At 35.0% G+C, this 144,179-nt stretch overlaps 1 long non-coding RNA gene across 1 annotated transcript; it reads left to right on the forward strand.

Annotated features, from left to right (window-relative positions):
* The first annotated feature begins 9,945 nt into the window (after window positions 1-9,945).
* On the forward strand, window positions 9,946-102,638 carry LOC125164648 (uncharacterized). Its single transcript, XR_007151845.1, has 3 exons — window positions 9,946-10,381; window positions 13,642-13,729; window positions 101,829-102,638. It is a non-coding gene; the product is annotated as an uncharacterized LOC125164648 (long non-coding RNA).
* Window positions 102,639-144,179: the final 41,541 nt, after the last annotated feature.

Consider the following 144,179-nt stretch of genomic DNA (forward strand, 5'->3'; position numbering starts at 1 on the left):
TGCAATGTCCCATGGATGGTAATAACTATGAGGACGCTAAACTTTATTTTTCAAGTAAAAACACTATTATGTAACTTCCAGCTCCTATATGTAACTGGTTAGTCAACATTTACATTTCATTGTCTCAAGTTACCTTGAATTCATTAAATATAGTGCTGGTTTCATGGTCTTTAACCCATTATTGAATATTTTCAATATTTTCTTTTGGTGTTTCCTATTTTAGTGAAATATTCCCTTTCCAAACTCCACCCCTGTTGGCTGCCTTCACTTCTTGTTTTAATGTATGGGAGTAGGGGAAAGAGAAAATTCTTCTTTTGCTCCTAAAGTCCTCAAGGAGACTTAGCATCAGGTACATCTCTTGGATGGGGCAAAAAAGAAATGGAAGACCGTCTGAGTCATGATGGGTATGATACACAGGATGAACACTAAGATGTGGAAACTTAATCTCCATTCATAAACACTATCACATTTCAATTTTCAATTTTTTTCAGTGAAATTATCAAGGAATTATTGAAAGATGTTCCTGGTTTGATATCATTTGATGTGTGACAATGTTGAGACTTTTCAGGTAGTTAATGGTTTTGGTCTTTTCCATAGTTAATAACTTTACCAAAAAATAATTTCTTTTTTTTCCAACGTTTATTTATTTTTGGGACAGAGAGAGACAAAGCATGAACGGGGGAGGGGCAGAGAGAGAGGGAGACACAGAATAGGAAACAAGCTCCAGGCTCTGAGCCATCAGCCCAGAGCCCGACGCGGGGCTCGAACTCACGGACCGCGAGATCGTGACCTGGCTGAAGTCGGATGCTTAACCGACTGTGCCACCCAGGCGCCCCACCAAAAAATAATTTCAAGTAGATCCTATTTGCCCTATAATGATACCCCTAAAAAACAACATGTTACTCAGAGTCTGGATCTAGACTTGATTTACCCTATCATCTTAATACAAAGATTGATTTCAATATGTAAACAGTGGGAAGCCTAAATGAGATATCACTGGCTCAAGTTGATAAATCTTTAACCTACTTTCCACCAGATCTGCACTAGTAATAACTGTGCTGCATATTGTATGGTATATATAGAATTAATACCCAGCGAGTTTAATATATAACCGTAATTTATATACTGTGTAAGTTAACAAGAATTCAATGTGGGAAAATGGGGAGATTTTTATTATTAATAGATGTTTACTAGTACATGATGGGCATGTAGAAATAATGGAACAGAATGAAGTTTCAAGGCCACTGCTGAACTGACAATTTCCTGGAAAATGGGTATTGGCTCATCATGATAAAGAAGAGGTATCTTTATTTTGAAAACCAAGTGAAAGACTCTTTCTTTTGGCATTTAAAAAATTATTTTGAATTTGAAAAACTTTAGGAGAAGGCATAAATTTTACTATGCTTTTAATAGGAAGTGTGACCTCTAAAATGTTGAGAAACATTAATGTAAACAGAAAGACTCTACAGAAACAACCTAGTATCAGAAACAGGACAGCTATTTAGAAGACAAGGTTTGGGATGAATGTGAGTTCAGGGCTGTTTCCACTAATCACTTCCGTCATACAATCATTGAATTCAGACAACCAGTTTGACTGGCTTTTTGACCTTATTAACATGATGTTTGACCAAATTGATTCAACAATTCCGTTGAAGTGGCAGGATTACAAACAGTGTTAAGGCTCTGCAAATGCTATCTACAATTTCAAGTCAAAAGACAGCATTCACTGTGTGCAAAGGGTGTGTATAATGCAATAATTATTTTGAACCTTTTCTCCTCTCCTAAACCTGCTAGTCCTGCTTTCCCCTTTTATTCTCAAGAGATCACCTTGCTTCCGACTTCAGAGAGAAAATACACCAAAAAGTTTTTAATAATACATGCCACTTGCAGACATCTTAACTGCCTGCTGTGATTTCTTTTGACAAATACCCATGACTTTCAGACAACTCAGTATGCTTATACCCTGATAACTCTCTTTATTATTATTGTTGTTGTTATTGTTTTCATTTAAAACATGAAATGTGAGCATTCTTTTCATGAAGACTATTCCATGATTTCCACAATCACTTCACTGGAATATATTTGTATTCTGTGAATGCAGTTCTATTCTGGACTATATTTCTTTTCACTAATTAAACCTTTCTCCAGTATTGTAAAAAATCTCTGACATAGTGATTCTATAACTGGTATTACTAATTCCATTTATTTTATTTTTTAAACCAAAAGCAGAAAAGACAAAATGTTAAAACAGAAAAATAATTTGTAATTTCTTTATTGTAGATTTTGTAGCATATACTTTCACACAAATGTGAGGCATATAAGGTTAAAAATGTAACAGGGACTCTTATGGATAAAACTAAAATTTTATGGATAAAACGCATAACCCTAAGATTGTTTCAGTACAGAGTTAAAAGCTACAATTCCCAAATTGGTATCTAATTCCACATTTGTGTGACTTCAGCATAATTTTGGATTCATTCTGGGAAATACTTTTTCTTTATTCTTGGTAGAGAGTAATATGCAAGGTAGTCTATTGAATATAACATATCAGATACTGTAATAGGATGATTACAATCTGTAATCTTAAAACTAAAATTGTAGCTGTAGTCACAGCATCTTTGTTCTGGGAAAAGCCAAACAATTCTTGAATAAAGGGAACAATGGTGTTCATCAGATCATATTAAAACACAAAATGACATGGCCTGTTCTATAGAAGTCTCTCTACAGAATTCACTCAGCCAATCAAAGATATATTTGTTGTGCATTTGAAAATGTTCATACTTTAATAGGACCGTCGCATGAATGGCATCAAAGATAACTACTCATAAAAATGTTCACTGCCTGCATATTTGAATAAACCATGCTTTTCAATTAATGGAGGAAAAATGGGTCTGTCAACTTTGATTTAAACTTTTCCTTGTGTTTTTCAGAAGAATAAAATAAACAGTAGAGTTATCCACTAAATGCAAAAAAAAAAAATCTCCCAATTATAAACCTCAGCAAAACAAACAGAAAAATAGTAAATTTGCTCTAAATAATAGCCAACAATAGCCCATGCTTCACGTATTAAAAGAAGTTAGTGAGGTTCATTTATTATTATGGGAAAGGAGAAAAACAATTCCCTTTGCCTCTCTTTCCCTCAGACACAGGCAGTTCTCTTTATCCCTGGCCACTAACAAAAGAATGTTACTAGTAGCCGTCTCCCAGGAACAACCGAATAAGCCCCAAACTAGTACTTGGGATCATGATATTTGGCCCTACCTCTTGTCTATTACTCTCTAGGACTTAGTTTACTTTTCTTTCCCACGTTCTTATTTCTGAATGATGAATACAATTGTTCAACTGATTCAAAGAATAAAATATGTATGAAAATATTTTTTATAAAATGAAGAAAGAGTCAAATCAGGTAATCATAACAATTTGCTTTTTAAACTCAGACACAGAAAAGATGGTCCTGAGAACCACCTTGAAGTTGGGTTGGTAAAAATATATGCCTATTTTTAGATGCTTGATCTGTTACTGTTCAGTATTGTTTCAAGACCATTCACCCAACAAATGCAGGAGCAAGACTACACATGTAGAAATGGAACATTGTTTTCCTTGTACTTCAATAAGTGTTATTTTCTTCCATACAAAAGGAATTACATGTTATTGTTTCCTAATATTTATCATCTATGAACCATACTCATTTCTTTCACAAAATATGCATTTTCTTATAACTTTAGTAAAAGGGAATGAACATTTCTAAGGAAGGAATACATTAGTTTGTAATTAAATAAAATCCTATGAGTAGGAGGCACTGGAATCAGAATAATGTCTCTGTTTCTTACAAGCTTTAAGCAATGAGGCAGTTACTTAAGTCCTATCAGGTCCAATTAAGTTATAAAAAATGTTAATGACAATACCTAATGTGCAAGGTTGTGAGGATTAAATACAAAAATGTATACAAACATTTGGCACAACAGCCAAAAGATATTGAGCACATAAAACTGGCAGCTATAAGTATTTTAATCTGGTTTCTAATATTTCGCAACCAGTATCAAGTTTAGTAAACTTAGGTAAGTTATCTAATCATTCGTATATCAAATGAAATATTGATGGGGTAAACGCATTGATGGTCACTTCTAGCTTCCTGAATCCAAGAACCTCCACCTAAGCCAAGATGTCGTTTTATAGTGACTACCTACTTCAGTTGGAGAAAGGGTTTTGCCTCCATTTAACACAGGAAGCAGACACCTGGAGGGATTAATCACTTACTTGGGTACATCTAGAGAAGGGTTCTGGAACTTTTTTCTGTAAAGGGCCAGAAATTTACTATTTTTGGCTTTGCAAGTCCATAAGGTGTCCGTTTCAATCACTCAACTGTATTATAGTGCAGAAATAGCAATAGACATTAGTAAACCAGTGTTTAATAGAATTTTATTTATGGACATTAATTTGAATTTTGTATAATTTAACATGACACTAGATACTATTATTTTGATTGTTTTCTTGAATCACTTTTAAAAATATAAAAAAAACATTCTTGGGTTACTGGCCACACAAAACAGGCAGCAGACTAGATTTTTCTTGTTCCATAGAGCATTAAATGGTTAGTTGGGACTAAACTGTAGGTTTAAGTAGGCAAAATTCTTCGCCTATTGTGAAAATTTCAAATTCATTGACTTTATTTTTAAAATGTCTTTATCACAGAATATATATGATAGATATGGGTATCTATTTCTTGAATCATATTATCACTGTCAGTTCAAAGGCTAAAAAGTAGTTGCAAAATCAGTGTAAAATTACAAAAAAAAATCAATAATTGTTTTCTCGTAAAGAATAGTGCTGTTTTCAGAATGGGAAAGAAAAAAAGTGAAAAAATTGTATAGCCTCTTCATGTACATGTACTTGGCTTAGTCTGATGGTAACTGTGGGGTCTATGTCAGTATGTAGCCACACCTCATTACACACTGAGACACTGTTGATCATATCTCCAAACTGCGACAGGACCAAAATGCTTGTAGATCTTGGGAAACCAGCACAAACCACTGTTTGCGTAAGACTCACGAAAAGAAAAACAAACTTACTGATGACATTAGTTAGCAAATTGTTTTCAGAAATGAATAAAAAAAGGAGTACTGTGATTTTTCAAATCAAAAGGCAAAATTCAGTGCCAGTTAGTGACTGGGATATGAGACGCATGGTCATATGTTGTGCCAGTGGGTTACTTACCTTGACATGTTTATTAAGAAAGGAAAAGATTTAGAAGGTACTTATAAATTAATGTATCACTTTAGTCACTTTGTTGAGGCGGTTTCATGGCTGTTGCCTTTTTATCTTTTCTTCTTCTATTTTTTGTAGGAAACTTACTTTTGTAGGGAACTTTTCTTTCTAAAAAGAAAAACCCACACTAGGAGAAATTTTCTTTATTCCACGTTGAAACAGTATTGATACAATCCACAAAGCAGGCCAGTGACCAGAGAGAGTCCCAATCTAATTCTTTCCTTTGCCTTCTGTTTTTCATTTAGAACAACTATATGTTTTCAAATCTCTGCTGGAAAGGCCAGTCATATTCGTGATACTGTGTAGAAATGTTAGAATTATTTTCACTCAGGTGTTTGCCACACTGAAACCTATAGTTTGATGTAAGTACTGGATAAACTTTGCCTCAATTCTGCTAGATAATGTGTCATTTAAAATTATTCCACGGGGAAAGAGTCTGAGTTTGACAGCTGTTGTAAGGGAGCACTGGCATAGCTTTCCGACATGTGAGTATTGCTGGCATGGAAATTTGGCATCCAAAATTCTTAAATAAAGTTTAGGCAAAATTATTGCTTCAGGGACTTCTTTATTCTAGCGGGGATTCACTATTCCCTGATTCTTTTTGTGTATCCCACGTTTCTGATTTGGTCCTTAGTATCAATTGTATATTTTTACGCCATTCATAAATGAGCCACTTTAGAAAATTGACCACTTCCTTACTGCATTTGGAGGGCATTACTGCCAATAGAAGAAAGGTGTAAGTGTGCACTATGAGTCTTATAAAACCGACCTGATTTTGATCTGTTTCTGGCTCTTGAGAGGACAATAAAACAGGAAAAGTCCTCAATCCAAAAATCCTCACCCACATCTTATTTGACCAAACTCAGAACCAGCTTTGGGAGTGAATTGCTATATGGAGTAATGAAAGGGTGGAGTGACGCTGAAGTGTAAGAGAAGCATTCAGAGACTTCTGAGAGGCTAGTGTGTGCTGGTCCTGCATAGCGATTAAGAGGCCAACGCCTGTAACCAAGAAGCCTGGATCCAAATCCTAGCTCTCCCGATCCATGTAATTATGCAAATATATTTAAGAATTCCAAGTTTCCATTTTTTTTAAATGTTTATTTATTTTTGAGAGATAAAGGGAGATAGAGCAAGAAAGAGACAGAGCATAAGTGGGGAGGGGCAGAGACAGAGGGAGACACAGAATCCGAAGCAGGCTCCAGGCTCTGAGCTGTCAGCACAGAGCCGGATGCGGGGCTCGAGCTCACAAGTAGTGAGATCATGACCTGAGCTGATGTCAGACACATAACCAACTGAGACACCAATGTACCCCTTCTTTTTTCTTTAATATTTGTTTATGAGAAGATCTCCAAATTTCTAATATCTCACTTAAGAACAACTGATTACCTAATCCATAGAATTAAAAGGATTATAAATGTGATCATATGTAACAGCATTTTGAAAGCTGTGGGGAAAAAAAAAAAAAACCCTCTCCACTTACTCCTGGGATTTAACCCAAAAGAGAATTTAAAACTAGAATGTTAAATAAATAGCAATCAAAATATTGGCTGTATTATGGTCAAGTGTGTATCTTATAAAATCATAAGTGCAACTATGCTTTAGAAATGAAACCTACAGGAATCTCTGATTCTCTCCCCAGATTGGCTTTGATGCCTGCCATTGGTCTACAAATATAACTTTGTAGATTCAGGACTGAAGGTCTTCTACAATCTGGGCAGAGAATGGAGATTGGCAGGGGTTGGAAAGGTGGAGGCAGGTAGGAGATGCCAAATACCAGAAGATGGAAAGGAAAGAGCCCATAATGGGAACCAACTGTGTCTGTGTGGAGGGAAAGGCAAAACAGCAGGAGAGCAAAGCAAGCGAAAGTAAAGACTTACTTTGTGACTGACATCCTCCAGAAAATATAGCTCAGTATCGGGCCCTGTGTTAGAAGAAATGTTCTTTCTATGTCAGGAAATAAAGTGTCCTCTAGAGGAAAGAATATAGTGACTTCCTTTCTCTGTGGATTGAGGTCGATGAACAGCGGAAGAAAAAAAAATCCTCAACTACACAGAATATGTTTTATTAATTAATTTCTTTTGAAAAAGTTCATCTCCTTACTTCTATAAATTGTCACTGAAAACTATCCTAAAATTTCTATTTCTTTTTTTTTTAATGTTTTATTTATTTTTGAGGGAGAGAGAGCACAAGCAGGGAGAGAGGGAGACACAGAATCCAAAGCAGGGTCCAGGCTCTAAGCTGTCAGCACAGAGCCCGAATGTGGGGCACAGGGCATGGGGCACAGGGCTCAAACCCATGAACTGTGAGATCATGACCTGAACCAACGTCAGATGCTTAACTGACAGTGCCACCCAGGAGGCCCTGGAATTTCTATTTCTTTTTGACTTTATAAAATACCTACTACTTGACATTGCTAGAATTGAAACTACATTATAAGAGAGGAAGAGGATCCAATATACATAAAAATCTTGGTACTTTTCCAAGGGAAAACAAATAGTATTCCATACCTGATCATTGGGCATCAGTCAAAGTTAGGAGACATGTATTGGTGGGCAGGTTGCCTCAGTGCATAAAAGTGCAAAACTCCTGATGTTAAATTACCCAAAGGCAATGGGAATTTAAGCTATTGAAGTAATCTCAAGATAAGGACTTTGGTTCTTTGGAAATAACTCCCATCTACTTTGCATGAGATTGATGCCAGAAGCTTTTCCAGAAGACCAAGTATATAGCTTGAGTTCTAAGAATAAAGGCTGAGAATAAGTAAATAAACAGAGAATGGAGGTCAGCAAAAATAAATTTAATTACACTTGATGTAGAGAGAGTTAAAATCTCTTTGAATATAGGATTATGACAGTTGATGCTGGATCTTAGACCAAGAAGGCCTTATTACAAAATGGACTGGTAATGGCTATTCTGTGGAGGACTAGAGTTAGGAACATCATGTGACACCAAGGGAAAAAAAAAGCAGGGAAGACAAATTTCAGTGATGTTTATTCTTTAGATGTATTATTTCAGTTAAAGTGTGGAAGTCATTCAAGTCACCATTAGGAATTCCATAACCTTGCATAGTTTGGGAAAATCTGAACAGCATACCAAGAGTTATGGGATTCATCCCAGTTTGATACGTGGAAGATTCATTATATTTTGTATTGAAAATAAAAGAGGTGTGTGGAACTTGTGCTCTGAATTTGTAGAGGAGGCCATACTTTGCGTAGCCTGATATATGTCGAGTACTTAAGAAAAGTCTACTAATCCACATGCTATATCTAGAAGAACAGAATCATTACATTTTGGGAAAGATTTTGGCTGTAGACCTCACGGAGAAAATAATAATCAGAGCACAAAAGCAGACTTCAGTATTAGTTAAAACAAAAACAAATCTCTATATTTCCAGGTTGGAACTAGGGTGATGTGAGAATAGCCCATTGTCTGAAAGGGATACAAAATAAGTACATAATGTAAGTAATATTTTAATGCAATATTGTCAAAAATAAAAAATAATGTAAAAAAACACATTTACAAAGCAAAACTGTAAAGGCAATTTGACCCTGCACTTGGATGGCTATGCCTCATTTACATCACCCAATCCCAGTGCTTATTTCAGTAGAACTTTATATACCAAAAAGAGAGGACCAGCCCAAATTTCAGTGATTTTTTTTTTTGATACTGCATGAATATTATATATCTTGATTACTGACTTCTGTTGCTGTCTTAAATACTGTGTCCCAAGGCAAGTTCCTCATTGGCCTCAACCTCATCCCTGACTGGAAAACATCATATTTTAAAAATAAATACCATTGATTAAAGCAACAAAACAGAAAGAAAGCCAAAGGAGCCAAAGATGTAAAAGCATAAAGTAGAAGAATAAAAAAAGAGAAGATAAAATGTGATAAGAATTTAAAGGCAAACTAATGGGGGGAAGATAACTATGAAAATCATGCAAAATAAAATTTCCCAAGACTATGAATATTTTATTTATTATTTATTTATCTTATTGATTTGTTTTTGATAGAGAGAGAGAGAGAGAGAGAGTGGAGCAGTGGAAGGGCACAGAAGGAAGAGAGAGAGAATCCCAAGCAGGCTTCACACCTGAACCAAAGTCAAGAGTCAGATGCTTAACTGACTGAGCCATCCAAGTCAGGAGACTTGGAATATTTAAGACTAGGAATATTTTAAAGGGAAAGAGTAATCAAAGTGCCTGAGTTAGGCACTTTTTCAGAGTGGACTGGAACACCAAGAGTGCTTGGAGATGGGGGAGGAGGGTAAGAGAGAAGTAAGCCAGCCAGATCCTTCTTTATGTTTTCCTGAGTCTCTTTATCCAAAGTGGACATTTTTTCTTCAGAGATAGTAATTTAACAGTTAAGAGATGAGCCTTCCATTCCCACATCCCTCAAGTGTTCAAACATTAAAAATCAAAATTATGTAAAACCCTAGAGGGGTTTTAATGCTGACTCTTTCTCTTAGTCCTACTAAAAAGAAAATAAAAATTGAGATGATTGAAGTGAAATTTCTGAAAACTGCTACTCTTAAGCCTTGTTTTGGTTTTATCTTGAAACAGCTAAGAACAAGGGCTCTGTAACAAGACCACCATCATTTAAATACCTCACACTTATATAATGTGACCTTGAACATGTGATCTTGAACAGTCTTTTCTTTAGTTTACTATCCGTAAAACGGGGATAATAATACTTATATAGTTATAGTTAATATTAAATGAGTCAAAGCAGGTAGAACTTTCTCCTGGAACATAAGTAAGTAATTTTATAAATTGCATTATACTTGGGATAATTCATTATATTGTTATGAATAAAACATAAGTTGGAGATAAAGTAATCAAAATTGCAAGAAAATGCATAGTGTTTTATGGTGTAAGAATTCTGTAACAAGTCAGCAAACAGTGGGATAGAAATGGTTAAATATTAAAACCTTAAACAGCTATAGACAGAGATGCTTAATAAAGATATATTTCTTTATAATAGGGAGTATGTTTTTTAGCTTGTAAATATTTGGATTTACTCTTTTTTGCCCAAAGGAATGAAGCATAAAAAAACCCAAAACCATTAAAGCAGTGTTGGCAGAAGACAAAGAGAAAAAAAAAGGAAAAAAAATATTGAAGGTAGGCATTATACAAGCCATTTTTTTGACTCAACCCAGAGTAAGAAAATATTTTACACTGCAACTAAACATATGCACATACAAAAATCAGTAAGTTTCATTAAATAACACCTCTATTATTTGTTTTTGCTGTTCTTTTCAATTTTTTTCATCTATGATATTCTAGCAGCAATTGTTTATCTAAAGCTAATTAAAAACAAATGCATGAAGACATTCTTATGTGATTGCAGTAGTAGTAACAACACTATTTAAAGAAAGCAAACATGGTAAAGGATGATATATGATGAGAAAGAAAGAAAGAAGAAAGAAAGAAAGAAAGAAAGAAAGAAAGAAAGAAAGAAAGAAAAAGAAAGAGAAAGAAGAAAGAAAAAGAAAGAAAGAAAAGAAAGAAAGGAAAGTAACAAGAAAGAAAGAAAGAAAGAAAGAAAGAAAACAAGAGAAAGAAAGAAAGAAAGAAAGAAAGAAAGAAAGAAAAGAAACAAGAGAAGAAAGAAAGAAAGAAAGAAAGAAAGAAAGAAAGAAAAAGAAAGAAAGGAAAGTAACAAGAAAGAAAGAAAGAAAAAGAAAGAAAGAAAAAGAAAGAAAGAAAGGAAAGTAACAAGAAAGAAAGAAAGAAAGATAGAAAAAAGAAAGAAAGAAAGGAAACAAGAGAAAGAAAGAAAGAAAGAAAGAGAAAGAAAGAAAGAAAGAAAGAAAGAAAGAAAGAAAGAAAGAGAAAGAAAAGAAACAGAGAGCAAGAGAAAGAAAGAGGGAAAGGAAAGGAAAGGAGAGGAAAGCAAGGAAGGAAGGAAAAGATAGAAGAGAGGGAGGGAGAGAAGGAGGGGGGAGAGAAGAAGTAAGTTACTAGAATTTGAGCAATGATAATAAATCTAAATTGGAGCAAAACAGTGATATTTCCTAGACCCTGACAAAACATGATGTATGATGTCTTTACCAATTCCATTGGTAGGTGAAATTTCAAACTAATATTAAAATAGATATTGACATGGTTTATATTGTGTTTTATGTAATTATGTTTAAGTCCATATCTAGAGATGATTTTCATTACATATTTAATAATTTAAGTCATAAGGCCATATATGAAAGATCAATGTCATTGTCAATGACCCCTTGAAAAATCATTAAATATAAATTACAGGGTGTTATGAAACAACTGTAGCAGGCAAGACTCTGATACCAAGTTGAAAGACAAGTAAGATTACTTAAACTAATGATTCGTAGACTTCACTGAGCATCAAAATTACCCGCATGGCTTATGAAAACACAGATTACTAGGCTCTATCTCTAGAATTTCTGGTTCATTAGGTCTGGGATGGGACTTAATTGCTTTGCATTCCTAACAAACTCCTCATATTCTGATGCTGTTCTTCCCAGGACCATACATTGAAAACCACTGTCACATAATGATTTATTCACAATGGGCTACACATAACACTTCAACGTATGTGCTCAATTTTTTTTACACATTATTCCTAGGAGTTAGGCACTATTATTATCTATCATTGAGAACAGATAGACACAGCTAATAAATGAAAAATCTTAAAACCCTGATTTTCTGCAACCAAATTGTATAGTCTCTACTATTTTAAAATGCAGAGAAGGAGGGAGTGATTATCAGCTTAGGGTATTGAAAAGGGAAGAAAGAAAATCTCCTGTGGCGAATTAGCTAGAGAATCAAAAACAAATTAATTATAGGCTTGATAAACAGCATCACGAACACAATTAAAATGGAATGGGATTGAATTTGTAATGATCAGTTGTATACTGTTTTTCAACTTCAAACAATAAATGAAATATCCCGATGGGCTACTGTTACTTCCAACAGATATATACCCATCTTTTAGATTATAATAAAAGTCTGAAGTTACTAGCAGAACCTTTGTATCTATTCTATTCTATCTGGGTATGCATTTATGTGTCTATGTATCACTGATGGGTAAGTTAAAATTAACTTTGGTATCTAACACAGAAAATATTACTATTATGGTTGCCTAAAAACATCATTTTGAATGTTGACATATTTGAAACAATCATGACATAGATTTAAAAAGAAATGTGGCACTGTACATGTCTTAAGCTTTAATACCTGTTTCTCAATATGTATTGAAATTAATGAAAATTAAATTACAATGGCGTGCACAGTTGCATAAGATACTATAAAAATAAATTCTGGTTTGGCTTTTAGTCAAATTAATTCATCAATCTGTCAACACAATTTGGAAATATTGGAGATATATAGATAGATATAGATATAGATATAGATATAGATATAGATATAGATATAGATATAGATATAGATATATACACACATACATATGTGTGTATATATATATATATATATATAGTTATGATAACGTTACTATATAGGTTGCACTCTTAATCAATTTAAATGAAGAAGCTATGGTCAGAGATATTTTCTAAATTGTTCTTCCATTTAGTGAGCAGACATAGCCAATCTCCTGTGAAAATCTGCAAAACCCAAACAGTGGGCATCTGTTCTTCCAGAATAGACTGAAATGCCACTATCACAGCAATAGGAACACACAATTCAGTATTAAGCAAATGGATTTTGGACACTCTCCAAGGGATTTTATTACTATAAATACCAGCAGTTCCATTCATTGCACTCTTTAACCCTCAGGACTCTGAGAACAGCATTATATTCAAACTTTCTTATTCCTATAAGTAAATACTTTTATAATAGCTAGAGAAATGTTTTTCAGTTCCTTTCTGGGGGTGGGGGGTAGAAGGGGAAAATAGGTGAATCTGCTGGTTACAACTCTGAACATCTATTAGTAGGTACAAATTATCTCAGCCTATGGGACACTCTGACCAACATGTTTGACTACATCTCAAAAGACAATATGGAACATAGGTTTTCAAAGTTAATAACCATCTGCCTTCATATTTCTTTTTTGATGGCTTGAAGTTGGTAGTCAAATATTTTTAAAAAGATAAAGTCAGGCTTTTACAATGCCCTTTAATCAGCCTAAAGTGATTAATTTATAAAATCTTGCTATTGCTTTTGTGATGTACTGAATAGAAACAGATCTCTTTGTTTATGTATACAACTATACTTGTTAAATATTTTAGAAGAGATACTAATTCTGTCCGGTATTACATGATATATTTTATAATACTCATATTTTGAATTACTAACAAAAGAAAACATATATTTTATGCTTTTAGTTATATTGCTACACTTATGAGCAAACCACAATATTAATGTTTCACTATATTCAATTGCTTCTTCTGTTCCAGGTTTGCAATGTTATCCAGTTCTATGTCATTCATTAGATGTTTAGTCAAAGAAATCTTATACCCAGAAGTAACCAGACTGTCTATTAAGGTGAGTCTAAAACAGTACAATTATATTCATATTTGTAGTTGATTGTAGAGATAATTATATTATTCACATATTACAGTATCTGCTGTCTTCCTTTAAGAAATGAAATTGTACATTGCATAAAAAGAAAACAAGTAAATATTAATTTGACAATATTAAAAAGTAACCATAAGACATTTTAGTTCTTGCCCACACATTTTTTTTTCAAAATAGCAATAATTGCATGAATTATCTCTTAGTTTGTACACCTGTGCTCAGTTTGGAGAAAAAGTGAAAATATACTGAAGCTGATAGAATTTGTAGGATAGACTATCAGAAAGAATAGGGCTTGCAGAAAAAAATACATAGTGGTGCTCTTGGCTGAATATTTATGTGCATATGCACAGGGTGAAACTTCACAAAGCCAAGTAAAGCCAACTGGAAGCAATTTATAAAAACACTAATTCCCAGGATGTACATAGGGTTGAAATTCAAAGTTTGTGCGGAGAGTAAAGAATCCTTATTGAATGCCTAGACAATGAGTAGAAACCTTTGATGGATCACAACTGGGTAGTAAGGCTATATTAACTTTTGAGTAAAGACTACTCTGGACCGGTACTAACAACAACAACAACAACAACAAAATAATAATAAAATAAATAAAGTTTTTCCATATAATTGATATACCTCCCGAAACAAACTTCAATACTCTTTAAGGATGGTAACAAAATTTACATATTCAACAGCCTGGCATATGCAATGTTGGGATCTAATGAAACAATCACTAGCTGTGCAATGAAGAATTGTGAACCACATAAGTAAAACCTTAAATAGTCAAGATTTTAAAGAAAAAGAAAAATATAATGTAAAAGAGAAATGGAAGATACATAAATAAGAACCAGATGGAACTTCTAGAGATAAAATTATAATATCTAAGTTAAAATATTTACTGAGTGAGGTTAGTGGCTGATTACACATTTAACCTTAATTAACTCCTTATAGGCCCTATCTCAAAATATAGTCATGATAAAGATTAGACATTCACCAGATGAGTTGGAGGTTGGGGGGCAGAATTCAGTTCATAGCAATACATAAATTAAAGCACACACACACAAAACAAACAGAAAGAAAGAAAAGAAAGAAAGAAAGAAAGAAAGAAAGAAAAAGATAGATAGAAAGAAAGGAAAGCAAAAAAAAAAAAAAAGAAACAAAGGTTCAGTGGCCTCTAGGACAATAGCAAAGTTCTAAAACAACTCAATATTCACATGGGAAACAACAACAACAAAACTACTACTACTACATATTTAATATTTAATATTTAATAATTTTAATAAAATTTTATTTATTTAATAATATTCAATAAATAATATTTATTAAAATGTATTAAAAAGAAGAAAACACAGAAGAAAATGTTTTACACTTTAGAATGAGCAAAATTTCATAGGGCACAAAAAGCACATAACAGGAAAAAAATAATAAATTGACCTCCATCAAATATAAAATCATCTGGTCTCTGAAAGACAGCATTCACCATTTAGTACATAGAAAGACAAACCACAAATTAGAAGAGAACGTTAGCAATATGTATATCTGATAAGGGACTCATATCCAGAATTTATAAATAAAAACAACCAATTAAGAAAATGGGCAAATTACTTGAACAGACACATCACAAACAAGATATTAGATGATCAATAAACATATGAAAAGATGAATAACATCCTTAGTCACTACAGATTACTACTATGAATCATAGAATGACTAAAATTATAAAGGCTGAACGTATCAAAAGATGCCAAGATGTAGAACAACTAGAGTAATATACTACTCTTGATTTTGTAAAATGGTACAACCACTTTAGAAAACAAATTCCATTTTGGACTGCACAACATGTCCCAGAAATCACATGTATGGGTATTTGTCCAAAAGAAATGACAATGTTTGTCCACAAAAAGACTTGTAAAAGAATGTTCATACCAGATTTATTCATAATAGCCTAAAACTGGATATAAGTCAAGTGTTCAAATGCAGGTAAATAGGTAAACAAATTGTGATATATTCGTATAATGGAATATTATTCAACATTGCAAAGGAACAAAATATTGTTAAACAGAGCTTGGAGGAATTTCAAAAAACATTAGGTTAAACAAAACAAGCTGGAAAGAAATAACACATAATGTATGATCCCATTTATATACAATTCTGCATCAGGCAATATTAACTAACCTTTAGTGACAAAATGTATCAGTGGTTGTTTGGGACTTGAAAAAGGTAGTAACTGCAAGAATACACAAAAGAACTTTTGGGGGTGATGGAAATTTCTTATATTGCATGGTAGCAGTGAAGACATCAGCTTTCAACTTATTTCAACTCATTTGTTTTGACAAATGAATGTGATTGTAGCAGAAATTGTTGAATTAAATTTTGAAAGTGTGTAAGTAAAATAGATAATTGTGTGAAGTAGTTCTAGGGTGCCAAATTTGGTAGCCAGTAGCCACAGGTTGCCGGAAAACTTTGAAATGTGGCTATCCCAAATTGACATGTGCTGTACATGTAAATATATACACTGTATTTCTAAGACCTAGTGTGAAAAACAATTGTAAATAGTTCAAAATAACACTTTATATTAATTGCACATTGGATTGATAATTTTGGATTTATTAGGTAAATTAACACATATATTTCATCATTATTCGATATATTATATATTCACTCTATCATGTTCAGTATGTCGTATATATTAAATATATCATTTCACCTATTTCCTACGGATTGTACTTTATATTGTATTTGGATTACCATTTGGATTATATATTTTTTCTCACTATAATTCTTTATTTTAATTTTTTAAATTTACATCCAAATTAGCTAGTATATAGTGCAGCAATGATTTCAGGAGTAGATTCCTTAGTGCCCCTTACCCATTTAGCCCATCCCCCCTCCCACAACCCCTCCAGTAACCCTCAGTTTGTTCTCCATATTTATGAGTCCCTTTTGTTTTGTCCCCCTCCCTGTTTTTATATTATTTTTGTTTCCCATTTGGATTATATTTTTAACCAAGCAGTTAACTATACACTTAGATAAAGGTAAATACCCCACTTTCTCTGAGAACATCATGAAATATTTAGAGAATTTGTACTTAGAAATATTTTAAGGTAGCATTTTCTAAAGTGTTTGGTAATGATCAAAGCATCAAGAGACTTTGCTTAAAATGTAGCTTTTTTTTTTTCAACGTTTATTTATTTTTGGGACAGAGAGAGACAGAGCATGAACGGGGGAGGGGCAGAGAGAGAGGGAGACACAGAATCGGAAACAGGCTCCAGGCTCTGAGCCATCAGCCCAGAGCCTGACGCGGGGCTCGAACTCACGGACCGCGAGATCGTGACCTGGCTGAAGTCGGACGCTTAACCGACTGCGCCACCCAGGCGCCCCTTAAAATGTAGCTTTTAGAAAATGTGTTTAGGAAATGCTGGATTAAACAACACTGAAAAGGTTTGTAAACAACATGCCTTTTAAAAATTTTATCAGGCTCATGTGTGCTATGAGTCTTCAGAAAAGAGTCTGTACTATATTCATTTTTTTCCTTGACACAGTCAATAGATCCTATTCAAAATTTTCTACAATGAACTATGATTCCTCTATAACAAAATAAGTATCTAAGTTATTTTAGAATAGATATACATATATGCTGGAATTCAAATTCAGAAGGTCTAGAATTACTTCCATGGTGACTTGGATGAAAATTCACCATTGACTTGATGATTTCTTATTCTTTGCTTTTCTACATAGACAATTCTCCAAATTTCAAAACAGCTTTGTAAGAAATAAGAATGGAGAATAAATTCAAGCTTATTATGTGTCTTCTGATCCCAGTTTGCTTCTAACCAAAAACACTTTTAATTTCCAAAAGGGATTAAATATCATCTCTGAGTGATAATTTTGAAGATCACTTTTACATTTACTCAAATTATAAAACACATAAGGAAATTAGCTTTCTCTAAATAATATTTTTGTTTATATCATATATTTCTACACACTGCCAATGAGAAATTAATTTCTATAGGACTTTTCAATTCAAGTACACCCTTAGAAGACAGTTTAAAAATGTTTTTGTTGTATTAATATAGTGCTAGTAAAATTTCACTTACTGAGCAACGTAAGTAGAATCATAATAAGATATAAGTAACAAATATTTTATAACTGAAAATAATCACCATGTTTCACATACATGCAATGAGAATTGCTTACATATGACAATTCAAACAGAAGTGTCAGAGATTTCAATTTATAGAACATACAATGTATAGAACTCAAAATAATAATTAACAATGGCCCACTTTACTACGAATTATTTTAATTGTAAACAGCCATACAACTGATTAATTTCTAAAATCTCATAAGCCTTCTGCTATCTGGATGTTTGTAAAAATACAGCAACCCAAAAATATAATGGGAATGATACAGCCAATAAATTGCTGATATTTTTGCTATAACACTATTCTGGAGATATTCAAATCTTTGCAGTTTCTTTATATTTGCCAGATTTTCTAAATCTTTTGATTGAAATACTTCGGAATGATTATGTCCAGAAAGAATAAGTAGAAAGGCACAGCAGTAAAGAGTCCAAGACCATACTGACTAGATTTGAATCTCAGGTATAAAACTTACCAGCTCTATAAGTTTAAGGAATTATCTCAATCTTTCTATGCCTCAATTTCTTCATCTGAGGATGATAATAGTACCATTTGTGAGGAATTGTTGAAAAATTAAATATGTTTAAAAATTAGACAACACTTAAAACATTGACTTTTTATTATCCTAAAATATTAATATCATTTTACAATTAAAGGCAATCTAATGAAATTATCAATATAATCATGAAATTGTCTCATATACTTTCTAGTATGTAGTCACACTTTGAGATCTTTATAGTTCTATCATTAAATGACCTATAACAGAATCTATGATAAATATTATTCACTTTCCTTTTTTTGTATAAATCAAAAGTTGCTAAAACATAGCAGTAAGACTTTAGAATTGAAAAATGTAAGACATTACTTTCCTTGGCAATGGTGGGTGCTGTGGAGGAATAATGATGCCAAAGGATTTTTCTACTTCCCATGGAGGGGTTGGTCTAGTTCCCCTCCTCGATATGGACTGGTTTGTAATTGCTTTGACTAAGATGACAGAAGTAACATTATGCCAGTTCCAGACTTGGTCTTTAAGAGCCACCATATATCAATAGTCCCCTGTTCTGTAAGAGAGACCACATGTAGAGGCCCTACGACTACATGGAGAAGGGAACATGCCTAGTTAAGCACAGCCTGCTAGCCTTCTCACCAAGGCACCAGGCATGTGAGCGAAGGTCACTTAGACCTTCCAGACCAGTCCAGATGCCAGCTGTGAACCACTAAGAGACTCTAGACAGTGCAACATTGAACAGAAGAACCACCTGACTGAAATCTGCTCTAATTACTGACCTTTCAAATGTGAAATAAAATATAATGGTAGTTGTTTTATTTGGTGCTGTTTGTTGCACAACAGATACTCAAAACCAAGTTTTGTTTTATTTCCGTAGCCTAAGTGATCCAGGTAGAAGGATCCAAAATGTATTAGATGAACCAAAGAATAAAGGCAAGAATCAATAAGAGAAGATTATAGCAATAGTACCACATGCTGTGAAAGGTAGTAAGAGTCAATATAGTAATAAAAATTATCTGCAGACACCTTAAAATTCTAGCCTTAAAAATATCACAGAATGTATATCTATCTATCTATATCTATATCTATATCTATATCTATATCTATATCTAATCTATATCTATATCTATATCATCTATATCTAATCTATATCTATATCTAATCTATATCTATATATCTATCTATATCTATATCTATATCTATCTATGTCTATATATATAAATATATAAATATATATTCATTGAGAAAAAAAATTTTAATGTTTATTTTTGAGACAGAGAGAGACAGAGCATGAAGGGGGAGGGTCAGAGAGAGAGGGAGACACAGAATCTGAAGCAGGCTCCAGGCTCTGAGCACAGGCTCTGAGCCTCAGCACAGAGCCTGACGCGGGGCTCGAACCCACGGACCATGAGATCATGACCTGAGCTGAAGTCAGACGCTTAACCGACTGAGCCACCCAGGTACCCCTCATTGAGGAAATTTTTGAGAGAGTTTGAGAAAATACCCCATGTATTTTGGGGTAATACTTGAGGGCAAGCAACTAAGCTTCACACTGTTCCTAACTCTTACTATTCAAATATGATTACTATAGATCAGAGTCTGGTTATTAAATGAGACTTGGAAAAGCTTGCCATTTAAATATCTTGGTTCTAGTTTACAATAAGATGTACAGACCAAGACAGAGCCAGGAAAAGATATTATCCACATCTATGCGTACAAACACATACATGCTTATATGTATAGTAGATACACAGGTGTGCCCACAAACAAAACAAACAAATCCATGTTTATATGTGAGTTTGGGGTGTGTGTGTGTGTGTGTGTGTGTGTGTGTGTGTGTGAGTCTGTGTGTATTTAATAGCAGCCATTTCTCATTATACCACAAAAAAAATCACTAAATTTCAAACTGTAGAACATTCCACATTATTGTTTAAAAAAAGTAAAACACTGCTTGTAAACCAAGTTAGTACTTACTTATATTCAGAATAGCATAGATGTTGTTGGCTAAAAGCAAAATCAACATTTAGTAAAAATAATAGTTTGAGAGATGATTTTGAAGAACTCTAAGAGGAATTCCTTGCACTGTACTACGAACGTAGGACTGACTACTTGGAAATCTTAGAAAACACTGTAGAACAGCTGAAAGTTCAGCAACACCTCAAATTAATTATAAACACCAGGTAAAATTTCATTACTATCCCCTTAAGAAGTGGCAGGTCATTCTGGTTGAGGTTTTCTCAGGCAAAGGTTATTGCTTATCTCGTTGCTGTGTATAACTTTGCAGAAGCTATCAAACTTTCTTGTAGTTTTTATAATTGCCAGCAATAATGTTCATATGTCATATATATTTCTAAAAGATATATAAATGCCCGTATATTAAATATGGTTTATTTTCAGACCATTAAGTTAGGTGTTAGAACCACACGTTCTCAATTGTGTCTTTTCGATAACACAGAGGACTCAGTGTTCTATGACACAAAACCCTCAGTTATGGCTGTAAGTGGTTGGAAGACTGATCAACTTAGAAGTCAGATGTAACCTCATCCATGTCTCTTCAACTTCAGATTTCATATAGAAATGAAAACGTATGAATTGCATTGAAGGGGAAATCTAAAATCTACTTTATTCATTGATATTTTAATATCCACTTATTTTTGTTTAACACCTACAAGGCAGACACTCGACAGCTTCTAATTGTCCTGACTGAAGTTGGGACCCATTGGGTAGGATATTAACCAAAGCTGTTTAAAGAAATACACTTGGGGTCGATAAGCATGATAGCAGATTGTTTGTGGGCAGATACATTTGAAAAATATTTTGTTAAATACTTTAAGTGTTTAGGACTCTCTGGCACAAATGTTTGGTTTTAATCTACTAATATGCCTTATAAATTGTCAAGAGATAGATATAATTTGCAGTTTCCTAAACCTATTTGACCATATAACTCCTCTACCGCCACCATTATTATTTTTCCTTATTTTGTAGAACAAACACTCTGGAATGTATTTTGGGAAATGGTGCAAGAATTCACGAATTCTTTTGTGATTTTAAAATATTCAGCATTAAAATAAATAAATAAATAAATAAATAAATAAATAAACAAACTATTCAGCATTGCTAATGGCTTCTATAAGAACATGATGGAGGTTTAAAAAATAAAAAAGAACACGATGGAGGTTTTATAATAATTTATTGATCAGAAAAGAAAACCTGCCATAAGACAAAATGCATTTATTCCATTATTTGTCCTTAAAATGGCTCTCTGTGATAAGCTACTTTCATCATATAAAGAGAATGAAAGTAATTTAGAATTCTGAAAAATATACTCGGTAAACCCCGAGAGGAAGTATTTAACTCAACAATTCTAGGTTTATAATCAAGCGAATCTTTCTGAAGTAATGCTTTATTCTTTTGTTTCTTATTGGCTCTACATTTTTCCCAAAACATGCCTCATAACTTGAAAACTTTATGTGCATTTGATGTAAGAGGTTGCATATATTCTTTTTTTTCATGTTTAATTATTTATCTGGAGAGAGAGAATGCTGACAGGGGAGGACAGAGAGAACGAAAGAGAGAGAAAATCCCGAGTAGGCTCTGCACCGTTAGTGTGAAGCCCAACTCAGGACTTGAACTCACAAACTGTGAGAAAATGACCTGAGCTGAGATCAAGAGTCGGATGCTTAACCCAACTGAGGCACCCAGGCACCCCAGGGTTGTATACCATCTCTAACAGAATTTTCCTTATCTAATTATTAAGAAGTGATGTGTTAATCTGTTTTTCAAAGTACACTTATTGGGGTACGTGCATGGCTTAGTCAGTTGAGCTTCTGACTCTTGATTTCCACTCAGGTAAAAATCCCAGGGTCCGCGGGGTGGACCCCTTCATTGGGCTGTACTCTGAGCATGGAGCCTGCTTAAGATTCTCTCTCTGTCTCCCTCTGCACCTCTCTCCCACTTCTCTCTCTCTCTCTCTCTCTCTCTCTCTCTTTCTAAAACAAACAAATGAAACAAAAATCAAAGTGTACTTTATCTTGTTAAAGTAGGAAAACCCTTCCAATTCCGTTTCTGATATCTCACCTTAGCTCAAGTGAGGAAAAGAATGCCAGTGTCAAGGTACAGATTTTTTTTTTTTTTCAAAGTTGAGAGAGAACAGGGGAAGGACAGAAGGTGAGGGAGAATGAGAATCCCAGGTTGACTCCGTGCTGTTAGTGTGGAGTGCTACCACATGGGGCTCGAACTCATGATTCATGAGATCATGACCTGAGCTGAAGTCAAGTCAGTTGGTTGAACCACTGAGCCACCCAGGCGCCCCACGGATGAATTCTACTAGAACAATGTTTACTATTATTTCAGTATGGGAATGAAAAACATGCAAAATACAGGTTTTCAGCCATCCTGTGAAACCTTCTGTAAGGTGAAGTGTGTAAAGTGAAGAAACAGGTACCATTAATTTGTGTGGAAAGCTTTTTTTTGAGTGTTCCCAGACTCAAAAAACAACCCCTCTTAGGCTTTTTTCTTTTTTTTTTTAATGTTTATTTATTTTTGAGAGACAGAGAGAGACAGAGAGCAAGCAGAGAGAGAAGGAGACACAGAATTGGAAGCAGGCTCCTGGCTCTTAGCTGTCAGCACAGAGCCTGACACAGCGCTCATAGCCACGAACCGTGAAATCATGACCTGAGCCAAAGTCAGATGCTTACCTGAATGATCCACCCAGGTGCCTCTCTCTTAGGCTTTCCTCTTGCCACCAGATGCACAAATTAGATGAAGTGCAGATGTTTACAGGCACAGTTCAAAGCGACGGGCACTTGATGTGATTTGCCTAGCAGAGCTCCCCAGGAAAAAACCTGGCAGTTTCAGTCTGCTGCTTGAGGCACACCCTGCCTCTGTAATGGCTCACTGCACAGCAGACACTGAACTCTCTTTTTTACTTTTACTTTTCTCTTTAAAGTGAAAATTCTCTTTGGATTCCTTTCAGTCGGTGAAAACGGGTACTAATGTAGATCTTTCACAAAAGCAAAGCGGTGTAACAGGAACTTTCAAAAAGTGGGGGATACCCATATGTTAATATTGGGATGCCCCGTGCTTTGGCAATGGGTCTGGACAGTTAAAGTTAATTTAACTGTACAATTTCCTAGGTAGGATTGCCTAGTTATAAAAAAAAATATTTTGACATTTAAGAATCGCCTATTTATCTTTAAGGATTATAAACAATTTTGAATAAAAAGTTAGTTCACATAGACATACAGGTACAAACAAACCCCCATGCAGTCCGCTCCTCCGAATGTGCTTTCAGAGTAAATAAGCCAAAGGGAAGTGTGTCTGCATTTCTGCTGGGGTAATAACATCACGGGATATGAACCGATTCAGGCACCGCCTTACTCTGACAGGAGGACGATGACACTGTAAGAGGGCTGAGGTCTGGTCAAGAACTGGAGCAGCTATGGGGTCAACATGTAAATTTTGAAGGCAAAAATCAATATAACTCAAACATCACAGAGCAAGCTAGTGAAAAGTGAGTTCCAGAAGCAGACAAGTTATTCCCCAAGGCATGCCATTAACCTAGCATTGTTAACCTATCATTGTTTTCCACAGATTTCAGATTTAAGGAACTTTATAATTCTAGGGAATCTACTTGCCTTTGGATCAAGAGATCAAGAATAAAAGAGGCAGACATGTGTTTACACTTTTACCTTTTCCTCTTGCACCCAAGTGTAGGCCAGAGTTTATTTGTTAAGGGTCTAGTACTCAATCTTTCTGGCCTATATAGATGGGTTAAAGAACGGGATAAACTCTTCACCTCTTCCAAATCCCTTTAGCCAGTGAGTGAACCTTCGAGAATAATTTATTTATTCAGTTAAAGAAGCTGTCATTTCTTGCCAAATAAGTTCATGCATTTTGTTTACTATCAGTATTTCATGAGTGTTTGATAGTTTGCTTGATATTTATGTTGGTATGTGCCTTTGTTTGAGCAACAAATTCCATAAAACTTTTCTAGTTAGTGCCCTGGGTCTGATATTTCAATAGGCTATATTTTATTCTATGCTCCTGGGAGATGATATTTACAAAATCTAAGGCCTAGATAGAAATGATTTTTGTGGAAGAACCCTGAAATCTGGGTCCCCTTTTAACACCCATGGAAGGACTTACATTTATAAAGATTCATTTGTTTCTTTTTAGGGAGACAGTAGCATCAAATGTTTTTCAAAGTAGTGAACATATAAAGTATACTTGTTGAATGTTTATGTTTGAAACTTAAATATGCAGAAAAAAGTTGTATGAAAAACATATATAAGCATATTTAATCTGTGTATTTACATTCATGTTGCAAAATTATTCGTACTTTCAAATTACTAACTTTATTTCAATTTTACATGATCTATCTATGTCTGTGTGTGTGTGTGTGTGTGTGTGTGTGTGTGCGTGCGTGTGTATAATTCAAAGTTAACTACATTTTCCTTTTTTGTCCCCGTTCATGCTCCCTGTCCCTTCTCACAGACTTCTGTACTTTAAACAGAGTTGTAACACTTTTTCAAATATAAATTATTTGTTGTCACTCTTTTTGTTAAAAGTAGGAAATTAATTTTAGGCATGACTATTTCAAATTTCCTTTTGCCAGCTATATTGCTAAATGTAAATCATTACACCTTAAGGATTCTGAGAAGTTACCCAAAATGAGAATTGAATTAGTCAGAATTATACATACAGAGAAAATTCTATGGAAAATTAATTGTATAATGATGGCCTGAGACTAATGGGTAACAGTTAATGACATTTACCCCAGGGTTTTTAATGTAACATAAAAGCGCAATCTTGGGAAACTTGTTGCTGTTCTAAATAAGAACCAACATATGGAGGGATTTGATCTGGGTTAAAAGGAAAAAAGTAATTTAAAGGGAAAAACTGAGGTAGAGGACAGTTAGTGCATTCAGTATTTGATTTAATCCCATATTCAGTTCCATATGTTCACTTGAGAGGATCACAGAGAGCCAAGAATACAAATTACCATTTTTCCCCTAATCACTTAAGCATGGTTTTCAAAGCAGAAGCTCTTTACCCACCAATTTGAATCAGAATGTTGGCATCTATTTCATTGGAAATCTCCATCGTCCTTTAATAGCTGAATATTTAGAAAATAACTATTCCAACCAATGGAGGCATTAGAAGAATTTTGTAAAAGTCTTCAACTTCAAAGAACTTGCAGGCTCACTAAGTAATTTGAATTTCTTTTAAATATTTAAAGCAAGATGAGTATTAGTGTTTACCAGAAAAAAATGTGATGTGATTTAAGTCAACATTTTTAATGTTCAGTGGATATAAAATAATGGTTATACAGATGCTAATATAAGTGCGTAGGCATAAATTCCATTTTTCTTGATCATGACTTTAATTAAATATTTCCTATTGTAAGAAAATCATTAAAGCAGGTCACATGTTGAGGGCTTAAAAACAAGAGAAGATTATAAATGAGGATCAAGCAGGGGTTCTAATAAAAACCTTATTATATATTATAGTTTATTTATTATTTTAAAAAGAGTATTAAATGAATAGTTCTGGGTTTTCTCTAATTACCAGAAAACCCAGAACCACTAGAATGGTTCTAGAACCACTAGAATGGTTCTTTCTATTAACTAAAGAACCATAAGGTAAACGTCCATATTTTTCAGTAATACATATAACATCACAATGTCACGATAGAAATATTATTTTCTTTTCAAATTAGCACGATGCCCTAATCTCCACCCCACTTGTCCCATTACTGAGGATTGTTCCTTTCTTCCATTCTCTCAGTATTCCAACATCACAATATTAGTACTATAATACACTTCATTAGTTTAAATCTTACTAGAAAATGTAAAATGGACATGTGTTGCAGCTGTAATGGACACAATGAGAGGTCCAGACAGACAGCAGAATTCCTGCTATCATGGAGTTGATAAATCAAGGGAAGAACCAAGGCTAGAAACTGATTGAAAGAACACAGATTGAAAATAAGGGGAGAAAACTGGATTGTTCTCATTCAGAGTTCTCCCAATTATTTACTTGAATTTCATGACTTTATTTTTTATTATTTATAAAATGTTTGGCTCAAACTATTCAGTCAAGTATTTTTTGACTTCAGAAGCAAATACTGACATATTTTTAAATAAATAAACCATTAGATAATAATACTGCCTGAATGTGTACAACAAAATATACATAGTACAGACAAAAACTAATGATTGACTATCTTCTGTGTGTTAAAGATAAGTTATATGTTTTCACTTATATTATCTCATGAGGTATTCAAAAGAATCATCGGAGATGGTACTTAAAACCTTGTGAAATATGACAATGCCTTTCTATGAGTTAAATCTAAAAGTTTCTTGTCATGAAGGTACTTTAAAGAGGCTATTTTGCTATCCCTTTTCTTTTCTACCTGAGACAATTTTTTAAAAATCTTCAAGTATTACCTGCAGCCTTCTGCTTAAGATGTTTCTCTTTTTTGTTCCAAATGTTCCCAAATGTGTAATGATTCAAGACCCATGAATGTTTTTTAAGAGCCAGATTCTATGATGGCTATTTGAGATCCTTAACACCAGAAAGGTAACCTGACTTCCTTTATTGCTTCCACAGAGGGGGAAAAGATGGGCCATAGTAATAAATATCCAGCGCATTACTTTATTCAAGACACTAAGATCCCTATTTCCTTGTCTTTTCTATTACTTAATAGAAATAAAAAAAAATGCAAACAAACATAATTATTGCACAAAGTTCTCAAAGATATTTCAGTAATGGTGGCATGTTGGGAAAGAAGGTAGAGTCTTGTATGTGGCTTTGGAAACAATAGTTGAAATTTGCTGGTTCACTGTTTTTCAACAAACACAATTGACCACAGCTTGGAATTAAAAAAAAATCCCAATATTTTATGGGATATTTCATTTTTTGTAATTTTTAGTTTTTGATTTGAGTATAGTTGACACACAGTGTTAACATTAGTTTCAGATGTCCAACTTCATGATTTGACAAGTTTATACATTATGTTGTGTTCACCACAAGTGTGGCTACCATCTGTTCTGTTACACTGCTGTTACACTATCACTGATTGTATTCCTCATACTGTGCCTTTTATTCCCATGACTTATTCATTCCATCACTGGCACCTTTATTTCTCCCCCCTTCACCCATTTTGCCCATCCCTTTCACCCCCTTCCCTCTGGCAACCATCAGTTTGTTAAGTCGGATTCAGCTTTTTGTTTGATATTTCATTTTATACGCATAGGTATTAATATTCCTACACACCAGCTGAGGTATTTAAGGTTTAGCCATATCACGTGATATGTCTGAGGTGACAAGTTGGAATCAAATGGAGACATAGAGGGGCGCCTGGGTGGCGCAGTCGGTTAAGCGTCCGACTTCAGCCAGGTCACGATCTCGCGGTCCGTGAGTTCGAGCCCTGCATCGGGCTCTGGGCTAATGGCTCAGAGCCTGGAGCCTGTTTCCGATTCTGTGTCTCCCTCTCTCTCTGCCCCTCCCCCGTTCATGCTCTGTCTCTCTCTGTCGCAAAAATAAATAAACGTTGAAAAAAAAATTTTTTTTTAAATAAAAAAAAAAATGGAGACATAGAATAATCTCACTTTTTTACTATATGACTGATACCAAAGAGTAAGACTTTTGTAAATGAAGCAGGAGATGAAATGAGAAAGACAAGAGACATGTATATTCTTCTATAAAGTTTTTAGACAGTATAAAATATTTATATTAGAAATCTGGCATAACCAGGATGTGTGTGGGTGGATCAGTCAGTTAAGCGTCCAACTTCAGCTCAGGTTATGATGGCTAGCTAGTGAGTTTTAGCCCTGCTTCAGGCTCTGTGCTGACAGCTTGGACCCTGGATTCTGTTTCTCTGCCCCTCACTCTCTCTCTCTCTCTCTCTCACTCTCTCTCTCTCTCAAAAATAAATAAGCACTAAAAAATTTAAAAAAAGAAATCTGGATTAACCTACTTAAAAATTCTTTGGTTGTACATAAAGAAACTGAAAGCAAATTTAGCATAATTTTAAAAGTTAATTTTTTTATTTCATAGATTGAAAAAGGATTTAATAAATGTCCAAAGTCTTAGTTGCATATATAATGGCCGTTTCCATTGATTTAATTCCAGTGTTCTTCTTGCCCGATTCCACAAACCACAGAGATGTTAGGAAACAGAGTAACTGCCCTCTCACATGGTGGTTCCCTGGTTTTCACATTTCCTCTTTAGATTATTAGCATTATTCAAATGAGAGGACTTTGCCAATATTTGATAAACACTGGAATGAATATTTTATACACTTATAATTGAACATTCAAAGTCTAAATGGTAGAAAATTCATCGACTTAAGTCAGATAGTATAATTAGATTACTTTAGTTCCAGTTATAGGATAAAGAAGTGTGTGTGTGTGTGTGTGTGTGTGTGTGTGTCTACACATATGACTTCAAGCATCGAAATGCAAGATATACAATAGAGGCAATATCAGACAACAATAAAGGAAAGAGTAAGCACTACGGGTCTATCACTGGGTTTACTTGTTGTGTTTGTCATAAATTCATAGCAAAGTTTAAGCATATAATGTATTAAAAAATTAGTATCAGCTAAAAAAGTTTTGTAGAATTATTTTATCAATAAATTAAATTTATGAAGGCAGAGCAATTTTTCAAACATCATCTTTTAAGAAATAATAAAAGTTACTTCACTGTAAATTGGGAAACAAGATTGTCAAATTTGAATGCTTTATCTGAATCAGTAATCTATACATATGAAATAACAGATAACATCTTGACATTAGGCATTGGATTAACACTTTGTATATGAAGACCAGTATTTTACTTAAATATATATATTTCAGCTAGGAAATTGCTTTAGATAAAGATAAAATATATTTGGTTATAGAGGTACCAGAGTCATTTGTAGAAATTGTTTTTAATAATCAAAAAAATGCTTTAATAAAGATGTCAACTTTTTCACTTCAGCCTAACAACTTCAAGAGCATATCAGTTTCAAAGCCTAGTTGGAAGCCTTTAAGTTCTAGTACCAATAAGAATGGATAATTTAAGTAACAAATATTGCAAAGAAGATGAGAGGCTTTTAAAATGCTCCCTTTATGTTCATTCTTTTCTCCCCAAAGACAAGCTCTTTGCTTACATCAAAGTAAGACTTGGTGGTTGGTTACACTAACTCAGCTGGAAACTGATTAATATTTTGTTCTGCTCCTTCATCCTTGAAATTTTATTTTTAATTTTCTAGTCTCCTTCCATTTATAACAATTGGAAAGGAGAAGGTGCACATGGCTCTTTTGCAGGCAAGCCCTTTGATAAATGCTATTATAATTATTACCTGTGGCACAGGAATATGGCCTGGACATTTCACAAACATGTGGTCTCTATTTGGAGGGAGTCCTGCACTTCATCTGTGGAACTACCATGTCATATTAAGGAATTAATGCATGTTGAATAAAGACCACAATTCACCCGGGTTCAATTCAAAGTTGTTTTTTCTGTACAGAGTTACTATTTTGACTTAGTATGGACTTAAATGAAGACTAGAATGATTGTATTAATAAAACATATTGTTGGAACACATTGTAAAATATAATGAAGAAATTTAATATTTCATACATTTCTATTTTCATACTTTTATAGCCATGAAAGCTAATCAGATTTTTCCCTTTAGAGATCATTATGTCAGTGGCTAACATTATATGACTAGCTATTCTCTAAATTGTTGACTGCATGTAACAAATTATTATATCCATTTTTTAACCACGTTTGGTTATATTAATTTTACATATTTTTAAAAATTTTATTTAAATCCAAGTTAGTTAACATATAGTGTAATAATGGTTTCATGAGTAGAATTTAGTGATTTATCACTTATCTATAACACCCAGTGGTCATCCCAACAAGTGCCCTCCTTAATGCCTGTCACCCATTTAGTGCATCCTGCCACCCAACAACCCTCCAGCAATGCTCAGTTTGTTCTCTGTATTTAAGAGACTTCTATGGTTTGTCTTCCTCTCTGTTTTTATTTTATTTTTTCTCCTCTTTCCCTATGTTCTTCTGTTTTGTTTCTTAAATTCCACATGAGTGAAATCATACAATATTAATCTTTCTCTGACTGACTTCATTTAGCATACTACATTGTAGTTCCATCCATGTTGTTGCAAATGGCAAGATTTAATTCTTTTCGATCACTGAGTAATATCCCATTGTGTGTGTGTGTGTGTGTGTGTGTGTGTGTGTGTGTGTGTGTATCTTCTTTATCCATTAGTCAATTGATGGACATTTTGGCTCTTTCCATAATTTGGAAAAAAAAAAGTTTTGCATTTTGTTGAAACTCCTGTTATAATCATTGGGGTACATGTGGCCCTTCAAATCAACATTTTTATATCCTTTGGATAAACGTCTAGTAGTGCAATTGCCAGGTCACAGGGTAGCTCTATTTTTAATTTTTTTGAAGAACCTCTCTCTATATACTGTTTTCCAGGGTGGCCGCACCAGTTTACATTCTCCCCAGCAGTGCAAAAGTGTTCTCCTTTCTCCACATATTCACCAACATCTGTTGTTTCCTGAGTTGTTAATTTTAGCCATTCTGACAGGTGTGAGGTGTGTCTCATTTTGGTTTTGATTTGAATTTCCCTGATGATGAGTCATGTTGAGCATCTTTTCATGTGTCTGTTAGCCATCTGGATGTCTTCTTTGGGAAAGTGTCAATATATGTTTTCTGCCCATTTCTTCTCCGGGTTATTTGTTTTTTCAAGTGTTGAGTTTGCTAAGTTCTTTATAGATTTTGGGTACTAACCCTGTATCTAATATGTCATTTGAAAATATCATTTCCTGTTCCATCGATTGCCTTTTAGTTTTGTTGATTGTTTCCTTTGCTTTGCAGAAGTTTTTTTTTTATCCTGATGAGGTCCCAGTAGTTCATTTTTGCTTTTGTTTCCCTTGCCTCCGGAGACGTGTCTAATAAGAAGTCGCTGTGGCTGAGGTCAAAGAGGTTGCTGTCTGTTTTCTTCTTTAAGATTTTGATGGTTTCCTGCCTCATATTTAGGTCTTTCATCCATTTTGAGTTTATTTTAGTGTGTAGTGTAAGAAAGTGGTCCAGGTTCATTCTTCAACGTGTCTCTGTCCAGTTTTCCCAACACCATTTGCTGAAGATACTGTCTTATTTCCACTGGATATTCTTTCCTGCTTTGTTGAAGATTAGTTGGCCATAAGTTTGTGGGTCCATTTCTGGGTTCTTTATTCTGTTCCATTGATTTGAGTGTCGTAATATTTTATTAGACTTTTAAATGTATTTGTTCCATTGCACCAATTATTGTGTAGTCAAGTAATTGCATGTGGAAATACATTTCTTAAAAAAGAAATCGGCAAATAATGGTGGGTGGCTTTGGTAGAAATTAATTAAATATAATCATCAGGAACATTTTTATTAAGTTGTTATGTTATATGGAAATTGTCAAGCCCCTTGGTAGAAAATAATTTAAGAAACATTGCATGGTAAGTCAGAAGGTACTTACATAAAAACTAACTTATGTGTGGTTTGTATGTTTGTGCATATAGGGGGTATATATTTATTTTCAATGTATATACTGAAAAGCCTTTAAAATAAGCTATAATGGTTGGAGGCTACTTAAATATAATAGTGTTTTCAAACATGGTATCCTTTTTACATTACAAATAAAAAACAAAATAGTAGCAGAAGTAATTAAATAAAGCATTGTAAACTGTAGTTTTCCAAATTTGAGAAAGCCTAAGAAAATTAATTAACTGAATACTATAAGAGAAGCAATAAATTGTCTATATTCTCAAAAGAAAACATAATGATAGTGGAAAAATTAGTAAAGTTTATTTTCAATATCTGGAAATGCAGAAAGTAAAGAAATGTTTTAAAGGCAAGGAATTACAGCTACAAATGAATATCAGGAAAAATTTCATAAAATATAATAATAAACAGATTCAGATAGAATCAGATCTTGTCCAAGGAATAATTTGGGAAAACTTCTTTGAATCTGTTTGACTAATCTAATCCAAGGTACAATAATAATGAAGTAAATATTTGGTATGAAATATTATGATATGCACTTTGAAGTAGATCTATAGGAAGGAGATGGGATAGGAAAATTAATGAAGGAGAAGGTGAGCGTTACATAGTATGTTCAAGAATCATCTCATTTATGGGATAATACTTGATCAGGGAGCTGAAGAAACTATTCTCTGCCCCCTATTTGGGGAAAAGTTTTATTCAAAGGAAACTACAAGTAGTATAAAGGTCCATGGTTTAAGCACATGCTTGTTATGATTGAGAATTGGCAAGCCAATTCCATTGGTTTGAATGGAATTACAGGAGGGAAATAATAAGTTGTAATGTCAGAAGATGAACAGATATAGTGCATTTTGAGAAACAGAAAAAATCTAGGGACAGAAAGGCCGAACTCGGAGAAAAAGGAAGGGAAGCCATGGGACAGTTTCAGGCAGATTCATCTGATTGACTGAATTTTCAAAGGTCATCTTGGTACTGAATTGAGGGAGTGTACACTTTATTTTTTTTTTATTTTTTTAATATATGAAATTTATTGTCAAATTGGTTTCCATACAACACCCAGTGCTCATCCCAACAGGTGCCCTCCTCAATACCCATCACCCACCCTCCCCTCCCTCCCACCCCCCATCAACCCTCAGTTTGCTCTCAGTTTTTAACAGTCTCTTATGCTTTGGCTCTCTCCCACTCTAACCTCTTTTTTTTTTGGGGGGGGGAGTGTACACTTTAGATGAATAACAGCAAAATCAAGGAGAACACTTTGGGGCATGTAGAATAATCCAGGTAAGATACAGTGGTGACTTGGATTCAGGCTAGTAGTGTAGGTAGCAAAAAGTAATTGGACACAGGATATGTTTTGAAAATAGAGTCAACAGGAGTCACTGATAATTTGGGAGAAAGAGCAGAAAAGAAGAGAAGAGCATAGGATAACTCCAAGTATTGGGTCCTCAGAAATTTAAAGAATAACATTATCCTTTACCAATGGAACAGCTGAACGGAGAAATTATTTCAGAGTTTTTTAACGTGTTAAGTGTGAGATACTTAATTAGATCGATGGGGGAACATGCCAGAGAAGCTTCTGGATACATGTCTGGAGTTCAAAGGTGAAGTCTGACTTAGAATTTCAAATTTTTGAAATGTTGCTATATGAGTGGCATATTTAAAAGCATTACGCTGCTTGAGATAACACGCATATATACACACAGGCAAAATACTAAAAGCTTTCCAAAAAGAAGCTCTGGATTTGTCTAAAAGGACAGAAGAGATTAGAAAGGAGCAACTAATGAGGTAGGAAGAGGAACTAAGTGAAGAACGTGTTGTAAGGAGGAGAATCTTATCAACTGTGTCATATGCATCTAATAAGTCCAGGAAGATAAGGACAAAAAGGAACATTTAACAAAATGGATATCCCTAGTACATGCACAAAAGTATTGGAGTAGAAGACAAGAACAAAACCTGCATATACAGGGTTCAAACCACAATAACAAAAAAAAATAATTTGAGACAAATTTAGGCTATTTTTTAAAGAGATTTGTTGTAGAAAGGAGCAAATATATATAGAGTGATAGCTGGAGAACAAGTATGGTAAGGGGTGGACTTTCTATTTTTTATTTTTTTTAATGTTTATTTTTGAGACAGAGAGAGGGAGAGAGCATGAGCAGGGGAGGGGCAGAGAGAGAGAGAGAGATAGAATCAGAAGCAGTCTCCAGGCTCTGAACTATCAGCACAGAGTCTGACCTAGGGCTTGAACTCAGGAACTGCAAGATCATGACCTGAGCTGAAGTTGAACGCTTAACCAAGTGAGCTACCCCGGCATCCAGGGATGGACTTTTTAAAGATGGGAAATATGGTAGCAAGTTTGATGCAAATGGAAAGAATCTAGTAGAGAGGAGTAAATGATAAAAGAGGTATAAGAGATATTTGAATCAATTATTCAAGTGATATCCTGAATAAGTAAAAAAGAATAGATGGGGTCATATCATAAGTGGAGAGTTTGGTGCTAGACTGGAACCTAAATGGTTTATCTAAAATAAATCAGTAAATACATTCATTCGTGCCACACACTTCAGACTATCATTTGTGCCATTATTATGTTAGATAATAAAACTATAAAAATGAGTGAAATAGGGTCTTCATCATGGGGATTAAAGTCCTCTGGTAGAGTTAAGAATGAGCATAATTCATTTTAATAAGTTACGATTTAAAAAGAACTCTACTGGAGATTAAAAATACAATGGTATCATGAAAGAGAAAATGTGTACATTTCAAGAAAACAAGTGAATAGTGATGAAGGAAGTTTTCAAAAATACTTCATACAATGTGACAATAAGTTTCAATGATGACTAAATTAGAATGAAAGATGGAGAAAGACTAAGCAAAACATATAGTAATTTCAAAGTCGGAGAGGTGTTACAGGTTTAATGGATCTATAAATAATGTGGAGTTCTTATGGTACATTTATGGAAGTTTAGCAGGAGAGGCCAGTGGTGGTCACATTCAAGATTTTGTGTACCATGCTTAAAATAAATTTTATCCTGTGCTTGTTGGGCTGAAGAATACAAGTGATTAAGGATGTCTGTTACATTTCTTAGGTGAAAATTACAATACTAATACAGGGATTACTAGAAGAGAAAGTAAGAGTGTAGATATAAATTCAGATTGTATATACTGAGTTTGGGATGCCTGAGTGAATTCCTCCCTGTTGAAGGCACAGATAGCTAGGTGGAAATTTCTAAAGGATATCACAGATAGGCATTAGGACACAGATCCAGTGTATACAATCAAGAGAAGGAACTGATGCAAGTTTTGCAGTGCCAGAACCTTCTATAATTTTGGAGACCTTTTTAGAAATATAAATTTGAGGGGCACCTGAGTAGTTCAGTCGGTTAAGTGTCTGACTGTTGATTTCTGCTCAGGTCGTGATCTCATGATTGTGAGATGCATCCCCGTGTCAGGATCTTTGCTGAGCGTGAAAGATTCTGCTTAAGATTCTGTCTCTCTCTCCCTCTGCCCCTTCCTCATGTGCACTCTCAAAAAATACACACACACACACACACACGCACACACACACACACACACACACACACATATATGTGTGTGTGTGTGTGTATATATATATAGTGGTACAGCGTCTGTCAATGGGACCTATGTAAATGATGTTTTCTGGAATGTAAACTTTATTAAAACCCTAGTAAGTCATTTATAGCAGAAGTTGTTGGGGCAGGGAATAAAAAGCTATGGACTTAGATAAAGAGATTTAGGTTCGAGAGAAGAGGGAGAAAGAAAGAACACAAACATCTCAAGAGTAACCAGAGTGAAAGGAGCTGAAGGAAAACACTGAGAAAAGCAAGTTAAAGAGGAGTCAAATAATTTAAGTAAAGAAAAGATTTCCATAGAATTAAAACTATGCATGTTCATAATGTATTAAATATTATAGAGCCTTAAAGCTACTAAGCAATTTTTTTAGTTAAAAGTAATTTGTTAGATATGTTTGCTTGTGTAGAAGTAAATTGTTGCAAAAAGATGAGATGAAAAATAATTATTTTTTAAAAATTTTTGTTAATGTGTATTTATTTTTGAGAGAGACAGAGCAGGAGCAGGAGCAGGAGCAGGAGAGGGCAAAGAGAAAGAGGGACACGGAATGCGAAGTAGGCTCCAGGCTGCTGTCAGCACAGAGCCCAATGTGAGGCTTGAACCCACGGACCATGAGATCATGACCTGAGCTGAAGTCGGACACTTAACCGACTGAGCCACACAGGTGCCCCGAAAAATAATTATTTTTAAATAAAACTAAAAGGTCATCTGACAGATGAATTTTATTCTGAGGCAAGACGTTGATAAATTTCCTGAATAAAGAAAAATAAAGAATCACAAAAAGTACCATACTTAAAATGTATTGTTACTTCACCATCAATTCTTATCTAAAACTGGCGGTATTTCCATAGACTTAGGAATAATATCGACAATATCAGCCATGTTTCTGTATTGCTTTAAACCTTGGCACATGATTGATTGTTTGCAGTTGAGTGCCGTGAAAACACTAGTGCAACTTTGGTGAGGCTTTTAAAATACTACACTTGTAGCACCTCGTTATACTGAGAATAAAAATACCTACTGTCTTTTGAATACCTCAAATATGACAAGTAATAAAATTATAATATCATTATAGAATAGTTTTTTTTTATTCAAAAGTTTATTTCCATTCCATCTGCCAATTTATCTATTATCAACTGATACACCCAGAGTGTGTTTTAGTGGGAATGTAGAACAGGATGAAAATTGTTCTTACCTCTTCGAATGTGTGTGCGTGTGATTCTGCAAAAGATAAAAGGTTTTCTTGAAAAGGATTGAGGCAGCTGCACTCTTTTCAGACTGCTTCCTTTTTCATGAATACAAAAGTAGCATTTAACTTATCATGGTACTCAAGGGCTTATTTTAAAAGCAATAGAAAAGCAGCTGGGAAAATGATTTTGTTACTTTTATCATGGCTAGGTAATTAAAATTTTCTGGATTAGAGATATTTGAGTGTTTTCCATGTTGCTGATGATAGTTCTTACTAATGATATTAGTGAAGTAGTTTTCTAATTTCAAATGTTAAGTATTTTTGTGTGGTTAAGTGATTCTGTTGAGTCATATAGATAAATTAAGTATGAAATGGAAGCCATGAACATTTGCAGGAAATTTTGCTATTGTATTTCCACCTGCTCAAAACTTTGACAATATTTCCCACCTTCCCTGCCCCCCTCCACCTTTTTCAAACAAAAGTAGTGTATGGGAATGTCCAAGAGGCACCAACTACTACCTTTCTCCTGTCACCATAGAAACAGGAAAGAGAAATTATACCAAAAAGATAAAAGTAGCAAAGTAATGGGTGAGACACACAGCTGGACCATAGAAACTGATGTTATGGTGGAAAGAAACATTGAGAGGTCAAATATCTCATTTCCTCTTCATCAGGAAATACCTCACTCATGTCTTCCATAAAAACAAACAAACAAAACAAACAAACAAACAAAAACACTACTTTATCTTCTGATGATTTACAGAAATGAAAATTTTACATCACCCCCACTTATTGATTCAAATATATAATTACTGTATTTGTGCAGATTACATAAATTTATTAATAATGAAAGTTAACTTGAATTCTTTGTAATAGTCTTTAATATAAACTAGAGATTTTGGTTGTCCTGATAATCCCCCTTTTTCTAAACAAAATAACAGCTGTTTCTTTGCATTTATACACAGAAATAAAATTTATCTTTTAGTATGTTACCTTAGATTTGAATCCTTTAGAGTCAGAGACTCTAATTGGAATAGTGATCCCAAGTTTTGTTTATTTCAAATTGGATTTAATCATTAATAAGTCACAACCATTCCAGTGAGGCTTTATTCAATGAAGTTATTGTTTGTATTACCATATATCAATAAGAAGAAAGAATAATAGGACTATATTAAGAGAGTTTTAACTTCTCTTGGGATTATGGAAGTTGACACTTTTCTCTACATATTCTCAAAAAACAAACAAACAAACAAACAAACAAAACACATACAAATCAAAACAAAACAAGTAAAATCAAGCCACCCACAGCCTATACTCTATCAACAGGGCAGAAAACACCATAAAATTTAATTTCTATGTATGTGGGGAATGGTGAATCTCTGTCCAGCGGGTTGAATTTAAACCAGAATGGAGTTAGGCAGGGACTGAGCCGACAAGAGAGCAGCAGAATCCTGATGATGCAGGAAAACAAAACATTAACCAGGGTTATCCCAAGAGAAAGAAGCCCTCTCGTTGACTGTAAAAATATCACAATTAGCTCTGTGATCTGACAGGTCAAAGAGTGGACTACTTGCATTTTTGGACAGGCACCCAGTCAGGGAACGGAGGAAGAACCTTAGAAGGAAAAGTGTTTCCCATCCATAATATGGTAGTAAAATATGAGTGATACCAAAATGTGGTAATATCAAAGGTTCAGAAGAAAACTATCAAAATGAGACTCTATTTTAATGAAATGTACATAGAGGTGGAACTATGACACACACAAACTAAGAACCATATTAACTACCCAAAATTTCCCACTTTGAATTGCCTATTGTTTTAGAACAATCCAATGTGAATAAACACCAATGGAAGAAAAGAAAACAGCTCTTAATTAAAAACAGTGCAAAAAGATGGGGTTCCTGGGTGGCTCAGTTGGTTAAGCATCTGACTTCATGATCTCACAGTTTGTGGGTTTGAGCCCCCCATGGGGCTCACTGCTGTCAGCACAGAACCCACTTCGGATTCTGTGTCTCCCTCTTTCTCTGCCCCTTCCCCCTTCTCAAAAATAAATAAACGTTAAAAATAATAGTGCAAAAAGAAAAATAAAATACAGTACTTTCAGTAGATTGAATATACTTCAGCAGCACACCCGCATATACTGAGACATGAAACAAAGGGAAACTGGGACTTCATACCTGCTTGAATCAAAAGTAATTTAACACACACCAAGTATAAGAAAGAGCACTGAAATCAGAAATTCGTAATTTCAAATGGGTAGGATAAATCAGAAAGATACAAAATGATAACTCATTCCTCAGAAAGGAGACAGTTAATAAAGGTAAAAGAGACAGTTTAAAAAGATACATTGTCTCTAAAATGAGGCCTGAATTACATGGTGGGTGTCCAGTGCAGAGGAAAATTTTGCATGAAAGTACAGTGATGAATATGTAAAATAGAACCCAAGTACAGCTTCCTTCCTTGCACTCTAATGAATTCACTCCAAACGGTATCCCCCTACTCTGTCTCACGAAACATCTGATGTGAAGAGGATCCATAAACTTTACATTGGCAAATCCATTGGATAGTCTTTTTTATTCTTTTTAAGAAATGAGCAGCATTTCACCACACAAGTGGCCTTTTAGTTCTCCTGGAGACTCTACATTTTCTTTCTTTCTTTTTTTTCTTTTCTTTTCTTTCTTTCTTTCTTTCTTTCTTTCTTTCTTTCTTTCTTTCTTTCTTTTCTTCCTTCCTTCCTTCCTTCCTTCCTTCCTTCCTTCCTTCCTTCCCTCCCTCCCTCCTTCCTTCTTTCTCTTTCTTTCTTTCTTTCTTTCTTTTTATGTTTATTTATTTTTGAGAGGGAGAGAAACAGATTGTGAGTGAGGGAGGAGCAGAGAGGGAGACACAGACTCTGAAGCAGGCTCCAGGCTCTGAGCTGTCAACACAGAGACCGACACGGGGCTCGAACTCACAGACCGCTAGATCATGACCTGAGACGAAGTCGGACCCTCAACCAACTGAACCACCCAGGTGCTCCAAAAGACTCTACATTTTTAATTTGGCTTTACAAACACAACACTTTGTTGGTTTCCCTCCATCCTCTGTGACCACAGCTGCTCCCATCTCACTGATGATTCCTTCACTTCCCCTTGACGTGGAAACCAAGCATGGTTGCAAAGCTCAGTCCTCCAGTGTCATGTTCTATTTGCACTCAATTCATTCATTGATTTCTTACAGTCTGTGGCTTTCACTAACAAGTATCAAATGCACAAATCCAATCTCAATATTTCCACTGAACTGTGCTCACTTCCAAGCTTCTCCAAACAACATTTAAAGATTTTATATCTCAGGGGTCCCTGGGTGGCTCAGTCGGTTAAGTGTCCGACTCTTGATCATGATCCAAGGGTCCTGAGATCAATCCCTGCATCTGGTTCTGCACTGTGTGTGGAGCCTGCTTTGGATTCTCTCTCTGCCTCTCATTCTGCCCCTTCCTAGCTTGCACACATGTGCTCTCTCTCCCAACCCTAGAACTTGATATCCACTGTCATTTTATCTTTCTCTATTAAGTTAATCACTCTTTTGCATTTTATATGTTTAATTATTTATTTCTTTATTGTCTGTCTTCTCTATAACGTAAGCTCTAGATCTCCAGTGCCTAGTGTTGTGTCTGGTATATAATATATTCTCAAAACTAGTTTTTGACTATCAATAGTGATTGATAAACTGTTCAACCTGGGGCTAAAAACTCATATTTATTCAATAGGTATATTATTAATGTACATAATTTACCACCACATAAGGTTAATTTAACATTTAAAATAAGTTTCATTTAAAATAAGTTAATTTAACATTTAAAGTAAGTTTCATCTGACTTACTCCACTGGTAATTAAATTTTTTCTGTGAGTTACTTTCAAAAAAAGGTTTATATTAAAATACTATGAGATTAGATACATGTTTTTGGTAAAGTGTATATGATTATGTTTGGCTAATCTTCTTTGAATGTTTTAATTGTAGATTGATTAGATTGTGCTTCATTTTGTTAAGGATGAGTATTTCACTTTTCCCTTTAGGTTATTAATTTTGAAAAGAACCATGTGGCTTTTAGTTTATCATGTTGCCTTCATATACTACCTGCATGATTCACTGATTTTTCACAAATCATGTTTCACATCCCACTAATCGTATATTTAGAATGCCAGATGTGTTTTAAAAAAGATGATGTTACCTTCTATGTGAAGCTTATTGTTTTTGCAGTAAACAAAGGATAGACATACCGTGTTACTTTTTAAAATAATCTTATCATATTTTGTAAGTCCTGAAAGGCATTAGTTAGCTTTTACAATTATTTTTGTGCACTTTGTTTCGCCAGTCATGAGAACTTTTATTGTCTTTGTTAAATTTATAAAGAGTTCCCTCCATACATTTTTATATTTCAGACATAAGTAAGTATATGTATATATGTCTATATATCTGTGTGTGTGTGTGTGTGTGTGTGTGTGTGTGTTAAGTAACACTAGAAGTTCCTAAATTCATCCAGTCCATCGGCTCCGTAGAAGTAAACACAAATTAGAATGCTTCATAGATGCTATCAATGTCCTGCTTACATCCTCTTAATTATGCTTCGGTGTACAACAGGTAGACTCCCAGAACTTCCAGCTGAAGTTATTTGCCCATGGGCTCTCTCTTGCTTACCCATGTGGCAGTCCAAAAGTACCAGGAAATTACTATTTTCAGAATCAGCCATCAATAGATGATTTATTGGAATTCATGTATAAAACTCACATATTTTTCATATCTTGGTAGGGAATAGAAAAATTCATAGGCATATATTCCAAATGCTCTCAGATTTATCCAAAAGCATCAAGCACTAGATATATATAGTGGTAATTTAATTGATAATGATATTGATTTTTTTTCCCTATCTGACTTCCCCACTCACTGTGCTGTCTTGGATCACTTCCTATTTTTTATTGCGGCTGTAACAAATTATCACAAATTTAGTGGCTTAAGACAACACAGATTTATTATCTTATAGTTCAGGAGGTCAGAACTGTTAAATCTGTTTCACCCGACTTAATACAAGGTGTTGGCAGGACTGTTCCTTCTAAAGGCTCTATGAGAGAATCTGTGGCTTTTGCTTTTTCAGTGTCTATAGGTCACCTTCATTCCTTGACTCGTGACACCCTTTCTTGCATCACTCCTTTTTACTTTGTTGTCACATCTCCTTCTACGGACTCTGATCTTCCTTCCTCCCACTTAAAAGGACCCTTGTGATTTCCTCTGGCCCACCCGGATAATCAGGATAATCTCCAATCCCATGATCCTTAAATTACTTAAACCTGCAAGTCTCTTTTACCATGTAAGGTAACATAGTCACAAGTTCCAGGGATTAAGTCCTGGATATTTGGAGTCGTTATTCAGCCTACCATACACTGCATATAAATTACATGCAACTCATACCTACCCTTTGTCTAGAATGGTCTGTGACATAGTGCTTGGACATTTATCTAAATTTGGAAATTTATGAACAGCAAGGACCTTCATGTTTCACTACAGTTCATGCTAAAAATCTTTTGTAGACAGTTCAATAATTTTTAAATTACTTTTAATATAATTTAAATTAGTTTAAGTTTAGTTCAATTTTAATTTAATATTTTAATTAAATCAGAGTATAATTCTCTTTGAGTACAGAATGGGCATGCAGAAACAAAGTTTTTCTTGTACAATTCTAGTATCTGGAGAATGGTGTTAGAGAGGGATTTTTGTCTTTACATTTGTTCTATCAAAACCTTAGAGGTGCTTTTATCCCATAAAGCTTCACTAGTTTTCAGAATCCAAAGTGAACATGCAATCGCTATAAGAAAAATTTTTAAATAAAACAATGAAAATAATATTAATAGGAATAAAAATATTAATGATAAGAACCAACATTTACAGAGTAGTTACTATATGCACCACAAAGTGTTGGTGCCTTCTGTGCATTGTACCATTCAATATTCTTAACAATACTTTGAAATATTACCTCCATTCCTCACATGAGATCGTTGATGTTAAGGAACTCTCCAAGGTCATATGGATTGGAAAAGAATACACAACTAAGTATCCAGGCCTTTCTGAGAAGGCTCTCTGCTGCTCTACATGGCGCCTTTGTAAAACAAAACAAAACAAAACAAAACAAAACAAAACAAAACAAAACAAAACATGAAAAAACAAAAAACAAAACAAAACAGCCAATCTGGCGGATGAATTGGAAAATATTCCCTGCTTGCTGGGAAAATTAATTAGTTAAAATGTCATTTCTTCCTCCAAAATGACAGTAGATTCCAAGCTGGATTTTAGCCTCCTTGGCCAGAGGCTCTTGTTCTGGACATAAGATCCACAATTATTCACAAAAAAAAAGTCTCTTACAGTAATTAAGGGGCCTTTTCAACTTAATGTAACCAGTGTCCCAGTTTTGCTTATTTCGTCTACTGCTCAGATTAAAACACATGCTGGCAGGTGATTGACAGAAATATATTGCTTGAGAAAATAAGCAATTTCATGAATGTAAGAAAAAGAATCCGAAAAGAAGAGACACTGAATCATGAAAGTGTACTCCAGTCACTAGTAATAAACATTTAGTGATCTGAGAAAATAGAACATTTTATGCACTCATCCTGTAAGTTATCCATCTTTTCATTTATTGAGTAAATAGTAATCATGAGCCAACAATAATTATTCTTAGCTCTACCGCTTACTAATTGTTTGACTTTTTGTATATTTCCTTAGCCTTTCTCAGCCTCAGTTTGCTCATCTGTGAAATTGGAATACTAGTGCTACATAACTCATAGAATTTTTATGAAGGTTAATTAATTTATTATACCTGAAGTGCAGTAATCACTATATTTAAAATTAATGATAAATAGGAAATACGCCAGGTAACATATTAGGCACATAAGTGCTCTTTCCACTTTCTCTCAGGTAGAGAAAGAACACAACTCACAAAATGATTATATTTCATGCGCCAAGTGATGAGAAATGAGTAAGTAAAGATTGTTAAGATAGCATAAAGAGGAAAAACTTACCTAGTGTTTACAAATAAAATGTTGCCTTAGCTAAGATACGAAGGAAGATGTATCATATCAATAAAAATGTAGATGGAGGGTGCTAGTGGAATTTCTATGCTGAGGAAAATGTATTCCATAAGAGGCAAGACTGTGTGCTAAGGACTAGAGTTGAGAGTGAGAAAATCTTCAACATCCAGGGAACTGCAAGTAGTTCAGTGTGAGAGGAACACTGTGGGAGACATACAGGTAATTAAGAAAGATGTGGCTTGAAACTGAAGCACGGAACAGATTCTAATCTAAATGGTCCTTTACATTATGCCGAAAGGAGAATATGGAGTCATTAAAAGAATTAATTAGAGAATGTAATGATAAGATTTGGATGTTTAAGATAACTCTTTGTAGAATTGGAAAATGACTTCTAGTGAGAAAAGCCTGAAAATTATTCGGTCAAGATTTGGTAGTCACAGAGAAGGAGAGTGGTAGTAATGATTGGGGAATAAAGGAAGAAAAATGTCACAAGATAATTAACGATGTAGAACTGAGTTCTCACTGACTGAATGTTAGAGTAAATGATTCACAATATGGTTTGCTATGATAAAACACATGGAAAAAAAAGCAGAAGTTTGTGAGAGAAGATGAAAAATTAGTGTAACATGTTTTTAGATGCCCTTGGTACACTTATGTGGAAACTGCGGTCCCAGACTTCAGAAGAGAAACCAGGCTGGAGATGTAAATCCAGAAGATGTCAGTGTCTGGTAACATTTAAGTTATAGGAATGGACAAGGTGTACAGGGAGAAAGTGAGGACTGACAGTGTAAGAGCATCAAGGGGAGATATTGGAAGGGCTCAAATACTAACAGTCTAGTACAGGAAGCTTCCCCTGAACAGGGTGGGAATGATGTAGAAGAAAACCAAAGAGAATTTGTGGTGTCGACGTCATGGGAAAGAATATTCCCAGGAAACATGATGAAGCTCAGTGTAAGTAACGGGAATAGGGGTTTAAGCGGGATAAGGGAGTAAAGTCAACAATTATTAAACTTTCTCTAAAGAATTTTGACATCAAAGTATAGGAGAGCGCTAATACTGAAGATAAAGTTGGGTTAGAGTTGTGGGAGAGTTTTTTAAGACCACTGGTACTTGAGCTGTTTGTCAGTGGCATTGGGTATGAACACAGTGCGTGAGAAGTAGAAGATACAGGATGAAACAGGTATAAGATTTAGTACAAGGTTTAATACAGTCTCAACAGGAGATAAGATAAATGGAATTGTGAATGAAGATGAAAGATTGAATGTTATTTATTTTTTACTTCATCAAATACTTGAGTGTCACTGTATCAAGGTCTGTTCTTGGCATTTCGGATTAAAAAAAAAAAAGTAAAAAAAACAGGGACGCATGAGTGGCTCAGTCGGTTAAATGTCTGACTCTTGGTTTCAGTTCAGGTCATGATCTCACGGTTCCATGAGTTCAAGCCCTGCATCTGCCTCTGTGCTGGCAGCGGGAGCTTGCTTGGCATTCTCTCTCTCCCTCTCTCTCTGCCCCTCCCCCACTTGCACTGTCTCTGTCTCTGTCAAATAAATAAACTTGAAAAAAAATACAGACAGGGCTTCATTCTTTGATGAAAGTGGTAAAGAAACAAGTGAAATCAGTAATAGCATAATAAATAAGTAAAATAACAGTACATTATAAGAGGGAAAATGCTATGAGAGGAAAAAGCATGTAAGAGGGATCAGGAAAGCTGCGACTGGTTTTGCAGTTTAAAATTAGGTCATTGTGGGGGCGCCTGGGTGGCTCAGTCGGTTGAGCGTCCAACTTCAGCTCGGGTCATGATCTCACAGTCTGTGAGTTCCAGCCCCGCGTCGGGCTCTGTGCTGACAGTTCAGAGCCCCGGGGCCTGTTTCAGATTCTGTGTCTCCCTCTCTCTCTGCCCCTCCCCTGTTCATGCTCTGTCTCTCTCTGTCTCAAAAATAAATAAATGTTAAAAAATTAAAAAAAAAATAAAATAAAATTAGGTCATTGTGTAACCTTCAACAAAAAGGCAACATGAAGGAGAAATATTTAGCCACTCAAATATCTGAGAGAAGAATATGTCAAACATAGAAAATGATTATGATAGAATTCCTTAGGGAGGTCCGAGTATGGCTGGAACAGAGAGAACAAAGTTGAGAGTAAGAGACAGGTGAGAAAAATTAACAAGGGCCAAGATTGTGTAGAGCTTTGTAGGTCATTGAAAGACTCTGCATTTTACTCTTATGGAAATGGAGAACCACTACATGGTTTTAGAGGAATGACATCATCAGATTTATACTTGTGATTTATCTTTATAATTGTATAATATTCATATCTTTGGTGTTGAGAATGTACTTCGGGGGTAAGAGTTGATGTCTTAGTATGTTCGGGCTACTAAAACAAAAACCATTGAATGAGTGGCTTCCAAGTGGCAGAAATATATTGCTCATAGTTCTGGAGGCTGAAAGGCCAAGATGTGTGTCAGCATGGTTGGTTCTGGGTTTTGGGTTCTGGGCCTCTTCTGGGTTGGAGATGTACAAATTCCCTTTGTATCCTCACATGCCAGAAAGGGCAAGAGAACTCTCCTGGACATTTTTCTTTTGTAAGAGTACTAACCCCTAAACACCTCCCAAAGGCCCCACTTCCTGTTATCATCATATGGGGCATTAGGTTTCACCATGAATTTTAGGGGGCACAGACATTCAGACCATAGCAGCTGGAAAGAGACATGAAGTTACAGAAGTATGTAGATGAGAGGTGATGTCCTGTACCAGAGTGATAGAAATAGATGATGAATAGTTCCATTCTGGATAAATTTAGAAAGGTGATTTGAGAAAAGAGGAAAAAAATGGCAAAATACTTACCTAGGAGCAAGTAATTATCAAGCCATGGGAGAGTGAATGGACTAAGTATAAATAAATTTACTGTGACTGGAATGCAACATTTAAGGTTCATTTGCGGTTCATGCCAGAAATGTAACGTGACCAGTCTATATGATTTTATCATTTTCTCTAGCCCATGTCTGCTATAGGGAGCAAGTCCAGAACAAACTAAGAGTTGGATTTAATCAGGTTTGTAGTTTCACCAAGTAAATACTCCTTAGCAAGAGGGTAAAGGAGTCAATGTATATGCAAGGAGGGTGTGACATCAATGATTGGCCATGAATTTAAGTTGCATAAGGAGGAAAGAGATCACATTAAGGCTACAGAGACAGCGGAACCTTAATAGGATTAGTGTATTGGAGGTCCTGGTTGGCCAAAGAATCATCCAAGTGGGATAGTAGAGGACATGGTGAAAAGAAAGGGTGCTATGGAGAGAGTGCCGATAAATGACATGAGATTAGCTCGGGAAGATTTCAGGCAGGCAATGGAGACCTTAGATGTGAAGAAGAATACTGCTTATAAGAGGAGGCAAAGAATAAGAAGGGGTAGGACGTGCTGGCATGTTTGAAGTTTTGGTGGTATTATGGTAGAATGTTATTGAGGTGAAAATAAAGTTACAGAAATGAAAACAATGACCCCTGTATGAAAATTTGTTATCAAAGTGGGAGACACTGAACATGAAAAGTCTGCTAAGCAATGACAGGTCTCTAGTTGAGATCAGTAACCATGATTTAATGTAACATCAATTTCCTGAATATCTTGCTTTTTTTCCCCTTTAGCATTGTTTGAGTGCTGATATAGAGAAGTCAGATATTTACATCTGTCCAAGACGGGCTTCTAAGTATGGGTGATGAAAGGAAAGCTCATGCCAAGGTCCTGGACAGTTTGGGTTTCCAATCAGTAAGAGATGTTCCACAGGGTGAAGACACAGTAGTCGAGACTTGGTTCTGGGAGCAGTAGTGGGATGCTAGAAGGAAATGTGGGATACTGATAGAAATGAAGTGTGAAAGGCTGAGCCCCCACCCCTGAGGGGGATCCCAAGGAGAGTCTGGGATTCAGTTAAGGCAAAGAAGTGGACAGAGGAAAAGTTCTACTGAAAGAAAAAGCTGAGAGTTAATGCAATTTACTAATGGTGGGAGCAGGATTTCTGTGAGGGGGTGGGAACTTGCATCAAAGGCACCACAGCCAATCACAGTACTTCAACCAGGAAGAAGATCCAAGCATATACTGTGCGGAGATACTGGCATGCTTCAGTAGAGTGCATGCTGGAAATTATCTAGACAATGGGTCTGTGAGACTTTCTGGGCTGCGTGTGTGTGTGTGTGTGTGTGTGTGTGTGTGTGTGTGTGGTGTCAGGGGAGGGGGTAGACACTTCTTTCATGTATTACCTGGCAAGCAAACAAAAATTCTGCTGTTGATTTATCTTCTTCAGTGTATAAGAAAAAGGAAACAAAAAAGTAAGGACATACCCTCAGGTAGTTTCAAGAATTCTTACATATAAAACTGACATTTACGTTTTCAGTCACCCGTTGCACATTTATTGAGCAACTACTATGTTCCTTCAATAGAGCTAGGCACAAAGGAGAGGGGTACATTAAGTTGAATCATACGGCATTGCCATTTTCAGTTATGTAAAAAATGGTTGAAAATTGACAGAGTCATACAGTTCAACATCATGAAAGGAACAGTTCTTTCCATTAAAGAGCTCATAATCTAGTGTAAAACTCAGGCTAGAAAACATTGTGTGATAGATTTTACATTTATTAAAGTCTTTTACTATGATTTTAATTCTCATATAAAATATAAAATGTAAGCTGCATTGACTAAATGGGACTTACATTCATAGATATAAAGCATATATAATTTTTTAAAAGATTTTTTTTCATTTTTAAGTAATTTCTATACCCAACATAGCTCTCAGACTCAAAATTCTGAGATCAAGAGTCTCATGCTCGACTGACTGAGCCATGTAGGTGCTCTAAGCATGGACATTTTAAGTGCACATCTCAAATAAATGCTGGAGTTTCATAGTGATGCATTAGTAGAAAACAGCAACAAAAACCTTGAGGGTCTTTATGAACATTTTAGTGAACTACTAATTATTAGAAGTTGAAATATGTGTGTGCATCTAATTAACATGTGCACCTTAAACAATGTTATATACCAAATATATTTCAATAAAGAAGAAACAGAGGTGTGGCCTAATTTGACCTGACTGTGCTTTAAAAGAGAGAAATCTAACCAATATAACTATATTAAATATAAATATATGTGTAAATAAAGCTTTATAATTTCTATGCAAAGAGAAACATGAGACAGAATTTGTGCATATAGCAGTTATCCACAGGAGAGATGTTCCAAGACTCCTAGTAGATGCCTGAAACCACAGATTGTACTGAATACTAGACATACTCTTTTTTTTTCCAGTGGATACATACCTAAATAAATTTTAATTTAAAATTAGGCACAGTAGGGATTATCAACAATAAGTTACAATAAAATAGGACCATCATAACAATGTACTATAATAAAAGTTGTGTGAATGTGATGTTATCTTTCTCAAAGTATCTTATTGTACTGTTCTCATCTTTACTGTGATGATGTGAGATGATAAAATGTAGATGTGATCAGATGAAGGGAGGTGAATGACACAAACACTGTGATTTTCTGACTCTATGTCAGAAGGAGGATTATTTGCCTCTGACCACGGTTGACAGGGGTAGCGGAAACAGAGGAATGTGAAACTGAAGGTAAGGGGAGACTAGTATGTTTTACAGAGAAGAACTCTGCATTTGGCTATTAAGCATTTAGGAATCAAACATGAGTATTGGGATATCCTTGCCAATAATGTATACAATTCTGCTTTTTCTTTTCTCTCCGTATGTATGGGGGCAGCAGGGGCAGGGTGGAGGGATGTTTCTTTTTCTCCATCACTTCAACTGTTTCTTCTTCTAAGCAAATGAACTGCTGTGGATTTGTGTCTGCTCCAGAAAGGAGGAAATGGAATTTACGTGTATAAAACAGCTCAACTGCTATTCCATTTTACATCTTATCCTCAAAATATAAAATAGAATCAAAGGAAGAGTTCAATAAATAAATAAGGGTCACAAGTCAGGAAGTGAATATCAAAAACAACATTGGAATCAGGAATATTATGTTTCTTTATGTCATTTTGTCATACTTAGTGTCCTCAAGTCTATTTTTATATGACTTGTTAATATTACAGGTAGAAACACTTTTTCTTGTTTCTTTTTTAATATGTATTCTATAAACTGTCTTCAGTCCCCAGAAGAGCTGTCTCCTGGATTGTGTGTACCCCTTTCCTTTTTTGATAAAGAGCAATTTTACAGATGAGTAAAGAAAGTTTTCATTTTATGAAATTCTGATTTTGAATTTATTCCCTCTTCGAATTAATTACTTCATTTCACCAGAGGGTAAACTCCATAAATAGAAGTTAGGGAGGAATAGTTGATGTAGCAAAACTCAAAACAAAATTTATAAATTAAAGCTGTATAAAACAATGTGTATTATTTTCTTTAAAACAAAACACTATCCTGCCTACGGAAGTGAAGTAATAAGGACGGGTTTCTTTTTCTCCTTCTAAACATTAGTCCAAAATAGGCTTTTATAAAACCTTATTAATGATGTTTACAGTGAAAGATAGTAAATATCATAGTTTCTAAATATTGATTTCTAACCTCTCCAATTAATTATGCATATACTAACACTTTCAATATAGAGATTCAGATATTATTATTATTGAATATGATTAATATTCAAAGATGAATAAATCATAATTGCAAGACTAAATTCTATCATTAGTGAAATTTAAATACTGAGCATCTTGCTACACTTGATTTCACAGTGTCCTGATATTTGAGAACATCGTAACACACAATTCAGTGAACATGTGCTGAGATTCGCGTGGTTCACATTAACAAAATCAATTCATTGTTTTTTTTTTCTTTTCTGCAAGTTGTTTACTTGCTGCAGAATGAATTTTCACAAGTAGGAAGTGCTGTAAGATCAGAGCCCCTTGCAATTTTGTGTAATGTACAGATGTGATTAATTTATTTGTGCAACAAGTACTTGAGATTCTTTTATGCAAAAAGAAAATATGCATTGATAATGACACTAACACTGAAAATCATGGTTTGGTAGGGGATAAAAGAAACAGGCCCTTATAACTCAAAGCTAAGGAATAGAGAGAAAGTAGTGTTATAGAAGTTGTTTAAGGCAAAGAAAATCATGGAAAATTTTGCAAAGCAGTTTTTTTTTTTTAAACAGTCTTTGAAAAAATAAAATATAACATGAGAAAAAGGCAGTGTAGTAAGAGGTTATAATCAGCAAAGATACAAGAGAGTATCATAGATGTATAGAAAGTGATAGATACTTTATTTTTGTTGAACATATGAGGAAGAAAATTCTGGAAAAAATATCTGGAAACTAGATTTTCAGGAGTGTTTAAAGGTAAGCTAAAGTTGTGGGAATATAATATTTCACTTAAATATAGATAAAATTAAATTTTTAGAAGAAAATAGAGTATTTTAGAAGAAAATATTTTTATATATGAAGCCTACCAATTCGATGTCATGCTAAAAAGTGGGATTTTTACCAAGGCTATCAAAAGTGAAAGGATATGGAACACCTGGGTGGCCCCGTTGGTTAAGTGTCTGACATCAGCTCAGGTCATGATCTCATAGTTTGTGAGTTCAAACCCCATACCAGGCTCTACTGTCAGTACAGAGCCTGCTTCTGATCTTCTATCCCCCTTTTGTTTGCCCCCAACTCTGCTCCCACCACCCCCTCTCAAGAATAAATCAACTTTTAAAAATGTGAAAGGATTTTTACTTTTGATATTATATCAAAATAGTACTTCTAATAGTAAAATTTGAAAGCAACTTAACTGTTTCCTGTATATAAATGACTAAGTGCCACCTACCCATATGGAGTAGTATGTTTCTTCCAAAAATGACATTTTTCAAAAATAATAATTAATTTCTAAAAGTGCTCTGATAGAATAAGTCAAAACACCAGTCATAAAGTTCTGTGTAGGTGTATTCATATTTATATCCATGCATTTTTCTATATATCACATTCATATATGTATTTTTACATTGTGTCTTTTTATCAGGAAATCAAAGGACATTACACCAAAATGTAGTTATCTTTGGATAATGAATTAATGATTTAGTAACATTTTATTAACTGTTACAAAAGATATGTATTAGTTTGGGAATCAAAGAGAAAATAATAATTCATTATTTTCCTAACAATCATTTTTTTTCCTCCTTTTTTTTTTTTTGAGGTTTCCTTTGTAGGACATATTATTTTTCAACGTTTATTTATTTTTGGGACAGAGAGAGACAGAGCATGAACGGGGGAGGGGCAGAGAGAGAGGGAGACACAGAATCGGAAACAGGCTCCAGGCTCTGAGCCATCAGCCCAGAGCCCGACGCGGGGATCGAACTCACGGACCGTGAGATCGTGACCTGGGTGAAGTCGGACACTTAACCAACTGCGCCACCCAGGCGCCCCCTAACAATCATTTTTAATGCAAGATTTTATTCATATATAACTGGAAAGTATAAATAAAATATTGGATTTCATTTTTATAATTCAACGACTTGTATAAAAATATAACTTGGAGTGGTCAATCCACAATTGAATTAAGAAAGAGAATCATTCATAATCACATCAAAAAGAATAAAATATTCAGAAATAAATCTACAAAACAAGTGCATAATTCATACTCTGAAAATTATGAAATATTGTTGAAAGAAATTAAAGACCTAAATACATGGAAAAACATCTTAGGTCCATTGTTAGGAAGACTAAACATTGCTAAAATGGCAATATGACACAAATAGGTCTACAAATTCAATGCACTTCCAACCAGAATCCCACCTAACTTTATAATAGAAATTTACATGATGATTCTAAAATTCATATGGAATTACCCAATTCCCAAAACAATCAAATACCCAAAAACAATTCTCAAAAAGAAGAATAAAGTAGAAAGCCTCATACTTCCCAATTTCAAACTTACTACAAATAAATGGTAATCAAGACAGAGTGTTGTCACAAGAATAGAGAAAAAAATCAGTGAATTAGAATTAGGAGACCAAAAATAAAACCATATATCTGTGTTCAACTGAGTTTCTGACAAGGGTGCCAAGACCATTCAACAGGGAAAAAAAGAGTCTTTTCAAACAAATGATGCTGGGACACTGAATGGCCACATGTCAAAGAATGAGATTTGGATCCTATCTTCATACCACATGCAAAAATGAACTCAAAAAGAATCACATACCAATTATAGGAGCAAAAACTGTAAGATTTGTAAAAACATAGTGGTAAATCTTTATGAACTTCAGTTTGGTGAGAGATTCTTAGATATGACACCAAAAGCATAACAAATGAAAAAAATAGATCAATTGAACTTCATCAAAAATTTTAAACTTTTGTGCTCTAAAGGATACCATTAAGAAAGTGAAAAACAAAAACAAAACAAACAACAACAACAACAACAACAAAACACAGGCACCTGGGTGGCTCAGCACATTGAGCGTCCAAACTTTAGCTCAGCCCCACGTTGAGCTCTGTGCTGACAGCTCAGAGCCTGGAGCCTACTTTGGATTCTGAGTCTCCCTCTCTCTCTCTGCCCCTCCCCCACCCACTGTCTGTCTCTTTCTCTCTCTCTCTCAAAAAAAAAGCTCTATCTCTTTCTCTCTCTCTCAAAAACAAAATAAATATTTAAAAAATTAAAGAAGTGAAAAGACAACCCACAGAATAGGAGAAAATATTTATACATTACTTATCTGATAAGAGACTTGTATCTAAAATATATAAATAAGTCTTACAACTCAGTAATAAAAAATAAATAAATAAATAAATGACCCAGTCAAAAAATGGGCAGGGAATATGAATAGACATTTTTCCATGGAAGACAAACAAATGGTCAATGGGTACATAAAGAGATGTTCAATATCATTGGTCATAAGGTAAATACAAATAAAAATCAGAGTGAGATGCCATTTCACTCCTACTAGGATGGCTAGAGTCAAAAAGTTGGCAATGACATGGAAAAATCAAATCCTCTTGTGTGCTGCTGCTAAGAGCCTAAAATATTGCAACTGTTTTTGAAAAAGTCTCGTAGTTCTTCAAATGATTAAACATAGATATAGCCAAGTGACTCAACAATTCTTTTAGGCATATACATAGGAGATGTGGAACATAATTTCCAATAGAAACTTGTGTGTGAATGTTTATGGTTGCAGTATTCAAGGGGTAAAGACAACCCAAGTGTCTGTTGACAGAAGAATGGATAGACACACGTGGTGTGTCCATATGATGGAGTATATATTTTTTTATTTTTTAATGTTTATTTTTGAGAAAGAGAGACAGAGTGTGAGTGGGGGAGGGGCAGAGAGAGAAGGAGACACAGAATCTGAAGCAGGCTCCAGGCTCTGAGCTGTCAGCCGCAACACGGGGCTCAAACTCAGGAGCTGTGAGATCACCACCTGAGCTGAAGTTGGACACCAAACCGACCGAGCCACCCAGGCGCCCCCATGATGGAGTATTATTTGTCCATAAAATGGAAAACAAAATACTGATACACTCTATAATATGGATCAGCGTTGAAAAGATCACGCATAGTGAAAAAAAACAGTCACAAAAGAGTATGATAAGATTTAATTCATCTGAAATTCCATAGTAAACACAAAGTAGAAACACAGTGTCTATAGCATAAAACTTGAAACTTTAATCAACTCTGCAATTGTATGGCTCTCAGTTGATGATGAGAAGGATTCCTCTCATCTTAATGTGTATTTCTGAACTTGTAAGGGACAGTTTCTGTTTTGTGTTTGTTTAACCCTCGCTATAAATCTATCACTATCTCTGGAGTTTTTCTCCACTTGCTTCCTGATGATCTCAGACAGCTTTTCCTTGAACATTCTTCATTAGCCCATTAGCCTTTCAAACTCCCATTTCAAAAGCTGAGAACTAGTAACCTTACTAGTAATCTTATGCAGAATGATGCTCTTACAGCAATCCATAATTCAAAACTTTTCCCTTTGTTTAAAAAGCATAACATCTTTAAACTGCAGTTATTAAATTATAAAAATAACTATGCAGATATATTGTAAACAAAGTATGTGAACAGTACTTGATCGCTTCTGCTTTTAAAACTGTTTTCTTTAAGAAAGTATTCCAAAGATGTAAAAGATCTGTATGCTGAAAACTATAGAAAGCTTATGAAGGAAATTGAAGAAGATATAAAGAAATGGAAAAACATTCCGTGCTCATGGATTGGAAGAATAAATAGTGTCATAATGTCAATACTACCCAAAGCTATCTACACATTCAATGCAATCCCAATCAAAATTGCACCAGCATTCTTCTCGAAACTAGAACAAGCTATCCTAAAATTCATATGGAACCACAAAAAGCCCCAAATAGCCAAAGTAATTTTGAAGAAGAAGACCAAAGTGGGAGGCATCACAATCCCAGACTTTAGCCTCTACTACAAAGCTGTCATCATCAAGACAGCATGGTATTGGCACAAAAACAGACACACAGACCAATGGAATAGAATAGAAACCCCAGAACTAGACCCACAAACGTATGGCCAACTCATCTTTAACAAAGCAGGAAAGAACATCCAATGGAAAAAAGACAGCCTCTTTAACAAATGGTGCTGGGAGAACTGGACAGCAACATGCAGAAGATTGAAACTAGACCACTTTCTCACACCATTCACAAAAATAAACTCAAAATGGATAAAGGACCTGAATGTGAGACAGGAAACCATCAAAACCCTAGAGGAGAAAGCAGGAAAAGACCTCTCTGACCTCAGCTGTAGCAATCTCTTACTTGACACATCCCCAAAGTCAAGGGAATTAAAAGCAAAAATGAACTACTGGGACCTTATGAAGATAAAAAGCTTCTGCACAGCAAAGGAAACAACCAACAAAACTAAAAGGCAACCAATGGAATGGGAAAAGATATTTGCAAATGACATATTGGACAAAGGGCTAGTATCCAAAATCTATAAAGAGCTCACCAAACTCCACACCCAAAAAACAAATAATCCAGTGAAGAAATGGGCAGAAAACATGAATAGACACTTCTCTGAAGAAGACATCCGGATGGCCAACAGGCACATGAAAAGATGCTCAACGTCGCTCCTCATCAGGGAACTACAAATCAAAACCACACTCAGATATCACCTCATGCCAGTCAGAGTGGCCAAAATGAACAAATCAGGAGACTATAGATGCTGGCGAGGATGTGGAGAAATGGGAACCCTCTTGCACTATTGGTGGGAATGCAAATTGGTGCAGCCACTCTGGAAAACAGTGTGGAGGTTCCTCAAAAAATTAAAAATAGACCTACCATATGACCCAGCAATAGCACTGCTAGGAATTTATCCAAGGGATACAGGAGTACGGATGCAGAGGGGCACTTGTACCCCAATGTTTATAGCAGCACTCTCAACAATAGCCAAATTATGGAAAGAGCCTAAGTGTCCATCAACTGATGAATGGATAAAGAAATTGTGGTTTGTATACACAATAGAGTACTACATGGCAATGAGAAAGAATGAAATATGGCCCTTTGTAGCAACATGGATGGAACTGGAGAGTGTGATGCTAAGTGAAATAAGCCATACAGAGAAAGACAGATACCATATGTTTTCACTCTTATGTGGATCCTGAGAAACTTAACAGAAACCCATGGGGGAGGGGAAGGAAAAAAAAAGGGGGTTAGAGTGGAAGAGAGCCAAAGCATAAGAGACTGTTAAAAACTGAGAACAAACTGAGGGTTGATGGGGGGTGGGAGGGAGGAGAGGGTGGGTGATGGGTATTGAGGAGGGCACCTTTTGTGATGACCACTGGGTGTTGTATGGAAACCAATATGACAATAAACTTCATATATTGAAAAAAAAAAAGAAAGTATTCCAAAAATACTGTAGAGAGTTGTATGCTAAAATCCCTTTTTGTGATATTATAGCTTTATTACATTATGTGGCTGAATGTATTGTATTCTTCAGTAGGTGACTTTACGATCAACCTTGGTGGAGAGGGTGGATGGTCACTAGAAAGGAGGTGAAAAGCAGTAAGAGGAAGGTAGTAGATCTTGCTGAAAGAATAGCTTCTAGCAGCCACCTATATCGATGTATCAGTAGCATAATCATATGTGAGATAGCGCACTGCTAGGCATGATGGTCTATATCTTAAAAATAATGTATGTATTGCTTATAATAGTTCATATCCTTCAAAAGTAAAATTTTAATTTTGTAAAAGGTAAATATTTTATGCATAATTTTTTCTCCTTTTGTGATTGGGCCGAAGGGGCTAATTTTCCTGTTTGTCCCTGGTTTATAGTAATATGTTAAGTGAATTGTCTTTCTTGTGTAATGCAAAATAAGTTGTTTGGCAGCTAGAATATATTTGGAACCCATGTGATTTTGACCTATATGTAGGAATGGTTAAGTCAGTTATATTATTGTTTTGGATAATGCTGTTGGTTGTTGTTTTTTTCTCCGTCTCCCAAACAACTCTATTTCTTCCTTTGCTGGCACTTTAAATACCTGTGTTTGCCAACTGTCTTCTCACTTTGCACATTTACCTATACTTATAGCATTTATATAGCCTGATGATATAAACTCTAGCAAAATGTAATAAAATTAGAGCTCTGCAAGCCTGTATTGGGTTCAGTAAATAAAAAAACTGCCATTTTTGTAGGCAAAAATGGTAAAATTGGCAATTTCCTGTAGTTCAACCTGAAGAAATGTACAACACTTACTGAAATTGGCTCTTGTTCCCAGTACATGTTGAACATTTTAAGAATGAGTGTATCTCAAATCTGCTTGTGCCAATGTGTTTTTCTCTATTCCTGCAAATACTTGAGGAATTACATTATTGAGATAATGAATTTGGCAAAGTATAGTGGAATTATTGAAATTCAAGTTGAAAAAAAAATCCCAAAAGAGATCTATTTGCTTTTGATCTGATTATTACATATTTTAACCAGAGGAGATGACTTTGATTTCATTTTTTAATGTACGATTGACAATGATTACATAAACTCTAAGATGAAAAAGCAGAGGCAGTGCTTCATCTAACCTATAAGAAAGAAAAGATAAAGAATACAAGTACAGGCAATGAACATTTTCGGAAATACAACCTAATTTAAGATTTTAATTTGCAAGTTCCTCTGAGTATTATTTCTGTCTTAATCATTGAGTCTCTGAATCCTGATTTCATTTAAAGAGTAACTAAACTATTTCCAGCAAAATAGGAAGCAGTAATTTATATGATTCAATGTGTTCTGGTATTTCCCCCCTTCAGTTATTTGTTTTCTTAATTCTAGGCATTATTTCAATAAGGTAGCCCCTAACATATATGTCTTAGTAGCTATTTTCAAATGGCATTTACCAAGTGCTAATGAGTTGTTTTTGTTCACTACTTTCATAAGTACTACTTTCATAAATTGATTTTGTGTTGAAATGTTTTAAACTTTCTCAGTGAGAATTGTCACAGATCCTTTAGGAATAATTATTATTTAAAAAAGTGCCTATAATCGTATATCACATTTTAAAGTATGTGTAATATTTTGGAAAAAAATAGATTGTGATTCAGGAAAACCAAGTATTAAATTGTGTATGGCACTGGTTATCCTTTATCAGTTATCTATACAGATTAGTTTTCTACAAACACGTTTTCTCAAACCCGAAAAACAAAGGCATTAAGTTAGCTCAAATCCTAGGTTATTAGATTAGGTGAATATATATATACACATACAGATGAATATTAGGTGAATAGGTATACTAAACCAAACTGAAATAAAATTTAGTTAAAATTATAGTTTTAGGGGCGCCTGGGTGGCGCAGTCGGTTAAGCGTCTGACTTCAGCCAGGTCACGATCTCGCGGTCCGTGAGTTCGAGCCCCGCGTCGGGCTCTGGGCTGATGGCTCAGAGCCTGGAGCCTGTTTCCGATTCTGTCTCCCTCTCTCTCTGCCCCTCCCCCGTTCATGCTCTGTCTCTCTCTGTCCCAAAAATAAATAAACGTTGAAAAAAAAAATTAAAAAAAAATTATAGTTTTAATTAAATTGTGTCTAACTTTCATACTAGCCTGTGATATATTTGAGGGTGCATGATATGCTTTATTTATTTTTGTATCTTCAGCGTCTAGCTCAGTACCTGGATCATAATAATGTCTAGATATGCATTTATGAATTTAATGAACATGTATAATAAGGATATAATATATAGATATTATATATAATATATAGATATATCTAGACATATGATGAAATATATACATACATACATATATATATCATCAGTTCTTTACTGGTAGGTTTGGGAAGAAGACAGTTAAGGAGGGGCAGAAGACAGTATCATATATCTCTATTAGCTGAATTTTCAGGAAGATGGAGCAGAATTGAATATATTGAGCAAAAGTCAAAAACAGTTTGTGCCCCACTCTCTATTTAGAGTTCTGGGTGGATAGCACTCTGCAAGATGCTTTAGATGCAAGCACAAAAGTTACAGCATAGTAAATAATGGTGGTGTACTAGGTGGGCCACCAAGGGCCTGAATTTGATCTTTTGAGACCCCATAGCGCTCATTTGGCATGAAAGGAGTGAGATAGTTCTACCCTCTCCACAGTACAAGCAAAGTTTATCTGAGTTGGGAGCCTGAAGACTTGCCAAATTTTACCATCATGGCAGATTCTATAAACCCTACAGAAGCCATTATGAGATAAATGAGCTAGAGACTGGATGGAAAATGTGGCCCCTTTAGTGAGGTCTGTAGAATCAGCAAGGGAAAGATTGAGACAAGTCATAAGGAAGACCACCATCCTCTATTCAAAAAAAAAAAAAAAGAAGGAACACAACACAATTTTCACAAGCCAGCCAGACTGCAGCACGTACCGACAATTAACTAGCAATTTGAGGCCCTTTCCTCCCCCACCTTCTGGCACAGGTGTCGAAACCCTATTCCACATCTCTTAGATATTAGGAGAAGCATAGGGAAGGGAACGAAACCTGAGACATAGTGAATCCCTCTGAAAAACAGAATTACCCAGATGAACTTGCCTAAAATCAAAGATGCCACTAATTCACAACTTTATAAATCCTTAGATTCCCTTTTCTCTACCACCCAACTACTGTCTGGATCAAAAGCACGAGGAGGCAAAACTAGCCCCATTGTTGAAAATAGAGAGGTCACCTTGTATAGATGCATTATTCTGCTATGTATGCTACGCATTGATAATTTTTTTTGTATTTTGAAAACTCTACCTAAACCAATTCTCTAACATGTCTTTATAATCTTCTTTCCTTGTCACATACACTTTGCAACTCAATTCAAAATTATTGATTTGGGCACTGGTATGAGATCAATTATGGGCCCCCAAAAGACATTGAAATCCTAACATCCTCAGTGCCTGTGAATAAAGACTTTTTTGAAAATAAGGTCTTTACAGATGATCAAATTATGATGAGGTCATGAGAGTGAGGCCTAATCCAATATGACAGTGTCCTTATGAAGAAGTAATATTTGGACTAACAGACAAACTTAGAGAGAATGCTGTGTGAAGACTGGAATTAGGCTGCCACAAGTCAAAGAACTAGCAGAAGCTAGGTAAGAGATCCTTCTGGAACAGATCCTTCCCGAGTGCTTTCATGGAAGGCATGGCTCTGACAAACACCTTGATCTCAGACTTCTAGCCTTAAAGAACTGAGCCCATAAACTCCTTTTGTTTAAGCCACTCAATTTGTGGTACACTGTTACAGGAGCTCCAGAAAACCAAGGCAGGTGCTGTGCTAAGCAGTCTCAAGTCTATGCAGAGAAACTGGGGATATAAAATAGATACGTGAGAAATTCTATACTTTCATTTCTCTCTAAGCATATTGACAATTTATGCTATTTGTTAATGCTATTTGTTTAGAATAATAAAATATTGTTTTATGATTAAAAAAAATGTTGCTACTATATATAGACATGGAACTAAGGAAACCAATGTGAAGATAGAAGTTAAAGATATCCTGCACTTCTCTTAATGCTCATCAAATGCTTATCTTCCCTTGTATACAATCAAGCTATGGCATATGGTCTCTACTACAGCTAGCCAGTGCTCTATTAGTTTCCTGTGGTTACTGAAACAAATTACCACAAATTTTGTGGCTTAAAATACAAAAATACATTCCCTCAGAATTTTGGAAAGCAGAATTTTGAAATCTGGGTGTCAGTGGGGCCACACCCCTTTCGAGGCAAAAATAAACTTATTGGGACTGCAACAAAATAAAAGGCTTCTGCACAGTGATGGAAACAAAACTAAAACTAACAAAACTAAAATCAGCCTACTGGATTGGAGAAGGTGTTTACAAATGGCATACGCAATAGAGGGTCAGTATCCAAAATATATAAGCAACTAGTACAACTCAACACCCAGAAACCCAAATAATCCAATTAAAAAATGGGCAGAATATATGAGTAGACATTTCTCTAAAGAAGACATTCAGATGGCCAACAGACATATGAAAAGATGCTCAACGTCACTAATTATCAGGGAAATGCAAATCAAAACTACAATGAGTTATCACTTCACACCTGTCAGAATGGCTAAAATCAACAACACAGGAAGCAAGTGTTGGTGAGGATGTGGAGAAAAAGGAACCCTCCTGCACTGTTGGTGACAATTTAAACTACAGCCCCTGTGAAAAACAGTATGGGAGTTCTGCAAAAAAGTTAAAAATAGAATTATCCTATGATGAAGTAATTGTAATTACTCAAAAAATATAAAAACACTAATTCAAATTGATACATACACCCCTATGTTTATAGCAGCATTATCTACACTACCCAAATTATGGAAGTAGCCCAAGAGTCCACTGATAAATAAATGGATAAAAAAAGTTTATAGATACAGATCGATCGATAGATCAATAGATGTTGCTATAGATACATATATGTGCACACACATACATATACAGTTATATATGTATATACACAATGGAACATTATTCAGCCATAAAAAGAATTAAGTCCTATCATTTTCAACAACATGGATAGAACTAAAGAGTACAATGCCAAGCAAAATAAGTCAGTCAAAGAAAGACAAATACCCTACGATTTCACTAATATGAGGAATTTAAGAAACAAATGAGCAAAGGAGAAAAGAGAGACCAAGAAACAGACTATTTTTTAAGTTTATTTATTTATTTTGAGAGAGAAAGCATGAGCAGGGGAGAGGTAGAAAGAGAGAGGGAGAGAGAATACCAAGCAGGCTCTGCACCACCAGCACAGAGTTCGACGTGGGGCTCTGTCCCATGAACCATGAGATCATGACCTGAGCTGAAACCAAGAGTCGGACGCTTAATCAACTGAGCCACCCAGGTGACCCCCAAGAAGCAGAATCGTAACTATAGAGAACAAACTGATGGTTACCAGAAGGGAGGTGGGTGGTGGAATGGGTGAAATAGGCGATGGGGATTAAAGACTACACTTACTGTGATGAAAACCAAACAAAGAAAAACCAAAGGCTCTGGGAGAGAATCCTCTTTTTAGCTTCTTCTAGCTTCCCACAGCTCCAGGTTCTTTGACTTACAGCCTGAAATCTCTGCTTTCTTCGTTTGGTCTTTCCTTCTGTCTTGTCCTCCTCTCTCTGTGTCTTCTCAACACTTCTTATAAAGACAATAGTTATTGATCCAGGCCCCACCCTGGTAATCTAGGGTAATCTCATCTTGAAATCTTTAATTTTATCTGCAAACACTTTTTTTCAAATAAGGTCACAGTTACAGGTTCCTGGTAGACCAATCTTTTGGGGGGCTATTATTCGAATGACTACAGATGCCATGTCCCCAAAACTTGGATGGAGCCAGCGACCGAAAAGGCACTGAATAAATATTTATAGAGTATATGAATAATAAGTGAGACTCAGAATAGAGGCCGAATTATCACCAGAGAAAATCTTGGTAAGAGTCAGAGAATAAGCAGTGGAAGTTGCTTTGGAATGAAGGGCTACTTATTTCTCTAAAAAAGATGAGAAGAAGCAAGAACCAGTGAGTATGTGCAGATATTTTAGACCTGGAAAATAGAAACCTGAGGTGATTAGTGCCTTATACATGAACATAACTTTATTAGCAAATGAAAGATTTTCCCTACTGTATACTTACAGTTATAATCTCTGAGATTAATTAATGCTTTTTATTTCTATTATTCTTTTCTTAAGACATGGAGATAAGCGTGACTGCATCCATGGCTCATTCAATATGCTCATAAAGTGAAAAACATGTGCTTTCCCATTGTAACCATTTTATACAATGGCAAATATTTTTAGGTCATTTACTTTCTTCTTTTAATTGTGCCTTCTTTAAGTTTGGAAAAGAAAAATCTTTATTTTGCCTGCTATTACCCTGACTCTTTGATCACTGTAGGAATCACCCATATTTAACTCTCTTAACCAATCAACACCTGCCTTTCATAGTGATCTTTTCAGTATCTTATTTTTTATTAAGTCCAGTGTTCTGTGATTTCTTAGATTCAATATTTATGTATTTGGCCTCCAATCATCACAGGACCAATTATATTAATTGTATTTTCTTGTTTTCTGTATTCTTTTTTTTTCTGCCCTAGAAAATGAAGCATTTATTCTGCCTCATAAGCACCTGTTTTCTGTATTTTTGATGCTCTGGCATTTGGGGGTTTTACACACCTGGGAGAGAGACTGCACTTCCCAGGGCTAGCTAATTCCTAAAGATAATAACAGCTTGCCTGTGAGCAAGCCTTTCATATGGCGAACAACCAATCCTGGATCTACAGCCTTAACCTTCTTCTTATCTCACACTCACACACCAACCCTATATATGCCCTGCCCTGAATCATCCCAAGGCCAGATGCCAGGCAACTGGGGAGACCACCCGTATAGCCCAAACCACTGGGAAATTATTCAGACTAGCCAATCCCAAACTGTAAAACCTGTATACTCTGTCCTGCCTTGCATTCCCACGGAAAGCACAGTAACAGCTTTGGCCTAAGCTTTCCCCCTCGTTCTGGTTTCTGCCTCCTGAAAAAAAACCCAGTGCATCTCATGTGGCCCTACAGGGTGTAGCTTACTTCCTTTTCACAGGAAATGTTAATAATAAATACAAACCTTTTTTTTTTTTAAATGGGATTGGCCTCCCCGTGTCATAAATCAGTCATCTTCATACATTAAAATCCCATGAGTACAAATTTTAGGACATCCTGCAATTTCTGTCTCTCTCTCTTTTTTTTTTCTTCCCTCAAATGAAGTGTTGATACCTATAATGTCAAATGATAATATATAGAAATCTACAAGACTGTGAAAGAAGATAAAATCTGACCGGAGAGGAGGGCTGATAATTAGAATTAGAGTAAAGTTGACTAGAATTGGATATTGTAGCCAAAACATTTAGAATACATTGTTCTGGTATGTGACATATTATATTTTACGCTATGAGAAATATTTTCAAGCTGCTATTTAAAACTAGCCTTTCTCTCCTCTCCCTGGTCCCCCAACCTTCCCTATCTGTCATTTGAATTGGTGGCTGACTTGGCTTGCTGTCAGGAGAGAAAATCAGGCAGCAGTGTGAGGCTCTATTGGGACTGTCAAAAAGAGAGATAGTGATGAGGATGTCAGAAAATTTTTTTCTCTTCCTTAGAATAATATGGTCAAGAGCTTTTCACCTAGAAGATATATAATGCAATCATAAGGAACAATACTTCATGGAACCTTCTCAAAGTTTGTTTAGTACAAACTAGTATAGTAGTATACTTCAGAGTGGCTCAAAATATTTTGAAGAAAAAAAAAGAACAAAACAAAAGACCGAGTCAGTAAGAAATTTTTTTAGAGATTAATGATTCATATGTATTGCCCTAACCTTCTTTGTATCTTGTAATAATGACAAGAAATGTAAATGCAGTTACCCCAGTGTATAAATAAATGTACTCCATTTGGAATTTTATTCCTCTTCATCTGTGTCTTGATTTGTCTCCTCTAAAATTTCCTCTTTAATCCTCTATATTGCTCTTGCAAACATTTATTCTTAATCATTGAAATATGTGCTGTTTTTTTTAATTTCACAAGTTGACTTAAACTATAGTAGTATAGGAATCCTAAAATCCTCTCATAGTAGTTGTGTTGATCTTGATAATGAAGATTCTTTATACTCTGCTATTAAAGATACAGAATAAAATCATTCTGTATCAGTTTTCAATACAAATTCTGAAAGTGACACGCTGAAAAATGAAGTAAAAAACTGAATAAGGAATGAATAATCAAATAAATAGAAAGAGTAATAGAATAAGATATTGATTAGTGTCATTTCCACAGGTATGTCACTTAGATGATTACATGGAGTTGTCACAGCTCAAATGAAAATATGCCCAAAGCAAGCCTTTTCTGTAAGTGATGTTTCAGTGTCAACTAGAGTTGAATGTCTGATGTTGTGACATCACTTCAGGCAATCTTTCATGAAGGACTGTAATAACATGGCAGCTTTTTGCAATCTTGAATCCCCTTAGGAAAATCAGGTGTCAGGATGATATGCATACAAGTAGAAAGTCAGATTATTCTCATGTCCGAGTTTACCAGTACTAGAAAAGGTTGTGCTAAAATTTCAGGGCAAAAAAAAAAATGTGAAACGAATAAGGAGCATCTTAGGAAAATGTAATTTGTCAGGCACTCTTCTTAAAGATTGATCCCAAATCATTTCATGTGTAGCTATATTAAATGGTGAGAGCCAAACAATGTATAAAGAACTACCCAATTCTACAAGGTAGCTATTAAATGATCTAAACAAAAAGAAAATTCTCATCATGTCTGTCAATATGCTCTAGGGAAAAAGGCATCTGTGCCCCACTGGACATATGAATGTAAATCTCTGTAGAGTGCCCCTGAAAGGATTCACTTGTTTAAATAAAAACAAAAATAAGCAAACAAAAGATGTGCTCAGTAGTAGAAAATAAATGACAGGTACTGACCAAAATCCCAAGGAAAGGATACAAGCAAACACAGAATATATATATATATATATATATATATATATATATATATATGTATTAAGAACACAGCCAGGCATTCAAATTTGCTTAGCCAAGCCACTTGAGACTTAATTCTTTTTGTCATTTCATTTTTCTCATTTATTCTGCCTGCCCTTGGGCTTTTTTCCCTTATGTGTTCTACAAAAAATAAAAAAGAAATAGAAGATTCTTTTCCCATATATAAAGAAAAACCTACATGTACACATTTATTCATTTCTGTTATTTTCTAATATTTTGCCTTCCCCCCCAATCGTGCCCATAATGCAAACATACCATTTGATCAGTACACACTTTTTAAATTTTATTTTTCCTCCAGCACCTGCACCCTAATCTCTACTGATAACCACCTTCAGCTCATGCTGATGTACACAATGTTCAGCGTTGCCCTCACAATGCAGGCTGTTGCTGTAATATTCCTTCTCCGCAATTCAGAGCTATGCCTCCATGGAGCTTTCAGGCTCTCAGGTCTAGCTCCACGATTGTCTGCAGTTGTCATTCAGGAAGTTGATTTTATCATATCATCACCAATCCTGATGATGCCAAGTTATTCCCTCCACGTGTTTGAGAATATTGAACTAAACCACATCTTCCTTTGCCCTCTAGTCTGCTGCTTTTTGTTACAACATATTTGTATTATGGCCTTTTTCCTTTCACAGATCATCTCCATGATTACAGGTAGTATTTACTTTGTTGGTAATTAGAGTTAGTTGCTTTTGAAAGCTTTTCAAAACAGCAATTTCTATGTGTATTTAAATAATATCTCATCCTGCCCAAAGTTATTTTAGAATGCTACCCAATGAGAGAGCTTCCTGAATTCAGTGGTGAATCTCAGAAGCATAAGTGGTATTTTGTATTACAGGATTTAGTGCTTTTAATGCCTGCAGGCAAAAATCTCCCCAAATTTCTCTTGGATGAAAGCACCTGAGAAGTGAAAATTACTCAAGGAGCACTTTTTGCATGCTAGAACGGGATTTGGAGATTTCTAAAAGCTAAGAAAAGCCTAAAATCCATTCTGAAATATTTATATCTTCTCTTTCAGATAAATTCTTTTCTGAACTCTCAGTGATTTTATTGCATGGATCTGCTTTACGTGTTTTAAAGATAATAGTTGGGATAGTGTACACATCTATATTAACTCCAAAGACATACATTTGTAAAACTATTGCATTCTATGTAAAATAGCTAATTTTCCATATACATGAACAATTTTCCACAAGCATATTCTAGAGGTAGTCTCTCCCAAGAGAACAGGGAATTAATATTCATTTGATTTTGATTTTTAATCTGTAAAATAGGTAATAGCTAAATAGCAATCAATCAATCAATAACTTTAATGATGAATTTTTGCACTGCAAATGATGTCTTGGTAGACACACACACACACACACACACACACACACACACACACACACACAGTAGGCTGAGTGATGGCCCCAAGATGCCCGTGTCCTAATCCTTATAACCTAATCCCCACAACATATATATTAAGTTACAGGCCAAAAGGGCTTGGCAAATGAAACTAAATTAAGGATCTTGATTTTTCTGGATTATGTGGATTATCTGGATGTGCACATTGTAATCACAAAGTTTTTTTAAAGGGAGCCGTGATTGTCAAACTGAGAAGGAAGTATGATAATGGAACCAGAGTCAGAGTTTAAAAATGCTATTTCACTGACTTTGAGGTGGAAGAGGGAGCCACAAACCAAGGAATACAGAAAACTTTGAGAAGCCAGAAAATGCAAGGAAATTGGATGCACCCCTAAAGCCTTATGGGGAACAGCATCCCTGCAGGCTCATTTTAGATTTCTATACTCAAGAATTGTAAGATTATAAATCTGTCTTGTTTTAAGTTACTAAGTTTATTGTAATTTGTTTATTGTAATTTGTTATACATGTATTATATATAGACTATATATATAATGTGTGTATATAGATATGAATATAGATATAGATGATGGCATAGATATAGATGATGATAGATATAGATATAGATATAGATATAGATATAGATATAGATATAGATATAGATATGGACTGTATATGCTGTGTGTGGTAAAGTAGTCCTTGCAAGTGTTAGCATCCAAACCCCCAGTCATTTGGATTTTAAATTATCTGGGTGACCCAGGCAACCTCAGGCATTTAATGTGGTTTAAGGTGATGGCAGCATATTGTTCCAAACGGAATTGAATAAAATTACTATTTGAAGGAAGATACTACTAAAACAAGCATTTAATTGTTCAAAAAGAAAAGTTTTTTCCTCAAATATACAGACTAACAAAAGGAAGGTAAGGAAATATTACCTGTAACTAAGTGCCACCAGAGAAATAAATGACAACAGAACTAAACATTTTTCACCTTAAAAATATTTTTGACATTGCCATTATGGTATAACTGCATTCACAATGAGTAGTCAAAGTATGTAACATTTTAATTTTCTCCATGAGTTTTTCCTTTTTCCCCAAAATGTAAGTTTTCTATTCTTTGATTCTTTTATTAGATAGAACTTTTGATCTGTTTTCTTCAATAGATATTTGATGTTTATACATAAAATATTTAAATAATATAATTTTCTAACTCAGACATGAGCAAAATGACTTTCAGATATGCACTGTCAAACATGAATGACACTCCTTACTCAGTGAGAATTCTGTACACAAACTTTTCCTCTTCTAGACTTGGTAAATACCATTCTATAGTACTCTGTTATTTGTACTTGACAAGGGAAAGTTTGATGTTTTGCATTTCCCTTTGGTAGGAAGTCTGGTTTTTTGCCTGGGTTTATCTATGATTAAAAAAAAAATCTTTCACTGACATTATAAACCTTAAGAGAGGATTCTATTTTGAAATGGATCACAGGTTATGTTTACATGTTTATATATAGAATTTCTCCTCCAGATATATAGGGCCCCTCCACCATATTTTTCAGTGTTACCCCAGTATTGCATTTTTAAGGAGTTCTTTCCTGGCCATATTATTTAAAAGCACAAATCATCTTTTCTTTTTCTAGCACTTTTTTTTTTTACTTTTTTATTTTTCTCCTTAGCATCTATTGTTTTCTAATGTATAATTTACTAATTTATCATGTGTGCCTTTACTGGGATTTAAACTTCATGGGAGTAGGGAAATTGGTCTGTTTTGTTCACTGGCATATTTTCAACATCTAGTATATTTGGTGAATGAGTAAGTATCTGAATGGATAATTTTGTGAATTTATTTGTTATATTTTTCCTGCATGGCTTCAACATCATCAGTGTAAAGACAAGTCTTTCTAGGGACACCTGGGTGGCTCAGTGGGTTAAGCATCCGACTTCAGCTTGGGTCATGATCTCAACTGTTCCTGGGTTTGAGCCCCCACAGGGCTCCGTGCTGACAGCTCAGAGCCTGGAGCCTGCATCAGATTCTGTGTCTCCCTCTCTCTCTGCCCCTCCCCCGCTCATGCTCTGTCTCTCTCTCTCAAAAAAAAAATTAATATTAAAAAAAAATTTAAAGACAAGCCTTTCTTCAGGTCATGGAAGCTTTGTTCTATTATTTCACTGTTTTGTTAATACATTCAGAGATATCATGGTGGCCCTTTCATCTAAAATATTTTTGTAATAGAGCTGGTAAATTTCTGCTTATAAATAGTTCAGTATAAGGTTTGAAATATATATTGAAATTTTTATATCCTTATTTCAACACTTCATTTAAATTAAAGAGACTGAAAATAATATTTACATTTTCTGGGTTATACTGTGTTAACCAACATATCTATTAAACTGAAGATGATCAAATAAGTCAAAGCTGAACTCACATGCTGCCTGATTTTTAATATCTTTGTCATTTATTTGTCATGGGCTTACTAGTTAACTGAAACAATAATTCAATTATTTGTCTGCATCCATTTGCCTAGTTCAAAATGAGCCAAAGCTGTGCTCCAGTTCTATCCTTGTATAGCTTCCCAAGTGAACTATACACTTGGAATAAATTTTCCATGGCTTCACCACTCTATGTAGCTTTTGGGTTCTGATGAGGTTCTTAATGATAATACTGGAATCCATGTATGATCTAAGACTACTTTATGACTTGCTTAATTAGTTTTTAAAGAGGGCTCTTGATCTTAACTTTAGACTAATCTTTGTCTCAAACACAGGCTTTTCGGATTGAGCTTTCAATATAATTTTTTTCATGGATATCTCAAATTTTGTGGCATGCAGGTTTTCACCATTTCCTAGTTAGTATGGAAATGTTTCTTGTTTGTTTTTCAAGCCCTAATACATAATGACAATAGCTGCATGTGCTCGTATCAGAGGTAATGAGAATGAAATGGGCATTTCATTTCATCAAGTTTGCACGTGTATGAAATTGTCTAGTTCAGCTTAAGTCCCTTAAAGATATAATCCCAGCCTGGAAAATTCTATCAAACCATGTCTATGCAGGGGAGCCTTGAGAGTAGTCAGTTTTTGTGGAGTTAATTCTGTAATAGATCTTTAAACTTGGTTTTATTGACTTTTCAAATTAGTTGAGAGCTTTTCTTTTTTCAAACCAGTACACTTAACCATTTCCCCCATTTTATAAAGTATCTTAATTTTCTCTTTCCCAGGCTCTTCAGACTGACAACCTAATGGTTGTAGTATTTACTTTTATTTGCAGACATAAATTCTTTATATTTATATATGTTTTCTCAAGTTTGTAAAATATCATTTTCTAAATTCATAGCCATTATGCCATGGCTAATATTTCCTACTATTACTACTAGACATCCAATCATAACAATTTTTTCAACAGAAATAACATTAAATGTTGAATCATATAGCTGAACATAAGTCCACATGTTATCTATGTGATTTTGTATAAGCCACTTAATCTCTGAACTCAAGTTTTCTTGTGTGTAAAATGTGTAGATTCAACTAGATAATATCAAAGCCTCATTCAAACACTAAAATCTCATAAGTTCCATGTTACCCACCAATTCTTTCCTTGTTTGATTGAATTAAGCTAAAAATAAAATCCTTTACACTGACTTATGAGGATACGTAAGGTTTTTTTTTTTTAAATGAATCTTGACATCATTAATGCAAATAACAAAAGCGAGGTTGTTAGGTGAGTGGTTTTTTTTTCTTTTAATGACACCTACAAAAGGGAAGATTCATAAACATGGAGAAATAAGATTTATCCAAAGATTTCTATGAATTTCAGAGAATAACAGTAAGAAGAAAGAGGGATAGAATGGACTGAGGTTTACAAAGTATGCAACAAAAACAGATAATAGCGTTTGTTTTTATTTGAGATTAGAGAAAGAACACATTTCCTAGTTAGTTTTCTTAAGAGATATTTGACAAACCAGAATGTTAGGGTCTTTTATCTCTGTTAAGGAAAATGATCTTTATTCTGGAGACTTAAGTCTTAAAGTGTAAAGACTAAAGTCTTAAAAATATTATGCTACACACACATGTGTGCCCACACACTTGTACTCAAAAACTAAAACAATTGTAAGAACAATCAAATACTATAATAGCCTGGCTGCTATCATGGCCCAATAAATTTCCAGTCTTGCAGCTGAGATCAAAACAAAACAAAACAAAACAACTACCCCCTGCTAATTTGACCTTTAGATCCAGCTCTGAAATCAACCCATTTACTAATATTTTATTTGCCCTAAGCTACCAGATTGGTGGTTCCAGTAGAAAGGCAGCCTTGTGATTGGTTTCATTCTGGTCTTGAATCTTAATTCTCAAAATCATGTGCTATGAATAGGCTATTATGCTACAGCTATCTGTTAAGTCAGCAACCACCTACCTGATGTGAGCAAAAGCCATGAAACTAAAAATCATACATGCTGATCTTAAAACCAATTCTCATTTTTAGAAACTTTTTTCACTGCTAATCCATGTGAAAAGATTAGATAAAAGATAATATCAACATACTGTAATAATAATATTTGGGGTGTCAAAATTGGCATTCCTGAAGTATTTTTCTGGAGTGGGGACTTACCGTTGTAAGAACAATTACCCCCTTTAATACTTACTTATTAGTTTCTGTCCTCTGATATTTTAAATAAAAACTGAAATTACCCAGTTAGATTTTTCTCTGTTCATGTAAAATATTGTAAATCACTGAGAATAAAATGAAGACTAATTTTTTCCAGTCATTGTCCACCTGTGGATGCTTAGAAAATATATGTCCTTCTCTTTCTTTCTTCCTTCCTTCCTTCCTTCCTTCCTTCCTTCCTTCCCTTTTTCTGCACGTAGTGCCATGTATTAGGTGGGGTCCAGAGAAGCTAAATATTTTATAAAGGTTGGAAACCTAAGAGTTTCTTTCTCAATTTTTTTTATTTTTTTTAATTTCTCTTAATTTCCTTTATTAAGATGGAAGCCCCCCTAAGACTAAACAGCCTGGGGCACCTTGGTGGCTCAGTCGGTTAAGCCTCCGACCCTTGATTTTAGCTCAGGTCATGCGGGCCTCTTCGCTAACAGCATGGAGAATGCTTATGATTCTCTCACTCCCTCTTTCTCTGCCTCTTCCCTGCCCTCACCCTTTCTCAAAATAAATAAATAAGCTTAAAAAAAAAAAGACTACAATCAGTCTAAGGTGTATGCAGTGCTGCATTATGCCCTGAATTAAAATTAAGGAATATAGTACCTTCCTTGTTATAACATTTTCCTAAATTTTTGAAATTTAAAATAAACTTAGTGGATAACTGAGGGCGCATGGAGCATTGGCATGGTTCACATATTTTGATATGGAAATTGTGAAGTGCGATCATGTTCTTTTCAAACCGCCCTTTCAGAGATGTTATAATGCGTGACAGCGCTGGAATCTGACTAGGTTGGGAAAGTCGTTTGTTCTTAGGTGCATTTTCTTTAAAGAGCTTAAAAGCTGGAGAAAGTTTTAGTCATGCCCTCTAAATTGAGGGGGTTGGACTTGCCAGATCTAAAGATCTCTGCTGACTCTAAGATCCTACGCTGTTAACTCTACATAGCAGTAGCCAAAAGTGGAATTTGAAAAAAGGAGAGGGAAGGGATGATAAATACATTTCTAATGAGGGAAAAGGAATGCTTGGGGAAATTTTAAAAGGGCAAAAAGTAATATGTAATCTTTTGTTTGGAATTAAGGCTTTAATGGCTTTTTTAAAACTTCTTTTATAACGATATTGTACGTAGACTGTAAGTTCATTGAAAGCTTTGTCTATAATGTTAGTACATCCTTTATTCACTGCAGCCACTTAGGGGAATTTAATAAATGTTTGTCAAAATACACTTAACTCTTTATAAAACAGTCAATTCAGTAAGTTTTTGCTTTGAGAGAAAGACTTAGAAAAAATTCTTACAATACCTTTCATGACTTGGCATTCTTTCTTTACAAGGAGAATATTTTCTTAATGTTTTAACTAGTGTTATTTTGCAACTAGAATGGCTTCTCTTTTTCTTAGAAAATATGTGTTTCTAAAAAGTTGAACCCATAATAGAGGTATTATATGTTTTCTTTACCAGTAGTTACTTTTACTCCTATGTGCTCGGTGGTAATATACCTATTTTGACATAAGCACCAATGCTTTTTTTTTTTTAAATTATTTTAGCCAAGTATGATTTAGAGAAAACGAATAAAGATTATCTGGTGTCATAGGAAGGATGGTCCCCCTAAATCCATGGAACCTGTGACTATTTTACATTACATAAAAAAAGGGGCTCTGTAGATATAATCCATGTTGTAGAGTTTAAAATAGGGACATTAGCCTGAGTTATATAGATGGATCCAAACTAATTACACGAGCTTTTAAGATCAGAGAACTTTCTCAAGCTGGAGGCAGAAGTGGAGAAGAAGAGAGATTCTAAGCAGGGTAAAGAGAAGATCTGCCTTTTTTGGCTCTGGGAAGAAGAGTCCTATTTGGAAAGACTGGAAAAGGGCCTCTAAGGATTATGAATGGTTGTCAGTTGACAGTGAGCAAAAAAATGGTGACCATCACTTTACAACCAAGTGGATTTGGCTAACAACCTGAATAAGTTTGAAAGCAATTTGTTCCCATGCCTCCAGAAAGTAACACAGGTCTGTGATACATTGAGCTCAGCCTACAGATATTTTAAGGATAGGACTCAGGTGAATCACATTGAACCTGTACCTCTGATGTAAAGAAACTGTGATATAATAAATTCATATTGTTTAAGCTGCTAAATTTATGGTAGTTTGTTATGGTGGCAATAGAAAATTAATATGCCTGATGAAGCAATATTCCTAGACTCACTTTTTTATTCTTCTTAGATCAAAGTATAAATCTGGAAATATGGTTTTAGTCTTTACGATGCACAATATTGTGTTAGAAACTGAGGGAAAAAAAGGATAATTTACATAAATCCTCCATAGGAGCTTATTGTGTGGCTAGAGAAACACAACTACCATGCTTTGGATTTTTCCTTAAGTTTTACACATTGTGGTGCTGATTATAAAGTTTTTCTTTATAAGGCAAATGTGAATTTTAAGTGAGTTAGATGTAAAGTACTTCGTATAATACCTGGTCCATGATGAGCTCTATGTGTCAGGTATTGTGATTTTGAGGAGAACATTTGATTAAAAGATAATGATTATAGGGGCGCCTGGGTGGCTCAGTCGGTTAAGCGGCCGACTTCGGCTCAGGTCATGATCTCGCGGTCCGTGGGTTCGAGCCCCGCGTCGGGCTCTGTGCTGACAGCTCAGAACCTGGAGCCTGTTTCAGACTCTGTGTCTCCCTCTCTCTCTGACCCTCCCCCGTTCATGCTCTGTCTCTCTCTGTCTCAAAAATAAATAAACGTTAAAAAAAAATTTAAAAAAAAAAGATAATGATTATTGCTAACTGTACTGTTTAGGATAAAGCTTAACTGGACTAGACTTGAAATAAGCAACTGGAAGAATGATGAGAATTTTGCTAAGCGAGTAGGAGGAAAAAGAGTGCTCCAGGATTTAAAAATGTAAGAGGTAGTGTGTGGGGAAACGAATACCTCTGTTATGAGTAATAGAAAACATGCCAACCTAAATAAGGTGACAGGAGCAAGAATTGGCAGTCTCTTACATGGTGACAACCATAATGATCTTCACTTTAAGCTATGGTGCACTTACTGTGCATGTATCTGCGGAAGAAAGGATATATCCATAATCCTTATCCCATGTCTGTTGAGATTTGAAATTCAGCTGTTATGAGATCTAGGATATAGTAGCTCAGACAGGCTGCAGACTTCCTTAGTTGCATCTGTCTCCTTGGTAATAATGACAAGCACTAAGGTTGTCAGCAAATTCTAGATCATTTCGTGGGTCTCAAATTACCTTATTTCCTCTACTTATCCCACTCTTGTTCAACTCATTTTGGTCAAGATGTTTTCCTCTGCAAAGGACACAGACCCAAGTGAAAGTAATTAAAGCAACAATAACAATAACAAAATCATTGGTTTATTTTATTTGAAAAGTTCAGGGGTTCAAACACAGCTATGCCCAGGTTTTCAAACAGTGAACTCAGAGATCTTTCATTTTTCATTTGGCAGTTTTGCATTCCTCTGTACTGAAAAAATTCTGTCAGGTTTCCATATTAAGGTTAGAAATATAGCCTTTAGTATTAGAAAGCTTACATAAAGTTCGAGCTCACGATCTCAGAAAGAATCCCTTGACTGATCCATATGAATCCATGTAAAAAGATTTTGGTTGAGGGGCGCCTGGGTGGCTCAGTTGGTTAAGTATTTGACTCTTGGTTTTGGCTCAGGTCATGACCTAACAGTTTCATGAGTTCGATCCCCGCATCAGGCTCTGATTTACAGAATAGAGCCTGACTGGGATTCTCTCTCTCCCTCTCTGTCTGCCTCTCCTCTGCTCATGCTGTCTCTGTCTCTCTCAAAATAAATAATAAATAAACTTAAAAACAAAGATTTTGATTGGGTCATTTAAGGTCACATGCCTAACATTAGTTCTCATTTATTTGTGCCCACCCATTATGTCTCCTGCTTGTGTCAGCCTAAGTTGTTAATTGAATAGGTGTTTGGATTTATTATCTTTGGAGTTATTTTCTTCTCATTCTCAATCTATTAACACTAGCTTATGATTTTCACAATTTGAGATCCTTAGGTAGAGCCCTTAATATTAGGAAGGCAGGATTCTAGACAGATGTGTACAATACAGTTTAGGAGGTAATTACCACAATTGGGGGTGTGAAATAACTAAGTGAAGAGAAAATATAAAATGCCAAAATGGTACAAAGAGAGATACAAAAGAAATTAGCCTAACAAATAGGTTTAAATTCTTCCCCTGTGTTCTTGGTGCAGGAGTCATGACAGTGAATGCCTCTGCTCTGTATGCAATTAGGGAGAGAAAAATACTGTGCAAACAAGCAAGAGAATATATAAGAAAGATATGCAAATCTGGAATAAGGCATAGTGAGTGCTCTCAGTTGCAAACATACATTTGCATCATAATTTTCTTAATAATACAGACAGATATTTGGAAGTACATTTTCCATGTCCGTTTACCAAGGTTTAAATTATAGTAGTAAACATTCAGTTATTTTAAACCCAGATTAACTCTTTTTTGTCAACTATTTGCATTTTTTGGCCTTCTGATTTTAAATTGCAAAGATGAATATCAAAAACTCCGTGCCACTGTAATGAAGGGAGTAAGAGGAGAGATAATCTAAAGGCAGACTCTATGCCTGCCATTCATTGGCACAACCGTGCCGTTTCATACGAATGTAGTTCCAGAAACTCATTGCTCAGTTTGCCCTTTAATGTCAGGTAAATCACAGTATTATGGAGAAAATAGCTCAGATCAAAGAAAGCCAAAACATTCAAGTCAATTAATTCATGAACTTCAATAGCCAGTGGATGGTAAGTCTCTAATTTATTTTAAAATGTGACAGTTGAAGCAGAAGGACGCTGGTTTAGAAGTTGTACGTGTGAGGCATTCGCTGAAAGAAGCAGGACTTTGACTGAAGCACTGATTTTGGAATACTTTAAAACTCCATTCAGCAGTATCAGAAAGATAAATGAACAAAGAAAAATAAATGAAGGGGAGGTAGAAACTAAGAAAAAAATCTGATAAAGTAGAAAATTTAAACTTCACTGTTGTAATATTTTCAGATTCTGTTTTATGTGTATTAGAAGAAGTTGTATTATTCATCAAAAGTGAAAAGGATTGAATTAAAATGAATAAGCCATAATGCTCCTTATTGGATTCATGCTTTAGAATTTTAACGAAATAGCAATTGAATGGACATTTTCTATAAATAAAGAAAGAGAGTTAGTCTAAACCCTATGTTAAGGGCCACTTCAGTGCTACCAGTTATCAAGTATGTATTAAATAAAGTTTCAGACAAAGCTCATATTGCCTTACTGATTTCTCACGCCATAATATGCCCACTCATTTGAAGTATAAATGCAAATATTTCATGGTTGAATTTAGAAGTTGCATCTATAAAATAAGGATAAATAAAATCATTTGAATGTTTTCATCTAAAAATACAATAATAAACTGTGTAATATCCAGAATGCCTTTAGTATTTATAGTGATAGGTGTCTGTTGTGTTATATTACTGGCAAACAATCAAAGCTAGAAATATTGAACTCACAGGATCCATGAGGGAAGGGAAAGTTTTATGCAACTTAGGATGTTGGTCCATGTTAGTAGAACATAGAATTTTCAGGATATTCTATCTACGTATGATTGATAATGAGAGGGAAGAAAGCAAGGGTAACATAGCCAAAGAGTCCCCCACAGGACTAAGGAGATATTGGGGAAGTTCCAGATTGAGAAGTCTGTGCTTGGCAGTGTACAAAACCCATTAGAAAAGTGTATTAAGGCTGGTTAATATAGGGAGACATGAAAACAAAATGGTTAGGCTCAGAGGCTCTTGAATCAGACTACATAATTTTAGGTCCTAGCTTTACCACTTACCGGCACTATGACTATGAGCAAAATAATCAACTTCCTGAGTCTAGGTTTCCTTATCTCTAAGATAATGAATATAGAATTATCTTCCATGAGGCTTCTGTGAAGGCTCAATGACATAATATATGTAAAGTACTGGTACATAATAAACACTCAGTAAATGTTGGCTTTATTACAAATTGCTGTTGTTTTCATTGTTGCCATCATCATTCAAATGTCTTGCAAGAGATTTGGATTTAACCAGAATTCTCCTCAGAATGAAGATGTTTTTCTCAAATGGAGTAGAAATCTGCAAGGTGAGAGCAAATCATGATATCCATCTACATTTACCATAACAAGGAGGTTTTAGAGAACTACAACAACATACAGGAATCTGTTGCATTTCTTTTTTTTAGTGTTTATTTTATTTTTGAGAGAGGGAGAGAGAGACAGCAAGCATGAGTGGGGGGGTGAGCAGAGAAAGAGGGGGACAGAGGATCTGAAGCAGACTCTGTGCTGACAGCAGCAGCTAGATGTGGGGCTCAAACCTATGAAATGTGAGATCATGACCTGAGCTGAAGTCAAGCGCTCAACTAACTGAGCCAATGAGGCACCCCTGTTGCATTTCTATATACCAATAATGAAGCAGCAGAAAGAGAATTCAAAGAATTGGTCCCATTTATAATCATACCAAAAATCATAAGATACCTAGGAATAAAGCTAACCAAAGAGGCAAAATATCTGTATTCTGAAAACTATAGAACACTAAAGAAAGAAATTGAAGAAGACACAAAGAAAAGGAAAAATGCTCCATGCTCACGGATTGTAAGAACAAATTTTGCTAATCTGTCTACACTACCTAAAGCAATCTACACATTTAATGCAATCCCTATCAAAATACCTCCAGCATTTTACACAGAGCTAAACCAAACAATCCTAAAATTTGTATGAAACCATAAAAGACCCTGAACAGCCAAATCAATCTTGGAAAAGCAAAGCAAAACTGGAGGCATCCCATTCCAGATTTCAAGTTATATTACAAAACTGTAGTGATCAAGGCAGTATGGTACTGGCACAAAAACAAACACATAGATCAATGGAACATAATAGAAAACCCAGAAATGGACCCACAACTTATGGTCAGATAATCTTTGACAAGGCAAGAAAGAATAAGCAATGGAAAAAAAGACAGTCTTTTCAAATGGTGCTGAGAAAACTGGAAAGCAACATGCAAAAGAATGAAACTGGATCACTTTATTACCCCATACTCAAAAATAAGTTCAAAATGGATGAAAGACCATTTTGATGGGGACCAAGAAAATCCTAGAGGAAATCACAATCAGTAGCCTTTTTGACATCAACCATAGAAACTTCTTATTAGATACATCTCCTAAGGCAAGGGAAACAAAAGCAAAAATAAAGTATTGGGACTTAAAATGAAAAGCTTCTGAACAGCAAAGGACACACCAAAAATAAAAGGCAACCTTCAGAATGGGAGAAGGTATTTGCAAATGACATGTGATAAAAGATTAATGTCCAAAATACATAAAGAACTTACATATAAGAACTTACATATAACCCAGTTAAAAAGTGGGCAGAAGACCTGAATAAACATTTTTCCAAAGACATACAGATGGCTAACAGACACATTAAAAGATGTTCAACATCACTCTTCATCAGAGAAATACAAAAGTACAATGAGATTTCACCTCACACCAGTCACAATGGCTACAGTTAACAACACAGGAAACAACAGGTATTGGTGACGACGTGAAGAAAGGGGACCCTCTTACACTGTTGGTGAGAATGCAAACTGGTGCAACTGCTCTGAAAAACATTGCGGACATTCCTTAAAAATTAAAAATAGAACTATTGTATGATCCAACAATTGCACTACTAGGTTACCCAAAGGATACAAAAATACTGATTTGAAGGGATACATACAGGCAGAATTTTATAGTAACATTATCAACAATAGCCAAATTGTGGAAAGAGCCCAGATTTCCATTGATTGATGAATTCATAAAGAAGTGGGGCACACACACACACACACACACACACACACACACATGAGGGAATATTATTCAGCCATAAGAAAGAATGAAATCTTACCATTTGCGATGACATGGATGGAGCTAGACAGTATTATGCTAAGTGAAATAATTCAATCACAAAATGATAAATACATGATTTCACTCATGTGTAGAATTTGAGAAACAGGACAGAAGAACATGGTGTGGAAGGGAGGGTCAAACTACGAAACAGACTCTTTTAACTATAGACAGCAAACCTAGGGTTGCTGGAGGGAGGGTGGGTAGGAGGATGCATTAAATGAGTGATAGGTTAATGTGGGCACTTGTGATGAGCCCTGGGTTTTGTATGGAAGTGCTAAATCAGTAAATTCTAAACCTGAAACTAATATTATACTGTATTAACTAACTGGAATTTAAATAAAAACTTGGGGGAAAAAGCCTAGTTATTCATGTTTTTCACACCCTTTCCAACTTCCTCAACAAATTTTTGGAAAGGGATTTCGGGTATAGGAAACCTCAAGAGAAAATAACAATAATATGAGAATATTACACAGGGTATTTATAAACATGACACAGGATAGCATTTAATTCATATAATTCCTGTTTTTCTTTTTTAATTTTTAAATGTTTTTTTTTGAGAGAGAGAGAGAGAGAGAGAGCATGAGTGGGGGAGGGACAAGGAGAGAGGAAGACACACAGAATCTGAAACAGGCTCCAGTCTCCGAGCTGTCAACTGTGAGATCATGACCTGAGCTGAAGTTGGATGCTTAACTGAATGAGCCACCCAGGTGCCCCTCCTTTTTTGAATACACATACCATGTCTATTTTTTCTCTAAAAGGTAGAACAGAATACTTTCCATGTCTTTGGAATTCATGACTGAATGGAAGTGAATGTACGCAGCTAGCAAAAGCAAAACCAGTTGACTGGTTAAATCTAACTCTGGTATTCTTTCAGGTTCAAGTCTTGAAGTTAAAAAAAATAGTCAATATTCTTCAACGTCTCTTTTGGTTTCACAAAGATAAGAGGTACCTACATGGGTCCTGACTAGAGATGACTGATAGTTGTGTTTTAGGAAAACTTCATATTTAACATGACTTAAAAAAATGAGTAAAAGCTTTTAGAAAAGTTTTTAAACAATCTGCAGACTATTTACTGAGGGAAGGCATGAAATTTCATTTTGACCATTGTTAATTTAAAACTTGAATACCAACTCTCACGTGCCATACCTTTGTTGTTTTTTTGTTTGTTTTTTTTTTTCTTTTGCCTGAAGGAAAAACTGACTTTCAGAAATAAGCTGGAACAGAGATCATTCCTGTGCATGTTTCCATGTTAGCACTAAACCTCCCTTTTGATGGCCTTTTCAATAGGAATGAGCCTTTTGTAAGTCTAATTGTTCACACACAAAATAAAGGGCCTTTTACTGCTCTTCAGATAGTTTGTTACTATAACTTACAGTTATTAAATAATAGCTTCAAGCTCTTAGCATTTTCCTTTTTTCTATTTTATTGGCCAGATCAATAAAGTGACTTTTAAAAGACATTAGCTACTAGGTTTTTTTGTTGTTGTTGTTTTGTTTTGTTTTGTTTTGTTTTGTTTTGTTTCCCCCTGGAACATAAAGAGGTTTTACACTGGCTATCCAAGCGATCCTTCACTTTCTTTCCCCATTGCCTCCTTCATCTCTTCCTCCCGTTGTGTCTGAGTTTCTTTCTATTTCTATTAGTCTCTGTTTTCTGTGTAATTTTAAGAAGTGTGAAGATTATCTCTCTCCCCCTTTGGTCCCCTGATCTGTGGAAAAGCGGGTGTTAATCAAATTCCAGTTTTAAAACTGTAGCTTGAGAAGATCCACTGTAAGAAAGATTTTCTTGGAATTGGCTCACTCTGCATTGGGATTTAAACCCCATGTGCTTCCATTTGTTCATTTATAAAATGGAGTAACAATTGCCTCATTACATTATTATAAAAAGTGCCCACCAGAATACTTAATGCAGAGTGATTCTTGGTAATTGTTAATTAATTCCACTCTGTGGTAGAAGATTGCTTTTTGTCTCAACTTTTGATGTAGCATCTTAGATATAGAAAAGCTACGTGAATGTTGTGTGTCAGAAAAGAACAACACTTTGATTAGATCCACTATGCAATGCAAAAACAATGAGTAGCTGATATTTCTTTGATATTTACTTTCAGTGAGGACTTTTTCTTATGCATTAAATTATGGTTTGTTAAATAGATTTTGGATATTTATTAATCATACCTGTATGATTGTGTGCCATTTATAAATTGAACACTTCAGTGTGGTAGGTAATTACAGCTGAGGAAAACTAAGACTCAGGTATATTCTGATTTGTTTGGCAAATTATCTCAAAAGCAGCTCTAGATATCTATTCACATCGAGGGCATGAGAAGAGGGAGCTTTGTGAAAGATTTTATGTTCTGGCACATGGGGCTAATCCAAAGAATTTGACAGGCATTTTAATGTTACTTCCCAAATCATATATGCATAATGACCTAATGTTATCTCTTTAGAGAAAGTGTGAGAACACACAGAGCAAATGGGAAATATGGGAAAATAAAATCTTATGAAAAAGATATGGGAAAAATTACAGAGGGGCTTTTTTCAGGCAAAAAGTGCTTAAATTCTTTTATAACGTCAGTAGAAGGTCATTGAGGACGTTTAAGCAAGGCAGTGATTATACATACTTGCTTTTATAAAGAAGAGCCAGGAGATACGAATTGCAGAATTTCAATTCAGTGATGCCGTAGTATTTAAACAGTAATTAAGATCAACTTTAATATTGCTAACTTCATTAACTGTGTATTAGGTGCAAGAGAATTTAAGTGTATCAACGAATGGAATCTCAGAACTCACCAAAAAAAATTGCACCCACAAATTTTTCAGATTTTAAATCACTCTAATTTTGATAAATATTCAGTGAAATTTAAATATTATCTCTTGCTTCTGTCATGTTGACTTTTTTTCCTCCAAGACCCAGGTTATTACTGGGTTCAGGAAGCTACTAGACAGGCAAAGGTGGAAGCATGGTTAGACCTAATTTGGTTTTTAAATTTTCATCCTCACTTTTGCATTGGGTGAAGAAGCAGGGAATGGCAGGGGGAAGGGGCTAGCAAATAAAATACTAGCCTAGATAAGAAAAACACATTGGTTGCAACTTTTCAGGCTCCTCCCTTATTGGCTATAGATACTCTTCTCTTTTGCCCTTGGCTTCCAGAGTGCTGTTGGTATCCACATGCTCTCTCCCATGGGGTGCACTTGTTTTTCAGGCTGTCCCACAATGCCTCCCCCCACTGTCTGCCATGCAGTCTCTCCTTTTGGTGAACAGATCAACGTGGAAATGCTCTTTTTGCCACATTCCTATAATGCTCCTTCTATCTCATACCCACTTGATGAGGGTGCTCAGTGATCATGTGCTCTCTGTGCTCCTAGGAAAAACACATATAGCCTCGCCAGCCAAAACCTGGGAATCACATGGGGCGCCTGGGGGGCTAAGTCCGTTGAGCATCCAACTTGGGCTCAGGTCATGATCTCGTGGTTTGTGAGTTTGAGCCCCACGTCAGGCTTACCACTGTCAGCCTGTCAGTGCAGAGCCTGCTTCAGATCCTCTGTCCCCCTCCCTCTGCCCCCTGCCAACTTGTGCTCTCCCCCAAAATAAATAAATATTTTTTAAAAAGAAGTGGGAATCACATAGGCTGTAATCTCAGCTTTACAGTGTCTCTTATTCCTTTTGCATGCCCATATCGCCACAGAAACAGCAACGATGTGAAGGCTTATCAAAATTCAGTAGTTTTCTCAATTTAGGAGTAAAAGAGAGTGGAAAAGGTGGTGGCAGAATTTGACTCCACCCACCCTATGTAGGAAAGGAGGGAGAGTATTAATACCGTGTGAAATATTCTTCTTAAGATGACAATTCCCTTCTCTTCCTTCTCGCAAAAGCAAAACAAATGTGGTTTAGTAAGAAAATTGATGTGGATTACATGGGTCTGGCACCAGAACTAGGGCCATATGGAGCATGGTGTCTTTCTTTGCAATTTTGTATTATTTTTATAATGTAGCTATACCTTCTGCATGTTCCTCTCCTAAGAATAGTAGCAGGGGCATGCCAGTCATATTCCTATACACATCCCTCTGGCTACCGTTAGAAGAATTGGTGAGAAGGGAATGAGAGAATGCAATGAAAACAGTAGGGAGACTGTGGCCATAATCCAGGGGAGAAACAATGTTGACTTCAAAGAGAACCATGATACTGAAATTAGAGAGAAGTACATAGATTCAATAAAAAGATTTAATATATCTTATATATAATACATATATATAATATATCTTATATATAATATATACAGAGAGAGAGAGAGAGAGAGAAAATCTATAGTGCATGGTGATTTATTTCTTTTGAGAGTGAGAGAGAGGGAGGACCAAAGCACTCAAGAGTATTGTTTGATAAACTAGGTGAGTGAATGAACAGTGAATGAGTGAATGATGCTGATCAGATTGCAAAATATTTTAAAACGTGAAGTCGTCATGACCTGAGGTTTGATTGGATTTAAGAATTTAAGAAAAATTTGGACTCGGTGAATATGAACTATATTTTAAGAAGTTTATAGGAAGAGGGTTAAAAGTTTATGGTGAACGAAGTATGGATTTAGATTTGGAACAAACTGTGAGAAGAGAGTAGAGCCAATAGAGAGGAACTAGTCCAGGATAAGAAGACCAAGACAATAATGAGTGGTCAATGGTCAGTTTATGGGAATGGGGAAGGGCCTTGTCTTGAACAGGTTTTAGTCTTGAAACCAAATAGTTGATGAGAGATTGTTTTTACATAAGCTGTAGCCTTAGGGATGGAAAAGAGGAAAGCAAGAATATGAAAGGTGTTAATCTTAACCTAGTTTATATTCAGTGAGAAGAAATAACTGAGCAGCATTACTTATCTTTTAGATCAGCAGCAAACATCGATTCGTTCAGCTATTTATTTATTGGGTAGTGTCTAGGGCCATATGTATGTCAGGAACTATGTAGAAAAACAGGGTCAACTTTTAACAGGATGGCACAGTTTTCTGATCTCAACTCACCTATGATTGGTTGTATGATTTGCAAAGACATGATCTGTAAACAGCTGTAGTCTCGATTTAGGAACACACTGTTTGGGGTAAAACACTTGGTTTTTAACCTTAAGTTTTTACTTATAAAATTTGTTGCCTTGAGAATTTACATACTTTCTCTCTCTGCTTCAGTTTTATTTTCATCTAAAAAGTGGTGCCTCTAGCATGTTTAAAACTGCTTTAATAATTAATTGACAGTACTCCTATAAAGAAGAGCCAATATCATTAGTCGTAGTAGAAGTATATAAACTTCTGAGGACCAAAATCCATTATTTACCGACATCTATATTTCTCCTCCGAGGAATACATCCTGACACACAGTAATTCCTAAAAATATTCATTTAATAAACAAATATTCATTGTTGACAAATTAATGAAGTCAACTATCTTTAAGGATATAAAACTTTGACTTAAACAACATTAGTGTTAGGAAGGAGCCATGATGGCGGAACAGCATGGAAGTTTCTCGTGTGTCTTGCGTCCATGAAATACAGCCAAACCAACACTAAACCATCCTGTACACATAGAAAACTGATTGGAGGATTAAAACAACAATCTGCACAAACTGAACCCCAGAATTATGCAGGTTCATGGCACGGAGGGGTGAACTTGGGGAACAGGAAGGGAGGTGCTTTTGCAAGTGAAGAGAGGATAGAGACTGGGCAGGGAGAGAATATGGGAAAAGCACCCCTTCTCAAAAGCAGCTGGAGAGAGTGGAAAATTGGAAACAGACTTAGAGACTAAACTAAAAAGGGATAAAGGAGAAAGGAGAGGGTTTAAATTCCATTAAGACTGTAAACAAGGGGAGTGCAAAGGCTGCAACTCCTCAGCTCGATACCTGGTGGTGCTCTGGTGGGAAGAGCAAATCCCCAGGAACAGAGTGGGGTCTGGGAGGTTCTTGGGCCACACAGGGAAAAGCGATTCCACTGCTGGAAGGACATTTGGTAGAGACTGTTGAAGTCACCTGGTCCCAGAAGACCCCAGAAAATGACCACATTCTCTGGTGCTGGAACAAGGTTGTTAAGTGAGAAGCCCGGTGCCAGATGTGTGTTGTGATTTTCCATAATCCCTGAAAAGCTGCTGCCACACTATCTCACGAACTTTTTCTGGGGCGGGCTGGCACCTGGCCGCAGTCTCAGGGCACTGGCAGCAGCAGGGTCCAGCAAGTGTTCCTGGGGGCAGCCGACATTGGGCCATTGCACATTTGGCCATTGCTCGGTGAGACCCTCCTGCAGAGGGGAGGAATGGGTCAAAGCCACAGTCCTTCAGAAGTAAGGGACCAAGGAAAACAGCCACATCTGAGACAAAACTCGGGAGAGAGGTACTGCCTGGGGCTTGGTCACAAACAGTGAAAAACCGGGGAGTGGACAAGAGCTGAGACAGAGGACAGGTGAGCGATTGTTGATCTGGGAGAACAGAGTTCCAATACTAGAGGCTGGGTAGCTGGAAGGCGCCATTTTCACCGCTCCCAGGAATGAGCATATGCACCTACAAGCCCAGCAACACTCCACCCCAGTAGGCTAGCAGCGCCATCTAGTGGAGAGCAGAGCTGTTACACCTGCCCAACTGGGCCAACCTCGCTCTTAAAGAACACAACTCTCACCACCTGCTTAGTTTATGGACTATAAAGTGCTACATAGTCTGACTTTTAGGGGAAAACGAAGTAATTTCAGTCCTACTTTATCTGTTAGCAGGTCCATCTATTCAATTTTCTTTCTTTTCTTTTTTTTTCTCTCTTACGCTTCCTTTCTTTTTCTTGAATACAGGGAGAGAAAAAATCATTTTTATTTTAAATGTTTATTAAAAATATTTCTCTTTACTTTTTATCACTATATTTTTCTATTTTCTGTAAATTTTTTCAAATTCTATTGTACTTCCATCATTTTATTTTAGTCTACTTCCGTGTATTCACCTTTCTAAATTTTCAAATGATTTCCCTTTTTTTCTTCTTTCCTTTTTTCTCTTTTTAATTTCTTTGATTTTTCTTGAATGCAGAAAGATAAATCCTTCATTTTTACTTTCAATTTCTATTAAAACTATTCTTCTTTAATTTCTTACTATATTTTTTGCTTTTATGTAATTTTTTTCAAATCTATTTTACATCCATCATTGTATTTTAGTCTACTACAGTGTATTCACTTTTTGAAATTTTCAAAATATTTCATTTTTTTCTTTTTTCCTTTTTTTAATCATTTTCATTTCATTTCTTATTCTTGAATACAGAAAAAGAAAAATTCATTTTTATTTTTAAATTTTAAGAAATATTTTCCTTAATTTTTTCTACTATATTCTTCACTTTTGTGTATATTTTTTCAAATTCTATTTTACTGCAATCATCTCATTTTAGTCTACTTAAGTGTATTCATTTTTTCAAATTCTCAAATGATTTCCTTTTTTCCTCCCCCCCCCTTTATTTTCTCTAATCTGTCAAACCACTTTCAACACCCAGACCAAAACACACCTAGGATCTAGCATCATTTATTCATTTTTGTGTGTGTGTGTGTGATATTAATTTTTTAATTTTAATATTTTTTCATTTTAATGTTTTTAATTTTAAGTTTTCTCCCTTTTCTCCCTTCAAAATGGCAAAATGAAGGAATTCACCCCAAAAGAATGAGCACAAAGAAACAGCCAGGGATTTAACCAACACAGATACAAGCAAGATGTCTGAACCAAAATTTAGAATCGTGATAATAAGAATACTAGCTGGAGTCGAAAATAGATTAGAATCCCTTTCTACAGAGATAAAAGAAGTAAAAAATAGAATGAAATTAAAAATGCTATAACTGAGCTTCAATCATGGATGGATGCAATGGTGGCAAAGATGGATGAGGCAGAACAGAGAATTATGATATAGAGGACAAACATATAGACAATAATGAAGCAGAAAAATAGACATGAAGGCAAAAGAGCACTATATAAGAATTAGAGAAATCAGTGACTCATGAAAAGGAACAACATTAGAATCATAGGGGTCTCAGAAGAGGAAGAGAGTGAAACAGAGGTAGAAGGGTTATGTGAGCAAATCATAGAGGAAAACTTCCCTAACTTGGGAAAAGACACAGACATCAAAATCCAGGGAGCACAGAGGACTACCATCAGATTCAACAAAAACTGACCATCAACAAGGTATATCATAGTCAAATCCACAAAATACTCAGGCAAGGAGAGAATCATGAAAGCAGCAAGGGAACAAAAGTCCCTAACCTACAAGGGAAGACAGATCAGGATTGCAGCAGACCTATCCACAGAAACTTGGCAGGCCAGAAAGGAGTGGCAGATATATTCAGTGTGCTGAATCAGAAAAATATGCAGCCAAGACTTCTTTACCCAGCAAGGCTGTCATTCAAAATAGAAAGAGAGATAAAAGGTTTCCCAGACAAACAAAAATTAAAGGAGTTTGTGACCACTAAACTGGCCCTGCAAGAAATTTTAAAGGGGACTCTCTGAGAGGAGAAAAGATGAAAAACAAAGGTTAGAAAGGATGAGAGAACATCACCAGAAATTCCAACTCTACAAGCACCATAATGGCAATAAATTCATATCTTTCAGTACTCACTTCAAACATAAAAGGACTCAATGTTCCAATCAAAAGACATAGGGTAACAGAATAGATAAGAAAACAATATCCATCTATATGCTGTTTACAAGAGACCCACTTTAGACCCAAAGAAACCTTCAGATTGAAAATAAGGGGATGGAGAACCATCTATCATGCTAATGGTTAACAAAAGAAAGCCAGAGTAGCCATAGTTATGTCAGACAACTAGACTTTAAAATAAAGACTGTATCAAGAGATGCAGAAGGGCATTATATCATAATCAAGGGGTCTATCCACCAAGAAGACCTAACTATTGTAAACATTTATGTACCAAATGTGGGGCACCCATATATATATAAATCAATTAATCACAAACATAAGAAAACTCATTGATAGTAATACCATAATGGTAGAACACTTCAACACCCCACTCACAGCAATGGACAGATCATCTAATAAAAAAATCAACAAGGAAACAATGGCTTTGAATGACATACTGGACCATATTGACTTAACAGATATATTCAGAACATTTCATCCTGAAGCAGCAGAATATACATTCTTCTCCAGTGCACATAGAAATGGAAAGAAAACTTCCAAATTCTTTATATGAAGGCAGCATTCCCTTTATTCCAAAACCAGGCAGAGACACCACTAAAAAGGAGAACTATAGACCAATATCCCCGATGAACATGGATGTAAAAATCCTCAACAAGATATTAGCCAACCAGATCCAACAATACATTAAAACTATTATTAACCACGACCAAGTGGGATTTATACCTGGGATACAGGGCTGGTTCAATATCCACAAAAACAATTAACGTGATTCATCACATTAATAAAAGAAAGGACAAGAACCATATGATCCTCTCAATAGATGCAGAGAAAGCATTTGACAAAATACAGCATCCTTTTCTTGGTAAAAACCCTCAAGAAGGTAGGGATAGAAGAGCATACTTTGAGGTCATAAAAACCATGTATGAATGACCCAATGTTAATACCATCCTCAATGGGAAAAACTGACAGCTTTCCCCCTAAGGTCAGGAACAAGACAGGGATGTCCACTCTGGCCACTGTTATTCAACATAGTATTGGAAGTCTTAGCCTATGCCATCAGACAACATAAAGAAATAAAAGGCATCCAAAATAAATAAAAGGCATCCTCCAGGAGGAGGTCAAACTTTCACTCTTCACAGATGACATGATACTCTATATGAAAAACCCAAAAGACTCCACCAAAAAACTTCTAGAATGGATTCATGAATTCAGCAAAGCTGCAGGATATAAAATCAATGCACAGAAATCGGTTGCGTTCCTATACACCAACAATGAAGCAACAAAAAGAGAAATCAAAGAATCGGTCCCGTTTACAGTTGCACCAAAAGTGATAAAATACCTGGCAATAAATCTAACCAAAGAGGTGAAAAATCTATACACTGAAAACTATAGAAAGCTTATGAAAGAAATTGAAGAAGACACAAAAAAATGGAAAAATATTTAATGCTCCTGGATAGGAAAAGCAAATATTGTTAAAATGTCAACACTACCCAAGCAATCTACATATTCAATGCAATCCCTATCAAAATAACACCATAATTCTTCACAGAGCTAGAACAAATAATCCTAAAATTGGTATGGAACCAGAAAAACCCCGAATAGCCAAAGCGATCTTGAAAAAGAAAACCAAAGCTGGAAGCATCACAATCCCAGACTTCAAGCTATACTACAAAGCTGTAATCATCAAGACAGTATGATACTGGCACAAGAACAGACACTCAGATCAATGCAACAGAATAGAGAACCCAGAAATGGACCACAAATGTATGGCCACCTAACTTTGACAAAGCATGAAAGAATATCCAATGGAATAAAGACAAACTCTTCTGCAAGTGGTGCTGGGAAAACTGGACAGCGACATGCAGAAGAATGAACCTGGACCACTTTCTTACACCATACACAAAAATAAACTCAAAGTGGATGAAAGACCTCAATGTAAGACAGGAAGCCATCAAAATCCTTGAGGAGAAAGCAGGCAAAAACCTCTTTGATCTTGGCCACAGCAACTTCTTACTCAATATGTCTCTGGAGGCAAGGGAAACAAAAGCAAAAATGAACTCCTGGGACCTCATCAAAATACAAAGCTTCTACACAGCAAAGGAAACAATCAGGAAAACTAAAAGCAACCAACAGAATGGGAGAAGATATTTGCAAATGACATATCAGATAAAGGGTTAGTATCCAAAAATCTATAAAGGACTTATCAAACTCAACACCCAAAAACAAATAACCCAGTGAAGAAATGGGCAAAAGATATGAATAGACACTTCTCCAAAGAAGACATCCAGATGGCCAACTGACACATGAAAAAATGCTCAACATCACTTATCATCAGGGAAATCAAAACCACAATGAGATACCACCTTACACCTGTCAGAATGGCTAACATTAACAACTCAGGCAATGATAGATTTTGGCAAGGATGCGGAGAAAAAGGATCTCTTTTGCATTGTTGGTGGCAATGCAAGCTGGTCAGCCACTCTGGAAAACAGAATGAGGTTCCTCAAAAAACTAAAAATAGAACTACCCTACGACCCAGCAATTGTGGTACTAGGCATTTATCCAGTGGATACAGGTGTGCTGTTTTGAAGGGGCACAGGCACCCCTATGTTTATAGCAGCACTATCAACAATAGCCAAAGTATGGAAAGAGCCCAAATGTCCATCAATGGATGAATGGATAAAGAAGATATAGTATATATATATACAATGGAGCATTATTCAGCAATCAAAAAGAATGAAATATTGCCATGTGCAACTACGTGGATGGAACTGGAGGGTATTATGCTAAGTGAAATTAGTCAGTCAGAGAAAGACAAAAATCATATGACTTCACTCATATAGTCATAAAGTCATATGAGGACTTTAAGAGACAAAACAGATAAACATAAGGGAAGGGAAAAAAATAATATAAAAACAGGGAGGGGGACAAAACAGAAGAGACTTATAGAGAACAAACTGAGGGTTACTGGAGGTGTTGTGGGAAGGGGGATGGGCTAAATGGGTAAGGGATCTACTCCTGAAATCATTGTTTCACTGTATGCTAACTAATTTGGATGTAAATTTAAAAAAATAAAACGAAAAAAATAAAATAAACAACATTAATGTCATGGCTACCATATTCCATAGAGCTTCTATAATGCCAATATACATTATGTAATTCAAAGGTATTTCATACACCTGATTACACAACCTGTATCTTACAGGACATCTCTTGACACTATTCTGATAAAGAATGATTTTGAGAACTCCTGGTTAAGTGTGTAATATATAAACTATTTACTGGAAAAAAAATCATCTTTTTTTGTTTGGGAATACAAAAGAAATCTAGAAAAGAAAAAAAATGTGAAGATATATTTTAAGATAAGCATTATACTTACTATGAATGTATATACTTTATGGAAGTTTTTCCTATAAAACATATTTGATATTAATTACATACTATAGGAATATATTTTTATTGAGAACAACTTACTTAAACAAAAAAGATATTTATCAAGAGGATAAATATCCTATTGATGAATGGAAATCAGAATACTCTAAATTCTTCATTCTAATATAATGAAGAGAAACATCTTCATTACTCTATTTTAATGAAAAGATCTCTAAATATGGTACTGGTGTTTTATTTAAAAACATAAGGTAAATGTGACATAAATGATTTTAATATTTTGAAGAAGTAAATTCTTGCCTCTGGGATACTGAGAATGATGAAAATCCACAAAATATCCTATAAGCTAGATACATTTTAAAATAAGAATGGAGAGGAAGGTTAGATTGGGGTAGGAGGCAGACAGAGAAAGAGACAATTTTAATGTTGACAGGCTTTATATACCCTGACTAGAAAAACTATATTAGGCACTCAGAGCTATTAGGAAAATTGGTCAGGGCACAGGCTTTGGAAAATTATATTTTAACATGTTTAAGTGCACCAGTTTTCCCTTTAGAATTCCACAAAGAAGAAAAATGGTTAGGGGGTGGCCGGGATTATAGTTTAATTTAGAAAGCATTGGTGGGAGGAATTTTTAGGAGACTTACAACCAGAAAATCTTATTTTCTGAGAAAGAAACTCAAATATTAGACATTAAGTATTCTAGCTTGGTGATGGAAGCTTTTAGAAGTTCAATAATTAGCTTTCTCTTCTAAAACAGAGTTTTATTCTATAACTTGGCAATTTGGCTTAATAATGAATGAATATTGAAGGCTATCATATCAGACTCATTTGGGAAGACAAATATTTTTCCATACGCAAATAAATAATTTTCTGAATTTGATACATCTCATGCAGCACAGCAGAGCGTTTTATTATCCACCTTATTAGTACATTGAATGGAGAATAAGCTTACTTAAATCACATACATCTTACAAAACTGAACACCCCAAACAGCAAATAATCCAGTTAAAAAATGGGAGGAAAATATGAATAGACATTTTTTTCTTTAAAATTTTTTTTAGCCTTTATTTATTTTTAAGAGACAGAGCATGAGCGGGGAAGGGGCAGAGAGAGAGGGAGACACAGAATCCAAAGCAGGCTCCAGGCTTCGAGCTCTGAGCTGTCAGCAGAGAGCCAGACGCGGGGCTCCAACCCACTAACGGTGATATGACCTGAGCCGAAGGCGGACGCTTAACTGACTGAGCCACCCAGGCGCCCCAAGTAGACATTTTTTCAAAGACATATAGATATCTAACAGACACATGGAAAGATGTTCAACATCACTCATCATCAGGGAAATGCAAATCAAAAGTACAATGAGAAATCACCTCAACCAGTCGAAATGGCTAAAATTAACACAGGAAACAAACGTTGAGGATGCGGAGAAAAGGGAGACCTCTTACACTGCATATGGAAATGCAAACTGGTGCAGGCACTCTGGAAAACAGTAAGGAGGTTCTTCAAAAAGTTAAAAATAGAACTACCCTACATCCCGCAATTACACTACTAGATATTTACCCAAAGAACACAAAAATACCAATTCGAAGGGATACATGCACCTGGATCTTTATAGTAGCATTATCAATAATAGCCAGATTATGGAGAGACCCTAAATATCCATCAACTAATGAATGAATGAAGAAAATATGATATACAGTCACACACACACACACACACACACACACACACACACACGCACACACAATGGAATATTTTTCCACCATAAAAAAAGAATGAAATTTTGCCATTTGCAACGATGTGGATGGAGCTACAGATTTATGCTACGCAAAATAAGTCAGACAAAGACAAATACTATATGATTTCACTCAAATGTAGAAGTTAAGAAACAAAACAAATGAACATGGTGCGGGGAAAGAAAGGCAAACCAAGAAACAGACTCTTAGTTATAGAACACAGAGTTGCTGGACAGAAGGTGGGTGGTGGGATGGGTTAAGGAGGTGATGGGGATTAAGAAGGACACTTGTGATGGGCACCATCACAAGTATGTAGGTGAGGAATCACTAAAGGGTACACCTGAAACTAACGCACTGTATGTTAACTAGCTGGAAGTTAAATAAAAATTTGGGGGAGGGGCTTCTGGGTGGCTCAGTTGGTTAGACGTCCAACTTCGGCTCAGGTTTGTGGGTTCCAACCCTGCGTAGGGCTCTGTGCTGACAGCTCAGAGCCTAGAGCCTGCTTGGGATTCTGTATCTCCCTCTCTCTCTGTTCTTCCCCCACTCACACTATGTCTCACTCTGTCTGTGAAAAAAAAATGGGGGAAGGGAACACCTGAGGAAAGGACCAAAAGAAGGTCACAGTTCATGCCCACTCTTTTATAATCTCTGTGAGCACTCATGATATTTGGCAGATCCACTAGGATCACACTAAGGGGTCACGCTATCTTTCCTCTTCTGAATAATTCTCTCCTGTTCCAAAAGAAAACTCCACAAAAGAGAGAAATATGTTTTTTTTTCCATCACTTTAAAAGAAATGAGAAATTTGCTTTAAAAATCAGATATGATTGGATTTATTCCTTTTTTCCAACTCTGTAATAAATTCAGTGTAGCTTGAAATCATATGCTAAATGCTTTATCTAAAAATTTGATAAACCTAGTAACTATACTAATACAAATAACTAAATAACTACCATTATTAATAATAATAGCAATAAATAAGAATTTGCTAGACACTAAGTGGGTTATTTACATGTCCTAAATTACCTCATTATTTCTCACAACAATCGTATGATGGATGTTTTATTAATGTTTATTTTGCAATGGGAAAACTAAGATTTAAATAGGTGAAGCAGCATATTCAGTTACACAAAGCATATTCAAGGTCAGTCAGCTGGTAAAAGGAACAGCTAGGAAAAAGTCAGACTTACCTGCAGATTGTGTTCTTAAACTTGATAGTATAAAAGCATATAATTCCACTTTCAGAAAAAAAATGCAGTGCAGCTCATACATTTATTAAAGCAGTTCGATTTTTTTTGTTTGATCCTAAGATACCAAGAAAATTACTTAAAGCTAAACAAAATAAAAGTATTCCCAAATAAAGTAAAATTGTTTTTTTAAACTCTGAATCTCTTTTGTGCTCAGGATCTAGTCTTCCTTACTTTTAAGACCTGAGGTGTATCATTTCCAATCCATTTTTTCCTGAGATACTGCTTTTACTCTGTTAGATCAGATCTCTCTTTATCTTCAAGTCTCACCATGGTTACCATTTTTTTTCTGTCCTCCAAAATTCTTGATTCAGCCAAGAGAAGATAGTTGGTTTATGGGAAGCATGAGTTGAGAAGATCACTTTTCCTATTTTCCATCCATGGTTCTCAGAATGATAGTTGAAGTGGCAATTAAACTACTTTAAAAAATGTACTTATCTAAAGATATACTTAATCTTGGACATCCCATTCCTCCATGGTGAGTGATCTTTTCTACTGTTTTATTATGTATGACCAAACATGTCTCTAAAGGAATTCTGTTGGAACAAGTAAGAACAGACGCCAGGTACTTTATGTATAACTCTTTATATTAATCATGCAAAACAGGTAACCTTTTTTATAGATGAGCAAATTAATATTCAATATACTTAAATTTTATATATCTCATGGGAAAATAAACCCCATGAAGAGTTTGTTTGTATATTGATTTTGTCAATGTTGTATCCCCAGTGCCTAGTACCATATATGGCACATAATAGCTACTTAGTAAATAATTGTTAAGTGAGTGTACAAATAAACTAGCCTAGCCATTCAGAAATATATCTTGGACTCCAAGTCATCTGTTTTCATCATCTAAGATGAAAATACTCTCTTTTGTTACGTGCATTTTATTTTATTTTATTTTTTTTTTTAATTTTTTTTTTCAACATTTATTTATTTTTTGGGACAGAGAGAGACAGAGCACGAACGGGGGAGGGGCAGAGAGAGAGGGAGACATAGAATCTGAAGCAGGTTCCAGGCTCTGAGCCATCAGCCCAGAGCCCCATGTGGGGCTCGAACTCACAGACCGCGAGATCGTGACCTGGCTGAAGTCGGACGCTTAACCGACTGCGCCACCCAGGCGCCCCTGTTACGTGCATTTTAAACATTATTTTTAGTTACATATGATTGTTAAATGTCTTGGAGAAAAGTTTTCAGTTGTTCTGAATGCTTCAGAAACCGTTGATCCCAAATGAGGGAAATAGCTCTAGGTAGTTAGTTCCCCATGCCCAGGTCCTCAGCATATTCACCATGTAGCATCATTTATCAGGACAAATAAAAGACCTGAAACAAAGGGAAGCATTCATATCCTGGCTGGAGGTTTTTGAGATTCTTGGGCTTTACAGTTCTGTCCAAACGAGCAAATCCATTATGGTTGCCAGCTGGGAGATACAAGCAATGGAGAGGACCAGAAACTGGGAATTACTTTCAACCAAAGGAGATGTTTCACCTTAAGCCATGCCCTTTTCTGAGACAGGCCACATCCCCTGCTCACTGCGGGGAGACAAAGGCAGAGCCCTGTGCCTCAGCTGGAGATAACTTTGAAAGGTTATACCAGCTACAGAGCATGCATTCAACTCCTCTGCCCATCCTGCCTCCCTCCCTTCCTCACAGCTGTTGTTTCCTAGAGCATTGCTACATATCTGTCTCGCAAAACAAGCTCCAACTCAGTGTCTTTCAGTGGAAACCAATCTGCTACATCAGAATCTTTGGAGACAGGCGCCTGAGAATACATATTTTTATAAATTTGTTTTGGTGATTATCATTTACCCAGTTTGAAGTATCCACTTCCCTCAGCAATCTTACATTTGACATAAAGATTGCCAGCTAGAAAAAAACAAGTGACAAACAAAGAGGTATCCAAGAGGTATATATGGAAAGAGGCAAATTAAATTTTAAGACAAACTATGCTAAAAATAAAGCTGTATAACAAAGAGGAGGAAAAAATCATGATTGCTATAAACTTTATTTTCCAGCTTTGCATATGCCAACTTTAAACAGAAGCTATAGTTTTAAATTGGTTATTACAACCATGTAGAATAAAGACAGAAAATAAATTTTAAATCATATCCTAATTCTGATCAGTTGGTAGGGGCTAGATTAGAAAAGAGCAAGACGGGTAGTTCTGTAATTACTGGGGAATAGTGCATGGCTTATTAGTGACTTCTCTTCTGAATGGAAGGAAGGAGCAAATATTAGAGACATGCAGAATTTCTCATCTAGAAAACAATAATAAAAATATTAATGCATCTCCACTGATCTCATTAATGAATCTATCCTTTAAAGCATACTACAAGCCTTTAACTTTAGCAGAATGTATTCACTGTGTGGATTACTGGATATTTTTCATGGCAGGGTGAACAATCCTTTATTCATTGTTGTGTCTTTAATTTATAACAAATGGCAGTATCTCCATGGCATCTACACATACGTGTTTAGATCAGTGTAGCAGTAAAACTATCATTAAGGAGGAGGACAGGTAAGTTTCACACCATAAAGCACTAAAATGAACCAAAAAATGAATGCACTTAAAATCACCAGAGTCAGGGGCACCTGGGTAGCTCAGTCTGTTAAGCGTCAGACATCGGCTCAGGTCATGATCTCGCGGTTCATGGGTTCAAGTCCCTCGTCGGGCTCTGTGCTGACAGCTCAGAGTCTGGAGCCTGCTTCAGATTCTGTGTCTCCCTCTCTCTCTGTCCCTCCCCCACTCACACTCTATCTCTCTCTGTGTCTCAGAAATAAGTAAATGTAAAAAAGTAAATAAATAAATCGTCAGAGTCAGTGACATCATAATAAGGAAAATCACCTTGTTTACTAATTATTACTTCTAAAAATTGTTTTTTAGACCCAGAAACTCTATATTTAAAAAGGTCTAAAAATCCAAACATCATGACTAAATTATCTTGCAAATCAAAGAGAGAGAGATACATATGTCATTTAGTTTTCACTGTTGAAATTCAATGAGTGTCCAAAACCTGCTATAAATACTTAGGTAAGGGAAGTTTAAATCACAGAGCGGATAATATGGTTATTTTTATTGGGATTTTATTTTTGAATGTGCAATATGAACACACACCTTCAGGTATTTGTTCCCTTAGCTGGCATGGAAACCAGATGTATTAAAGAAAGTTCAGATAAAACACACAGAAGATAACTGCTTAAAGTTTTTGATCTCAGTAGTTGTATTGGTTTACGTATTTTTCAGTTTTGATCATACATCATGTGCTTTAATGGATGAAATGGGTAATAGCTACAGTCTCAGGCAACTTGTGTAGACTGCTGAGCATAAGTATAGTTAGGTTTGACCAAGTCACTAAATTAACGTTCTCTGTTACATGCTTAAGCATGAATAAAGTCTTCATCTTGTTTTGAAAGTTCAGATAAGCAGAGAAAATACTGGTGACAGAAATATTCAAAAACAGAGATCAAAAGGTAACGTATATTTTATAAATGCCCTCTCTTCTTTGCTTTGATGATGTTAAAGCCTTTCCAGAGCTTTTTACATGTCTGCAGAATGGCAGATGGCATGTTTTGCAGAAAGGCCAATGGTGATATAAATATAGCCCAACCTCAGACAGGAAAGTATTTCAGTTTATACTTTTTTTTCTTTTGGAATACTGCCTATAACACCATACCAACAAACTCATTAGCATACGGTCCTACAGAAAATATTACTTAAATCAATGACTTTTATTCTCAAGTTTAGTTTGGTAGTTTTTGCTCACATATTTAAAATAAGATGTCAATTAGGCTATTTAATTTCAGAACCCTACCCCTAGATTATGTGCTAAAGGAATTTACAAAGATTAGATTATCAGGAAATAAATAAATTACTTTTATAATGACTCTAATATTTTTTGTCTACTCAACTCAAACTTCTTTAAAATGCTGGGCTCATTGTAAATAATTGCTTTGTTCTGTTTTTCTTTTAGGAATTTTATATATATATATGTATACATATATACATATATACATACATATATATATATACATATACATATATACATATACATATACATATATATGTATATACATATATACATACATGATATATGTATACATATATATATCAAGAGTTTGTTAAGGTTAAATGTTTATTTTGCCTAATTATTACATAGTTGGAGGCCATCTTTACCAGGTATATACTCATCAAATATCATCAAATAATTTATGAGTAAATAATTGGCTTCAGTAGGTACAAAAAAGCATTTTGGCATAGTATTCTGGATAGGTACCAAACTCAGTCAGGGATCCGTCTGTTGTGTCAGACTGGCATGGCATATATCATTTGAGTATTTTTGAACACACAGTTGTTGTTGTTGTTGTTGTTTAATATTTTGAGAACAATTGATAAAATCATGAGAATTTTATTTTCTGAGTGAAGAGAAAGGAAAAAAAACAAAATAAACAGGAAAAAAAATAAGACAAAAAAGAAAGGAAATATGACATAATTATTAATATTATTTACTAGAAAATATGGACTTAAAAAGTCTTTTACTGCTTTGAGGTATAATCACTGTGAAGTATCACAACATATTTCTTGCATGTTTTAAAACAGAAGGTATTCAGCCTCATTTGAAAGCATATTTCTTTAATTCATAAGGTCTTATTCAGTTCACTGAAGTTTATCTTTTCATGAAGAGACAAGCTCATAACTTGGATCTATACAAAGACAAGTATTTCCAAGCACCCAATATTATTTGCCCTAAGACATCTATTCCATACTTCATTTTGATGTTACACACATAAACATTAAAAACAGAAGAAGAAAAAGGAGAAAACATGTAATAAGCAAATGCTGTTCCATTCAGGAATGTCCCAGCAGATGTCAGTTATAGGCCAGTTAAGGAGCTTTAGGTTGAGAACATATTGTGCATACTGAAAAGACAGAAGGAAATAGTGATAGGGCAAACATATTCAGTTCAGCTGGGAATGGAATGTGAAAAAAAGCTAAGGGATCCCAAGTCAACCTGATAACTATTTGGTGATTTTACCCTCAGGGGCTTTGCCTGCCTTCTTAAACTGTTCTCTACTCAGACTCTTAGGATTCAATATTATGAAATAAAGCATCTTAAATTTTTGTTTCTTTTCTCTCTCAGCAACTGCTATTAGCCAGCCTTTAATTATAATTTAGAAACACAGTAGAGATGATATATAACACCTGCAACATAACATATCAGGAAGAGGAAAGAGATGATCTCTGGAATTTCTTCTTTGCCTTTTGCTCCTAGTGTTTCTCTCTACTCTCTTCAAATGTATTTCATGCACATATTCACATTTTCCTAATTTTCTCCTGTATCAATTAGATAAATACACTGTATTCTGTTCTAGGCTTTTCCTGCTATGTCATAACTTAGAAAACCTTGCTTTATCATTAATCGGTCTTCTTTTCTTCAGCTTCTCCCTCCCCAGTTGGACCTTCATTTTGCTTTTATAAATATGCTCATGACCCTTTGGTAAGTTGCATGACTGTGCTGTGTATTCCCTGCCCTTCAAAATCAGATTTTTTCAACAAGTAGTATGCTTTACGGTTTCTCCCTTATAGCATTTCACTTTCTCTGCATCCCATTGCAACCTGGTTTCTGTCCTTATCTCTCTGCTTAATATGTTCTCAGTAAGGTGACCAAAAACCTGCAATAATGCCAATGTCTTTAGGCACTTTTTTTTAACTTTATTTTATTGAACTCTCTGTGGTATTTGACATTGTTCATTATTCCATTCCTTCTAACATTTTCTTTTTCTTTAGTTTCCATAATATTCCAAAATTCTAGTCAATCTTCTCCATCTCTGGCTCTGCCTTTGTTTTTTGTTTGTTCATTTAAAAAAAATTTTTTTGTTGCTCATTTTTTTGGTTTCTGTTTTTTTGTTTGTTTGTTTTGTTTTGTTTTGTTTGTTTTATAGTGGAATTTCTTTCTGTCTACTGTTTAAATGAATTTCCATTCATAATCCTTCATATGTTTTCCTCTCACTAAAGGAAATTAAAAAGTCATATGGCTTCAAATATTTCTGCATTCTGAGGACATCTTTAGAAAAGATTTACTTCTTATGATCAGACACAGACCTCCATGTACTTTTTTATGCTGTTACATTTGCATGTCTGTGTGTTCATCATCTTCTCTTCATATCTTCATATCTAAACTTCTCCCAGTGTTCATCATTCCACTAATTAATGCCACTATCTCCTGAATTAGAAATATGGGAAGCATCCTACAGATGCCTGGGTGTCTGACTTTGGCTCAGATCATGATCTTGCCATTCCTGAGTTCGAGCCCCGCATCAGGCTCTGTGCTGACAGCTCAGAGCCTGGAACCTGCTTTAGATTCTGTGTCTTCCTCTATCTCTGCCCCTTCCCCCCTCACGCTCTGTCTCTCTTTCTCTCAAAAATAAACAAACATTTAAAAATTAATATATATTTAATAATATAAATTAAATATATATACATATATAATTAAATATATATACATATATAATTATATATATATACATATATTATTATATATTTATATATGTGTATATATATATATGAAGCATCTTAACTTCCTACGCTTTCTTCCTAAGTTCAATTGGTTACTAACTTTTGGATATCTATAGCCTAAATATTTTTCACTTTCTCTATATCCAATTAAAAAAATCTAAGCGGTCTCTGCCTATATTTGAAGCATTAAATTGCTACTTAAAAGCTCTCTTCACTTTTTTTTACTGCTCTTGTCTGAGTCCACTGGGTCATTACAATAGCCCTCCAAGTTGTCTCTCTGTCTCCAATTTTCATTATTTCCACTCTTTCCTCATCTTAAATTGAACAATCATCCTTTTTTTTTTTTTACTATCAAAGTAATAAGCCTGAAGCCACCCCTCTAGTAAGTGTCCATCAACAGCTTCAGTAGGCCCAAGAATAGAGTCCAGTTTTCTTAGTCTGGCAAGTAGGAGTCTCCAACCTTCTACCCTTGCCAACTCAAACCTTATTTACTACAACTCTCCACCTGGCGAATTACACATAGACTAAGTTGAAGTAACTAGAATTGCTATATACTTGATATAATTTCTGCCTCAATATTTTCACACATTTTTTTCTTTGCCCACAGGGTTTGTCCTCCTCTTTCTGCAAAGTGTCAAGACACAGCTCATGTGCATGTGTCTCCTTCATTAGCATTCATAAGTCCCTTCAGTCAGAAGAGATGACTTCATCTGTGTGATTCTCTGGTGACTTGTGCTTCCCTATTTTGAGAGTGTTTCTACATTATTTTAAAAGTCTCTACATTTAAGAAAAACAATGAAAGGTTAACTGACTTAAGATTATGGAAATGTGTGTTTTTTCTCCTTATTTACATATATTCCAAAATTTTTATTGTGATTATATATTACCTTTATAATATAAAGACATGGTATATAAGACGTTAAGCTTTTACAGTTACATTTTTTAATAGAAACACAAATAAACATTTCTCACTAAAGAGTAAACTTCTTATAGACAGACATTTCATTTATTCTTCTCTTTCTTTTTTAAAAAATGTATTTTATAATCTATCTCTATTTCAACTGGGAGAATACTGACTAAATTATTATTACAAATTAATAGCATAGTATGTCAAATAGTGAAACAATAAATAAGTTTTAGCAAATTAGATTTTTAAAACAAATGAAAACACAAATATGGATGGCTAGCCTAACATGAAGACCTGAAGGACAAATGACATTTTAAGATTTTTCTCTGTACATTTTATAAATATCCTCGATGTTTGTTATAGCATACACCATTTTGTTGATATTAAATGTGCTGGCACTTAATCCAGTTTCTAAACTTAGGATGTATTTTTTACAAACCAGTTTTGCTTGTGTTTTTTTTGTATATTTTTATGTTTATTTATTGAGAGAAAGAGAGAGAGAACACGAGTGAGGGAGGGGCAGAGAGAGGGAAAGAGAATCCCAAGCAGACTCCACCCCGTCATACAAAGCCCAACATGGGGCTCAATGTCACAAATTGTGAGATCACGACCTGAGCTGAAATCAAGAGTTGGACGCTACACCAACTGAGCCACCCAGGCACCTGAACTTGCTTGTATATTTTGAAGTTTATTTTTCATCATGTTTTAGACGATTTAGTGTATATGTATTTATGTTTTACGTGTCCCAGCCCTCTTTAGTTGGTCATAGTTTGCTTATCTAAACTGCCTTTCTTGGTGCTTCTCCTATTCAGGCCATGTCTCTTGGTCGCATATTATTGCCTCCCAATAAGAATTATTAAATTTGATCATCTTCTTACATCTTCCATAGTCACTCTATACTACAATTTTATACTCACAGATCTTTTTTTTTGTACTTTTTTGTACTTCACTGCTCATTGTTTCATCAAAAACAAATCTCATAATCTAGCAATGTTTTCACGGTTAGCTTATAGATATTAGGATATAATTTTGAGATAGTCTTTAATGTGTATTTTCAGAGTGGCCTTATGGATAAGTTTCAACACATCATTTTACTCTGCCATTGCTCTATATAACATTAGGGATATAATTCCAAATAAGAATTTGTTGTAGTTTCAGTTAGTACTGAATACATCATGAGCAGATCTTTTTATTGTCCTCCAAATTACAGTCCATAAACATCAGATAATTCTTCCTCTGTGTTCTCTTAATACAATGCAGAGGAGGGGTGTATTAATGAAACCCAGCATAAAGGAGAGGTATGATCATGATACAGTCTTTGCCAAGAGTTACAGTTATCATTTGTTTTAGAGAATGATGCCACCATCTGTCAACTGCAAAGGAGAATTATTAGTAGGAACCTAAATTTCATAGAATAACAACACCAGACTCTAATAAAATAATGCAGTGTTTAATGGCTCATTGACTAGTGAAAAATGACCAGAACTGTTTGTAATACATTTGATTTTCAACTGAGTGATATTTTTCTATCATGTTTAAGAAAAGAAAAGAAAATATTGTCCTCTTTGATACCCAAATATTTCATTCACAGTTTTGGCTTCCTTAAAGAGGAATTGTTTCCTTTTATTATTATGTTAAGAATAAGAGTAACTGAAGCAAACTAATTTATTTTAATTCATAGTATAGGTTTTCTAAAAAAGTGCAAATAATTAAAAGGAGAGGAGTATGGAATATTTGTTTTTATGAATATTTAAAATAGTTTTTGGCTTATTATATATAAATTGTAAATAAAATACAGTGTATGACTTTTCTCCATTCATGACATTTGAGTTCTATTAAGTATATATTATAAACAATGGAACAGTTTAATATTTATAATTATTGAGAAAATAAATATTTTAAAAACCTTTAGTAGGGGTGCCTGGGTGTCTCAGTCAGTTAAGCATCCATGATCCAATGATCTCATTGCTCATGGGTTCCAGCCCTGTGTTGGGCTCCATGTGGAGAGTTCAGAGCCTGGAGCCTGCTTCAGGTTCTGTGTCTTCCTCTCTGCCCTCCCCGACTTGTGCTCTGTCTCTCTCTCTCAACAATAAATATTGAAAAATTAAAAAAAAAAACTTTAGTAAAATAACTTTAAATTGTCTTCCCAGAATCAATAAATGAAATTTTACAAATTAAGCATATCAAAAACATTTTCAATATGGAAAATAACATAAATACAGTAAAACTATGAAGGATAAATTGGGAATCATAAGATACAACTTTGATGGGGCACCTGGGTGGCTCAGTCGGTTAAACATCCGACTTCAGTTCAGGTCACGATCTCACGGTCCCTGAGTTCGAGCCCCGCGTCAGGCTCTGGGCTGATGGCTCAGAGCCTGGAGCCTGCTTCCGATTCTGTGTCTTCCTCTCTCTCTGCCCCTCCCCCATTCATGCTCTGTCTCTCTCTGTCTCAAAAATAAATAAACGTTAAAAAAATTAAAAAAAAAAGATACAACTTTGAAAAAGTCAAAAGGGGAAGCAATTCCTTAGAAGAGTGAGAAATTGATAGATCTGGAAATTTTTATAGAGTAAATGTAAATGATCAATAAACATATGAAAAGCCCCTCAACCTCACTCATAAATAAATGAAAATTAAACTGGGACACATCTTGGGGTGCCTGGGTGGCTCAGTTAGGTTAAGCGACCCAGTCTTGGTCTTGGCTCAGATCATGATTTCACAGTTGGCGACTTCTTCTGGCTCTGCACTGAGGGCTCGGAGCCCGCTTGGGATTTTCTCTCCCCTCTGTCTCAGCCCTTCTCCTGCTTGCACTCTCCCCTCTCTCAAAATAAATAAATGCACTTTATAAAAATAATGAAAACTAAATAAAATGGGACGCTGTTGCCACCTGAAAATTAGCCAGTATAAACATTTTGATAATGCATCTCATATAAGGTTGTCACGCTTTCAGGAGCATTTTATTTGGCAATATTAGAATTATAAATGTTATATCTTTTGATGAATGTTTACTGTTTGTGGTATCATCAATTGAAAAAATAATAAAAATATTTCTCAATATTCATTAATAATCTTTATATGGGTTGCCATTTATATAAGATTCAACTATGTATATATCCTTGTGAAATATTAATTGATTTAATCCTCATAACAACCTTGTGACACACTTACTATAATTGTCTCCATTTTATACCATGATCATAGAGCTATTGAGTGCAGTAGTGACCTAGTGAGTGCAATTCTAACATTAAAACCCCAGGAGTTTGACTCTAGAATCCGTGTGCTGAACCACTATACTATGCTGCTCTGAATAGGGGGTAAGTTATACGAATAATAATTTATCCATGTAATGTTGTGTAGATGTAAGAAATAAGGTAGAATTGGATAGTAAATAGTTACAAAATTCAAAATCACTTGCAAAATCAATGTATGGCTGATGTATATAATATGAACATTTTTTAATGTTAATTGAAGACGGCAAAATAGAGAAATGCGGGGAGAAGAGGGAAGGAGAGGGCAAAAGGGAAGTAACAGACTCAGATTCTATTCTGGAATTTTATTACTATCTGCTCTTGAGCAAGTCATTGTTCTTACTTGGGCCTCCATTTACTCATTTATAAATTGGAAGTGCAAGAAAAAACCTCTCTGACCTCAGCCACAGCAATTTTTTACTTGACACATCTCCAAAGGCAAGGGAATTAAAAGCAAAAATGAACTGTTGGGACATCATGAGGATAAAAGGCTTCTGTACTGCAAAGGAAACAATCAACAAAACTAAAAGGCAACCGATGGAATGGGAAAAGATATTTGTGAATGACATATCGGACAAAGGGCTAGTATCCAAAATCTATAAAGAACTCACCAAACTCCACACCCGAAAAAAAATAATCCAGTGAAGAAATGGGAAGAAAAACATGAATAGACCCTTCTCTAAAGAAGACACCCAGGTGGCCAATCGGCACATGAAAAGATACTCAACGTCACTCCTCATCAGGGAAATACAAATCAAAACTATACTGAGATATCACCTCATGCCAGTCAGAATGTCTAAAATAAACAAATCAGTAGACTATAGATGCTGGAGAGCATGTGGAGAAACGGGAACACTCTTGCAGTGTTGGTGGGAATGCAAACTGGTGCAGCCACTCTGGAAAACAGTGTGGAGGTTCCTCAAAAAGTTAAAAATAGACCTACCCTATGACCCACCAGTAGCACTGCTAGGAATTTACTCAAGGGATACAGGAGTGCTGATGCATAGGGGCACTTGTACCCCAATGTTTCTAGCAGCAGTTTCAACAATAACAAACTATGGAAAGAGTCTAAATGTCCTTCAACTGATGAATAAAGAAATTGTGGTTTATATGCACAATGGAATACTACATGGCAATGAGAAAGAATGAAATATGGCCTTTTGTAGCAACGTGGATGGAACTGGAGAGTGTTATGCTCAGTGAAATAAGTCATACAGAGAAAGACAGATACCATATGTTTTCACTCTTCTGTGGATCCTGAGAAACTTAACAGAAGACCATGGGGGAGAGGAAGGAAAAAAAAGTTAGAGAGGGAGGGAGCCAAACCATAAGAGACTCTTAAAAGCTGAGAATAAACTGAGGGTTAATGGGGGGGCGGGAGGGGATGGGAGAGTGGGTGATGGGCATTGAGGAGGGCACCTGTTGGGATGAGCACCGGGTGTTGTATGGAACCCAATTTGGCAATAAATTTCATATTTAAAAAAATGGAAGTAAGAATAGAACCAATTGCATGGGGCTGTTATAAGGATTAAATGAAATAATGCATGTAAAATACTTGGGACAGTACAGAGAATATGATTTGAATTCTGGAATTATTATAATTTCTGATTTGTTTTCCATATCACAGGATTATCCAGTTATGAATCATGTCTTATGCTCTCTTGTATTAAAAGAAACCCACTTTTAATTTTTTATAATTAATTATTAAATAACCATTCTCTTCAGGAATAATGAGAATATATCACAACTTTAATTTATGCTGGAATATTTATTTCATATTATCCTATTGTAAGTGACATTCCTAGGGTATTCCCAAAGTTAAAATCTTATAGAATACATGACTTTTCCTCTTGAACTTCAAGGAGTTATTAAGTTTATCATGAGTTGGGTTTTTTTTAAGTGTGGCATTAATCTCAGGAAGGTATTTAAAACTGTACTTAGTAGGGGTGCCTGGATGGCACAGTCAGTTAAGTGTCTGACTTCAGCTGAGGTCATAAACTCACAGCCCTGCCTCCAGCTCTGTGCTGACAGCTCAGCGCTTTAGAGTCTGTTTCAGATTCTGTGTCCCCCTCTCTCTCTGCCCCTTCTGTGCTCCAGATATCTCTCTCTCTGTTTCTCAAAAATAAATAAGTGTTAAAATTATATTAAAAAAAACCTGGATTGAGATCAGTCCAACACAGCATCTTACTACTAAAAGAAATATTGATCAGCGAATAGCACGAATCTGAACTCTTACAACTGGCAAGCACTGAGGAGAACTGTCACCTGTCGATGGGACAGGTGCATTTTTTTCCCCATGGTTCTCACCATTTCCAGTTTTATTGCTGTCACTGATCTTAACAGCTCTCATTTGTCATCATGAAACAGGCCTCTTCATTCAGAGACTAATATCAGACATGTGGAATATGGTGTTTGTGACAACTGAACAAGTGTCTAATCATGAGATGATCTATGTGACCCTTTTTCATTACTTTTCGTGGTTCTCAATAAATGATAAGAACCTCTGTTGATCTACATTCCAAGTATAAAGACAGGAATGTTCCGTATGATTTAATGGGTGGAAAGTATGAAAAGAATGAAGTGAGGTATTCTAGAAGAAAAATGTTCAAAAGATATCACAGAATCCAACTTAAGGAGAACTTTGAGTGTAATACTTCTTTGCATTTTGGAGAAATATTCTCAACTTCCTGACTGTAATTGGACATACTGTTTCATCTGAAATATAGACCTGTTTTGATGAGAATCTGTGCACCCCCACTTTCCATCTGGGAAATAGTTCCTAGTATGGCACTTATGTTTGCATTCCAAATAGACAAACAGGCCATATATAATAAGACATTTGAGGAGAGGCTAGAAGAAAATATTTTTTTTGTATCTAAAATATATTTTTTTATCTTTTGTTAGTATATAGGCTGATCAGCAGTGGTGTCATTTACTTGTTCCTGTCCCCCCAAAACAGCACATTCTGCAAATGCTTTGGCAACTGTTTTCAGAACTTTGTTACCATAAGATGATCATAAAAACAAAAGGTCATAATTCAGTTCTGTGTCTCACCAAGGTAATTTTTTACATCAAGATGAAGTTTTCAGCAAATGTACTTGAAAATATTCTGCAGAAGTTATCAGAATATGTACCCAAGAATCCAAATCTGGAAAAAAAGTGGGGAACTAATTCTGCTGATACACTGGAACTTCTGGAACTACCTCCAAGAAGAGTGTGACGCCAGCTGTTTAACCTGAACCACAAAGCTCTGATAAATGTTGATGGAAATGATCGTCCTCTTTATTTCAAGTTAATCAGTGAGCAACACAATTCACTTAGTCAGCACCGAGGGTTGACATACCAATGATGGAATATAGTGCTCTATGCAAATACTCGTCTATTACTCAATCATAGTTTGTAGAAGGTGACAGTCAAGATCGATGTGCATGCAGTGTGTACCTTTTTAGTTTAATAGCAAGCCTGGTGCTGAAGGACAGATTCTGCTATTTATATACGTTGAATTTAGAGATTTCTTTTTTCTCTCTCTCTCTTAATTCCCTTTATTTTTTTCCACCCCACCCATAAGGAAACTCATGAATATAATAAAAAATGCCAGCAGAGTATAAAGATGATTATTTTAAATAAAAACCTATGCTTCCTTTCAGCATAGGAGAATTCTTCAGAAATATAGGAATGGATTTAATAGTTATTTAATCTCTTACTAGTTACCAAAGGAAATTCTAGCATTTAATAATTCCTTAGCAAATATTACGAAGTAAGTGAAGGGGTTAAGAGTGTGAGCTTAGGAATCAGATCCCTTCATTCATCTCTTCTGTGCCACTTGCTTGCTCTGTGAGTTTAGTGATGAACTTAGCTGTTCTTCGTCCCAGATTTTTCATCTGTTGAAAATGGGAAATATTGTGTCTGTATCTCATATTGTTTGCAAATTTAATGAGCAAAATTTATAAAATTATTATCATAACTCAAAACACAAAAAGAACATGACACATAGAAATTGTTAGTGTCTGCATTTTACAGTTAATAGAATTTCAGAGATGTTAGGCGATTTGCCATAGTAACAACGCAAATGTTTGAGACTGGATTTCAAATCAGTGTACTTTTTTCAAAGTCTACATTTTTTTTTCTCTCCAGAATATTCTTGACAATTTCTTTGGAAAGAGATAAAGGGAAAACAACTGCACTTTTGGGTAAGGATAATGAATTACATCAAACTCCAAGGAAATATCCCCTCCATCTCCTTATTTTCTTCTCATCTTCTTCACAAAAATCTGAACTTTTTAGAAACAATTTGTTTTAAATAAAGTATAATGCAACACTTTACATGGAGTAGTAAATTGCCATTGGTACACTTTACTCCCCAAGGGTTTCCATCATTAAGAACCCTTTCGGAGAGATTTATAACTCTGCATTACATATTTTCTCCCAGCTAAAAAAGGTCTACAAGTTCTCAGCTCAATAATTGTTTGATTTTTCTTTCTAACATTTTTCCTTGAACGAAAACATTAATTACAGTTAATATGTAGGAAATCCTATAGTGTAGTCTTTTCTGTATGTTTAATTACCATCTCCTTCTGGCACTGCTGGTTTTGCAGTATATTTTTCTGGAATTGTATTCCTTTATAGTGATACCTTCAAGGCAACATCACTGTACAATAATAATTTATATGTATGATTACTTAGTTGAAACTCTACTTTTCTAACAGTGAAATTTTATTTCTTTTCTTTTTTTTTTGTTACTCCTATCACATCACCCTTGGGCTTAACATTTTTACTGTAGCATGAGACACAACAAGTCTATAAAATAACAGTCCATAATTTAAGTGAGCTTGCTTTGCAAGAGCTAACGTGGAAAATAATGGAGATATTTTCACCACGGAAATTGGCAAATCCTACCAATCAGGGCTTATCTTTCAAAGAGCCAGGGGTTCAAACATTTGCTAGCATACCAATTTATACAAATAAATAAAATCTTGCTTGCCTTGGGCAATAAAGGAAACCAGTGAGCAATTTCTCTGATGATCATTTAGCAGTGATATTACCCCTTTCCCTGTTCCTCAACTTTACCTTCCTCTTTCTGGTCTATCAGGTGAGAATAAGTGCTAAGGGACGAAAAAAAAATTTATATATATATATATATATATATATATATATATATATATATTCCAAACCTTTTTTTTTTTAACTTTCAATGAAAGGATGGCAAAATAATTCGGAAAAATGGCACAAAATAAATTTCTGTGTATTTTTATACTGTTAATAGAATAAGAATTTTAATTACTCTCTTTTTTTTAAAATTTTTTTTTTCAACATTTATTTATTTTGGGGACAGAGAGAGACAGAGCATGAACGGGGGAGGGGCAGAGAGAGAGGGAGACACAGAATCGGAAACAGGCTCCAGGCTCTGAGCCATCAGCCCAGAGCCTGACGCGGGGCTTGAACTCACGGGCCGCGAGATCGTGACCTGGCTGAAGTCGGACGCTTAACCGACTGTGCCACCCAGGCGCCCCTAATTACTCTCTTTTAAAAAGAGATTAGAATAGAAATAAAAATTCTAAAATATAGGACACATATGTTTTCTCTCTTTAGCTCACACTGGATAAAGATGGAACCATACATTTTCAGTACTCTATGTTAAATAGAGTGTCATTCATTAGATAAATATTTATTAAGAATGTAGTATGTGTTAGACATTGTACTAGGCTCTAGAGCTACAGGAGTAAAAAACATAACCTGCCTACCTTCTGTCATTTACATTCTTTCGATTACCTATTTTAATTCTACCACGTCAGAAGTAAGAAAAAAAATAAGATTCAGAGAATCTTATCCTCCCATATCCACCATATTTGAAGATTATTTAAATTTTCTTAGTTTATTTTCTTTTAAGTTTGAACAATGAATTTCATCGTGCTTGACTTTTATAGTTGAAAATGCTAATCATCACTGAGATTCCCGGTTAAATTTTCTAAATTTTATCAGAGTGTGAGGATTGATGATTAGAGTCTAATTCCACAAAATCTGAGGATAACAATTATTCATGGTGGCTTTTTATTATACCTACTAGACTTACTTTGGGATGACACAAAGGACCTTCTTTAGAAGGTTCTTGGGGCGCCTGGGTGGCTCAGTCGGTTAAGCGTCTGACTTCGGCTCAGGTCATGATCTTACAGTTCGTGAGTTCGAGCCCCACGTCGGGCTCTGTGCTGACAGCTCAGAGCCTGGAGCCTGCTTCGGATTCTGTGTCTCCCTCTCTCTCTGCCCCTCCCCTGTTCATGCTCTGTCTCTCTCTGTCTCAAAAATAAATAAATAAATAAGAAGGTTCTTCTTATGTTAAGAAACTTCTTTAGAAACAAAAGCCTACTAAACAAACAACAAAAGACTTCATTCTTATTCACACTGAAGAAGATTCACTACTATCCAGAGTGTGTCAAATATATTCACTATAAGCATGACCAGCTAACACCTTGATGATTTCTAGATGGAAAGCCCCCAAACTAGCTGTCAGAATTCCCTCGGTCCCAAGAACCACCTAAAATCTACTGAGTCAGATTCTCTGTGAGTGATATCCACAAAAGTGTATTTTAAAAATTAATTACTCCATGGAGAAACCACTAATCTAGAATTTAACTGTTGATCCACACATTAAAAGGTATGAAATCACCCACAGCTTTCTTCAATTCAAAATTAATTATTTTCATTACATCCTATTTCTTCCCTGGCTATTAAAATCAAGAAGGGATAATTTGGTTTGGTGGTCTTATTATCTGTGTATTAATTGTGACTTTTACAAACCATTATAAATAACACTAACTATTTAAAACTGCTTTTATTTTCCCTTAGATCTCCTTAATTTAAATATCCCTTTCTTAGGGGCACCTGGTGGCTCAGTTAAGCATCCAACTTTTGCTCAGGTCATGATCTCACAGTTCGTGGGTTCAACCCCCACTTTGGGCCCTACACTGACAGTGTGGAGCCTGCTTGGGATTGTCTCTCTCCCTTTCTCTCTGCCCCTGTCCTGCTTGTGTGCTCTCTAAATATATAAATAAATAAATAAATAAATAAATAAATGTCCCTTCTATAATGTTTCATTGTAGGTAAGAAACAAGTTCATTTGGAAAAAATGAAATAGATGCTAAAACTAGTTCTTATGAGAACTAGTTTATGAGAAAAATTTTCTTATGAGAAAATTTAAGGGAAAAAAAATGTTACGGACGCCTGAGTGGCTCAGTCGGTTAAGAATCCAACTTCAGCTCAGGTCATGATCTCATGGTTCCTGGCTTCAAGTCCCACATCGGGCTCTGTGCTGACAGCTTAGAGCCTGGAGCCTGCCTCAGATCCTGTGTCTCCCTCTTTCTCTGCCCCTCCTCCACTCTCATTCTCTCTCTCTCTCTCTCTCTCTCTCTCTCTCTCTCTCTCTCTCTCAAAAATAAATAAAACATTAAAAAAGAGAGAGAAAGAAAAAATGTTAGTTTTATGTTGGGTCAGTTTACAATAAGAATTGAAGAAACAGTTTGCTTTAGAGTAAAATGTAATTTTTTTTAATTTTTAGGTTTTATTTAAACCGTTTTCCATAGTGTCTCTTTTAATGTATCCAACCAGCAATATAGTGTGAGAATTTGTATAGTCTGTACTTTCCATGTGAATTGCAGCTGATGCTCCAGATTGATGCTCATTGCTAAAAGCATGCGGTAGTTACATGCGATCTATTATGTTTTATTTGAAAGCACTATTTATGTATCTGTACCCTCTCTTTGACAGTTTCTGTCCATCTCTTTTGGAAATCATAACTAGTTGTCCATCCACTCTCCACCTTTTCTTTATCCATTGTAAATTCGTTGGTTCCTTTTTCATCATGAGTTACTTTGTACCAATGTTATACACCACGTTATAGAAGACCATGACCTATGTTTAGTTAGGAACCTATCCCATGTCTCTAAGGTACATTTTAATAGAATTTATTATAAATAGGATGCTTCTCATGGTAAGTAGACTTAATGTTCATTACTTGTTGAAAGTATACTTATATTAGTAATATATTTATTAGCAGGACTTGAAAAGATTAGTTAATACCCAGTTAATGATGTGTTTCCAAAAGTTTTATTTTTTTATGTTCAAATAGTAAAAAGGCATAGGAGCTATAGTTTGTTTTTGAGCAAATGGAGATGCCACACTGAGACAATGGTAAACGGGTTCAGTGGTATAGCTATAGCACCTAAAATTTACTAGGCAAAAGTTTATATAAAGATCACTATTATATGTATATGCTAAACTTAAACATGGTTAATGAAACAGGGACTCTTATGTCTAAGTATTTTTATGTTGCTATTTCCAGATATATCTACATAAATGAACAAAAGGGATCATCTTCTTTGCCAGTGTTTCAAATGTACTAGCTGGTATAAAAAAGCTATAGGGAAATACAAATCAAAACCACACTCAGGTATCACCTCACGCCAGTCAGAGTGGCCAAAATGAACAAATCAGGAGACTATAGATGCTGGAGAGGATGTGGAGAAACGGGAACCCTCTTGCACTGTTGGTGGGAATGCAAATTGGTGCAGCCGCTCTGGAAAGCAGTATGGAGGTTCCTCAGAAAATTAAAAATAGACCTACCCTATGACCCAGCAATAGCACTGCTAGGAATTTATCCAAGGGATACAGGAGTACTGATGCATAGGGGCACTTGTGCCCCAATGTTCATAGCAGCACTCTCAACAATAGCCAAATTATGGAAAGAGCCTAAATGTCCATCAACTGATGAATGGATAAAGAAATTGTGGTTTATATACACAATGGAATATTACGTGGCAATGAGAAAAAATGAAATATGGCCTTTTGTAGCAACGTGGATGGAACTGGAGAGTGTGATGCTAAGTGAAATAAGCCATACAGAGAAAGACAGATACCATATGTTTTCACTCTTATGTGGATCCTGAGAAACTTACCAGGAACCCATGGGGGAGAGGAAGGAAAAAAAAAAAGAGGTTAGAATGGGAGAGAGCCAAAGCATAAGAGACTGTTAAAAACTGAGAACAAACTGAGGGTTGATGGGGGTGGGAGGGAGGAGAGGGTGGGTGATGGGTATTGAGGAGGGCACCTTTTGGGATGAGCACTGGGTGTTGTATGGAAACCATTTTGTCAATAAATTTCATTAAAAAAAAAAAGCTATAGGTGAGGAAATTAAGTCACGAAGATGTTTAGTAACTTGCTTAAAGTAACACAGGGCCAATGGGGCAAAGCTGGGATTGAAAATCCAAATATGCGTATTCTTTCTTGTGTGCAATGCATCATACTTAATAAATACTGTATATTGTCTCAAGTTTTTGTATGTGGATAACAAAGTAATCTTTACTATATTTCTATCCTTGCCCTATGTTAAAGAAAAATTGTATGTAGCTGTTGGCTTAATAAAAAATAAAATATAAAAATATACATTTCAAAATATAAGCTAATAGGGGTGTGTGAGTGGCTCAGTTAAGCACTGGACTCTTGATTTCAGCTCAGGTCATGATCTCACAGTTCATGGGATTGAGCCCTTTGTCACAGGCCATGAGCTGTCAGATTCTCTCTGGGATTGGGATTCTCTTTCCGTCTCTCTCTGCCCCTTCCCCTGCTCACATGTGTGCTTGGAAGTGCCCTCTTTCTCTCTCTCAAAATAAACATTTAAAAAATGTAATAGAATAGAATAGAATATGCAATCCACCATGTGAAACTTGAACTAATGTTCTGTTTGCAGGGACTTGGATATTGGGATTTTGTATGGATTGACTACTATTTTTAATTTAAAACAATTGTTTTCTAAAGTTGACCTTTGGGTCTATTTTTAAAAATCAACGTTTTTTGTCATTCAGTGACGAACACTGAAAAAACATTAAGAAAAAAACAACTTTTACAGCACTCTTAGCATGGTTGAGTTGATGAGGGTTACTTTTGAATGAGTAATATCGTTATAAAGATTGTGGCTGCATTTTTACAAGTGGCTTATGATAGTTCAATTAAACAGGACTTGCATGTAGTTAAAACAGAGCCTTCTTTCTCAAAAACATTTAAAGCAAATTTAATTAAAACATTTCTAGTAATATGAAAGCATAATGAAAACTAAAGAATGGTACATGTGATTATGTAATTCTAATAGGTGCTCTGATATTGCCCTGCATATATGTACAAAAACTGCTCACATCAAAGAAACTAAAGCAAAAATAACCAAAAATAACTTGTCATAACTGTTGCCAAACAAATGTTAAAAAAGGAAACTTTCTGAAAACCAGGATTTCTTTCTCAATGCTGGCAGCTGAGTTGCACACAAAATAAGGTGCCCATTACCCTGTCAGCAGAAGAGCTGGAAGGAACAGTCTTCATTGGGATGTTGTCCTAAACACTTAGAAGAAGCAGAGTTTAAAGGCTTCAAAGCATTTGAGAGCAGATGCAAAGCACCCTGGGTTTTTAGATATCCTCTGTGTGTGTGTGTGTGTGTGTGTGTGTGTGTGTGTAAACTTGGGTCTGGGCTTTTGATAAATGTTGCATGATTAGTAGAATTACTGAGTGAGTGGATGACAGGATATATTTTGCTTGACACAAAGATTTTATTTAGCACTTGCCATGTTGAGCTGAAGACAACATAGCTAAAAGATTCTTTGAAAGATTTTCTTTGCAGTTATTCACATTCTGTTTCTTGTTGAATTGAGGCAAGTTATCGAAGCATAGCACAAATTGATGCATCATTCAGTTTTCAACTTGAAGTGTTAACTAAAGACACTTCAAACTTTATTTCCCTTGGTAAGCCATCCAGAACTACTAACTTTAAAATACTCCCCATTCCAAATGAAAGTCAGAATTTGATAGATGTTCTAAAGCATTTTAGAAAACTCTACCACCACTGTTCTTAGATAAACTTTTTTGTTTCCATTATATTTAGATCACACTCGAGGACAGATCCATAGCACTTTAGTTCAACATATTTCTAAAAATATTAAGAATGGGATTGCATTAAAACATTTTGTCTCAGTGACACAAACTAGCAAAATCATCATCAAGCATAGGTGGCTATAATTTAATTTAGATTACTTGAGAAACTTTTAGCTGTATAAAATAATAAGAGCTTTTTAAACATTGTAGATAAAATAAGATTTAATATTTAGCTAGTCAAATATAAATAAGGTTCCCTAAAACAACATCCAGAGTCATAAAATCCTGAACTTGAGTTAAATTAAAGTACCACAACTGAGAACAGCCCTGTTTATGATGGGAAGGAGGAAATTTCTAATGTTATCCTCATCATTATTATGTATACAAGCCTAGCTAATACAAAATCAGGGAAAAGATTAGCACAAACAGTATAGACAACAGCAAATAAGTCTCCATTCACTTTTTCAGAAATTATTTATTTTGGATCTGGTAAGTATCAATTATGGCTGTTTGGACTCTGGAGAAAAGAATTAACTACTACAAAAAGATACTATCTGTCAAGAGCAGAGCTGAGCTGGAGGGAGCCTAGCTGCCAGGTTGGAGTAGCTGCTTAAAGCAACAGGCCAAAACGGAAGAACAGTTAAGCCTTTAATCACTGCAATAGTATAAGCAAGAGGCTTAACTGGAAAACTCCTTCCCCACTTTTCCATTTTCTCCATGGAACAGTGCAGGGTTAAGGTCTAGGACCTGTGGAGAACTGGAGAACAACTCACTAATGAAGGAGCCCCAGAAAGAAAGGTTCCTCTCATTTTATGGACTCATGGTTCATTTTATGGCTCAGGGAAAGAAGAGAGGGAAAGAGCTAGGAGGGGTAAATTATTCAGTAATGAGTCAGAGACAGAAAAATACCTTTAAGATTCCCCAGCCTCCACCAATGAGGTCTGGGCAGAGGCACCTGAGGAAGACCTTGGCCAAACACCTCCGAGGAGGCCTCCAAATGGTAGTGACTGGTCTTGGAATGCTGCTGTACCTGAGAGCCTCAGAGGCCAGGAGGGCCTGCGTCCTGGACTGCAGCTGCTTTCTGAGAATGCGGTCCACTGGGCTGTGCAATAAGGCTGATGTGTGAAGGACAGTTTTCCTCCCGGTAGGGGCATGCCACACGTAAAGCCTTTGGAACTGCCTACTGTGGAACCTAAAAACAAACCACATGCGACCTAGAGCTAGACTCGTCCTCATCCACAAGAATCTAAATAATAATTTTTGAGAGAAAAATAGACAAAATATTTTTGATCCTTATATGTATTTCACTCATTTTCAAAAATTATAAATAATACTTAAAATAAATTGGTATAAATAGATAGTTGTCGATGATTGAAGAAAAATAAATGTAGACTAGTATACATACTAGTATATACATATATATATATGTAGAAAAATTTTCTAAATTTTTGTAAATTAAGCTCACTAGAATGACTTGATATAAAATTACACATGAATAACAAGGCACTAATGAAATCAAAAGACTGTGACTGCCTTTTAAAATTATTCAAACAGGGGTGCCTGGGTGGCGCAGTCGGTTAAGCGTCCGACTTCAGCCAGGTCACGATCTCGCGGTCCTGGAGTTCGAGCCCCGCGTGGGGCTCTGGGCTGATGGCTCGGAGCCTGGAGCCTGTTTCCGATTCTGTGTCTCCCTCTCTCTCTGCCCCTCCCCCGTTCATGCTCTGTCTCTCTCTGTCCCAAAAATAAATAAACGTTAAAAAAAAAATTTTAAAAAATAAAATTATTCAAACAACAACAAAAATATTGTCTCAATGAAATTACAGAGCCTAAAATAACAAGTGGCAATTAACATATACTAAATTCCATTTAGTGTTCAGTGGTTTCACATCATTGCTACTTGATTTATTTAAAATATCTTTTTAATGTTTATTTATTTTGGAGAAAGAGTATAAGCGGGGGAAGGACAAAGAGAGCAGGAGGAGACACAGAATCCGAAGCCGACTCCAGGCTCTGATCTGTCAGCACAAAACTGGATGCGGGGCTTGAAATCATGAACCGTGAGATCATGACCTCAGCCAAAGTCCTATGCTCAACCAAATAAGCCACCCAGGTGCCCCTGCTACTTTATTTATTTAATAAATAAAAATGGAAAAAAAATAAGATAGTTTGGTTGGAAAACCAGAAAAGAGTATGGAAATAGCATGTGGCACTTATGGGATAATGAAAATGCCAAACTGGATAGTAGAGAAGTGCACTTTTAGAGAGATTGTATTGATTTGGGGGAGAGAGACATTAAATGATAGAATGAAAAATTAAAATTTTATCTGAAAAACAAGTTGAAGCTCTGATAAATACCTTGTTTAAGGAAGGCAAGTAACAAAGTAATAAATAAATAAAAACATATATATGTAGTTAAGTCCATAAAGATAGAATATCCTTATTGAAATAAAAATGTATCAAACATTCACACATCCTTTAAAATCAACCATTCATGGTTTTTAGTACATTCAGAGTTGTGCAACCATCACCACTGCTTAATTTTAGAAAATTGTCATCAACATGAAGGAATTATTTCAGGGAAATTAATCTGACAGCAGAATACATGGGTGGAAGAAATTATAGCAAGTAGATTAAAAGTGATAGAAACTCAATTCAAATCGGACTTGACCTAAATGCCCATGAACTGCCAGAGAGGTTGCATATTACAGAAAGGCCAAGAATTCATCTGGGTTTCAGCAATTGTTGGCCCTTAGAGTTATATAACATCAATACTTATCCACCTCTCCTTCTCTGTTTGCTTACTAAAATGTGTCCTTTCACTGCTTTGCTGTGGCTTCTTTCATTTGGCAAGATTAGGGCTGCAGACTGGGCATACGTAATAACGTGTACCTTAAACTCCAAGAGAGACAGAGACAGAGAAAGACAGAAAGAGACTATTTTTTTTCTTTGCTGCATTAAAAAAAAAAAAAAAAAATCTGTGGTCGGTGCACCTGAGTGGCACAGTCCATTGATCACCCAACTCTTGATCTTGGCTCAGATCACGATCTCACAGTTTTTAAGTCTGAGCCCCACGTTGCTCTACACTGATGGTGTGGAGCCTGCTTGAGATTATGTTCCTCCTTCCCTCTGCTTCCCCATCCTCCCCCTCCCCCCAGATTGTGCTCTCTCTCTCTCTCTCTCTCTCTCAAAAATAAATAAACATTTTTTTTTAAATCAGTGGACAAATGCACTTTGGGTTATGTGCTATCAATGATAAGATCTATCGATTATAGATGAGAACAACATCATTTAAGAAAATGGGAGAACTCACAGAACCCTCATGAGGAAGTGAGTAAAAGAGCAGGTTTGAGATCAAACTATCAGTTATGGATAGCTCAGATGAATTAATAAGCTGTATTCATGTCATGAACTAATGACAATGTGAAATGTGAATTCACAAAATACATGAGTTGTTGTTAGCTGTTATATATATATACAGTTGTAGAAGTAATTGGAAAGTAAAATTATACAGTATAAAAAGAAGCATTGATCAGTGAGCTTAATATTTTCAAACTCTTAGAATTTTGAAGGAAAAACAAAGTGCTGATAATTTAGAGAGCATGAAGTTAGGATTGGTGTTCAGAAAGAAGTATGTTCAGCTAGGATGTGATTATGAGTGACCATGAACTCTAATAATGTTAGAGAAAACAAAAAACAAAAACAAAGTTATGGTCACAAGATTGTATAATAATAATAGTAATAATATAATATTCCATTCAATAACATTAAAGAGGTGTACCAAACAATGTCAAAATGAACAAATTAAATAATGAGTTGGTGAGTTGGGCCTCTTGGCTAGACATTTAGAAATGATAATGAGCAATTAGTGGCACCCAATTTGTAGTCATAGAAAAGTAAAAAAAAAGGCTAAAATCATCAAATGAATAATTTGAAAATGAGTTAACCCAGGATGTGTTTACAATGTTGTTTGTAAAACTTATTTTTACTTTTAAAATATAAAATGTGACTACAGTACGAGTCTTCATTTTTTTTTTTTCAATTTAGGTTATTTGATAATTTATGCAGGCCACAAGGAGAATGAGATCTGTTGCTGTTAGCACAAAAATGTGGACCACCATGTATATTTAATATTAATTGCAACAGCTACCAAATTCTGTAACAGAAATAAGAAAAGGGGGAGATTTCTTCTGGTAGTGATTTTCTGAACATTATGCCTTGTACAAAGCAACAACTCAGAAAACATTTGTAAATTGAGCTTAATATAATGAGTTGATATAAAACTACATATGAATGTCAATGCACTGAAGGAGTCAAAAAATATGACTGTCTTTTAAAATCACTCTATAAAAACATATTGTCTCTCTGAATGAAATTTCAAGGCCAAAAATAACATGTGGCAATTAACATGTACTAAATGCCACTGAGTGTTCAGTAGTTTCACCTCATTGCCATTTGATTCATTTAATAAATAAAAATGAAAATAGAAATGCCTGTTGCTTTGATCATTCTTTGCAAAATATTTAGCTTATTTTCTCAAGTCCTCAATTTACTCTGAGCGTTTAAAAAAATAATTTCTATGTTCAATTGCTTTGGAAAAACATGCTATTATAATTTAGTCTTGTTAAATTTGTATTTACAAGTGTTGCTCTTTATGTCAAATTTGCTTGTTTCCTTAGCACTTCTTCATTTAAATAAGAAAAAAAAAACAAACAGCTTCTTTTATCCACTTGTTTAAATTTTTATCTATGTAGTGCCAAAACATAAACATTTAACACTTCTGAACTGACTTAGGCTGCTTCCAAGTGAGAAATATGCACATGAAGGGCAATGTAACTGATTCTTAGTCGAGAAAGTAAAAGTGGAAGAGAGGTGGGAAAACAGTTTTGTTCAGATCTGAGTGTGAAATATGACCACATAACTACAAGCATCCCTATCTGATGTGCACGGTGATCTGGACCGGCTCTTCTTTAGGACACACATTCTGGCAATCTTTTAAAAACAGGTACATTTTGGTGAAGAGGTATTTCAAAAATGTTTCGATTTTTAAAAGGTGTCCTTGCTTTAGGAACACTTCAAAATTTTGCAAGCGTGACTTTTTTCTATTGCTGATTTCATTTCCAGCTGAAGCATTGATAAAAGGAATAAAGGAGAGACTGAGAAGCAAGCTACTTGCCCTATACCATTGGGCTAATCTTTTTACAAGACAGATATTTTGACCTATAAATTTCTTCGAGGTGGCAGATTTAGGAAATGGAATGAAGAAACACCTTCCCAATAGTTAATGCATGGTAAAAAGGCATCTTAAAGTATGAGTATACAATGGCAACATTTTCTCAAATGCACGAGAAAACAATGCTTAAGTCCCATGAATTAGATATGATGATGATGACAGTCATCATCATTTAAAGTGATTAAACCAGATCATGTCCAGATTTGTTTTCTTTGAATTTTTACATTTTTGATGTGATTGCTTTCAGCCATTTTGAGGCAATCCAATAGTCACTTCAGGATTATGCAATTATATATATATCCCCAAAGTTATTTCAGAGTTTATAATAAAACAGAATTACATGTTCTATATGTACCAAACCTCTTTCAGGAGTCTCAACTGAAAAAATACTTTAATCAGCTTAGTTGGCTTAAATGTTTTTTAAAAAGGCAAAAGGCCAGGAGAGTCTTTTGAAACTGTTATGTACCCGTCTAAAAATGTTTTAGAAATGCACAGCTCTTACATATTAAAAAAAAGGCATTTTGGTTGCACTTTGGAATCAAGGCGTTAAAATGTACAGCTTGTATGACTTTAGTTTAATGGGCTGTCAACTGTCCAGGCAGCTGGAGTACAAAGCTAGGCATATCTTTAATCTTCAAAGAAAAAAAAAAAAGTAAAGAGAATAAATTCAGCTATTAGCTTGAAGGTAAAAATAAATGAAAGGAGAAGGTGAAAGCAAACAGTATTAGAGTTACTTAGTTTTGTGTTTTTTTTCTTACAAATGTGAAATTATATTATCAATGTATGGTAAGTTTTATATATATAATAATTATATTTATATATATTTAATTATATATTTAAATATTTATATATACAGTTATACATATAAATATTTTTATATATAACTGTATATATACAGTTATATATAACTGTATATAAATATTTAATTATATTTAAATATTTAATTATGTATTATATTTAATTATACCTAGGTTATATATATAAATATATATATATAAATATAAAATATTTATATTTAATTTATATATAAATAAATATATATTTATATATAATATATATAATATATATTTATATAAATATATATATTATATATAAGTATATATATAATATATATTTATATAAATATATATATATAAACCTATATATATAACCTATTTATATATATATATAAAATATTTATATTTAATTTATATATAAATAATATATATATAAACCTACCATACCTTGATAATATAATTTCACATTTGTATATAATATATATACAAATATATATATACAAAATATAATATTGGTGTATGTATAAAATACCATTTTCTAAGATAAATTCTATAATAAATTGAAATATATATTTTGAGCATATTTAGATTAGTCAAAGTTTGATTTTTACCCATGAAAATAAATAATTTTTCATTTTTATAACTTGCAATGGTTTTGTGTAGTTTTAATATAGCCATACTATTAATAATTGTATTAAACATTACTTCTGACATTCTTGTGATACAGATCTCTGATTTCTCACTTTTCTAAGATCTTTAAAAGGATCCTTAAGTCTTTACTGCATTGTCTATTCAAAAAGTATTCTGCCTCTTAAAATTTACTTATTTATAGCTAATTCATCCTTTGGATACTAAATAAATTCTTTGGATTACCTTAAAAATACATGCATTTAAAAAAAAGAAATTTTTAATAGGTATATGTTCCAAGGTAAAGTTACTTTTCTTCTAAGTATTTTTTATTCTGTTCATAATCTTTTTTTTTCTAATTTCATCTTCAAATTAAATATTTCTACATTTCATTATAATGCATGAGTATTTTTTTATATTTTAACTTAAAATTTTATTTCATTAAATAAATATATGTGCATATATTTTAGTCCATTTCACAGGTCTATTCCATCCTCCATACAAATGTTTATTCCAAGACACCATGTATTCTAACATATTGGTGATATGTTTAGTAACTTTTTTTGAAGTTTGCTAAAGAGATAGTAGGATGCATGGATGGGTGGTAGGATGGAGGGATGGATGGATGGATGAATGGATGGACAGACTGATTTTTGAACAAAATAAGATTTAGTTTTCTTATTCTTGTGTCCAGTAAAGACACACACACACACACACACACACACACACACACACACTTTTTTCTTCAAATTTGTCAAATACAATTATGTTACTGTTTTTTTTTTCTTTACCTTCATGATCTTCAGGTGTTTACATTTGTAAGTTTCATTGTGCTGTATAAATAAAATATAAGCAATTTGCTATAGGTTTGCTATATTTCAGTAACAGAGAAATTAATTATTTTAATATATGAATGAATAAGTGGCTTGCTATATATGCCCTAGTAATTATCTTTTATTCTCTAAATGTAAAGCAAACCTTAGATTAATTAACTTTAGAATATTTAACAGTAGTCTTCAGTTTCCAAATTTCATTCCTTCAATTTCAAGTATAAAAAGATATTGTACAAAGTTTTTATGTGTCCTTGTAATGACATATAGGCTACTTTATTATTGCTCAGCTAAATATTACTTCCCTATTAAAAATTCTTCCAATCTTCTCCATTATCATAAAGTTTAGACAACTTAACTTGGAATTCAAAGACATAGACTTTCTGAAACTGTAGGTCATTCTTTTTTTTTTCTGTTTCACTGGACAAATAAAAAAAATAACTAGATAGTCATAAGATATTACAAAATGAATATGGGAAAGGGTCAAATCTATAAGTGTCTCTAAATCCATCCCAGATGGTGATGAGCTTTTATTTATTTTTCTAAACATTTATTTCACAATTACAAAAGCAAAAACAAACAAACAAAAAAAAACTACTAAAATTCAAACAAGAAAATAATACATAGCAAATAATAATTAAATAATAATTGTTTTTTCCATGTAAATATCTTTCAGTGACCAATCATCACTGACAGTTTGGCCTATGTGATGTACACCTTTTAGACTATTTACTATGCATTCACAAGGTTTATGCATACATGTTCACACGTACTTGATTTTGCAACTTCCTCTTTTTCATAAAAAAAAAAAAAGTCATTGATACATTTCTAGGTCAGGGCTATCCATCGACCTTGTTCTGTTTAACATCTCCATAGAGTTTCTTACTATGTCTAGAGCTTTATTTAATAATTTGTCTCTTTATGAATAATTATTTATGAATACTTATTATTTTCTATATTAAACACTCTTAGGGATTTTTTTTTTTTCACTGCTAACTGCTGAAAATTCTGTGGTCAAATAATTATTCATTTCCCAAATTTTTGTGCAGGTTTCTCTGAGTCTCATTTATGCTCCCAGTGTCTCTGAATTTCTGTATCAAAATACCACTTACTTTAATGCAATTTTATATTTATAATTTTACATACAATATTAGTGGGCAAGTCCTTTGTCAGCAATTACATTCCTAAAATACAATAGACTCCTAGGAAATGTATGTTAATTGAAGGATAAATGAATAAATGAATTTCTCATCACCAATTTACCTTTGTCCAGTTGTCAGATAAATAATTTCTTCCTAGTTAATACTGTTAAAATTAACCACTGTTATATTATTTTTATTTTTCCCTTTATGCATATCCTGGTAATTTTCCTCCTTTATTTTTCTGTGTTTTATTTTTTCATTCAACCTAGATGCCAGTGAAAACAGTTAGTGTCAGAATGGCAAACACTCTGCCTTCATAATCTTAAGTGAGAGATAAGAAGTAATCACACAGGTATATATGTATGAACTTTAATATTAAGGAAAACTGCAGCATTATAGTAATCCATAGTGAGGAGACATAATTTAATTTATCAGTCACCATATTATACAGAACCTTGTATGTCAAATTTTTGTATGTGTCTTAGTAACACTGAGATCAACTTAATGTTTTTATAGTGAAGTGATAGGCTCAGATTGTGATTTTGAAATATAACTCTAGGGGCGCCTGGGTGGCGCAGTCAGTTAAGCGTCCGACTTCAGCCAGGTCACGATCTCGCGGTCCATGAGTTCGAGCCCCGTGTCAGGCTCTGGGCTGATGGCTCAGAGCCTGGAGCCTGTTTCCGATTCTGTGTCTCCCTCTCTCTCTCTGCCCCTTCCCCATTCATGCTCTGTCTCTCTCTGTCCCAAAAATAAATAAACGTTGAAAAAAAAAAAAAGAAATATAACTCTAGCTGTAATAATAAAAATAACTCTAGCTGTAATAATAAAACAGATTGAAAGGATAAAAGTAAATGTAGGTATATAGGAGAATGTTGCATCACTACTGGAAAAATTGTATCAGAGCTGGATTTTAAGTAGCCTGGATGGAGATGGAGGGAAATTCATATATATAGGGGCAAAATTGGCAATACTTGATGTGGAATTAAATATGAGTATGATTTATCAATTGCAACAATGTGGATGGAGCTAGAGTGTATTATGCTAAGCGAAATAAATCAGGCAGAGAAAGACAAATATATGATTTCACTCATATGTAGAATTTAAGAAACAACAGATGAACATAGGAGAAGAGAAGAAAAAAATAAGAAAAACAGAGAGGGAAGCAACCATAAAAGACTCTTAAATACAGAGAACAGACTGGGGGCTGCTCTAGGGGAGGTAGATGGAGAATGGGATAAATGCGTGAAGTGTACTAAGGAGGGCACTTGTTGGTATGAACACTGGGTTTTATATGTAAGTGATGAATCACTGAGTTCTAGTCCTGAAACCAATACTACACTGTATGTTGACTAACTTGGATTAAAAAAAAAAAAACAATTAAAAAGAAAGAAAAAACAAAAGGAAATAATATAAAATAAATAAATAAAAATAAACATGAGTATGGGGCTATAAAAGAAAAAGAATTAGCAAGGATTGGCTCTGCCTTTTCCATTTGGGCTTTGATATCTGAACAGATGAGGGGAAGAACCTTGGTTTGATGGAAAAGATAATGAGCCTACATAGGTAGATGAATTTTATGTTCCTTTCAGGCAGTCAAATTTATATAGATAATAAGTAGTTGGATAATTTGGTCTGTAATTCAGTAGGTTCTCACATAGGTGAGAGAAATTTGGTTACAAGACTCCAGCTTCAAAAAGTAACAAGAATTGAAGTTATTAATAATTGATGAAGCATGATTAAGTATATGGGCAACATGAGTCATAGAATTTTAAAAATAGGTTCTTCCTAAAAGAACACAGATAAATAATTACCAAATAAATAATTACCAAATAAATCCATATGGAACATGCAGAGAAAGTTAAAATACTATTTTAGTTATGTCTGAATTTTTGACAAAGACAATTTAAATTTAAGCCTTTGGAGTCTATTGTGATTTACTATGTTTCAAGCTTCAGCCCATCTTAAATGGTCCCTTCCTTATTACTTTAGATTCCATAAATGTAATGAGTTTGTGAATACAAAATGGCTTTCAATTCATGGTGCATTGGTGGAAAAGAGGGTGAAAGGATTATATGACATAACTTGACTTAGAAATGTGTGGATGATTCCATTTCTTTCTATGTTAACTGTTATTTGAAAACTTAATCCAGATATGACCAGTCTCTATTTTTTCCATTTAGAGTAGTTCAAAGATAAGATTTCTCAAAGCAGAGCTTTGATGTTTACTCTGAATCAGCAAAAAGTCATTTCCTTCAGAAGTCTAAAGACTGCTTTCACTTTTATTCTTTCTGACTGCTGTCTCACAGTATCATCCCCCCAGAGGAAACATTATATCCCTCTAATTTATTGTAGTAGGTAATAATGTAAAAAAAAATGTGATAAAATTGTCACATAAAACTAAAACTTTTTAGATCCCTAAAAAGTAAAAAGAAAAAAATTAGATACTACCTTTTTTAATTGTACAGTTTTCCACACACATATATTTTCTATACAAATTATTGATGAAGTTTCAGTTATTTTTTTAAAATGCTTATTTTTTTTTTTTTGAGAGAGAGAGAAAGAGCGAGCAAGGGAGGAGCAGAGAGAGAGAAAGACAGAGGGTCCAAAGAGGGCTCTGCACTGACAGCAGCTAGCCCGATGTGGGGCTCAAACTCATGAACTGTGAGATCGATGTGGGGCTCAAACTCATGAACTGTGAGATCATGACCTGAGCCAAAGTCAACAGCTCAACCAACTGAGCCACCCAGGAACCGCTATAAAGTTTTAATTTGTTCAAATTTAAGGTCAATGTTCCATATGATGTCTACCTAATCTTTAATATCAGAAGGAGGTAATTTGTTCATTAAGAGTTTTTTTCATTTAGATTTCATGAGCTACATTTTAATGCAAATTGCTGTTCACTTGTAAGAAAAGTAAGTAAGTCTCTTCTTAATAGGTGATTTCATTTTAAGTTTTAAATAGAAAATAATACAATTAACACTTTTTCATAATAATGGGATTTATGTTAAAAATGTGAATCTCCGAAATAAATCTTTATGCTTTTTCTTAAAAAATTATATACATGATTATATACGTGATACCTGAGAGTAGAAACCTCAGCTAACATACTTAATGTTCTGATATACAAGTTGCAGATTTGATCAAAGTCGCAGATATTTGAATTTAAAAATATATTGTGAGGTTCATAACTGAAAATCTACAGCTGAATGTGTTAAGAATAATAGGCAGTAATAATAAAAGTGAGAGTGCATTCTTGAAATAAAAAAGGGATAAAGAGTCAATCATTTTTGTTTTAAGTCTCTCTGTCTAAAAATGACACAGAAAATTTACTTTTCTTGAAGAGGACTGTGAACTCAAAGGGTTAGGATGATGTGAAAATGGGGCACCTGGGTGGCTCAGTCAGTTGGGAGTCTGACTTCGACTCAGGTCATGATCTTGCGGTCTGTGAGTTCAAGCCCTGTGTCAGGCTCTGTGCTGACAGCTCAGAGCCTGGAACCTGCTTTGGATTCTGTGTCTCCCTCTCTCTGCCCCTCCCCTGCTCACGCCCTGTCTCTCTGTCTCTCTGTCTCTCTCTCAAAAATGAATAAACCAAAAAAAATTTAAAAAAAGGAGTATGTGAAAATGAAAAGCATGAACTGCCAAGAGGCAGAGGGGGCAGTCCAAAATAGAGACACGGAAAGATTCAGAACTTATTTCTTCCCACAGACACACCAAATCTACGCTTATAGATGGAACAGTTCCCCTGGAAAAGACCTGAAAACTAGCTGAACTGCTCCTTCACAACAAACAATAAAAGGGCCACAATGAGATGGGTGGGAGAGGATGAAAAGGGGCCTTGCCATAAACCCCACCACTGACACAGTGATCCACAATTAGAAGGAATCTTACAAATCTGGCAATTCTACCCAGGGAGCTAAGGGTTTATATTCCACCTCAGGCACCCGGTCCTTAACACTTGCACTGGAGAGATGAGCCCTCAAAACATCTGGCTTTGAAAACCAACAGGGCTTACATCCAGGAGCCCAAAGGACTATCAAGAACTGAGATACTGCTCTTACAGGGTTTACACGCGGATTCATACTGAACCAAGGTCCCAGTACAAAAGCAGGACTTCGAAAACCGCTAGACTATACATCAAGGGGATGCATTTGCTAATTTTCAAGTTCTGCCAGAGCAGCGGGGTCTGTTGGGACTCTCTCCACAGATGGGGGTGCTGGTGGATGCCATTTTTGCATTCTTTCTCTACCTTGCTAGTGCCAGTGGGTGCCTGCAGTCCCCGCATACTTCCACGTTGTCACTAAAGCAGGTGGTCGTGCACCAGCCTTGCACTCCCTTGCTGTTACTTTAAAGCTCATACTTGTGTGCTGGCTCTGTGCTCCCCTGCTGCCTGACTAAAGCTGGCAGGCACACCCTTGTCCTGTGCTCTCTCTCACTTTGCTAAAGCCAACAGAGGTATAGAGTCTCCATAGGGATGTTCCTTGATGGCCTGGCTCTGGTGGCTGGGGGGTGGAGGGACTTGCATTTTGGGGTCTGACAGGCTAGCAAGACTGGCTAACAATTGAAAAGACGGTTTTTGGCAGGCTACTGTTCCCAGGGCACCGCAGAGACAGCAGACTAAAGGACACCTTTGGTCTTTCGATGACATAGGCCTATTTCGTTGCCCTGAAGCTTCAGCCTGAGGAGTAGGCTTTAGGATTGTCACACATCTAGAGGCTATGGATGTGCTCTCAGGGAACGTAGGCCAGAAAATGTTATCATTTTGGTCGCCCCCTGCTTCACTGAGTTCTCTAAGTGCCTCCCAGAAAGGAAATTACACATTCATATGGAACCCCGATTTTTACCACACTTGCCCAGGGGATACTCCCAGATTGTGGCAGGGCTTATGATTGCGGTCCCATAGGACTGTATAATTTGCATACTTTCAAAGCAGATGCCTGAAGGTCTGGCTTGCATCCAGTCTAAAACTAGATGCTGACTAAGATCACTCCTATTAAAACACTGACAGGGTTTGGCACACCCTCAACAACTGAGATCTGTTAGAATAAACCAAACTGCTTGAACAATCACAAAGATGAAAGAGACAACCAAGGGCTAGAACAAGATTGAATGATAAGTTTCATTCTCTACACCTGACTATTTCTTCAAAACTGAGAAAGGTAGCTGTTTTGCCTAAAACCTAGAAACAAACATAAAGAGGCAGGCAAAATGAGGAAACAGAGGAATATGTCCTAAATGAAAAAAATAAGATAAAACTCCAGGAAAAAAAAATTAATGAAATGGAGATAAGTAATTTACCTAACAAAGATTTCCGGATAATGTTTGTAAAGCTAGTGACTGAGCTCAGAGGAAGAATGGATGAGCATAGTGAGAACTTCAACAAAGAGATAGGAAATATAAGAAATTACAAAATAGAAGTTATAGAGTGAAACAACACAATAACTGAACTTAAAAACATGCTAGAGGATTTCAAAACCATATTAGATGAACAGAAGAAAGGTTTAGTGATCTAGAAGAGAAGGTAGTGGAATTCATGCAAACAGCAGCAAAAAGAAAAAAAGAAATTTTAAAAAAGTGATAATAGCTTAAGGGATCTAAGGAACAACATTGAACAGAATAACATTCACATTATAGAAGTCCCAGAAAGAAAAGAGAGAGAAAGAAAAGTGCAGAGAAATTATTTGAAGAAATAATGGTTGACAATTTCTCTAAACTGGGGATGGTCAACATATCCCAGAGGAATTTCAAAAAAGATAAACCAAAAAAAGATGACTCATACTAAGACACATTATAATTAATTTCAAAAGTTAAAGAGATTTTAAAAGCAGCAAGAGTAAAACAACATGTTATATACGAAGGATAAGACTATCAGCAAATTTTTCAGAAATTTACAGGCCAGAAGGGAGTGGCGCAATATAGTCAAAGTGCTGAAGAAAAGAAATTTCCAACCAACAATACCCTACCTGAAAAAGTTGCCATTCAGAATTGAAGGAGATATAGTTTTTTAGACAGGCAAATGATAAGGGAGTTCATTACCCCTAAACTGGATTTACAAAAAATGTTAAAGGGGTATCTTTAAATGAAAATAAAGGGCACTAATTAGTAGCAAGAAAACATATGAAAATATAAATCTAACTGGTAAAGGTAAATTTGTAGTAAAATGAGTGGATTGATCACTTGTAAAAGTAGTCTGAAGGTTATAAGACAAAACTAGTAAAAATAACCGTAACTATAATAGTTAGTTAAAGGATACACACAAAAAAGAATGTAAAATGTGACATTAAAAAATACAACATGTGCGTAGGTGGAGAAGATAAAAAAGTAGAATTTTAGGGGCGCCTGGGTGGCGCAGTCGGTTAAGCGTCCGACTTCAGCCAGGTCACGATCTCGCAGTCCGTGAGTTCGAGCCCCGCGTCGGGCTCTGGGCTGATGGCTCAGAGCCTGGAGCCTGTTTCCGATTCTGTGTCTCCCTCTCTCTCTGCTCCTCCCCCGTTCATGCTCTGTCTCTCTCTGTCCCCCCCCCCCCCAAAAAAAGGTAGAATTTTAGAATGCAGTCACATTTAGGTGACTATCAATTTAAAATAGACTGTTATATACAGGCTATAATATATGAGCCTTGAAGTAACCAAAACACAAAATATCTATAGTAGACACACAGAAGATAATGTAAAAGAAATCTAGGCATAACACTAAAGAAAGTCAAAACACAAGGGAAGAGAGAAAGAGAAGAAAGGAACAGAGAAGAACTATAAAACATCCAGAAAACAATGAAGAAAATGACAATAAGTACATACCTATCAACAATTACTTTAAATGTAAATGGATTAAAGTCTCTGATCAAAACACATAGAGTGACTGAATGGGAAAAAAAAATCTCATGGCCCATTTATATGCTGCGCACAGAAGACTCACTTCACAGGTAAGAACACACAGAAACTGAAAGTGAAGTAATGGAAAAAAGATTTTACATGTAAATGGAAACCAAAATAAATCTGGGGTAGCTATACTTATATCAGACAAAATAAACTTAAAATAAAGACTATAATATGAGGCAAAATAGAGCAGTACATAATGATAAAGGGGTTATTTGAACAAGAGGATATAAAATTTATAAGTGTTTATACACCCGACATAGGACCATCTAAATATATAAAGCAAATATTAACAGACCTAAATAGAGAAATAGATAGAAATATAATAACAGTAAGGGACTTTAATAATCCACATCCATAAATGGATCAAACATCCAGACAATTTTAAATGACATATTAGACCAGATGGACTTGACAGATATGGGCAGGACATTCCATTTAAAAACAGCAATACACATTATTCTGAACTGCACATATGCTAGACCACACAAAAAACTTTTCAATAAATTTAAGATTACATGACAACAAACATCTTTTTTGAATACAAAGTTATGAAACTAGAAATCAGTTATAAGAAGAAAACTGGAAAATCACAAACATGTGGAGATTAAACAACATACTACTGAATAACCAATAAGTCAACAAAGAAATCAAAGGAGAAATAAAAATAACTTGAGACAAATGTAAGTAGTAACAAGCATACCAAAATCTATGGAGTGCAACAAAAAAAATTCCAGAGGGAAAATCATAGTAACGTCAGCCTACCTTAAGGAACAAGGAAAACATCAAATAAACAATCTAACTCTAAACCGAAAGGAACTAGAAAAGAACAAACGAGGTCCAAAGTTAGTGGAACAGATGTAACAAAGATCAGAGTTGAATAAATAGAACAGAGACTAAAAGAGAATAGAAAAGATTGATGAGACTAAGAGCTGGTTCTTTGAAAATGAACAAAATTGACAAATCTTTGCTAGATTCACCAACAAAAAAAGAGTGTTAAAATAAATAAAATCAGAAATTAAATAGATGTTACAACTGATACTACTGAAATAAAAATGATTGTGGACGTCTATGAACAATTATAGATCAACAAATTTATCAACCTGGTTCATGGAAAAAATAGAAAATCTGAATAGACTGATTATTAGCACTGAGATTGAATCAGTCATTAAAAAAAAAAACAACAAAAAACACACAAAAAAACTTCCTCACAAACAAAAGTCCAGGGAAAGACGTTTCCATTGGTAAATTCTACTAAACATTTAAAGAAGATTTAATACCTATTCTCCTCAAACCTATTCTTCACAAATACCTATTCTTCCCAAACTCATTTTACGAGGGCATCATGACCTTCATACCTATACCTAAACCAGACCACGATACCACACACACACACACACACACACACACACACACACACACACTATATGTAGGTCTATATACCCTGATGAACACAGATATAAAAATCCTCAACAAAATATGAGCAAAAAATATTAAACAATATGTTAAAAGGAACATACCCCATGCCAAGTGTGATTTATTCCAGGGATGCAAGGATGTTTCAACATCCAGAAATCAATCAGCATGATACACTACATCAACACAATGAAGGATAAAATTTATATGATCATCTCAATAGATACAGAAAAAGAATTTGACCAAATTGAACATCTATTCATGATTAAAACTCTCAGCAACATGGGTATAAAAGGAACATAGCTCAACATATTAAAGATCATAGATGATAATCCCACACCTAGCATCACAGTTAATAGTGGAATCCTGAAAACTTTTACTCTAAGTTTGGGAACAAGAGAAGGATGCCAACCCTCACTGCTATTGTTCAACATAGTATTGGAAATCCTAGCTAGAGCAATTAGGCAAGAAAAAAGAAACAAAAGGCATAAAAATGGTAAAGGAAGAAGGAAAACTCACTATTTTCAGATGATAAGATTTTATATATATAGAAAACTCTAGAGACTCCACCAAAACTAACTAACAAAAAGTGTCAGAACTCACAGAAGAATTCAGTTAATTTTCAGGGTACAAAGCCAATAGAAAAAATTCTGTTGTATTTCTATACACTAATGACAAACTAACAGAAAAGGAACTTTTTTTTTTAAAAAAAAGCACATTTAAATTGCATTAAAAAACACCTAAGAATAAATTTTATTGAGGAGGTGAAAAGCCTAAATACTAAAAACTATTATTTTTTTTTTTTTTTTTTTTTTTTTTCTGAAATTTATTGACAAATTGGTTTCCATACAACACCCAGTGCTCATCCCAAAAGATGCCCTCTTCAATGCCCATCACCTACTCTCCCCTCCCTCCCACCCCCCATCAACCCTCAGTTTGTTCTCAGTTTTTAAGTCTCTTATGCTTTGGCTCTCTCCCACTCTAACCTCATTTTTTTTCCTTCCCCTCCCCCACGGGTTTCTGTTAAGTTTCTCAGGATCCACATAAGAATGAACACATATGGTATCTGTCCTTCTCTATATGGTTTATTTCACTTAGTATAACACTCTCCAGTTCCATCCATGTTGCTACAAAGGGCCATATTTCGTTCTTTCTCATTTCCACGTAGTACTCCATTGTGTATATAAACCACAATTTCTTTATCCATTCATCAGTTGATGGACATTTAGGCTTTTCCCACAATTTGGCTATTGTTGAGAGTGCTGCTATAAACATTGGGGTACAAGTGTCCCTATGCATCAGTACTCCTGTATCCCTTGGGTAAATTCCTAGCAGTGCTACTGCTGGGTCATAGGGTAGGTCTATTTTTATTTTTTGAGGAAACTCCACACTGTTTTCCAGAGTGAACTATTAGAAAATGATGAAAAAAATATATAAATGAATGGACAAATATTCTGTACTCATGGATTGAAAGAATTAGTATTGTTAAAATATCCATGTAACTAAACACAATCTATAGATTCAATGAAATTCCTACCAAAATCCCAGTGGCATTTTCCACAGAAATAGAATGAACAATCCTAAACTGTAAGGAACCACAAAAGACCATTAATGGCCAAAGCAATCTTGAGAAATAAGAACAAAGCTGGAGACATCTGCTTCCTGATTTCAAACTATATTATAAAGCTATAGTAAGCAAACCAGCATAGTACGGGCATAAGAACAGACACGTATTCAATAGACAGAATGGAGAGCCCAGAGATAAACTCACGCATGTATGATCAATTAATTTATCACAAATAAATTAATTTGTTAATTAATTTATGACAAAGATTCATTTATCATCAATGAATTTATTTCTTTTCCCATTTGAAAGGGGAAAGAAAAGTGTTTTTCAAGAAATAGAATAACTGGACAGGTACATGACAAAAAATAAAAGTAGAGTACTATCTTACACCATATACAAAATTATTTCAAAATGGATTAAAAAAGGATTAAAGAGTCGAGTATAAGATCTGAAACCATAAGACTCCTAGAAGGAAACATAGGCAGTAATCTCCTTGACATTAATCTTGGCAAAGATATTTTTGGATCTGACTCCAAAATCAAAGGGAAAAGAAATGAAAAACAAATGGAACTACCTCAAACTAAAAAGCTTCTTCACTGAAAAAGAAGCCATCAGCAAAATGAAAAGAAAATCTACTGAGGGGGGAAAAATATTTGCAAATCATATATCTGATAAGAGGTTAATTAAATAACTCATACAACTCAATAGCAAAAAAAAGTTATATTAAAAATGGGCAGAAGATCTGAATAACTCTTTTTTACAAGCACATGAAAAGATGCTCAACATCACTAATCATCAGGGAGATGCAAATCAAAACCACAATGAGATATGACTTCCCACCTGTTGGAATGATTTTTGTCAAAAAGATAAGGAATAACAATGTCGATGAGGATGTAGTGAAAAGGAAACCTTCTTATACTGTTGCTGGGAATGTAGATTGGTGCACCTGCACCCGCTATGAAAAGCAAAATGGAGGTTCCTCAAATCATTAAACACAAAACCTACTACATAATTCAGCAATTCCACTTCTGAGTATTTATTCAAGGAAAATGAAAGTACTAATTTGAAAGAATACACACGCTCATATTCATTGCAGCATTGTTTACAATAGCCAGCATACAGAAACAAACTAAGTGTTCATCAATACATTAGTGGAAAAAGAAGTTTTAGTGTGTGTGTGTGTGTGTGTGTGTGTGTGTGTATGTGTAATGGAATACTCTCAAAAATAAGAAAGGATGAAAGTTTGTCATTTTTGACCACATGAATAGATCTACAGGGTATTATGCAAAGTGAAATTAGGAAAAGAAAAATACCAGAGGCGCCTGGGTGGCTCAGTTGGTTACGTTTCCAACTTCTGCTCAGGTCATGATCTCACAGTTTGTGAATTCCAATCCCGTATTGGGCTTTGTGCTGCCATCTCAGACCTTGGAACGTGCTTCAGATTCGGTGTCTCCCTCTCTCTCTACCCTTTCCTCACTTGTGCTCCCTCTGTCTCTCTCTTAAACATAAATAAACATAAAAAAGAAAAGAAAAATACCATATTATTGTCTTTATATGTGGGATTTAGAAAATACATAAATGAACAAACATAACAAAATAAAACAAAGCTCATAGAAGCTGTTATATAGAACAGATTGGTAGTTACCAGAGTGGAGGAGGGTTGAGGGATAAGTAGAATTGGTCAAGGTGGTCAAAAGGTATATACTTCCGGTTATAAAATAAGTTTAAGTCATGGGTATATAATGTACAACATGGTGATAATAGTTAATTATATTGTATCGCACGTTTGAAAGTTGATGAGAGTAAATCTTAAAAATTCTTATCACAAGAAAAATAAGTTTTATAACTTTCTATGGTGATTGATGGTAACTAGACTCACTGTGGTGATCATTTTGAAGTGTATATAAATATGTAATCATTGTACTGTAAAACTGAAACTAATATAATATCCTATGCCATTTACACCTCACAAAAAAAAAAAGCTAGAGCAGACACTGAGTAAAGCATTACTTATTTCAATCTACTTAGAATTAAACCCTGCCATCTTTTCAGTCTCCATTCCTAGTTTACTAAGTTCCTCAAAATATTTGTCCTGCTCCTCTTTTAATGCCTACAGAATATACGCACAATAGATATTTTAAACTGGTCTCTGTTATGTTTATACAAAATTATAGAAATCAAATCAGATAATTTGAACAACTCAAGGAGAAAATAATGTCTAATGCTCCACGGCATTACCAAAAGTAGCCAGAATCAGTTTCATAATATGTTCACTCATTAATTCATTTAACATTGAAGCCCATTACATGTCGGGGTCTATGCTAGATATTTGGGAGCGTTTTCACAATTTGGGCAATATACAGAGTTCCTCAATGTCAGGTGGCTGCTGTCACAACTGTAGGAAGAATATATAAATAAAGACATGTAGTGAATATATATATATTGACTCAAACTCCTTGCACCAGGACCAGAAAACATCCAATGATGGGTATTGGAACAGTATTTGCAACTATTTTATAAACCTTTGCTTTAGATATATTTGGGCTTTTGAGTTTTTTGGGTTTTTTGCCTTGTTTTGTCTTAGGTTATCATCTCTTTTCAAAGTCTAGTACATAGTGTTTTGTATGAGAATATTGAGAACAGATTGCACAGTGCAGGGGGTGAGGGAAGAAATATTTGGTTGTATATTTTCTTAGGTTGTTCCTGAAGCTTGTGGAAAGCAACAAGAGGAGGAAATCATGAGGACAGAAATCTTAAAGAAAAAAAAAAGCTTTTTACAATGTCAATAAAATACAGCATGATGCTCTGTGCTTTTGTTATGTTGTAGAGAAAAATGTTTAAGAAGACATAAATTTATGTGAACTGCTGAGTTTTTCTGACAATTTTTATTTCTTTTACCTTGCAAGTGTAAACAAGATAAAATAAATATTATGCTTGTATTACTGTTCCATTGGCAGAGATGGATCTTATAAATATTATCACAACAAAATTCTTGATGTTGGTCAATGGAAGAAAATTAATCAAGTTCAACTTTTCAGTTTATGTAAACCAAGGAAGCAAGAGTAACTTTTTATCCCATTATCTTTCTACTTAATTATAAAAGCACTAAAGCAGCCTCATTTGTCTGGTGACGATAAGCAAATTAACTCATACAGTAAATATTGAGTGTCTGCATTATTCAATGCCGTTCAATGGCTGCATCATGTTAGTGATCAAGACTAAAATCCAGGGGTGCCACCTGAGTGGCTCAGTCAGTTGAGTATCCAATTTCAGCTCAGGTCATGATCTTAGGGTCGGTGAGTTCGAGCCCCCGTAGGACTCTGCTAACAGCTCAGAGCCTGGAGCCTATGTCAGATTCCGTGTTTCCCTCTCTCTCTTCCCCTCCCTTGCTCACTCTCACTTTCTTTCTCAAAAATAAATAAAATTTTTTTAAAAATTAAAAAAAAAAGTCTGATATCCAAGAGACACTTAATAGACTGCTTTTCGAATAAGGTATTATAGTAGATGCTGTTGACGCCCCACCCAGATCTCCCGTGCCAGGCTGATGCCCCCATCCTCCAGCTTTTGTAAAATGCTGGCGGCTAATGCTCAAAGCTGCTCCCTTTCCTAGATAATTGCTTCCGCCAGCAAAAACCACCTTTGTTGTGAGGTTATATATGCCCCCATCTGCTTTGGGGGCAGTCTCTATCCTTTGAATGGCTAATATAAAGGTATCTTTGTTTCAAGAAGGCAAAACTCTACAGTAAAATTTTTAGATTTTTATTTCAGAGTTCCCCCTCTTTATGGAGTAGGCCAAGTAGACTTAATCAGAGTTGATATCCTTCTCACTCTTATCCTTCCACCCACTTCAGATTTTTTTTTTTTTCATGAAAAGGACTCCCTTAATGTATCACTAGTACCCAAATCTCCTTCTCGGGCTCTGTTTCTAGGTATTCTGAATTAAGGCAGATAGGATGAGCTCCTGAAGTAATGCTTACTTTATACCTTCAAATAAATTATATAATCTGGGGGTACATAACACTTTCTCAGACCTCCTCTTATGATCTTTCTTTTTTGGTATGATGACATGAAGATTTCTCAGGAATCACTACATATCTGACTTATTCATTGAGCATGTATTCTATGATGGGGTTAGCATTTTTTTTTTTTCCTGTAAACAGCCAGACAGAAAATATTATTGGCTTTGTGGGCCATAAAGTCTTAGTCACAACTACTCAACTCTACTGTTGTAGTGTGAAAGGAGCCATAGATAATACATAAACAGATGCGTGTGGCTGTGTGCAAATAAAACTTTATTGACAAAACAGAAGACAACAAGATCTGGCCATAGTTGACCTATGTTCTATGGTATCAATCCAATTTACTGAACCTAAATAACTCAGGGTTATACTTTCAATACATTTTACGAAGCCCCAGAAGAAATTTTGATTCCCATCAATGGTTAAAATCTGCATACTTGCTGTTATGTTTTGTTTCCTTTCGTTGACTATGTTTTAAGCATGTTTTTTTTTTCTATTTTGTATTCTTAAATTGAAGCTCTACTGTTGTACTGGTTATTAATGTTTTTGTTACTGTTTTGCTTTAATTATTTTGTTGTTTGTACTCTATCATTGATCTCCTTGTTCAAGTTTTTTATTCTTCTCCAGTCTGGGTTGTTCTTGCTTTGAGGAAAAGAATAAGTCCCATAGGGAATATGATGTTGTATGTAGATTAACTATTGGCTGGATGATTATTCTTCCAGGAAAAAAGCAAGCTCTGACACATTTTATTTATGGTGTACGATATTCCGTCTTGCCCCTCCCCCTAATTTTTTTCTGGAACAAATTTGTTTCTTCTCTAAGTCTGTTTCTAGATTTACAGTACAGTGATATATAACCTCTTCGTATTATATTTACACAATACTTTAATACAGAGTAGAGATAAAAATATTAGAAGAAGAAATTCATCATTAAATTACTCAAACTGTATAGACTCCTATTCTAGGGGTGTTGACTTATGGGGTTTGTCTTTCATACTATTCTATCAATGGTATATAAAGTTTGTATTTAAAGATAAATAATTTTTTCTTCTTTTTTTATACCCCAAAGTCATCTTTATCCAAAAAGAGACTATATAAATACACTTTATTACAGTTTCCAAAACTCCTTAATTGGATGAACCATTATTTTTATTACTGCTACCTACGCTTGTTCTTAACAGTTTAATTTATAAATAAACAGGTTCTACTTAGTTTTCATTATTTTTTGTTTCACAGATATTATTGGTCTTCAATTGGTAATGATGATCCACTATACATTTTCATTTGTTTTATTGCTAGATATACACTATTTTATCCATTTGCTTTTTGGAATACGAGAAAGTTGAAAATTAGTTTTTTTTCTCCTCATTTTCCTTCTCCTTTATTTTATGAAATTAAAGTTTAGAAAATATCCAAGACAATGATATAAAACTAAGGGGAATAGTTCAGTAAAAAAATCTATTTTAACTTTGAAAGTATTTCTGTTATTGTCACTTGAAAACATTTAGCACAATTGCATAATTTGATATCATTAAGAAATTTTTCAATAACAAAGCTTTTTTTAAGTCTATTGATGGATTTTTACTTAAATTATTAATATTGTTTTATGTTTATACATCTTTCCAATATCTTAACAATCCCTTCCTAAATTAAGACCAAACTAAACATACCAGCATATTAATGTTTTTGTCACAATTCATGTATTTTAAACATATGGAATATGGCTGAGCTAATATTAGAATCAAAGAAGTCTGAAATAAAATGGTATTATAAAACCTTCTGAGTTACAGTTTGAATACTGCATGCTTTTATGACACAGTATTTCATATAGTGAACTATGTTGTATGTTGTTCATTCACTAATTGATTTCCACAACTAAGTATATATTGACAACTATTTCGATGTTACTTGTTTCAGATGCCAACATTTTGAAAAGGAGGTACAAATACAAAGATAAATAAAACAAGTTCCTTTCTGGAGGAATTTAAAATCAAAGGCAGAAAAAAGGATGGAAAAGAACAACTCCAAAGTAAGGCAAAAATGAGTAACTAGAGAGACTTACAAATAAAAGGCTATGAGGATTAAAATATTGAGGACAATGCACCAAGTTTAGAAATCATGAAACCTCCTTAAAGAAAGCACTGTTGAATTGAGAGAATGAATGAAGCTTGTCCAAGTAGTGATAGTAAGGAGTGCATACAAGATGTAGAGGTGATTCTAAATTAAAGCACAGAGGCAATCCAACCAGAAACATAAAGAAATAACAGTTGCTGCAGTTTGGTATGACATGTATATGGGCAGGGATAGCATTTCCAGCATGGTGGCACAAGGAGTTCCACAGATCCTCTCTTCAGAGTAATAACCCTAATTGGTGAAAATATGGGGGGAAAACATTTATAGTGTCTTAACACTATTCTAAAGGCATACACCAAATGGAAAAACATTTATTTAATAAATGCTACTAAGTCTCAGTAAAAACAGTGAGAGTCTGTGTCATCCGAGCCATGACCCATCGTGGTCTCTCCAGCACAGCCTGACAGAACTTTGTCCCAGGTATGTACAGCTGATAAGACTGGACTACTTCTTTCCTTAGCTCCTAATCTAGAGCTGTCGCTTCTCCCTGCATTGGGTAGGCCACTACCATTCCTCATCCTACCCACCTAACTCCTACCCCATCCAGCTTCGTGTTGCAGAAGCCCAATTCCATTCAAGAATAGCATTCAGTGGAGACATCCACGGCTCTCTTCTCCCACTCATCCTTCATCCACAAAATGAAAACTCTACCCTTGGTGGTAGGCCAATAATACTAGGCAAGGATTCTCCCTTATCCCAGCTCATTTGTATGAAGGAGTTTCCTCCAGGTGATAAAAGAGGTTACCTTCCCCTCCCACTAAAAAAAAAAAAAAAAAAAAAAAAAAAGCAAAGAAACCCATTTAAAAAGTAAGCAAAGGCTTTGAGTGGACCTTTCTCCAAAAATGATATACAAATGGCCAATAAACATATGAAAAATGCGCATTTCATTAGCAATTAGGTTACTAGGAATATAGAAATGTTAAGCTTGCTAGGTGAAGGCAAGGAACTATAAAGTTTTGAGAATCCCAGTATGATTGGAACCCAAAAGAGCATAAATATAGTTATAAACTTTCAAGAAAGATTAAAGTACGCTTATCTTTTCAGAACTTATGGTAAATAAGAAAAGATTCATAACAGAACTCTATAATTTATCTGTCTTCTAGAATGATTAGTATCATGGGAACACAGATTGAAGACAAATTTTGTTTGAGGGAAATCTTTATAGTAATGTTTATCAGAGACTTAAATGGTGAATAGGTGCCAGGAAGATGCAGAGAGGGTCTTGGTGTATACACAGCCCGGTCAGAAGGCATACAAAGTTGTAAAAATATATGGTACATAGGAGTTCCAAATGCTTACAAGTATAATTTAGAGTTTATATGAGTAGTGACAAAAAATTGATATTGCTTAGGTAGACACACAGACAGACAGACAGACCAGCTCATGAATGTCCTCTAAACTCCATAATGCTTATATTATGGAGTTATATTTTGCTTAAACTCCATAAACTCATTTGCTTAGTATGAGTGATTATTAGTAGGTATACAACTCTTTGCCATATCTTAAATGTATTTTGTCTGGTTGTATACCCTTCACAGTTTGCATAGTATCTCCTGCATGGTGAGACTTCAGTCAATATCTGTTGAATACATGAGATAATGGCTCTCGGTGTGTTTCCTTATATATGGGAACTATATGTTTTCTTCGTATATAAAAGCTACATCATTTTTATTTTGTTGGGGGCCACAAAATAAGGATGTTCGTGGCTGACTCTTGTTGTATCTCATCATTTCTCAAGGCTTTTCTGAATGTATCTTTATCTCTATGGTTATAAAACTGATGTGATTCACATGAGAAATATAATGGGTCAAACTACTCTATAACGAGGCCATACATACATGTATAATAATATATAATACGAATATTATAGGATGTGTGTTAATCAGTTCAATGACTAAGTGAATGCAAGCATTAAAAAGACACTTATTTTTCTTGTATCTAAATCAGAATTCTATTACAGCAGCATTTTCCTGTGGGTTTTGAAAACAAGGCTACTTTCTAAATTTCTTCCAGTAACATAAACTATGATGTGTGGTCACACTTTGTTAATCTATGAAATCATATTTTAAAAATCTTGGATTCTCTCAACCAAGGATGGAATTTAAATATACAATCTAGCAGCTGTTCGATGCTCATGTTCCATATACGATGGTTTGTCGGCTTTGAATCAATAACTTCTGCTAAAGGTAAAACTGGGTTGGATGGTCCTACAGTTCTGAGGACCTTGGCGGGGTGGCAGGGACTGCTTGGCAAGACAGCTGTTGTTTCACCTGCATAGGCTGGGACCATAGAGCCTATGCCATGAAGGTTGATTTGAACAATCGATCTTTCTTTCTCTCTGTGTGTTTCCATGATACCTAGTAGCTGAGTTTTTATGTGTTTTTATGAAATGTATTAACACAGTGTAGAAATGCATAGAAAAAGCCTGTCAGAACAGGAGAGAAGTAACTCTGTCTCTATCCACTGGTAGTGTATTAGTTGAAAGAAGTATTGATCAAAGTTTAGTATATGCTGTTTGATTTGACTGCTTATGGAAAAAAAAAGTTTTTAGTAGGCCTAATAATTTGATAGTGGAATTACTAAATTAAGTTGGATTTTCTAAGAGAGTTTTAAAAGTTTGGCTAAATACCCCAAAAGTGACTCATACCATTTTTATAATAACTTTTGGGTCATAGTTATGATGTTCTTTAGTTAGGATGTATAACATTCTCAAATGTGATTAGGATTGATAGGCCTTCAAAATAATTGGCAAAAAATGGTTTTTTATTTACCAACTGTATCGTGTATATTTATCACACATTATTAGTGTTTTCAAGGTTATACAGTCTTCAAATGTTTAGTACTGTTCAAAGAGTAATCTTAACCCATCAACGTAATTTAGAAAAAAACATCAAACTGAGAAAAAAAAAGTGTGTATTTTTGTTCTGACTCTGCTGTTGACTAGCTTGGTTACATTGAACAAATCTTCCTATTTTCTGGGAGGCAGCTTCTTTTCTATAATAAAGAGTTTGGAGTGCAGAGTCTATTACCAGTTTTCCACTTCCAAAAGTTTATCTTGCCAGAAGTATTTCTATGAATAAAGTACATGTTAAAATCATTTATGTGAGGGGCGCCTGGGTGGCTCAGTCGGTTGGGCGGCCGACTTCGGCTCAGGTCAAGATCTCACGGTCTGTGAGTTCGAGCCCCGCGTCGGGCTCTGTGCTGACGGCTCACAGCCTGGAGCCTGTTTCGGATTCTGTGTCTCCCTCTCTCTGACCCTCCCCCGTTCATGCTCTGTCTCTCTCTGTCT

This window comes from Prionailurus viverrinus, chromosome B1, assembly GCF_022837055.1.
Source record: "Prionailurus viverrinus isolate Anna chromosome B1, UM_Priviv_1.0, whole genome shotgun sequence".
In the NCBI taxonomy this organism is placed as follows: domain Eukaryota; kingdom Metazoa; phylum Chordata; class Mammalia; order Carnivora; family Felidae; genus Prionailurus; species Prionailurus viverrinus.